We start from the raw sequence: 144,179 nt of genomic DNA, 5'->3' as shown, positions 1-144,179 counted from the left end.
GCACGGAAACTTCCTTGGGAAAAGAAAAGATGATGTTTTAACAGCAAGGATACAACAAAGTACAAAGAAATTGTCATTCATGAGTTGCTGCCACGATCTCTCACTGAGGAATACATGTATATTCATCATTGGTAAGCCACAGGATATGACATACCTGCTTAAACCTAAGTTGTCTCTGTTTCAATTCAGAAGAACATCAAATATGACAAACGTATACATAATTTGTTGTCACACAATTATTCACTCTTGGTGGTTATGGAATGTCTCTAAGTCATATCAGTCCCTGTCAGCCGATGTCTGGAAAATGACAAATCTTGTCATGAGGAAAGAAATATCATTATTGCATCGACAACAAATCAATCATAACTACTGCAGCTGATAACAACACATTCGCTGTACAGTGCACTCCCATTATAGCGAACACAGATATAACGAAATTCTGGTTACAGTGAAGTAAAAATTCAGTCCCTAGCATTATCCTCTCTATGTTTTTTAATTATTAGTTTGGTTATAACGAAACTTTGATGTACCAAGTAATGAAAGAAAACTGCCGGTCCCAAGGATTTTGTTAAAATGGGAGTCCACTGTGTTAAAATGCAGTAGATCTACACAATATTTCCCTTAACAAAAAGCAATGAAACCCTCATTGTTAAACGTTGCAGCTCATTAAACAGCACCCAAGATAACAGAGCCTCATTTCTTGTCACATTCAAATCATATCGTGCAGGCAAAGTTGTTGATGCTAGATCACCAAAAACCACAAAAAAAAAATTCGCCTCCCCTTGCATAGCATGTTTTGACATTTGCTAACATTTGGGTGATTTCAAGTTCAGTGCTAGTGCTGGTGCTAGTGTTACCACCAAAACAACTCTTAAATTGAGGTCCAACACCGACAGTAACTCTAGCACAAGCAATATCAATCATAGCTATTGACCCCCAACACTAGTGTTACCTTCACACCACTGCTTTGTCTGTGGGTTCACATTGGAATTGTATGATGAAGAAATCGAGTGGGTTCTGTTCATGTCAAATAAGAAAAGATACAGCCATAAATCCTCCCTTACAGACAAATGTTGAGGAAGGACTAAAGAGCCATAAATTCGTTAGCATCTCCAAAATACCACGATCTCAATTTTGCTTCAAAAGTGTTCGTGTATTTTCCATAGGTGTCTGATGCATTAGCAAAGGTTATAAATGTAATTTAGGTGATGGAAAAGGCACGCACCTATCAGAAAGGATAGTGGGTCTCATACGTATCATAACGCTAACACCAACACCGAACTGCAAACAACAAATTTGATACTTCCCAGGGGCTGGTGTTAGTCAATGGGGGAAAAGCACACAAATTGCCTGTACATATTGTGCAATTCAATTCTGTAGATAAAATTCAACACCTGAGGCCTGTTGCATAAAAGTTACTATTATGGTAACTTTGTCATCCAATGGTAACTACCATGGCAACAATACTCAACAGCCAATCAAAATCAAGAATTCCATGGAAGTTACCATTGGATGGCAAAGTTACCATAATAGTAACTTTTATACAAAGGGCCCCTGGTCCAACACTAGCTACCAGAATCATGTCTTACATTTAACATCGACCTACTTTACACACCAAATGGTTTCAAGTTTTAGACTGTCACTGGTGCTAGTGTTGAAATAGCATCAATACCAGCCCAAGCCCTAAATTTGAAATCACCCAATAATGTTGCTTTCAATGAAATTTTAGGTTGCCCTAAAGTCTCCCTTATATAAGGGAATTCTTGAAATGCGGACATGACTCACATGATAATGACTACCTTATAAAGCTTACTCATAAAGACTTGCAAGCCTTTGTTTACGCATTACATACACAGAATCATCTTTGTAAATGTAAATCATCCATTCAGATGTAATACCATGTAGGACCAGTAGTAGCAGCATAATAACAAGATTGTCACCACCTAGAGATTATTTTCACACAAGTCTAAACATTAATCAGACAGTGATGCCATCAAGGTTTCTGATCGTTTCATTGCATAGTCACATGCATCCATTGCTAGAACTGTAGACTTAATACACATTACAAATGACGAAAGACCAAAGGAACAATATCTTATCTTCATGAAAGTCTCGGTTTTGTTGGAAACAATTCAATACTGAATCATCCAATGATGTGACTACATAGCACAAGTATTTTACTGGATGGAACAACTGCCCCATATCTTTCATTCCTAGAAAAACTTTAATAAAACATACATTATTACACATAATGACATGTAATTCTTTGTACTTGTACTTCATACAATTCATAATGGTATGTGGATTGCACATGTCCTTCATAAATTTATGCACAATGTTAGCAATGACTACCAACAGTTTGACATGTCTCTATTTGTCACTTTTACATTTCATTCCAGAGTTTGCTCATTTGAGGTAAAAATAAACAAAAACAAAAACAAAAACAAAAAACAAAGAGCAAGTACTATCAATACTGTGGTGTTAATGGAAATCCTGAAATACAGAATTGGACAAATGTTAGGCAAATACTTGTGATGAGTTTAACCAAAATAAAGCCATGGATGTAACTTAATAATACATTTGAAGACTGGTCTTCAAAAGGCTAGCTATAGTGCAATGTGCTTTAATCTGGAATCCAGTACATGTGCAGTGTGAAATGGGTGATACAATGTTAACTCCAGACCATTTTACAAGCTTCATGTCAATTAATCCCACCACACACATAATCAGTTTACACACAAGACAATAGAAAGCTGGAAGTGAGCATTAGAAAATAGTTGCCTACCAAGGGAGTATCAACACCCCAAATATACATCAATTTGATGTCTCAGCAATCTACTGAAACTCACATGTACAATAAGTAAGCACATAGCACCCTATTCTGCTGGTTCAGTCACATCTGGATGAAAGGCAAGGTGTCAGTAATGAGGACTAGCGCCCTCTTGAGGGCTGTAGGCTGTGCTCCATAGTTTTGTAGGGGATTTCCCTGCCCGCCGCCGCCGAATAGAATCACCTGCATAGGGGCTTTGCTGGTAGTCTGTATATCCTGCGGAGGAATTGAGATCAGATATCATATCACATGTCATGATACATTCAACTTTTTATGCAGAGATGATTACTGTAAAATAATTTCGCGCTATGATAAAATGCTCATGAAAGTTCTTGTCTGCATTATGCAGTGAATGCCAGTGGCAATTCATGAAAATGTCATGCTGCAAAAAAGGCGGTAGTCTCCAATCAAAGAACATTTCATTCTGTGAATATATCTTGCTCTACAGTACTTCCACAACTGCAAAGAACATGGCATTGACTGCCAGCCTGTCCACTAGGATGCTTCTGTCCCTCACACAATCATATCATGAACTGGACATGCACATGAATGTTCATTTAAGTTTTGATGAAGATCATTGTTCTTGACAACTGACCAAGGATTAACCTTACACCCTCTCTACAAAAAGGAAATACTTTCTAATCTTTTTCTATTTCAATCCATTACACTATCATGATTAATACATTTCTCTTGCAGAATTTCTGGCATGAAAAAGGCATTCGGACTTAATTTTGGCAGCCTTTGACATGGACCTTTGACATAAGATAGACAATATTACTAGTGGACATTGCTTGCTAAAGTTGCAATGGGAAAATAATATTTTAACCAAAGTGCAGTAACCTTTGACCATAACTTTTGACCTATCACCACCATCATGTTCATGCAAAGAGTTATCAATTTTCATCTACCCCATTCACCAACTTATATCACTACAGGATACTGTAAAACAAGATAAATTCGCGGCACAAAATTTTCGCGAATTAGAGCCGATGGCCTTTTTCGTGGCACGATATTTTTGCGAATTGCCACTGGCGTTCAATGCATATAGTGTAGACAAGAAATTTCGCGTGCATTTTAATTTCGCGAATCTTGGCGCTCGCAAAATTCGCGAAATTAAAATGCACGCGAACATTCCTCATTTTACAGTATTCCATGCAGAAGCAATGTCTGAAAATGACAGTTTTGGCCAAAAAGTACAGTGTCACTCTACTGAGTGACTTTTGACCTCTAACCTTTCACCAGTGTAATTTCAAGCAAATAATTTTCTATCAATTTCTACTTTTTTCCTTTTTCTTTTTTTTTTCACCAAACTATACTAGCTATGGGATATTCCTCCATGAAGTTACACCTGAAAGATGCCAACTTAGACTGGAGTTTAGTGACCTTTGACCTTGAGGGATTTGCCCAAAATTTAATGAGCACATCTACACTTAATGTGATGTACCGAGCCAGACTACCAAGAAATTATAGAGGATGGAGGGGGGGATAGCATAGGGCTATTAATCTAACACATAACTTCCTACAAGCATGTTATACAAATGTACTTTGCGGGTATGGATTATTATATGAGAAAGGTTATGATGCATTTTTTACAATATTTCTTCTCCTTTACTTTCATTTTTTTGTATCATGTAATATTCTTTGTTTCAACATCAGAATTATCTTTTATTTTTATTCTCATAATCTGAAAGTGCAGTGGCTTGCAATTTATCATCACTCAATAAACGGCACTCTATTCATAGATAAAGTCATTTTGGCAAACTGTAAACACATCTTTCTTTATTTCCAATCCTTACTTTTTCTGTTTTCCTCATGTTCTGCAAGTTTCTACTGTTTTCTCTATTTGTTTAATTTAAACCACTCTTTAATTTGTTTTACTTACCAAAATATGTGTCACAAACAAATTAATAAAAGTGTAAATAATGGGAATGGTATTGCTTTACAGAAATGAGCACTGCTTTGCAATATGATAGCACGCAAGCTATTTTCCAAGTTTTGATGGAGATATAGTTGGTTTTTGTAATCTGCCAGCTGAACCGCATGTCTGCTCTCTACATACAGTGCACTCCCATTATAACGAAATACTCGGGACCGGCAGTTTTCTTTCATTATAACGAAATTTTGTTATAACCGAACAAATACAATATATAACGAAAACAAGGAAACCACGTATTATATCATATTCTGTTTGCTGAATACTCATCATACACTGGAAAGCTATGTGAAATGTGATGGGATAACTGTATTAAAATGATAAACACAAGTTCCCCTCAGAAACTGTGCGTGACATAAGGAGCGAACACACGGTGGTGTGAAGCGTTCACCTATGCAGAGACGCTATAAATGCTTGTTCGAAAGCAATTCGCATATCGTTATAACGGAGCACATTTCTTTGTTTGTCTTTGTCTGTGGAGCTCGGAAAAGACTTCGTTATAACGGAAATTTCGTTATAACCGTGTTCGTTGTAAGTGAATTTTGCACCACAGACTTTAATGGTGATAATTTTGGGACCAGAAGATTTACTTCGTTATAACGAAATTTCATTATAGCCGTGTTCGTTGTAACGGGAGTGCACTGTATGTTGTATGAAATGTGCAGAAGCCATCTAAAAAAAATAAGTCATGACGAATTGCTGCAAAAGTCACAGCCATTGCAAGGCAGCAGAAGATATTCCTGAGAAGAGGGCCTTGGAGCCCCTCTGGCCCTTTAAGGTGAAGTAGGCTTTGATAAATAATATTACTAAAGCCAATATCTTGACTTTGCCATTTCTGTTGGCAGCTAAATTCAGACTTTCTGCACTGTTAGGCTTCCATTATTGCAGTTGTTAGCTAAGTTCAGTGACCATAAAACTTATTTAAGTCAAGTGTCTCCATTCTGTTGGACAACACTCACTCCAATATGGACAAAGCTCAAAATATACAACCTAATAGCAATGTAATCATACACATGGTTAAGAACGAAAATACTAGAGGAGCAAAAAAACAGAAATCATAACTTCGTTTAGGCATATACCAAAAGCATTAAAAAAATGCTGCACATGTTTAGTAGCAAACATACAAAATATGGACATCCAAAATTATCATCATCCATTTAGTCAGGAGTTAATACAAACGCATTTCAAAACTTTCATCAAAACATCTACAGTAAATTCAAATTTCATGTAGGCAATTCTAAACTACATTGGATTTTACATGCTCAACATTCTCATGTGCTGCAAATAACAAGTTTAATATCAACCTTTGGTCAACAGCTTCATAAAAGGCTGCTACAAACAGTCGTGTAGCATGCACTTTTTCGAGATGTAAGCAGAAATAGTGATTCTTTGCTAAATGGATGCAGACAAAAGCTCTGCAGTGCCTACACAGTGAAATCTAAGCAACCAGTAAAGGTGTTTTTTTTTTTTGTGTGTGTGTGTATGTGTGTGTATGTGTGTGTGTGTGTGTACCTTGCATACATATATTACTAAAAGTATGTATAACCAATGGGAATGAATTGATTAAAGGAATAAGCGCAAAGACAACAAACAAGCAGATGTTTGATACGCATGTTTGATGGACATGTGATGGCTTACTGTTATTATGACACCTGAACTGTATGTCTGACTCCTAGAAATGTAGTTCCACCCCTACTCCTTTTTAGCATTAAGATATATAATCTAATCATATCATTCTCCAGTCTTGCCAAATGAAGAAATATTGTCACTTGACTGGTTACTTTTTTCTACATGTGTTTAACTGCCCTTCCAGGTAAATGCAGGATACTAAATATGTCATAAAGCCCTCTAAAAAATGATGGAGCGTGGATCTTGCTTTCAGTTTTCTCATACATTGCTCCAATCAACTGTTGGGAAGGTATAAAGCAAATTTAAACTCAATACCAAGCATCTATATACTACTCTAGTCTACCACGCATCAAGCCAACTGGGAATAACAGGTATCTTCAGAGAGAAACATTTATTCTCTGTAATCTTATCACACTCACACTAACAGAGGTTTTGATCTACCAGCAGGAAAATATGATGCCTTGAACAGAAATATGAGCCTTTGGTTGGATAAACTATAATTTCCAGGGATAACCAGTCATACACATACAGACAGGTCTTCAATTACTTTCAGTTCAGAAATGATGCCCAATTGATTGGCTTATGTATTTCTACAGTAGGATGAATGAAGTTGTAAACATTGTAGAGATTTATGGAAGCAGCTATGGCTGATGTTAGCGCACAATGTTTCAGTAATGCCATGAGAAGTACGTACAACAATATCACAAGATGTATACAGAATAAATCTCAAGAAATTGTGAATCAAGAAATTGTGAATAATTTCAACACAGTTTGAGGCATTTTCCTCTTTATTTATGAGGATATTCCTCATGATGGAATGAAAAAGAATGAAAGAAGTTTTTTTCTCTAAAGATAATGATAAACAGCATATGATGTCACATGTTATGTGAAAGAGAGTTATGTCAAAGGAAAACTGGGAAAGAAGAAAGTTGATGAGGCAGATTAGCATCAAGTCAATTAACAAAGAAAGCTTTGAGGAAAAGTGAAAAGATACATGTTAAAGCCTGAGACCCATCTTGCTTAAAAAACTAGAAATGTCGCTATGGCAACTGGTATGCCTCCACCATAATGCATGGTTCTCCTAATAGGTCTATAGCACAATGTCTTTGACAATGCTTGATGACAATTTCACATAATTGGCAAAATATCAAAATGACAGGTTTGTCACAAATGTGTTGAATGTTTACTTTCCTTGAGCTAGGTTTAATTGGATGAATGGCTATACTGTCTAAGAGTGCAGGTTTTGGGTGATTTGAGGATTTGTACCTGACTTTTGGCCCTTTCATAAGTGTAAGGAAGAAATGAAATTTAGCACTTTCACTTGACCTTTGACTTTTGGGCAAGACACTTCCAAGAGAATCTCTATTGGGTAATACATGCAAACACTAAAGTTTCAAGAAAATCCTGCAGGCATTGCATCTAGATAAGAGGGAAATAGTGACATTCTGATGAGTTGACTTGACCTTTGACCCGCGACCTTTGACCCCCACGATCCCTAAATTCCCTAGATGATCACTGCCAGTTAGTACATGCACTAAGTTCCATGAGATACCTTGGTATATTTGTGAGATATGGAGAAAAAAGTGAAATTTTAACATTTTCACTTGACTTTTGACCTTTGACCTCATGACCGAAAACTCTCTCTGGTGAATCTTTATTTGGTAGTTCATGTATACACTAAGTTTCAAGAAAATACCTTCAGGCATTGCATAGATACAGGGGAAATAGTGAGATTTAGAGCATTTGACTTTGACCTTTTGACCTTTGACCTTGAGCATGTGCACCCAAAAGTTGATAGGCAAAACTTTGCCCACTCGTACATACATCCTGATGCCAAATTTCATTAGGATACCTCAAACCGTTTTTCAGTTATGCTGTCCACAACATTTTATTACGGACGGACAGACGGACAGACGGAAGGACGGACAACCCGAAAACATATAGGCCATGGGGTGAAGCTGAAAAAGAGGCTTAGAAAATGGGTTTCGTTCCAGCAACACTGGCACTACTTTCTGAATGCGGAAATGTGATGTTTTGTACATCCTAAATATACTGTAAAAAGTTCTCCTCGAAATATCCTGTAGTTTTTGCGAAAATCCATATTTTATAAACTGCGACCAGCAGCCCAATACACATATCGTAATGGGGCTGTGAACTGTAGCATACAGGATCATGACGGAAGTTTTATCGCGGACAAATATTAACTTAAAATCGGGGAAAAATCTTCAATTTGAAGACTTATTGATAAATTTGAAGTATTGATAACAAAGTTCGTGCAATGTTTGCTTCTGCAAATAGTTCCTTTCTGTTCAAATTGATGACTAAATGCGACTCGGTCGAAAGGAAACTGGGAGAACTACGCTGAATTGACGGTCAGCGCAGGCGCACACATCACTGCGCACAAATTTCGAATCCATTGACTGGATATTAAGCTGTCTGTGTGTGCATGCGCTGGCCGTCAATTCAGTGTAGTTCTCCCAGTTTCCTCTCGACCGAGTCACATTTAGTCATCAATTTGAACAGAAAGGAACTATTTGCAGAAGCAACCCTTGCACGAACTCTGTTATCAATACTTCAAATTTATTAATAAGTCTTCAAATTGAAGATTTTTTCCCGATTTTAAGTTGATATTTGTCCGCGATAAAACTTCCGTCATGATCCTGTATGCTACAGTTCACAGCCCCATGACGCTATGCGTATGGGGCTGCTGGCCGCAGTTATGCGTATGGGGCTGCTAGCCGCAGTATAGTTCCCATGGTGTTTCTAAGCTGAAATACATATACACATTTGTAAAGCACTGCTTTTAGCCATATACCTAGAAAAAAAAGTGAAGTTTTGGTTTAATAGTTGCATTATATCTCATGTTTCAGCTTTTCCCGATGCTGGCTATGCAAAGGAAGACAAGAGCAAAGTGGTTCGAGACCATAAGAGAGAGAGAGCACTGACTGACCGTCAGAGGTCAAGGCAAATGCCTTATATTCTGTTCAAAGACATGTTATTAATCAAATGACTAATCATTCAAGGCAAAAAAAAAAAGAAAAAATTCAGTGCGTTTGTTTGTGTGTGTGTCCGCGTGCATGTGGGAGAATCTTCTTGTACACACACACACACACACCCTCACATGCACACACACATACGCACACACATAGTTATGAAGATTCAATATACCCAAGTGTATTAAAATATTATTCTACATGCCTTGGCCATTTATCACATCAGCATCATAAAAAAGATGATCATAAACATGAACACACACAATGATATAATACATGTATTGATCAGTGCATTACACATACACAGGTGCATAAAAACGCTGACATATTATAAACACTCACACGCACACATACAAACTCATTTACACACATGAGACATTACTATTAAACAGATCATATTGTTTATCAGTAAACATGTTTTTCTTTTCTTCTTCTTCTTCTTCTTCAGAAGCTTTAATATACTTAGATCACTTAGCAATCACGTTGTTCATGAAATATTATACAGTACTTTAGAAAATTTAATCTTCATAAAATTTCTTGAAGTTTTCATTGCTATCATTAGGTTACAGCATGGTGGGACACTACCTCCTTTCATGTAAGATAGCTCAAAATGATAATCAGTCAAATTTTCTAGTTTTAATAAATTTCCTGGAACATTCCATGGTCCAAATATCCTTGAAAGGGTGTAAAAGTTTTGAAAAATGCCAATATATAAAATAAAGGCAAAATTATAGTTTACCCATTCATGAGTGAAAACTGTTGGATTCTGTATTGGAGGCAATGTGTACCTGAAAATCTTGGAGAGAATAAAACAGGTTTGGCATTAAAAATTATGATAACATTGCAATTAACTTCCAATATCAGAGGATCTGTGCAAACCTGACTAAACTTATGCACAATTTTCATTTGGCTGGTGTGTATTAGTTTTAGCAAACTGATTTTGTACTCACACCTACATTGTACTGACCTTTCTACATGAACATTCTGTTTCAGTATTAATAATATTTACATATTCTTTTTCCCAGAGTTGGAGAAACAAATTTTAATTGTAGTCATTCAGTTTTATGAAAAAAACCACACTTAGGAAAACATCTTTGTTCTTAGAATAATTCAACCCTAATCAAATCATCATAGTGGGCAGAAATGTTTGCTAAAGGGCGAACAATCACATACTGAGGCAAGGAGTCAAAACATGTTGCATAAACATTGGCATTCAAAATACAGGAAGCAATCTGTATTACAAAGACATTTTATCATGCACAACTTTGGTAAGATATCAATTCTTGAATATCAATCACATTGACCAAAGCACTGGTGCATATACAGTACATTCTGTTGTTTCTGAACTTTGCACTGAAGTTCTTTGTGTATGTGTGTGAATGTTTCAGTGGTGTATATATATTGCTCCATTTTATCAAGGACAACTTATAGTAACATGACAATGTTTTCATGCTTCAATATCAATCATATTAACCTATTTCCCTTGGCAAGTAATGAGCAGGTTGACTCTGTTGCAAATGATGCATTTTACAGGCAACACAGCAAAACCTGAAGAGCTTCCAGAAGAAAATCTTGATCTTGATGTGAGCGTCTTAGGGGAGGAAACAGATGCTCCTGCTGACGGACCAGGCTCCTCCTTCAGCTTTCGTTTCCTAGCGAGATTCAGGCGTTTGCTATCTATAAACCTCTTGTAGCACGTTTCATGGAATCCTATTCAATACAATGGAGAAATGAACAGCAATGATTAGCCGTTGGATTTTGTTAGGGGGAAAAAAAGGCTAAACGCTAGAGGGAGGGGTTGAACATTACACTCAACATATCATTAAATGTACGGTAGACTATTGACTGCCAATATTTGAATCTTGTAATTACCAATAGGCCCTAGTACTATGCCAGGTAATCATTAACACCTCATGATCATTGTCATCATCAACTACTTCAACTTGTACTTGCAGTCCAATTACTGATTTTAAATTACATCTACAGCTTTCAGCACCTGATCACATGAAATATCAATTATCATAATTATGAATACAACTGCCTTATCATCATTAATACTAGTAATCCTTGGCCTTTCACTATCGCCACCACCCACTGCTTTATAGTTTGGCACAACATAATGGTAATCATATGTTTTAGGGAGTTTAATTGTTGAAATTATGTTCTTGTCATTGTTGGTTTTTTAGACCTATTTATATCAAATATTAATAAGTTAATTTAATGAGATGCTAAATGTGTGTTTTGAGGGGGGATTCGCCAATTTCGGGGTGAGAGAAACAGGATGGATTTTTAATATTAATACTCCATGGCCATGATTATGAAAATATAAATTGACATGCAGTTTAGACCTTTTTCAATCCAGTCCTGTGTGTCAAGATTTTTACAAAACAATATCACCGATCAGCCACATCAACCTAACCTGGGCTGTACATAGAACAACATGTAAAATTACATCTGACATTGTTAGGCTACATTATAACGGCGCTATGCCATGCCAAGGTGAAATTCAAGATAATTTATCTAAAATGTAACAGACACGCTAATGGCTAAGCTACTGCATTAGCGCCCATTATAACATACACAAGCAACGTTCATAACATAGCTAACGTTGTACAATGTACTTGTAGTCATCATGGTCATTAACATTACGCATATAACATGAGAGAGACTGCACTGCAGTGTCGACTGCTACGACTGTCGACTGTACGCACGTAAACTAACCTGTAAATTATCCTACGTAGGTTGCAGTCAGTCCCCCGAGCAGCTGAATCACTTCGTTCTGGTCTGCGATTTCACGGTCTCCCCCACTCAATTTGATCCACTCTTTGGCACACAAAATAGGTTTCGTCTATCTTAGGTTTGTCATGGCCGTGAAATTTTCAAACTTCATCGATGTTACATGCATAATAACGCATCTTAAAAGTTTCGGCAGAGCAGACGACGTAGACGCGTCGACAGGCTCACAGGGGGCGGCCATTTTGACTCGTAAACGATAATTCTCGATTCGGATTGGATAACATACATCACATGATCGTTCGCGAATGAATATCGTACACGGCAAAGTGTACATATTCAGCTCCTCAGTGACAAAAAAGTTCACTGTTTCCCCCTAAATTACCAAAATACTACAGGAGGGTTTGTGTCGAACTTTTTCCTGTAGACTTTTTGGTTATTTGTTTACACGTAGCTGTGGAGAAATTTTAGTGCCGCAGTTGTCGGAACGAAACAAGCGAAAAAACCAGCTCACCCCATGGCCTAATAATGCCTCCGGCGACACTTCGTGGAGGAGGCATAAAAAAGGAACATCTAATGTTTATATAGCAGTCTTCCATGTCATGCTGTTTTTGGTTAACACACTTGCAATAGACATAGAAAAATTGGCTTTCAAATAAAGATTCAAATCATTAGACATGCAGCCTATAAATAAATATATATAATTATACTTGTTTTCCTTTGGTGGTGAGCATAGTGAAAAAACATGTAAAGACAGAAATGCAGGAGAGTGAATACATGCAGGAAGTTAACTCATTTGCAATTCTGAACAATCGGAATGATAATGGAGCAAACAGTATTTCTTGATGGAAGAAAGAAAGACCTTGAGCTGAATTATTCCCTGACTGCTTCCAGTGTGGTGGTGACGAGTTGTCAATTTGAGGAGTGGCCCCTGATTTATGGGGTCTGTACGGGTTATTATACTCTAAGGGAAGAACACAGGAGGAAGAGAAGGAGAAGACACAACAGACGACAAAAGAAAAAATAATAATGATTCAGGACATGCACATGAGCAAAATAAAAGATAGTGGCATGATGAATAAAATAAAGATAAATTCAGTTACACGTTAAGGTTCTTTTTGGCTAGGCTGTTACATGGTGAGCAAACTTTGGCTGCGAACACCTGGTATTCATTGCTGGTTTATCCTCAAAATATCACAGGAAACTTCATGACTAAATCTGTAGCACACGATTTGAGCCAAACTGGTTTGAGGCCAATCCTTTGTAAGTCGACATGTGGTGGCAATATTTACATTGGAATGTACTGTGTAATGTCGACCAATACTGTTTGGATTTCTCGCAGAAAGATCATAACAATTACAATTATCTTTAAACTTAAATGGCCCATTCAAAACACTTTAAATCAAGCAGAAAAAATAAACCCACTTGAATCATCACAACTGATATGAAAAAGCCTTATTTGGTAATGACATTGGAAAGCTGAATTTAATAGACAAACCAAAATTTTCTAATGTAAATTTCACCACGATGCAAAAGGTAGAGGACACTTTCTTTGGTATTCCATCTAGTCCTCAAATTGACCACAATGACAACTAAACTTTCATGTACTTAAAAGTCCTCTACAGTTTACACTCACCAGAAATGGAAGGCAATGTGCACATAACGATTTTGATATGACCTGCATGTGCAAAGCAACCAAAAAATTATACTTCTGGCACCCTTTGGTGGCAGATGTATGAAAACAAAACATTTTAGCTTGGTATTGTGCATAATGTGTTCTTTATGATATAACTGCCTCAGTCAGAATGTGTCTTACCTGGCGAGTGCTGGAAGTAAGGGGGTGGGGCAGAGACTGGTGAGCCAGGGGCTGGGGAATGGAGGAAAGCCCCTGATGTTGCTCCTGCTACGTAGTAACGTGGAGCCAGGAAGACATGATAGCCTAGAGAGAGAGAAACAGGAGACATTAGTTGTGTTGGTAGTGATATGGTCTTCGTGTGATCTGTGAATGCCTCTAAGAATAAGCTGGACAAGCATAGAAGAATTATGTATTTGACTACGCATAACTACTACATTAAGTCCTTGGTCTCAAGCAGTTTTCATTCCTTTCTGCCATGTGTAGGTCCCATAGATTATTAGAATATCACTTTAATATACATATTTGAATGAGATTAGCCCAGGCTATAAATTGAATCAAGAGCAGCTGAGGATATAACCCTGATCGATGAACAGGCTCTGACCTACACCATCGTTCTGGAAAAAGTAAAGTAAAGTAAGTCAAATGAAGTGCATTGTAAAAGAATGGAAGTACCTCTTTCACAGTTCTGATTCTAATATTTGATTTTTCCTGCGATGAAGAACCTGTACTCAAGCATTAATTCAGATCACAGACAGGATGGCAACACATGTTAAGTCTCTAAGAGGTACCTTTACACCACCCATCATACAATATTCAGAACTTTGTGAATTTTATCCTTTACTCTGTTTTACACTCATTTGTAAACTTGGTCTCAATGATTTTTTATATCTGGCCCATACCTGGAATTTATTGCACTTAAACATAAAATGTGTATATTTGCACAGAAAATATCCTTTACAGGTCTATACATTGATCATACTACCTTCCAAATACAATGAAGTACATATATAAGCACACACACATGTAACACAAGGACATACAGAGCTGCCTCGGCCACTGACCAGAAATAAACAAACAAAACACAATAGTAAACTAAAAAGGGGATGGAGCTACTGTACAAGGAAAGTAAGGAGGAGAGAAAGAGAGATAAGAGAGTGAGGTAGACTTACATATAAGCACCATGGCAGCCACAGCTAAGATGAAGATAAGGAAGAAGAGCCACGTCTGGTAGTGCTGGAGGAAGAGATGGAGTACACTGGCCCAGCCTGTCACTGGATCCTCCGTTGCTGGTTCAGACAAGAGAAGTACATCATAAATTCAGTCAAGTGAATTTAGATCAACCTATCCATGGTTCTTACTTTGATTAATCACATAAAATCCCCCCTACATCTTTATATCCTGACCTTGCAATTCATAGCAACTAAGTAAAATAAAACAGCAACAATTACAACACTAGTTTTTGTTTGGTTACTACTCCTAGTACTACTATATTCATCATCATCATCATCATCATCATCATCATCATCATCATCATCATCATCATCATCATCATCATCATCATCATCATCAACACAATCATCACTGTCAGTGTCATTCCATTTTTACAGAAGAATATTAATGACTCTGATGCCACCAACATAGTAGGAGCCTTGAAAGATAATTTGCTTGTAATCAAGTTAGCAATAGTTGCCACGACAAAGGTTTCATCCAAGTTGCATGATTACGCTCATGCACAATAAAAACGACAACAATGATTTAGTTTAGTCAACTGCTCTGAATATGAAGAAATGCAAATTCAGTACTCACCCACAACAGGCACTAAGTTGATCTTGATGGGCACAATTATTTGCTGCCCTGTTACTGTATTGGAGAGTTCCACTGAGGCATGAAGTATTGCAGGGCCATACTGAGAAATGGAAGAGTCCACTAGAGCCACAGGGAATTTCTTTGTCTTGCCCTGGAGGTACGGCTTTCCCAGAGCTATCACTTCTGTATCATTGGTTGAAGCCTGTGATTACAGAAAATGAGAAAACATTAGAGAGGAATTTCAGTCTATTTATAAGTTGGTCCGATAGGATGGAAGAAAATCTACAAAGACAACAATTAAAATCTTCTACCTAGTCCAGCTAGAGTAATGGCATATATCAATCATTATTTTCAAAACTACATATCAATTATAGAAAATAACTTAAGGAGTTTTTGTGAGGTCAGTCATTGCACGATGAGTCGTCACAAGAGTCATACCTGGACATTTGTCAGTACAGAAGGAACACCCTCAATACCAATGTCCTCTCGTCTGCTAAACAGGGTTAGAGTGGCAGTCGTCTGCTGAGCGGTGTAGGCAGGGAGGAAAGTGAAGGTGACTTGATCGGAGACTATCCTGCGCTGGCCAGGTATGGAGAGTAGCCGGGCGGAAAGGATCAGAGAGGTGTCCATGGTGCTGAGGAATGAGGGCGTGTGTCTCAGCTTCAGCTGACTGATTCTACAGTAGTAGGTACCTAGGTCATCAAAAGGTTCAAAGGTCATGGAGCAGATTGAAGTGTTACTTACATCATCACCATCATAACATCCCAAAAATAATAATCAGGAGGATATTACACGCAATGCAGTTATTCATATAAGTGCAGTGAAATACAAGCATAAGGTCAGAGCAAACTGGAGTGGTGTCAGGCGAATCATTGAACGATTTTCATTACAGGTCATTTGACTGTGACATCAAATAACATCAGAAACGTCAAGTTATCCAACATACACGTATCAATATCATAAAGGCTCCTAAGAGGAATAAGGAGATATTTGCATGCTTAAAGCATTTAAACGGGCAAACATCAGCAAGTTACAAATTGATACTGATAGTCCTTTGAAAATCAATGAGACCACAATGTTGATATTTTTTGCTGAATGTTCAAGAAACAGCCCAAGTTTTGCAATCAAATTTTGACACTCTTATCTCATTGTCTTTTTAGAAAAATGCATACATCCCATCTCACCATGTTGAGGGTTGAATCCTGCAGTAACCTGGAAGAGCTCACTGGGGGTCACGGGACTGCTCCTGTCAGCAAACTGGAGCTCACACTGGAAAGGGGGTGTAATCGACTCCTGGGACAGCCTCTCAGTACCACAATTCTCACCTGATCAAATAATTCACCAACAATTGTTTTCAAAACAAGTTTTACTGGAAATGACGATCATGAAATGGAAAGCTGAAATCCCAAATCAGATCACTCTCTGCATAATATTTACATAATTTCTCGTTGTGTCCTATCATTGGGTTCTACGATTTCACTTTCCAGCAACCCTATAAAGAATATCATGCTCCTCTGAAGCACAACAGGTTCCTTGGAATAGTGAAATCAGGTCACATGCATGAAACAAGGGAAAGACAATATGTGTGACATTTAATCTGTCATACACATCTATGTAGAAAAAAAAATACATGATTCATGTACTACAATTTTAACAACCTTTGTGAATTTGGGCAAAAGCATCTGCAAAATTGGAAATCAGCAAGCACTAGCCCTTTTTTTTTTAAACCTCTGAAACAGCTAAGTTCTTTTAGCATTAAAAAGGTGCACCATACAATGAATTCACTATTTATATAATTCACTATTTCAGTATTTACCTTTCACACTTGAGACACCATTAAGTTTCACTGAAGCATAGATAGTGTCATCATTAGGAACAGAAGAAAGGAAGCTGTTCTCATTAGCCTCTAGGCTAATCCGGACAATGGTGCCAATGGAAACCTGAAAAAAACAATGAAATTGTATTGACATTTATTTTTCATTACAAATGATATTTACAGTGCACACACAGTACTCTTTCACAAATCTTCTCTGGATGATATTAAAGCAATGACATTACCATGTATTTTACATGCAAACCTTAAAAATCTTTCTTTCCAAAATGATGTCTAAAGTAGCCATTTCTTTGTTCCATTCACTGACCAGTTGGGTGATAGAACATCTACTTGCAGCTAGGGGGGTACTGCAGTAGCATTTGTATTTAAATTTGAGATGACTGGCAGAATACTTGAATTCAAGGTGACAGGTGAAATATTTTACTTAGTATTGAGACAGACTGACTTTCAAAAAACAAAAACAAAATCTGAATACAAACCTGTGCTGATGTCACTAGATTTACATGGTGGGTGAGGGTGACTGTTCCAGGGGTCAGTGCCATGGCCACACCACTTAACCTTTGAACTTTAATGATGCTGTTATCTGACGAACTCCATGACCCTCGCTGACCTGTGTGGGATTAAGAAAAGAATAAGATGTATTCAGACTTACATATGGCATACCATTCAAAATGCTGTAAATGCAAAAATGTGTGTTTAATGGACGTGAGAATCCCCACTGACAATCTGACGAGAGATTGGTAATTGAATTATGTCCATCAGAAACCTGCATCACTTTCGACAACAGGTATAAAATCTCAGCGAGAGGAAGGGCAAGAATAATATTCTCCTTCATATGGACTGTCAAAAATGAATCTACGCAAAACAAATAACGTTTTCACATTCACTCAGACTGATTCTGGTTGCTGCTCTCTATATGGGTCACAAGATGAGTATATAAAAAAAACTCATTAGTACTACTATCAGAAAGATATTGGAGTACAAATACTTAAAATTCTAATTACACATTCACTGAGTCCACATTTATGTAATCTAACAATGGATGGATGGGTGGATGGATGGATGGATGGATGGATGGATGGATGGATGAATGAATGAATGAATGTATGAATGAATGAATGAATGAATGTATGAATGAATGAATGAATGAATGAATGAATGAATGAATGAATGAATGAATGAATGAATGAATGAATGAATGAATGAATGAATGAATGAATGAATGAATGAATCAATCAATTAATTAATTAATTAATGAAGGAAGGAGGGAAGGATTTGATAAATGAAATGGATGAATGAATGAATCATCTGTTCATTCATTCACTCTGAGACAAGTAGTCATTTCAGTAGGGGAAAAAAAAATGACAGCACCCACCTTCCTGAGAAAGAAGCGGTGATCCCAGGCAGATGATATCTCCAACAACTAGCCCCTCCTCTGGCCTGATAACACTACCAACAGGAATACTGACATAGTCATCAATCCAGGGATTTTCACTATCCCAAACCTGGTATGGCAATGAAAACACAAGATGGGATCATTCAAGATACTGTCAGCACACATGCTACTACATGAACTTTGCTCTGATCTGCTCAATTTATATGTGAATACATTCCAATACCACCACCACCACCATCATCACCATCATCACCATCATCACCACCACCACCACCATCATCACCATCATCACCATCATCACCATCATCATCACCATCATCACCATCATCATCATCATCATCACCATCATCACCACCATCACCACCATCACCACCATCACCACCATCATTACCATCATCATCATCATCATCACCATCATCATTATCATCATCATCACCACCATCATCATCATCATTTCAGTTGGCACAAACAATCTCTGCTGTGACATGGATGAGCTCAAGTCAACCTCAGCTACATGTATCTATTGCCTGATAGGACACATCCAAATTCCAACACTAGTGCTGAATGACTGCATAATTACAAAAAATCAAATGTGTTTATACCATCATGTATGTAGCAAGGTACACTGTAGGATGTCTAACTAGTATGGCACAATCAAAAACATTCTAAAGTAACCCCCTTCACTCATGCTTTTTGTGGAATTTGTTACAATGTATGTGAATTTTGGCAAGGCTTTGTTCGCAGATACAAGACAATAAATTATAGGGAATACTGATGGAAAAAGTCCAGTATCAGTACTCTATGCTATTTCTGTATTTGTAGTTTGATCCTATCATGAATATCATCTTTTCTGTTCTTGATATTTTAACAGAGTTGAATGTGGTAAAATATGTGGTATCATAATGGTAAAATTTTGCCAGTCCAATATACTTCACTGGAGAAGAATCATGATTTGATTGGAAGGGAAAGTGACATAAGAGTAATACAGAAACATTATTCACCTTGAGGAGCGTGGTTCCCATGTGGGCTGACCGACCAATCAGTGTCATGTTGTCTGAACCCGATTGCAACTGCAGACGATCAAATCTAGTCAAATGAGGAGAAAGTTATTAACATTCCATGTAAAGGACACACTTCTAGTTGGACTGATAGCAAATATGACTTTATAATTATTCATCAAGCTGAAGGCATTTCACTCTCGGCATCCACTGTCAGTTGTTTCATGACTCTAAAAAGACTTGTACTTTCTTGAACGTTTGTGAATGCAGATGGATGTTATTGTAAATGGCTCATTAGCTTTCTAAGCCTGTGCTTCCAATTTTCAGGTTTGAATAATTACAAAATCCTATGCTATCAAAGACCCAAACACACAGAAGCATACGCATGGATAAAAGCAAAAACCAGCAAACAAAAACACAAACTCATATACACTAGAACTATTGCAGAAGCAAAAGAGCAGTGACAATAAATATTCCTTACTTTGAATAAAAGATAAGAGCTTTGAGCAGGCTTAAAAATAACAAAATCATGAGGGATGCAAAAAGTACACTAACCTGTGCAGTCTATAGTCAAGCCTGACATTGGTTGCATCAAACGGCTCACCAATGTTGTCATAGAAACGGACAGCAAACGAGGGTGAGACTCCAACGGGGAAGACTGTAAGGCTTTTGTCCTGAGTGGTCAGTCCGGTGGTGGAGTGGACAGCTATGTAGGACACTGGCTTGACCTACAGAAAACATACATGAAGAAAGCATGTGTGTTTTCCACTAGTTATACACTTTAATCAGTGTTTGGTCTTTTATTTTTCCTGTTATGAGATTGGCTCATTTCAGATACTGCTACTTTCATGCCTGTCCAAGATACATCATTGATAACAAATAAAATAAATTCATGGCAAGTGATTTTGGAATGGTTCATCAAAATACATACAACTATAAAATTGCAAGAGAATATTAAGTAGAGGGGTGAAGGTTGAGGTTTGAATTTTCTTCAATTTGTCTCCCTCTCCACAGATCAGTAGTTGCCATCTTAAAAATTTCATTTGTTAGAGGGAGACAAATTAAAGAAAATTCAAACTTCAACTATAAATTAACAAGTAATGCAAAGATAGTACGATCAATAATAATCATCAAAAATACAAGCACAACAAAAAGTAATATGAAAAAATTCAAGAGTTTATCCTAATAAATGATAAGTATGACTACCAGTAACTCTTTTAAACTAAATTCTCAGCCCTAACACTGCAAAGATAATGATGTGACATGAGGAGTTTTTATTCCCAGTCCCCACAGGTCAAGCTATTTTGAACTGATTTCTAGACCCTGACCTTTACATGGACAACAGTGGTCTGGTTGACCCCAAAGCTCTCATAGGCTGTGACCTCCACAGATGCATGTCCACCTTTAGGGCCAGCAGTGACCACACCCATGGCACTGACCGACAGTGAGTGGTCCAGCTCGGATGTGTGGATGCGATATGACATTCTGGCGGAACCGTCTCTGCATTTCAAAGCAGACAGCATGGTGGATAGTATAGCATCAATATAATTTCTATTGACTGAACAATTAGTCACAGGCTATAATAAAATGAGTTAACAGTATTATGAATGTCAATTGTACACACTTGCCAGGACTAGAAATGCCTCCAAAAAATAATAATAATTATCATTATTGAATAAGGGAAGAAATTAATACTCTTTTGTAGTAACAACAAAACGGACTATTGGCAAGATGTGCATCTTAACCCATTGAGGTTGGGCTAATTTTGCTATAACACACATTTCCCATAGACGCCTGCCCGAGTATACTTGGGACTCGCCCTCAACGGGTTGAAGTGAAAAAGGACAGAGTTTACCAAAAATGCAAGTCAGTCTGATATGTTTATGACAAAGTGCATTACCCTTTTACTCGTTAGACTATGTTGAGGGTAACACTATTCCATTCCCCATACAACTGAAGGAGGAAAGCCATGAGTTCTTTGATTATGCTACAAACCAAAATATGTTAAAATATATGTATATTTTCCTCATATCATTTTAATACTGTGACATCACAAACAGTTGTAGCATTCTTGTCCACCAAGAATGGCACATGGTTAACCAAAACTTTAAAGATTCATAACTTTTGAAGGATTTTCTGAAAGTCAGGAACCCTCATTGATGCATTAGACTACTATCACATGAAATGACTCCACAAGCATATTTGGAGTGTATTCCCCTCTAAATTTGACAAAGGCCTCCTCGTGTCAAAACACACCTGTTGGTCCTGATTGGTGCCTGTGTGTTGGGTGTCATCAGGAGTCTGCTGTGACAGGGACAGGGGGGTTGCATCAGCTCCAGCCTTTCAAACACCTACACCATGGAAAAACACAAACACCTCACCCATGTGACAAAATCTTTTGAATTTACATACACAGAAAATTGTTTTAGTCATTAGTTTAGGGCATATTACACACATGATTTTTGCTTGGAAAGAAGACAATTTGAAAGATACCCTCACTGCAGTATTTGTCATGTTGTGATTTCTGCGTACAACTAGATATCCACTAAACAGCTTACTGTCACCTGGTCTGGTGTATCTCGAACACTTGTGCCAGTTATGCAACCTTAGCGATTTGACACTTACTTTTGACACATAGAGACAAAAGTGTCTATATGTTTGAGGAACACTATACATTACATGTATTTCACTACCAGAAACTTGAAGACAGATATCAATACCATAGTTGTAACATTGTCATATCTTTGTGTCCACCTACATGTCTACTTTCTGCTAGCTACTAGGGCCTTGGTTTGTTGATTTTAGATTGGAGATGCATGTTTTAGCCAAAAGAATTATCGATGCAAGTAGGTAATGAGATATTTTATTTGTAATTTTCATTCACTTGCAAAATAAAAGAAAAAAAGTATTCTACGCTACTGATTGCTAGACCAAAGGCATCAACACAAACTTGAAGATTGTTTGAAATCACTACACTCTCAAGATTAAGGTATCATCTTGGTTTATTTGAGCTTAGGATTGACTACATAGCAAACAAAACTAGTCGAACAAAACTTACGATTATTTTTTTTTTTGCAGAAATGAAATAATGAAATCCAAGATTATGTCTGACAGACATCAATGGAGATTGTTTGACAAACCTGGATCTGAATTTCATCCATAAGAGTCTGGTCTCGGTAGATCTGGTTCTTGCCTGGGTGGAGCGGGGAGACTTGCAGCCGAAGTGAGGCCTCACCAGGATTCTTGGTCCGCACCCTCATTGCAACGTTGTGCTCATCACGCATGTAGATTCCATCCTGTTGTCATGGCAACAGCACACAATAAACATGAGAATTGCAATGACGCCCAGTGAGTAATAGCCATGGACAGTCTCATTAAGATAAGATGGCAAGGAATGTCAACAAATTCTAAATTACACCGTGATCTGTTTGTAACTTCAGTTTTCTCCATAGAACAATTCACCCAAGAAGGAGACTAACAAATCAGTAATTCTTAGTAGCTACATCAACAAAGTGATAATATTGCCACATGTAAAAATATCATAGCTTTGATAAAAGTCATTTCAAAAGAGCTAAACAATAAGTTTAATTCTTGTTTTTATGGCATCACAATGAATGCCAAGAATCTACAGACCTAAATGTTTGACAACTTGAAATAAAGAAGGTACTTAGGTCCTGGCTTCAAATGAATTTCAGCGACATTTTGGACAAAATACCTCAGCAAAGACAGGCTCGACGTCAATGATGTCACTGTTACTGACACTCCAGTCAAACTGGAGGCCATAGATTGCATCCCCAAAGGTGAATGGCGTCTCCGTTTCCCCCAAGCCCATGGCATAGACAGGCATGACTGTACTAGACTCCAGTCTGTGCAGAGGGGCGTGGATCCGGATTCCAAACAGCTCGATGACGTACACATCAATCACATCCTGTATTACATAACAAAGGGACATCCCCTGGCTAATCAATACTGGTTCAAATATCTGCACACAATTGAACTTTGCATCAAGCCGATATACAGCAACATAGAATTTGTCCTACACTTGTAATTTGAGGGCCATGGTGCAGTAGTCTCTTCGTAATTCATGAATCTTGGCTCTCACGAAATTTGTGAAATTAAAACGCACGCAAACATTCCTTGTTTTACAGTACATTATTTGAGATAAATTTGTATGCACATTGACCAACATTAGAATGAAATACGAAGAGTCAAGAGATTAGAAAGATTTCACTGGTTTGGGTATACACTGTATCTGTTCACATGCTGCATGAGAGGACAAAACATTATGGATGCTATGTCGGAGTGACTAAAACTAGCTTTTGATCCTATACATGACTCTAGCTTGAAACAGGAAGAACAAAATAAAGACCAATCTGAAATACAAATACAATGGAACAATTGCAGCATGAACCACCAAGTTTTAATACAATCTAGATGACATAACTGACCTCTGAGTAGATGACATTTGACCCAACTTCCTGGTCGTAACCCACAGCCCTTCCTGTGACCCTGGTATGACCCAGGTTGAGGGCATGGAGGATTCCGCTGCTGTTTATCTTGGCGATGTTGCCACTCTGGACGATGTACTCAATCTGGCTCTGGGGCTGTGGACCACCGCTACTCCTCACCTGTAGGAAAGTAACAAAGATCTTAATACACATCAACCTATGAGCGTAGTTTAAGGATGTCACATACGTGTTTACATGCAAAATGGTTCCGATCACGTGAATAATCACTACTTCACTACTGTACACTAAACTATCTTTGCACCACTACTCATATTTGCAATTAAGTCAACACCATGTTATTAAGTAAAAGGGACGATTCAAACCAGAAACTTACTTTATTCTATTTTACTTTACTTTACTTTTTTTCCTTTATAGTACGTAAGACAAACTAAAGCCTATATAAGATATTCTCGAAAGCAGTGCATGAACATTTACAATCTCAAAGAAAACTACTCTGTCAATGGCGATCAGAGCTTGCGTGTCTCATGGAAAATGTTGTTATTCCTGTTTAATTTTATACAAAGAGGAGTGACGATCCCCCTTTAAGAATAAAAAATGAAATATTTTCCATTACAAGTAACAAACAACAAAATCAAAGTATACTCACTTGAAACAAAGATGAGACCAGAAGTGTGATGTTTCGTGGCGACAGTTTGAGAGGTGGGAAAACCTGGAGATGGTCAAAACAAGAAAAAAAAACATGTGATTTGCTACAAACATGTTATAAAAGTGACAATAAGTTCAGAGAAGGACGACAGTTCCCCACTCATTGCAATTTTTTGTCTGATAAGTCTCCAGTTGACCCAAGAAAAGAGAACTTTCAACAGAATTCAAGCGGGGAGACTTTTCCCCTTTTCAGTTTTCAATATGTTATAATTTTCCACACTGAAAAAGAGGATACTTGTCCGAGACGTTTCTGTTGTCTGCATTTGTCCGTCTGTCTGTGTACGTGTCAGTCTGTCTGGTCAGTGTTACAAACTATATTGAAATCTAGGTGATGTAGAAGAAAAAACAACACAGAACAAAACATCAAAATCACTTGCATCTGTATTTCATATCTGCTCTTCTTGAGCAGGTTAAAGGATGGTATAGTACTGGTGGAAATGAGGATTGGGCTATTAACTTTTTGCGAGATATCAAGAAACCACTTATGAAATGGTACAGAGCATACCATTCTCAGAGGAACTCAAAGTTTATTAGATGAAAATTGGTTTTGGAATGGCTGAGACATCCAAAAACAAAGTAAAACAAAGCAATCCCAATAAAAGGTGGGTCCCACCTTTTATTATGATTGCTCTGTTTTGGATATCTCAGCCATTTCAAAACCAACTTTCATCAAACAAACGTTGAATTCCTCTAGGAATTGCATGCTCTTTCAAATTTCACTGGAGGTTTCTCATTATCTCATACCAAAATTTTAGAAACCTCGAGTAAGGTCTCAACCAAAACTATACGACCCCTTTAAGTTGACAGGAAGTCTCATCTTCTTACCTGGATGTCTTTAAGTTTACTGGAGACTGTATGGCCAGTCTTGGACATAGCTACGAAGGCTAGGGTGGTGAAACCAATATTGGCTCCATACACAGTGTAGTACGCAGTGTGTTGATCTCTGTTCATCACATCTTCATCAGGCCTGTAGATTAATAAAACAAAACAAAACAAAAACAATTCATCTATTTATTCCTCATCAGCTAAGCTATACCTTGCTAGTTGTTGTTGTTTTAAAGCAGTTGGTTAATTTGTCTAAATACTATGCCCACAAAACCGAGTCAGATTATATAAGATATGCCATTAGTGTGCAAACAGATCTATGTTATACAGACAGAATTATGACAATGAATTTGGGAAATTAGATACTGTAAATGCAGATACTTTCATGTGCAGATATTTTCATGAATGGCATTTGATCAGGTATTTCTCTGAGTTGCTCTCATTGTGCTTTGTGGTCTTCTCATTATCATAATTGGCAACAAAAAAAAATACCGCAAACACTTAAAAGAAAGAGTGACCTCTCAAACAAACCATTCTGTTCAAACATTGCTTGACGTGATAAAGGTACAAAATTAAATCAGTTCAACTGGACTTACTGTTTTCATTCCGAGGACGGTTTCACGTCCGATCCTGGATGCTTCATCAGCTCAAATCAGACGAGCTGATGAAGTGTCCAGGATCGGACGTGAAGTCCAGTTGAATTGATTTAATTATGGACCTTTATTGAACCATAAATCAGAACTTGCACCAATTGATTGCTTGACATGAGCTCTAAGAAAAAAAAAAATTATAATAATAAATCTAGCAGTCACTTGATGTTTTAATGCTAGAGTATACAGGACAAATCTGTTTCCATTTTTATCAATATCTGTGCACATTGTTGCTTTTGCAATCAAGAGCTAGTTTGCAAAATTCTTTAAAACATAACCACCTTCAAGCATTTACAGTATTCTTTGCTAACTGGTAAATATTAGAATGTCTTTGCTTAATAGTATGGAAAGTATGCCCTCCATTTTGCTATTAAACAAACAATCTACAAATTTACAGGCTGCTGCCTTACTTATTTGAATATTACCATTGGGCTACAAAACATGGAAATAACATAATATAATTCAGAACACATCACCCATTGGTTACTGACATACTAACTTTAATGTAGAGATAATCTAACTTATACTTGATGCATTGGATTCTAGTCCTACCTGAGTGTGATGATGTTAGAGCCTGGCACTGCTTCCAGTCCCATGAGAGGGAAGTAGGAGACAGACAGAGGCTGGTTGGTGGCATCCAGGACCTGGACCGCAGCTCTGATCTCGTGCTCAACTTGGACCTACACACAATGGAGGTAAAGAAAGTGACAAGCCCTGATCTCAGGCTCAACTTGGACCTACACAGTATGGAGGCACAGATAATGAGGCTCAACTTGGACCTACACGGTATGGAGGTACAGTGACAAGGCCTGATCTCATGTTCAACTTGGACCTACACAGTATGGAGGTAGAGATAGTGACAAGCTGTTTTCTACTTATACACTCACTCAGCACTTTGCCCTACTCGTTTGGCTGTTCATCTTTGTGCATCAGTGAGTGGGTTTTGACAACCATGAAATTTTACAAGAAACTTCAGCAAAGACAGATGAAGTCCATTATATTCATATAACTTTAAAACTTTTTAATCACAAATATCAGAAAATTAAGCTGAATCTGAACAGAGCATGGCACAGGACACAAATTCTATTATCAAGTTGACTTGTTAAAGGATTTCCAACAGATGAAATTTTCAGAAAAGTAAACTATGCTTTCTCTACGTGTATCCACTTGCTAAAACTTCAAGTAAACTGCAAAGTGATGTGCTATGTTATTCAAATGAAACACTCAAATTGATGCCATAAAGTAAATAAATATGTCATCAAGTGGTCACATACCTTGTCCACAACTTTGAGATCAATGGTGTGAACCCCAGCCATGTGGATCTGGGCTGATGCATGCTGGGTAGTGGCGATGCACAGGTCATAGGCTGTAATGGTCAAGGAGCCATCATGTAGTGGGGTCACCTATAAAACAAACCACAAACATGTCATCATCAATCCTGGTTCAATCATATCATATTTGACACAACTTACATAATATGGCACATAAAAATGCTAAATATCATAGTCAAGAAAAACAAGTCACATTCACAAGGCTGCATAAGCTGGCACAATACAAACACAGAGCTTAATAACATCAAGATAGTTGCCGTACTTGTCATTATAAAAATGGCTCAGGAAATAAGGCTACTACCACAGGAATCATCGAAGTTCTATTGGACCAAATGTATCTTGTGAATATGAATATCTCTGTGGTTATGATCATGAATATCCCTATGGTTGTGATAAGTCCACATCTTACCTCAATCTGCTTTCTCTTCTCGTTGTATCTGATGTCTGCTAATCCAGCCACACTGGGTCTGACCAGGAAGTGTCCAGACCCACCATGAAGATTTAGCAAAGCCTGAAAACACAGAGAAATGGGAGCAAAACAAAATATCATGGCAACACAATCATACCAGACGGCCTAACTGGTTTCACTACTGGAAACACATTTCACCCTCAAAACAAACACTGCTCAGGAATTTGTACCTTTACTTGTTTGCATTGCAAATAAATTAAAAGAATATACTGCATTAGTTTTTCCTGGTAATGAAAACAAATAACAATACTCCATCCAATTTCACAAAGAGCCAGTTAAACTTGGATATTTCAATAATCTTGACAATTTAATGACATGCCATTATAAGATAGTAATTGAACTTGAGTCATGAAACAGACATTTTAAAGACAGGAACTCAGGCAATGTTAAAGAACTAGCAAAGACTGAGAAGACATGATGATGACTGACCTTATTAGAGGGATGGTTGAAGAGGTGGAGTGTGTTGGGATCAATGTGTGCCTCCATCACAAGACCCAGCTCCAGGGATGCACTCACTGATGGCGTATGGTTCTGTGGAGAAGTTGCACATTACAGAGACTCAATGAATTATAGTTACAAGTGTCTCAAACACATAGAATGAGATATCACATGTTAATAAAAAAATCTGATATCAACAACAACATACTATCACATTAATCACACACACATCAGGATTGCTACATAATGCAGAAGGTATATATTTTGCAGGGTTATTATTTTCGTGCATTTTACAAGTCACATGCTATTAACAAATTTAACAATACATGACGATACTAGCTCTGATCCCAACATGAATGCGACAAGCACATTTCTCCATTCATTCATGTACTCCAGGATCAAAATTTAACCACTTGTAAAATTGTCCACAAGTCATGATTCACACAAAAAAATTAGACTCGCTAAAAATATAGCAATGTGATACCAATGGAAAAATTACTAAGAGAAATGTCCTCACCGGTAGAGTTACTGAATGTCTTCTGAAGAGACCCATGTCGTAGGCAGTGGTGGTTGCTGTCAGAGTCACGGAGCCTTGCTGTCGCTTCAATGTGGTCACTGCTACAGCTATGGATGTAAAACAGAGATAGGCACAAGATTTAAAATATTTGAAGTACAATATTATTGTTTACAGGCTGAAAATCTCTCTTGAAGTGAGAGAGATGGAATATGATCTAAATCGTGAAATAAGAATGACTGGCTTGTCTGAGACACAGCAGGACATCCCAAACTGCTGGGAGCAGAGATGCTATTGTTAGAATGGTTTACTAGGTAAAATTTGCAAAATCGTAGCCCGAAGGCTTAAAGTACATTGCAATGACAACTAAATACATTGATCTGTCGTACATTACATCCACATTAACAAATCACAATTAGACATAAAATATATTGCACAAGACAATTACTACATATTACTACAAAAAAAAACAAATATATATATATATACATACATAAAATCTATTCATATATCACAAATGTATCAAATTATATGAATATATTTCAATTAATAATTCTTTACCAAAATATTCATAGCTATATACTACAAAAAAACAAACAAACAAACATAATTTCTTTAAATTAAAAATGTGAAAACTTGCTGTTTTATCCACCATCCACCATCTGTGGTGTCACAAACAATTGCCAAATGGATCAATCACATGGCATTCTGTTTTGATTGTGGGCAACTAAGTTTGACGGTATGATGAGGGTTTGGTGTCATTATCAGAGACTATTGCAGATTTGACAATATGTATCATAAAGCATAGTTTCATGGTGCCAACTAATATGGTATAGGATGCATAGTTTCATAGTGCATCTTTGCGGTATAAGATGCATAGTTTCATGGCGTCTCCTTGTGGTTTAGGATGCAAAGTTTTGTGGTGCCTTCTTGTGGCAAAGTATGCAATATTTCATGGTGCCTTCTTGTGGTACAGGATGAATAGTTTCATGGTGTCTCCTTGTGGTTTAGTATGCATAGTGTTGTGGTGCCTCCTTGTGGTATGGGATGCATAATCTTATGGTGCCTCACTGTGGTACAGGGTGCATAGTTGATTAGGTGATTGGTCACCACCAGCAACCTCTCAAAAAGATTATAAACACTAAAAGCAGTGGTAACCCCTCTGCCCAATATCCTCTGTCTCAGACAATTCTAAAAGATGTTTCTTTTAAGGGGGTTAATTACACTTGATTACAGAGTGCATAAATCTGAATTTTACATTGTATAGAGATGTTGTTAATACATGTTATAAAATGGGTTCAAGAATGTAGCCAATTGGAAGCGCTGAAATGAGTCACGTGTGCGTGCATTATTTTCTTCAGGTAAGCACTAAGAAGAGTCTCTCTTCCACCTCCCTGGCCTGACGTACGTCACAATGTTTTACACTAGCAGTGCGCACTCAATCAGTTGTTACAAGTGCGTCACGCGCTACTATACGCGCTGTCAATCCTGTAAACAACTTCTAGTTCGGGCCGCGGGCTGCCACAACAGCCGGCGGCCTTTCTTGTGCATAACAGTACGTGGCGTACGTATACTCTTATACGTACGTACAGTACTAGGTGAGTGTGCGGGATTTCCGAGTGCGACGTGCGTAAATGTTTGGGACGAACATCTTCGGACATCTTGACTTTTGAGCGAGTGCTACATGTAGCTGACTGGTATTGACCCACAAAGGTATGTGAATAATGCTGTTAGTTTTCGACCCATTTTATAAAACTAATGATGCACAGGATTATTTTGTGGCGTTAGTGAAGGTGCGGCGCGCTCGAGAGTATTGACAATGGTGCGACATGCACGAGGCGCAACACACTCTATCCTGTGCATCATTAGTATAAAAACAGCCACGACTTTTACCTCTAAGCATTCTTGATCCTGGGAAGCTACCATCCTCGTCATGGTAGGCTGTATAGGGCTGATAGAAAGAAGCCAGGTTGTGGTCAGATGTTGACCAGCTGACCACCAGGGAGGAGAAGTTGTGGAAGAGGTGTCCATGACTGTCCACTGCCCTGACCAGAATGTCCATATCTTGACCATTCATGACTGGGATCTGCAACAGTTTAGGAAAAGGTTATAAAACTCATCTGAACACTCATGCTAATAGAGTAACATATCTCAAATCCAAACACAAATTACTGACCTAAAATAATAGATTTAAACAAAGATATGGTAAATGATAAATAAACCATCACAATGGCTGTTGATAAATAGATAATTCATTGAAAAATGCAGAATATCCAATAACAAGCCACATCTGACTTTAATTTTCAGTTTCATCAGAATATCCCTACATCCTATGATGTCATTGTTCATGGACATGCATCACGCTGTCTTGAAAATGATGCCAACTGTCAAAACTGAATTCCATAAACGCACCACTTTACTCACTGGCCAGTTGGAGGTCAAACACTTCTTCCATTACAATGGCTAAAAGATGTGTCAAAAAGTTCATTGTCTTCATACAGTCAAATGAATACCCTTTTTCTCACCTGATTGTTGGAGTCCAGTGCGATTGGACAGGGCACATCGAGGTCTGGCTGCTGGACAACTGGTACTAGTTGCAGACTGACCGGCTGGGTGCACAGATACCTAACAAAAGACACCAGACAAGGCATCTCAAAAATGAATCCCCATTATAGTCAAGACATGTACTTTAGTTCCCTGGCTCTCTGGACTTAGTGATGGAACACCTACCAGAAAAGCTGTCAGAGGATTTTATGAGCCAGATATATTGATCAGATGACATTGCGTAGAGTCTGATAGAGGTCTATAGCTGTAGTGACCGACTCATTCTTTAAATAACACAAGGTCAAAAGTAATGATTTGAAAAGGAATGAGACATAATGAGTACAAGAAAGATTGGAAAAAGAGATAACAAGCAAGTCTATAAAGACAAGGCAGTAGTCATCCTTAGGGAGTTATTATGATTTAGGGGAGAATGGAAGACTGGTAGTAGATGAAACACACAAGTACATTCAATTCACTTGAACTTCATAGCAAGTTTTCCCAGCTATTTTTGAGACATGACTTCAGCAAGGAAACGTACTTGACAGTTGCAGAAGACGTGGCAGGAAACTTGTTGCGGGTGGTGGGGTGGTTGCCAACACTGACTGTCAGGGTCTGCTCTCCACGGTGGCGGCATAAAACCTGGAAGATGTGATAATTCTCTGCAGACAAGAAGCAAAGAGTGTGAAGGCATTCCAATGACATTCATATTGTCAGACCCACCTCGGATTGATTCAGCTTACTCCATCATGAAATATTCACATTTTGAAAATTGCCACTGACAAGAACTCTTTCTTTCTCCAGCGGTCTGATTCTCTTTTCACCATGAAGACAAGTTTACAATACTAAGCATTAGCAGAGTCGAAATTGACAGCACTTTATCAAGACCAAAGAGATCTTTCTGTATAGGTCTACTGCTAAATGCATGTTAAATAGTCCGTTCTAAGAACATAAGCAAAAGGTAAAACAAGAAATTCTAGAAACTTCTTAATTAGGAATCAATTAGAGGCTATGAATGTAAAACATTTGCCTTTTGTTACTTGTCCATATAAAAAAGAATATCGAAGAAAAGTTGGTAGCAGTAAGCACTCACTTGTAGCTCCATATCCCTTGATGTGCTGGGACTTGACCCAACTTGGTTCCTCTGCCGTCAGCTCCTGGTAGTAACGGGACGGATCCAGGACCCACGGCTGGGGTCCTCCTGATAAGACCAGGGTCTTGGAAGCAGCTAGACTGACCACAGCAATGCTCTCAGGATCAAGGGGCTGGTGTGAAGATTGACAGAATACTGAGAGGTAAGGCACTCACATGTCTTACACCTTAAACAGAACCTGGTTGCATTTATAGGGGCCTGAATTCTCCAGGACTCCTATACCAAGGACTGTCCCCATGGTTCCAAGAAAATAAAAGTAGTGTCATTAATAAAAGTAAGAAATCGTTTTCACATTGCTAAACACATGAAACTTCTTCGTTTGTTATCAATTCAGAGTTGTATATATTAGGTCAAAGTATCTCAACAGGACAAGACACACTTGTATTATTATTTCTCTATATGAAACAAGCAATTCTCCAAAATCTAGCCCATGCTACCACCACACCTTCTTTGAGAAAGTGAGGAATAATTCATCTCATCTTATAGTGGATGCATACAATGAAAAGCTAATTGTAAGTCAGTACCACATGACAGGACTCAACATTCCAAACTCCACAAAGGAGATCAAGTCTTTCATTACCCACCCGTAACTGGTGCGTACAGGATTTCAATAGCATTTTGAGCTGGTGGTCATGAGAGGGATGAGGGGGTAAAACTATTCCCTGTATGGTGTCCAGTTCAGAATTAATGAAACAATAAGCCTGCAGTTCTTCTTGTACACTTTAGGGCAAAATATTTCATTCACACTTCATTTCACGACACACATGGTAGTATCAACATGTGCTGAGAGCATGGGTAACAAACCCATGGCCTCACAGCCGTACCTCAAGGGGTGCGAAGGCAGCAATGGTGACAGATGCCTGTAGCTTAGCTCCTCCCTGCTGGAGCGTCACGGTAACCTGGGTGTGGCCTACCGCTAGGGCCTTCACATGGAGAGTGGTGCATGATCCCTCCACTGCTTCAAATGCGTCATCTCCTGATGTTCACATAGAAATTGATTAAGCATTACATATATCAACTCATTCTTTAAGTACAACACATGAAGATTATTAGCAGTTATTTCTTCATTGTTCCTGTAACAAAAATCAGCACATAAAGTTGTAACTATAACATAATCAAACTTGATTACTACTTCAGATTCACAAATTGCAGTCAACCCATACATGCTTGTCCATGGGAAACTTAAGTATTTGTTACTGGTAGAGTGATGTTAAGTGGCCCTATTTGGGACAAGAGTGACGCATTACCTGTTTGATACTGCATGTGATGTATTTAGCAATCAAATGCATATAATCCTTTGGACAATATTTCTAATACCATATGATTTGCAACAAGCATCACTGACATTTCATATACAAACAACTTGGAACATGAGAGGGCACTATATTTCCTATTGATTGTAACATCTGGATTCACATAAAGACGCCTTCTTACCATTAGTTTTCTGGAAGATACTTTGGTCAGCCACCAGAGTGGTCAGAGGAAGAGAACCACAGTGAGTCAACATCACTTTCTCTTTTCCTGTGAAACAAGATTTGACAAACATTCATTTAACAATGAGTCCACTTTTACACAAATACATCCATAAGCAAATACCGGAAGTCTGATGTTCCCATTTAAGCCCCCTCTCTCAACAGAAGGTCCAAATCGATATGTTTCATCAATATCTGGTTGTTGAAGAACATCTAATTATCATCATTAATAAAGAAAACTTCATGCTATATATCTATCTGGAATGAAGTCAATGAAAGGAAAACAATGATCTGTAAAAAAAATCATGACATGAATCAATTTTATCGTGTCTGCTCTTTTACAAGTCAGTAATTTTCCTTGGCATCCAAGGTTGCAGAATTCTGTTTCTTTGTCAAAGCATTTTATTAGTGCATATCGATACAATCACTGGTATACATTTATTTGAAGAAGTAGACATAGCAGTTAATCAAAACAGTATCCCCACATCATGTAGTTCCTTCATCCTTGGTGTAAAGTTAAGTGCTATGATTTTGGTTACTTTTTTCAACATGGCATGAGAAACATGAAGCAATTGAACTCACTGCCATCAACATAAGCTTCCATTCCCAGGGGAAGATGAAGAGTGGATCCTACCACTGCCTCCACAGGGGAGTCCAAGAATACCATCTTGGAGGGAGGCAGTAGGTACACCTGCAAAAGCAATTGATGCACTGTTGTAAGTTTGTTCTTAAATAACTCATGTATCTCTTCCACCACTCATTAAATGTTCTTCTTTCTTGGGGGGGGGGGGGGGGGAGGGAGTTGTCTAAATATACTTCCATCCATATTCTAATTGCTCTGAGAATTAATGGCATATAGGATAGAAAGGACAGTTAACTTCAATGTTAATCACATGAAAGACTAATTAAAGTTTGAGGGAAAGACAAATGTAAGAAAAAAAAACACACAAAACAGGGTTTAAAATATGTTTGGAATATCTGTTGGTGGTTTTCAATTACAAGAAGGAACATTCATCCCACTTTCAAAAATAGAAAATGAAGTAGCATGGAATCTAAATAGCATGTAGAAACATCTGAAATCAGTGTAAGACAGTAGGGAGTTTTAGATTTTAGACGCACGGATGTTCAGAGGGAAAAAACATGTTCTGAGCGTGCACAGAAGCATGCGTCAAGTCGATCTATTTTTAGCTTGCGTCGCCTGAGTTTTTCACTACGCGTACTGGGCTATTTTTACGTCTGCACAGTTTGCAACGTAGAGAACTTTACTACTTCATGCACCGATCATAATAATGAGGGCGCGATTTTATTTTTTTATAAATTGCGTCCCAGCGTAATCTAAAGCTACTTTTCAACGGGACGCAGGGGAGAGGAGAACGTCCAGTGCACTCGTCGTCTCAAACGTCCGCGCGTCAAAATCTAAAGCTCCCTAGTGTTGGGTCACTGCATTACAGTAATCTTCCATTGCATGTCACTTACTCTGCTCAAGCCATAGTGTGAAGGGTTGCGGTTGTCTGCTGCCGTGACATTGGTCATTCCTGGAGTATCCCCAGTGGTGACCAGACCATGGACATTGACCGTCCCTGTCGCACGCTTGGATGATGACCAGACATAGCTACCAGTGCCACCAGTGGCCTGAAAATTAATTAAAGGAAAGAAGTCCAGTTATGGTGTAGGGAATGAATGAGATTGTCCCTTTCAAAGGGTAAGGAAGATCATGTTCACTAGAAGTCCTTGTCATTGCTTTGATCTTTAAATCAATCATATAAAACATGTCAAATTCAAAAATAAGTAAGAGTCATTTAGTCATAAAATCAATCAATCATTGTAAATTTGAAACTGGAAAGAACATCGGTAATGAGAGGAATTTTTAAATCAAAGCATCAACATTTTTTTTCTTTTTCATCAGCAAGAGTTACAGACATACCTTCAAAGAGATTTATAATGCTCTGTTTACATGAATAATGAATACAGTCCCGATTGGAAAATAATCAAAAAGCTATAAGAGCAGAGCAGTCAACATTCTTGCATCTAGTATGTCTGAAAATTGTGGGAATAAAGTATGACCTCTGACCTACCTTGAGAGGAAACTGATATCCCGGTTGGCCAGGCTGGTAGGCAAAGGCTACATACTCTGGTCTGACCTCAATGGGGTCAAAGATTTCTGCCTCCTGGGTCTCTTTGATGGGCACTTTAAACTTGGCCAACTCTCCATCCTAACAGGGAGCGACAAACAAAGAACGGTTTGGTTATTTTCTACTCTGACTGAATCAACAGCCTACACACATGAAAATGATAAAGGAAGAATAAGTGAAACATACCACTCTATCAAAATTCATACCATTGTCACTTAATTTTTCAGGTTAACCCGTTAAGGACGGTTTGATTTTGCTACAACACGCATTTCCCATAGACACTTGCCCGAGTATACTCGGGACTCGTCTTCAATAGGTAAAATACATTTAAATATATGGTATAAACCTGAATAAGAATAGATTGGTAATGGCAATATAAGTGTATAGTCACAAAGCATCTTGGAATCAAGTTTTTACATACATATTGAAGTTTGGACCTTATTCTTCCACAAAAACTTATCTCCTGTGATAAAATATGGTAAGCTCTAGTATACTGTTTGAAAGTCAATGACACTTTTCCTTTGCAGCAAAAGCTGTAATAATGACAATCCTCCATGAATGCACTTACAGGTTTCACCATGGCAACAAGAGCAGCATCAATCTCCGTCACTCCACTCTGAACTGTCCTCACATAGTGGTGGGATCCGTTCTGGCTGGACCTGATTACTTCAAAGTACTCCGGTGGGAACACTGTCTCTATCCTAATATTCTGAGGAGGAATAAGACAAGAGCATTTTTATGTTTGAGCATGTATCAGATGCTTAGACCCAGTCGGAGAATGATGGAGGCATACTTGCTTCTTCTTGGAGTTAGAATGCAAGTATCTTTCTTTATTCATTGTTCTCCACTAGACTACAACGCATTTACACTGTACATCAAATGTTTACATTTCTATACAATATGAGATGGGGTGAAGACCGGATGGCAGGGGGAGCAAAAGGAAGTGGGAACAGAATGTGGCATGTAGGAAGATCAGTGGATCTTCAACGAGAGAAAGAAGCTAGAGAACTGATAAGGAGCTTGACTGTGGAATGGTGGCTGTGAGATGGATGTAGTGTATGAGCAGGACGACTATGAAATGAATGAAACATGTTATTTACAGCTACATCATATACACACAATACTTCTTGTACAGACACACGATAAGCATGGCACCATAAAGAATAATCTACACAATACAGGGATTCTGCTACAGTGCTCCTCTGAAATCATTATTTTGCACCTTCTCTACTGTTGTTGACAAGACCGATGACAAACAAATTTTGCCCGGCGGAAATTAATGTGAATTGGAGCACACCTAGACTTTGTCAAAATTTCACAGTAAAAATCTGTACACTTTGCTCTATATGCTGTACTGCGACAGGGCTTTCATCAAAGATAATCTAATTCATTACTATGCAATTATTATGTAATCTGTAATCGAACAAATCGACATGACTCACTGTGGCTAAATAATCACACCATCTGTACTTGCACACTAGTCTCACTTACCGGTATATCAGAGGGAAACATCTTATTACTGTCTCTGTCATACACATCAATGGTGATCTCATAGTAACGCCCTGTTTCAAGCACCCAGTTTTCTCCAGGTACAATCACAAATCCTGGAATGGGACAACATAAACATAATAATCACATATTGTAAAGACGAAAATTTGCATGCTTGCATTTCTATGATCAAATGATGCACCATCGTTTAACAGCTAAAATGTACCGCAAAGAAGTAGCCATTTTCCCCATCAATATCACTGTACAAATATTCTCAGCTGATCAAAAAGCTGTCTAACATGATGGAGCTTTTACATCAGAACCCTTTTCAATAATGAATTCGAATTCTGTCAATTCTGATTTTAATACCTGCTGCTATGTTAAAGGGATAGGACATTGTGTGTTAGAGAGATAATGAGAAACTACTAATGAAATATGAACAAGCATTCAATTCTAAAAGAATATCATGCTTCTTTAAAATGGCTGATATATCCATAAACAAAGTGGTCCTAGTAAAATTTGGGGTCCAACTTTTTGAGATCACTTTGTTTTAATTTGTTTTTGGATATACAGCCATTTCAAAACCACTTTTCATCAAATGAACTTTGAATTCCTCTTAGAATTATATGCTTTTCATATTGTATAAGTGGTTTCTCATTATCTTACAAAAAAAAGTTAACAACCTGAAGCCCAATCTCAACCAGAACTGTATCATTCCATTAAAACTTACATGGGATGACTACATACACTGATGCGACACTCACCTAGGTATGCTGGTTCTATGACATAGACGTTGGCTGATGGGAGACTGTCTTTGAAACCCTTGAAGTCCTTGAAGCCTGTCATTCACAGTCATGTTAAGGACAAACATTTATGGCATTTACATTTCAGTTCTTTCTTTCCTTCAATTTTTTTCCTTTCAAAGCTCATGACATATAAGAGACATGCTTTACACTGTGACAATTGTTCCAGCGTAAGTATTACCGAAGACATATGCTACACTTCATCCATGAAAATGAGCTTTACTATTAGCTACAAAACTACAAATTGTATCCATCCTCACAAATACTGCAAATTTCTACATACATAAAGTTTGGAAAATGCTTATGTTAAAATCAACTCATTACAAACACACTCAAACATACAAGTACTTGATAATACTCGAGATATATAGAAATCAAAACTAAACACCCTTCACAATGTTCTTGACTCTTCTGATCAGACCATAAATACATGTGAGGCCGTCAAGTACCAATAAAGTTTATTTTTAGACTTTCTGAAAAATGGTCATACACCAACTCAAGAGGCAATACAAAAGCCTACACTTATCATGCAATGACCATCTGACAAAGTGAAAGGCTTCCTAACTACATTCTTAGTCACAACTTGCTGTGCAAGCTGTTCTAATCTGGTCTGCTCTTAAAGGACAAGTCCACCTTCATATACATAAGGATTGAGAGAATGCAGCAATATTAGTAGAACACATCAGTAAGAGTTTGAGGAAAATTGGACAATCCGTTCAAAAGTTATGAATATTTTAAGTATCTGTGCAGTCACTGCTGGAAGAGAAGACTACTACAGTGTATGATGTCATATGCGTACAACTATATAACGAAAATAAAAAGAGAATTTCACAAAACTTTACTTTTTTAATAAAGTGCACATTTCTTCAAATTGCTACTGACGTATGTTAAGTGTAATATCATTCCCCCTGCCTTCTGAAAGAGAGAAGTGGAGTGTTCTTTTGTTATGCGAGAAAAATGGAAATATGTTGAATTTTCTTTATTCCTTCTTTATGTCGTTGTACTCATGTGACATCACAAGCTATAGTAGTCTTTTCATCCAGCCGTGACTGAGCAGAGACTTCAAATATTCATAACTTTTTAACAGATTGTGCAATTTTGCTCAAACTCTCACTGATGTGTTCTACTAATATTGCTGCATTCACTCAACCCACATGTCTATGAAGGTGAACTTGTCCTTTAAGTTTTCTGGAATCCACTCATTTTACGGAACTTCAGGGGTTAATTTGGGACATCTGACCCAAGATCATGACCAAAGAAAAGGATACTCCTGTCCTGAAGCATGATCTGTGTGTGACCCAGTGCCAGGCCAACCACTGTAGATGAACTCTCAGTCAGGGAAGCCACTGAGGTATTCCCAAGGGCCAATCGGTACTGGGCTGATGGCATCGGCACAACTGAAAAAGAGAAAAGAAGTCAGCAATATGACAGTAGCATATTATCTACAAGTATCTCTCTCTCTCTCTCTCTCTCCCTCTTGTATTCAGAGTGCACCAATACGATATTTTAGTCATGTTAAGTCATCTGTGAAGAAATTCTACAAGATATAATATCCAGACTGTTGTCCATAAAGTCATGTCATACATTAACATGAAAGATGCCTACATCCCACTAGCACACAGCAACACAATTACAAAGTCTTTGAATGCTTCAAGCTGGTATAAAATTACTTGGTACTTACTGGTCGTCTTTCCTTGTCTGATTTTCTCCACAGTGTACTTGACGTAAGCATGGACCAGGATGTAGATATCTTGAGCTGGATTCAGGGTAAGATGGTCAATCACTATCAGTCGTACAACACTCTGCTTCACATCCTAGAAAAGAAAGAAAAACAAACAAACTTAACGCTGCTTGCTGCAATGTAAATAAAAAACATAAATGCGAGCAACAAAAAAAAGGGAAAAAAATCCTTCTGCCAACAAAAGGTCAATACTTTAACATTGTGTGGAAGTGATGATATATGTGTTTATGTGAATTCTGTAGTCTGATTGGTCAATCAACCATGCAATATATCCCATATTATGTGAATGAGGTCATTACTCTTGTTGTATTTCGCGTTTCGCATTGTTCATGTTGTTCATTTGTGCGCATCACAGTTGCGCACACTTGAACTGTTACAATTCACTACAGAGCTGCAGTTTACATGAAAGGAAGACAAAAAGCACAAGTGGTGGGTAGACCAAAGTTTATGAAATATGAATTAGGGGTCTCTGTTTTAATCAAAAAATTACCAATTAGATTACACTAAAAGACAAAATTGTTGCCCCGTGCTTGTTCTTATGTAATATGGGAAATATCTACTGTCTGGTGCCACATTCCATGTTAAGACCTACTCTATCAATTACCAGTGGTGGATACAGAGGGGGGCGCACTGGGCACGTGCCCCCTCTTTATTTTTTGTTAAAACAAAAGAAATTTAAAAAAAAAATGAGGGGCACGTGTCCCCCCGTTTACTTTTGTAAAGGCGCCTCCCCTTTACAGATTTCCTGGATCCGCCCTTGATTACTACTTGAAAGTTATTAAACATTTCATCACTTATTGCGGATTATGTATCTTACCTTGAATCCTGAAGACTTCAACCTGACTCCGACCTTGGCTGAGCCAGCCCTGAGACCTTCAATGAGGATCCTGTCTCCTTGTTTTCCCCTAGACTCCATGACATTGATGTATGCTGGTGGATCATATGGCAGATCTTTGAACTGGACAATCCTGTTACAGACATGAATCGAGACTTACTACAAATGATATCAAGTTTTCTAGTCCCAGTTACACCATTCAACAAAAACATTCACTCGGCAATCACATGTAACACAGTACCGACACAAAATACTCACAAATCTTCTTCATATACATATGAAATTCAACTTTAGGTCCTGTGAATGTAAAGCAGAAGTCATGCCTGTTCCAACTTTAAGAGTGTAAGATGTGGAGAGAAGTGAATCCACTTACCTCAAAATGCTCTTGGCATCAACAGCATTATCGGCCTCATAGTCTGAGAGCAGAGTCCACTCAAACTCCAAGCCTTCCAAACTACTGAAGGTATTACCTACAGTACAAATATCACATACACTTATATATTAGTTTAAAAAAACTGTACAACACAGGAGTCCAATGTTTATCATAGCATTGGTTTACCAGGTAGCCTACTAACGAGAGATCACTTCTACTTTAATTTGCATAAAACTCTACAAAGTATTCTTCACTCCATTCATTACAAACGTGGGGTAGAAATAAAAAAAGGGCGTTCTTCAGACATTTTCCTACCTCTCATGGTTTCACAGTACACATTGCAATGCATTTTTAAGAAACATTAGTAACCATTTAACACCTTTCTTTTTTCTCCTTCATAGAGCAGAATAAAGATATCATAACAAGCATACTCATGTCTGTATCAGTGGATGTAGTTATACCAGTTGTATGTGAAAATGTTGCTAAAATCGTCTTTTGAATGTCAAACATGGTACATACCATTCAAGACGAAATCATAATCTAGATCAGGAAATAGATTTTGAATTATTTTCACAAGTTTTATTGCAATTTTAAGAGCAAGTGGCGAGATGGGGAGGAAGATTAAGATAGTCAATGTTCTTTTCATGTCATAACCTCATCCAAACTCTAATCATGAAAATGTCCCAGCACAATTTAAATTTAGTTTACTTCAATTTCATTAATATTGTCGCAGAGATTGTATTTTTATAAGTTAAGCAAATATGCCATAGCTGAAAGTATGTCCTGCATGTCAGGACTGAAACATGATATGACAAAGAATTGGGTTACACATAGTATAGTGGAGTCATTCATGCTAGCACGATGAGGGACCTGTCATTTCCTGTGAACTAGTTTGTGTGTTTATTTGACTTTCCAACCATGAGGCTGATTCTTTTCCATCACTGACCTTCATCGTCCAGTGCTCGAACCTCAAACTCCTCCGGCGAGTCTCCCAGGTAGAGAACTCGGGTAGTGGTGACAATGTCAATCATGTCAATGTTGTCCACAATCACGTCACATCTGATAACCTGTCCACTTCCTGTGCACAAGAAATTTGTATTACAAAGAGCACAGAATAAAGAAATAATCTCTTCATAGCTACATGTTGTACAGTAGGTAATGATAATTGCTCTACACTGACTTTCTTATATTTGATACAAAGTTAACAGGATGATATTAAGACTTCACATACTTCTTTTTTTCTTGTAATCCTGTTGGACATAATTCAGTATCTAGAACAAACACTTATACAACCACTGAAAGAGGAACTATATCATGATGTGCAAAACACATTGGGGAAATGCATGATCAGATTTTCAGAGTATACTGGAATGCACAGACTCAGATCAAACATTGTCAATGGTCTCTGTCTCACTGCATGTCACTAAGAAATGAAGAACTGACACAACACAGTTTGCTATGCTAAAACAGTTTGCATCCACTGGGCATCGAAAGAAGAAGATAAGAAATAATCAATTCCAGCTACAAATGTAAGTGAATTGCACGTGAATTGCTTCCTGAAACATTTTAAATACAATAACTCTATCCATCTGGTATTCATCTGCTCTTACAATCAAGTAAAATGCATATATGGGATATCAAATTCTAATGATTGCATATGCCAACATGATAAAATGATTCAGTTCTTAGAACAAACTCATGAATTAAATGCTTTAACCCTATTTCCACCGGAGGGGGGCCATTTTGCCCCCCCCCCCGACGTTTCGCGTGATTATCCGCAACGCGTGATGCCCTGGCCGCGACATTTTATTACTTTTTTCTTTCAAGTATTGCGCAACTTTTGAAACAAATTTGTCGTTCCCGGGCATACCGTTCTGAAGCCACGCCCCTTTGAAAAAAATCTGTCAATTGCTCAAAAACATGATTTTGTGTACAAATCCAATGTAAATTGTGTTTTTGCAATTAATTCATATAAAAATAAATATTTTTACTTTCAATGGCTAACAATGATTTACTTTAGCCTGATTATGTTCTAAGAAGTTTCTCCGACAAATTTTGACGAAAAAACAACAAAAACAATAAGTAAAAAAAAAATACATAGGAAATTCAATAAACAATAAAATACATAAGAAATAACTATGAAGCCAAATTTTTGCTTCAATATCATTGTTGAGGATATTGAAAAGAATATGTTTACCAAAAATTAGAAGTCTTGGATATTTATTTTTTTATTTATAGGCAAAAAATATATATATTTCTGCATAAATTAGCAAAAATTAATTGATATAAAATACATAAATCAAAATTTGAAAAATCTAACTATACAGTCTTGTAGATTACATTGGCCTCTACCTTAGTGCAAATTTTCGCAAGGATCGCGCGATCCACGACCAATCTGAGTGGGGCCAAAAAGCCCCCCCCCCCCCCCCCCCCCCCCCGTTGGTTTCAAGTCCCTCAAAAACCCAGTGGGATTGGGGTTAACACAGAAAAAAAAACACAGAGTTCAACATGTAAAATATGATGGAAAATAGTACGTAGCTCAAGCGACCAATTAACAGCAATTGGTCAACGATCATACATTTTATGGATTAAACCATGTACGACTTCCAAACTAAAAAAAAAAAAAAAAGAAGACGGAAAAAACAGTCATCTAGTCACATCAATACATTCCTAAAATTATGTATCAATTCCATCAGGCAGGAGGTTTATACATAAAGATAGAGAATTTACCTTCTTCTTCTGCAAACACAACACTGGTCATCTGAGTAGAGTGGGTAGAGAGAGCAGTGACAAGGGCTTTCTGGGAGCATCCACTTCCACCCTCAAGATCGATTGGCTGCACAGAAGCCACCTCAGGCCGCAAGGAATGCCTGTTGACAGATACAACACAACAGATAAGAATACTGAATAATGATTTTGTTTCCATATCTCCCTTTTCTTGGTCTTTGTGAAAGCAAGTGTCTCATTGTACAATGAGTGACCTTAATCTAAATCATAGCTAGCCACCACATGGATCAAAGAAGTTTTACATGTACTAGGTTCTGTCAAAGTTGACAAACCAATAAATCATAACTTTTTGTCTTTTTCTGCTAAATCTATCTCCTTTAATCCTAGAGACTACTGCACATGACTTGCACATCTATGCAGCTGTAATTGTAATAAAACTGAAGTTAGAGTTTGTGCAGAAATAGCTAGTTCTTGCTTTCTCTGACATTTTAAAACTACAGCTATAGATCTAGATGTCTACAACAGAGCAACATCTGTAAAATTCTTTACCAGTAATTATTCATTAATCAAAACAAACTCACAGCACATTTTCCTTTTAATACCAAAAGTACATTCATAATATTACATGGAAGAATAACAACTTTGTCACATGTTCTTTGCTTAGTTTGAAAGTGATAAAAAACAGACCTATGGGCTCTCATGACTACCATAATAGAAAATGAGGTTTAAACCAAGACAAAGAAATCTGATGCAAGTGGCCAAGACACAAATAATAAATACTAGTAATAGTATCAAAAAAGGGAAGGGGGCAATCCTAGGGTTTTGGACCATGCACATATACACCGGTAATGTTAGTGACATTCATTATCATTTGGGCCTTTGGGGGATGGTAGATTAATTTATAGATTCTAGCTTTCTATACGTTGGTCGTTATGACGTGTCCTCATGGTCATGCATCATTATCGGCTGCACCCCATCATCCCAGTTAAGCTTCCACGGAGATGCAAAAGGGATACTGTCTTGATCCTGCTTGCCACTGCGCCAGCAGGATGTATTGTAGGTGTCCAACACATTGACACAGTACATTGAAACTGACACCCCTCTATCTTATTGCGCATAAAGAACGAACTTTCATGCAGGAGATTACGCACAGTGATTTTGCATTCTTCACTGTAACCGCACCATGCACCAGCGACCCCAATACTACAGGTAAATTACTGTTACTAGTTACAGTGCGCGCCCCGCGCCGGGGTTATCTCCACTGGGGATTTGATGCATGATGATGCTCAAATATTACTGAAAAATCTGATAATAAACAAGATCAACAGCAAAACAATGATAGAGGTCTACCGCTGTACGTAGATTATAAATGCACATTGGAAAAGTGTCTACGTGCATTTCACACGTATCATGTGTATTGTCAATAGAGGGTAGTAGTAGAGGCGTTGGTTTCAAAACTACGGCGCAACCAAGTGCTTCATTAATAACCCATGCCACACGTTCAAAGGCAGTTATCTTGGAGCGTGTAGAACTGGAAAATTTCTACCGCAAATTGTATTTTAAACGCGCTTGTGAATTCAGAGTATTTTCTTTAGGCCCTACATGTGAGTAAAATTTCAGGCAAATTGTGTTTTAATGTATCTATTTAGTATTAGAAAAAAAAACTATACCAACTATACTACAGTCAACTGTAAATTTTATAGCTGTAGGCCCGACCGTTAGTTCTATCTATATAGATGTCTACTATTAATACTAACGTTAGACTATGACATGAATCTTTAAATGAATAGTTTGTCGGGAAGAGTTCCTTATCGTGCTTATGTCCCCCCCCCCCCCTCCCCCACTAATTTGCACAGAATAAATATATTAGGGCATACTTTTTTTTTTTTACTAATAATAAACTAAATAAAGGTTATGCTAGGGTTATGTCTCAAAAGGAAGTCTTCCCATAAATGGCATAACCTTTATTTAGTTTATTATTAGTAAAAAAATAGTATTTTTTCTAGTAATTTAGTGAGGGGGGGGACTAAGGAACTCTTTCCAGTTTGTCTTATAAAATGATCTCGATCGATCGTGTTTCTTCCACAATAACGTCTAACGAGAACTACATTTTTTAAAAGCTTCTCGTTCACAAAGTTTTAACAAGTCGATGCCTCGATAAGTATGGTTGAAACGCTACAAATCATGCCCATCCATAGATATGGGTGACGACTGACGAGTCAGCCAACCCCCTCTCGTCTCGCCGCGCCGCCGCGCTGCGCGAGGACCGAGCAAGCCGAGACAAAGCCCGACACCGGCCCGACGCCAAGGGTCTCCGCTAGGCCAGCTACTGCCACACACATAACGAACGAGAACATACAATCCATACCAAGAGTAGCAGCCGTCACTGCCTTCTAGGGTGAAATTTATGGGTGTCGTAGCAAAATAAGGAAGCATTATCCTTGGAACATTCAGCTTGTGGGCACCACAATGCGAAATATCCATCATGAGGACTAGAAAACATATTGCTAAGAGAGTCACATGGAACTGCGAAGAAGCCGCCATTTTGGACAGTTATAGAGCATGCGCAACTCGTGATCAAAATTCCCGCGACGATTACGAAATTTTGGCTGTGATGTGAATAGTATAATGTCCATGTATACCTGAGTTATAATATAGGCCTACCTCTTTGATGGTATAGCTAGGTTTTCCCGACCAGTTTCATTGTTTTGTCGTTCAATTTCATATTAGAAGCATTCATTTTCGTCAAATTTGCTCAAGCATCAAAATAGGGGCCTACAGTTAATATTCTTCGTTCTTATTGACTAATTTGGTAACCGATTTCGCATCTGTTGCTCATGCCCATGCGAAAATGCGCATTCATTTTCGGCAATGGATATATTCAACTTCGTCTTCACCTGCCGCCACTCTCTAAAAAAATCGAGTGAAAATATTCACTCTTAAAGGAGTGAATACAAAAAATAGTGAATTTTGAATGAAAATGTTCATTTTCACTCATGTTGGAGTGACCTCAGGGATCACTCGAAGATTTTGGAGTGATCCCTGAGGTCACTCTATTAAAACGAGTGAAAATTAACATTTTCACTCAAAATTCACTTCAATTTCATTCTAAATTCACTTTTTTTTCATTCACTCCTTTAAGAGTGAATATTTTCACTCGATTTTTTGTTAGAGAGCATGCATCTCTTTCCGATTACAGTATTCAAATTCGGATATGGGCAAACAAGTTCATAAAATTCAGAACATTCAAATTAATAAAGTACATTACTTGTACTGCGTTTTAAATCGAATGTTAAAAATGTCTCCATGTGGATCACACAATGATGCAAAAAGTACCGGTATATAAGATGAAGATCAGAACGCTGTACGTATATTAGTGATCATAATTAAGATAAATATGTCAAATGAAGATTGTTTACACAATATGATGTTAATGAAAGTGAAGAGATGGAAATTAGAGACAGCCATGAGGTGACATTAAAAAATGAGGGTTTTTATATTGAACTTTTCATTAATAACACTGTGTTTAGCAAAAAAAAAAAACAATCTGTTCAAATAAACAAACTTAATGCTGATCATAATACATGATGATGAAATGCAAAATAAAAGGTAAAAGTCACATTCAACGACTATAGCTGGACATGATTAGGTCCTACATACTCTTGCCTGTATGTGTAAAGAATTTGAATGCTCAATACCATGTTGAAATACGCATTCTTTGAAAATGTCTCACTTTATAGAGGATGGTTCTGGAAGAGTAAGCAGCTTTTTGCCAAATTTTGGACGAGTGAATCCTTCTAAATGCCCTATGCAATATCTGACACGAAATTCGTAGATGGCACAGTAATTATTTTAGGAACCTTTTTGGAATTATCTATTTTCATGCAGCTGTGATGTTGATGAAGTGCAAGATACAGCAACTGAAGTCGATGTGAAGTATCCAATGTCACGACTAAAATGAGGTCGGCGGAACTGGGGAGGAGGAGAGGTGGCTGGGGGTTATAGCCCCCACTTTTTTTTTCTTTTTTTTTGGCACAGTATAAATAGGGTGTATAACCAGTTTGGTGGGTCCCTCCATTTTTTTACCCCAAAAGTGACAACCGAAAAAATAGATTGCAAGTTCTTTTCAAGAGCGCCGAAAGTTGCGCTGAAGGTTTTTGTTGTTGCTGTTGTTGTTGTTTGTTTGTTTGTTTGTTTGTTTGCTTGCTTGTTTGTTTGTTTGTTTGTTTGTTTGCTTGTTAGCTTATGAAACCCGGAAGTATAAACCAGAAATATAAACTGCACATGTCCCCCCCCCCCCACACACACACACACACAAGGCGCCATCAGCCGTGGAAGACTCATAACATTCAAGTTATCTAAATACACACACACAAACATTCACTACACACACCGACAGCATTTATTCCACATACGCGATACGACCACAAGATTAAAAAAAAAAAACGTTTGATATGATGCTGTATATTGTTCTGTTAATGTAATCGGTATTTGTCATTGTTGAAATGTTTATACGATGTATGTTGTGTGATAAATCGATATTCTTTTTATTCAATGTGATGCATTTTAGCCTTCGGGCTACTACTTTGTGTGATAAATCGATATTCTTTTTATTCAATGTGATGCATTATAATTTAGCCTTCGGGCTACTACTTTGCATGTTTGTTTCAATAAACCATTATCAATCGTAAAATCGCTGGAAGGTTATGAACAGCTTTTACTATAGATTTCAGCAGAAACGATGTGGCAGGCTTCGTATACATTTCAAAAGGAGAGCAGTGAATATTCCAATCAGGAACTGATAATCTGCATGCGTCGAGATCCCGCTCCCGCAAATTGAATTAAGTAGGCCCTATTTGTTAAGTGAGGTGCGATTCAGCGTTTAACTTTTTGCGAGATACCTATACGACTTTATGAAATGATAAGGAGCATACAATTCTATGAGGAATTCATAGTTTATTTGATGAAAATTGGTTTTGAAATGGCTGAGATATCCAAAAACAAAGTAAAACAAAGCCAGCCTGTATAATAGAAGCTGGGTCCCCTGGTTCATGCATACAACATATAGCACCTTTTAGTATCTCCATTGCTTTGTTGTGGATATTTTCAACAACAACAACAAAAATCACCAAATAAACTTTGAATTCCTCTTAGAATTATATGCTCTTTCAATCTTCATAAGGTGTTTCTCATTATCTATAAAGAATAAAAACCGTTGGAAACCTGAAGCCCCATCTCAACTGCATTTTGGCCTACCCTGAAGCCATGCTCCCAAAGATCCTGTGTATATCGTCATACCCCCGGATCATATACAACCCACAGCACAGGACAAAGACAGCAATTGACCAACAGTTTACCAAGTTTCGGAAACATTTATAATCATAATGATTAATAGGCGTTTTCACATCAGCCCGATAAAAGTCCAAGCTCGAGATATTTTCCAATTTCCCAAGTCAGAAAATAGCGCGCTATTTCGGAACATCGGGCTGATGTGAAAACGCCTATTGTGTATATTTGTACTGTGCAAATCTAGATCACAGCATATTGAACTGGGATGCCTTGCAGAATAATCACGAAGGCATAGGCCTATTCACGATTCACGAATTCCTTTAGTTCTGTTCATACTGGGATTTGTCATCTAATATTGGCTCAGCCAGCTAGGGCTTTCCCAGAAGAACTCCTCCAGACTGAACACAAGACATGATGCGATATCAATGAGGATCGAGTGATCGGTATCGGATTTTAGAGTGACGTCAATCATCTAGGGAAACTAAGAAGCAAATTATGAATTTTGCCTTCGAGAACCATCGAGTGATAAAGATTGTTATTGTGATATTTTACCTGTTGTCTCATACTGAATAAGAAATAAGCAATTTGATCACTTATTCTGTGGTTAAATCGTTTCAAAAAGTGTTTTGGTAAATATCAAACCATTCCACATTTTCTGGAAAGAGACTAGTCGCGCACCCTACTTCTCCAATCATGTACCAAAATGGCGACGTAGTTGAAAGATAAAGCTACAAAATGGATAGCGAGTCAGGACTGTCGCAAAATCACGTCAACCAGATGAATTCTGGTACTTCTGGTTCTGTAAATATTGTCGGTAACAAACAGCAAGATGATCATCAGAGACCCAACTATACTATACCGGGAATATTACATTTTATACAACATGAATGGGCACGTTTTGAAATGGAACGCGCTCAATGGGAAGTGGAACGAGCTGAACTTCAGGTAGGCTTGGCCGCTGATCGTGAGGCCACCCGCACAATACTAAGGCGCTATGCGGTAGATAGGCATACCAATGCATGATTTGGTATGGATGCACGATCCGATCCCGATGTTGACAGGACATTGTTACCGACACTGTCTCAAAACGGTGGCTTAAAATGTACTAGGCATTGAGATGATTGGCACTTTTAAAGAGTGATCAGAACATTCCCCCATTTCTTTACTTATGTAATGGTTTCAAGAACAGTATCAGATGGTATATTACAGGATTAGAAATGGGAAGTGGGTGTGGATGAATCGCCAAATGTTTTGCTGCATCTGGATCTGTGCATGATGAAGTAGGCTTACTCGGCAGTCATGTGGGTGCCTGCTATGCCAGGTCGATGCTGGGCATTGGTATTGCAGAAACAACTCGCAATTTGACAATGTGTACCAGTAAAGTGTACCTTTAGAAATTGCATTAAAAATTGAAATTAGAAATTGAAAATGATGTGTAGATTTTTAATTTTTGTTGTCTTTCCAGGCAGTACGTGTAGCATGCAGTGCACATTTTTTTTTTTCTTTTTCATTTCACACAACATGCAGCATTGCAGCTGTGTTTACTGTCCAAATCACTCTAAATTCTATTCCGTAAAGAACTCTTCACCGTTCTGATTGAATGGCAATTTTGATGTTGCTGCAAGGTACGATTGCAGCAGAGATATCTACCTTTTTAGTAGAAGGCTATATCATCATTGATTGCTTCAAAGAGATGTGAACAAAATTACAAAGTACAAAATAGTTGTACAAGTTTGTATACACTTCATTATGTTGCTAGCGTAAGCAGTAGGCCTACGCATTTTTGTCTGTGGAAGATTATACATTGTGAGGTTGTTGACCATGATCATCAGATTATCACACACATTTTGTCTACATACATGTGTATGCAGTCATTGATAAGAGTCAAGAATGTTGTCCTGGCGAGTAGGTCATCGGTGGTATCGGCACCATCATTCATTCTTGAATTTCATTTTAAATGTTCCATACACAGGAAAGGTGCATGTATTATTCAAACTGCCCAGATGTTATTGATTGATTGATTAATGGTATCTTTATTTCATCCAAAAGAATCATTCATTAATCAGCCTATTAAAGGCTGAATTACAAATGATTTCACAAAGTACAAGAAATATGTGCATAAAAAGATGGTAAAAAGACAAGGAACAGCTGTACATAGATTATACAATTGTACAAACTTTAACAAAACTTCTTTTGCTTCTTGTACTTCTTTTGCATGATGCAGTCATTGCTTTAAACACTCAAACCCAAAGAGCAATGTGGATTGAGTGAAAGCAGTAATATTAGTAGAACACATCAGTAAAAATTTGAGGAAAATCGGGCAATCGATGCAAAAGTTATGAATTTTTAAAGTTTTGGTGTTGCAACTGCTGGGTAAGGAGACTACTAGAGGTTATGACGTATGAGTGGACTACAATATAAAGAAAATAAAAAGGGAATTCCATGAAAATTCATTTTTCATGAAAATTACACATTCCATCAACTTGATACTGACATATGTTAGGGGTAGCACTTATTCCCCCTGCTTTCTGAAAGCGGTTAGTCAAGAACTCTTTCATTTTGCTAGAAAAGTGAATTTTTGTGGAATTCCTTTTATATTTTCTTTATATTGTGGTCCTCTCATACGTCATAACCTCTAGTAGTCTCCTCATCCAGCGGTTCCAACACCAAAACTTTAAAAATTCATAACTTTTGCATCGATTGTCCGATTTTCCTCAAACTTTCACTGATGTGTTCTACTAATGTTACTGCTTTTACTCAATCCACATTGCTCTTTGGGTTTGTGTTCCCTTTAATTTGTTCTTCTATCTCCTTGCTGCCATGGCACTTTCCGCCCCAGTGTCTGAAAAATTTCTCATCACAAGGGAAGTGCTGGTATTAAAATGTGATTTCGTGAAAATCTGCAAATCTTAATAATACTGTCAAAACAATACCATCTGCATGTAAGCTTGTACAGTGTACACTGTGCATTATTTATAGTGAAAACTATTTTTCACTTACCTTATTTTATGGGTAAATACCAGTCAGCTACAAATAGAACTTGCTTTTGAAACAGCCAAGATGTCCAAAGCAAATGCTCAAAACACACTTGGACTAAACACTTAGGGCCTAAACGTGTTTGCAGTATTTACAGTTGTACAAGATAGGTGACCGAGTGCGCGTTTGTAACTGACTGAGTGTGCGCTTGTTACTGACAGAGTGCACACTGCTAAAGTATGCAATTGTGATTTCATTGTACAGCTGGCAAGCCACGGTCATGCGCGTACTGTATCTCTGAGCAGTCGTTAGTACCAGTCATTGGGAAAAACTATTGCCCTCTTGGCGTGTTAAGGCAAAATTAAAGACTGGTCACGTGATTGCTCTCATCCAATTATTTGATTGGGATCCATCACCGTTTTATATTAATATGGTAAACTGATTAATCTACAAATGTATTCTAGATGAATTTTATTCAAGATATTTTCTTCAGTATCCATTGGCTTTACACACTACAATGTACAGAACTGTCAAAGTTCACTGGTACGTCACCTCATGACCTATTATACAACAGATTTGTTCCACTTGTACATGTTGATATCTAACATAATATCTTAATGTATGTGCTGTTAGGATCAGTTTTATTCTTTAATGATAGATGCTTAGTGTGATTTTATTGATGAAAACTAATCTAGGTGTAAAACAATGAACAAGGCATGTTAACCACCTCAGGGAATACAGTGTAATAGTGTAACTAAGAGAATTCACACTTCAAAATTCAAATTTGTATAAGTACAAAATAGCATGTGATGCAGTGTATTACATTTGTTTGATACACACCATAACTTTTATGCACATGATACAAATTTGTATGTAATTATTCCCTCAAAGAAAATTACTGTTTTTGAGTATTACACAGCGGAGCATCTTTAAGTGTACCAGTACATGTACAGTTGTACACTATATTTTTTCAGAGTTTTCAAAGGTTTGATACTGTATAAATGTTTTTACTTTTTTTCATGCCAGATGGGAATCTCATAGGCCCGGGGACAGTGATCTTGTATTAAGTGTGAAACTATTCTTTGTCACTCTAACTGAAATCACTGTACGTGTGAAACTACTCACAGTGGAGGTGGTAGCTTGTAGCTTCTATTTGACACATTGTATTAAATTTCATAATGTCCCTTCTACACTGTGTATACCTCCTCTGATAAATATGGTTTGGTCACCAAACTCATGCAGTACACGTAAAGTAATAAAATGTTCACTGAGAAATCATGAATGTGAACTGTTTGTAAAGAATACATAGCATGAAATTAACTTTTCATGAGTGTTGTCTTTGCCCAAATATGCACTGAGCACATGCATACTTATGTACACATCCTTTGTGTATTCTATAGTACTAATCTTGCAAGTGAGAGAAATTTGCCACAACCAATGATGATTGCATAATACTTGCACAGCCACTGTTATCTTGAGGGTTGTCACAGGGGACGTTCAATGCACTACTGAACACTGACAGGGCTGCCAACCTTGAGTGAGAGTTTGGCGTGAGACACTGCGAGGGAGCGGAGCGACCTCCTGGCTAGCACCTGGCGGCCTGCTGTGCGGCCGTATGTACGTACGTACTACGTACACAGTCAGTGTATGTAAAGCGATGTAAAGCACACGTCATAGCCATACATGTACTGTAATTTGCCAAAATTACAAGCTACGCTCACGTGGTATACGTAGAAGCCAATCGTAATCCAATAGCTCGTCTTTGCGCGCGAACCGAAAACGATTATTATTGGTTAAGCTTTACACCCGCGCTGGAAAATCTCGACATTTGGGCTTGGGCATATAAATATTCGGAATATCAGAGAATTTAGAGATATATTTATTTTTGTAGTCATGTACAGTCCATTTAGGGGGTTTAGCGTGAGATTTCGTTTATCAGAGTGAGACAGTCAAAATTGGTTGAATTGCGTGAGTCTCACGCTCAATGCGTGAGAGTTGGCAGCCCTGCACTGATATTTCTTGATCTATAAATGATCGATCATCTGCATCCTATACAACATGTATCAAGTACATGCGTACCACAAACAGATACTGTATTGCTACTCTTTTGTACAAATTGTATGATTAAGTCATATTTGTTTCAAGGTTTTTGTTAATGATACCTGTTGTTATTTTCACAAGTACAGATTTGTATAGGCAGGATTACAAAAGAAGAAGAAGAAAGAGCCAAAAATTATGTTCTGCACTTGTATGATCAATGCCACATTTAGTGTACATCTGAACCACTGATGATCTATTGATTGTAACCCACAATACACATCATGTGCTGACATTAGTAGAATTCGAAACCTGTCAAACCCTTTGGATGTACTCATGGCCTTGAATTTAGGTCAATTACCATGGCACATTTAGCATGATGTATCATTTTTCTGAATAATAGTTACACTGTGACCTGGTTATCATATCATAATTTGTAAATTGTATCTGGCTGAATAAAAACTGACAGTGCAATCTGCCTGCCTTGCTACAGAGAATGCTAAAGAATTTTTTCTCCCTCTCTCTCTCTCTCAGCCTCTGAAATTCTCTTTGTGTCAGTTACATTGTAAAGCTGTTAACTCTTTGTCTGGTACATTGTGTCAAAGCACAAAATATTCCACTCTTTGTAATCGGTACATTGGATGAGCCAAGTCAGAGAAGCTGTTGGAATGTCCTACCCATACAAGGGGTACATACACATTTGTACATGTAGAACACTGATGGGTGATTTGCTTGTACACGTAGGCCTATAGCCTTTGTTCACCAGTGAGTGATGCTTACATGTATACGTACAACAATTTGTATAAAGTGCTTGGAACATGATTTACAACACAGTATGTTGTATTATGTTGTACGTGCCTACCAGATACATATTTGTCTTCATTTCATTGTCTGGTCATGGATTTTGGTAGTACAAGCTTTCTCCATGGTCTGGTCTATCTTACAACAGCAATACCATGGGGTAGAGACTCCCTTGGCACAATCTCCACATTTTTTTGCCCATTTGCCAAATTTGTTTACATCAATGTCAAATGGCCTTCGCGCAGGGTCACACAAAGTTCGTAACTTGAGCTTTAGGAGGCATAGCTTTCCACAGCTGTGGAAAATTGTGACTTTTCTGCTCATTATACATTGTGTCCTGACATCCAGGAAGTCATCCCTCCAATCCATGCATGTGGACATGCTGTATTTTGTTGTTGTTGTTCTTTGTCTTTCCTATATTGTTGCTGGAGAGTAGAGATACAGTTGTAGTAGCAAAGCCCAAGGTACAATCTTCTAAAATTTGGCTTTGATGTTGCCGTGTTACCAAGACAAGGACATCATGTTCTCATGTTTGCAATGGATGAAGAGTTTCTTATTTCTTCATATACTGACAGTCTGTATGCTTTGTCAATGTTGACAGTACTATCTTCAAAATAGTAAATTATACATTTGGTTTGTTTACATGTTACTTTTTACCCCTTATACCTGCATCAGTATTTCAATGTGAACAATGCAACTCAAGCCATTCTTTTTTTCTTTTTCTTTTTCTTTTTTTATAATGATATGCATATCCACATACATTTGTCCATTGATATGTTACTGTAAGTGGGTTTATCTCATTTGGACCCTTTGATATGCTGGAGCTGTAATATGATTACAAGTAGGCTACACTACATGTGTATGTCATGTGTGGGTGTCACCTGTGGGCTTATTTTAGTTTATTAATAGGATACCATTTGGCAAGTTATCCATGTCATTAAGTGGCTATATTCATCAGTATACCAAGAAGGAAGTTAAAAATTTAGGGAGTGAACATATGCGATCTGAAACACTTTCCCTTTACAGCCCCACTTCCTATTGCTTGGAGACACACTGGTATGCAAACGTTTATACAGCTTGTACCTGTCTATCATTTTGGTGTTATGTTTTTACTATCAAGGTCACATTCTACAGGCAATTTTCAGCAAGGATGAATAGCTTGACACAGTTTTCTATTCTTTGCTACTCACTTCATACTTTAAACAATTTGTTATTGTACTGCAGTTAATTGAAAAGCTTTGTGTAATGCAGTGGGTATAATGTTTATAAGTAGCATGAATACACTCTAAGTAAGTAAAGCTGTGATGGTATGATGGTTCACTTTCATCATTTGCAATAAGTCCATGTAGCTGGGGATTTCTTGTTTTTGACCAATCAAGCAGAATAGAGTCTATTATGTGCAAATAGTGCATATTTTAGGCTCTATCATGCAGCCATAGTCAATCCTATTGTACACAACTGCATACTTGACCCACTGTTCTTGGGTAAAGCATACTGTAAACGTCAATATTTTCGCGCGATTAATTTTTCGCGCTAAGCGGCTCGAAAACGTATTCGCGGGTTCTTAAATTCGTGCTCCGCAGCAGGTTACTTTACTGTAGTACACATTCACTGCTTTCATCCAAAGCCTCTGCTACATAGCTTGCTATGCCAGCGTACGACAAGCGACGTAGCGAGCGGCTCGACTGCGAGTACAAGCACTCAAATACGTAGTACAGCTGTGACTGTAGTACCGTAGTCACGGGGGACTGTAGCATCGGTGCGTGCGGTGCACACTGCATGCTACAGTACACAGCAATCTAGGGTATCGTCTCTTCGCACAGTACTAGTAGCGTAAACATGCCTGTACATTGTACTACGTAGCAGTATCATCGATGAAGCGCACACAATTCATCCCGTTCAACATGTGCGTAAAAAATTGTGAAGATATATTCGCGCGTTTTTGAATTCGCGCTAGCCGAGCGTAGCGCGAAATCCGCGAAAATTAATGTACCGCGAAAATTTCCACGTTTACAGTAGTACAACTTGTACAAAAATGTAGGTGTCTTATCCTGTAACATCAAAGTTTGTCTAGTAAATATACTTTTCAGTTATGTGACAACATCAGATTAATATTTCTGTGATTTTATTCCCAACGAATTTTGATACATTGTAGAGGTACATGTATACAATACATGAGTACAGCGTATGTAATATTGAGAAATCCCTTGACAAGTATACGCTATAGACATTCATGCATATTTTCATGAAAGTCTATCATGCGTAAGTCAGCATCTGTCATGTCTTGCAAGGAATTGAATATGTCGTATCTAAAGAAAGAAGCATTGGAAAATGCATAAAATAAGCATCATTACTGTCCTACAGTATGTACATGTGTAAGACCTCTCTTTCTAAATTTCTCCTGTTTCTCCTGCTTACAGGCACGCATTGCTTTCCTCCAAGGTGAACGGAAAGGGCAAGAAAATCTCAAGCATGACTTAGTACGGAGGATAAAAATGCTTGAATTTGCACTGAAACAAGAAAGGTGAGATAATACTGCCTGTATCAACAACATTTATAAAATAGTGTATCAATGTGATGTTTTGTGTGTTTTGTTTGGTTTTTTTTTTGCTAAATTTAATGTAGACATTAAAATTTCAGATAATAATACATATTGCCGATTATGTTTTGTGATGACTTTCATTCAGTGTTTACGAGACCCATTGTTGTAGCCGTGCAATGTGCATGTGAAACTTACAGTACTCTTTAAATGCCAGCTTTCTTTCACTGTCCTGTGTATCGATGCAGCACTTTGGTGTGTCTTTTAATTGTCTGAAATTGTATCTTGCTTTCGAAACTTATTTGTAGGTTTACTCGTAGTGGACATCTCATTCATGATATGATTTACCTAGTATGTTGAAACTTCAGTCTCTGTGTAAAGGCACAGACCCTTTTGAAGTTGGAAGAGATTAATCCATGATTTATTTGGTTTTGTTTTTTGCTTTCAGAATGAAGTACCAAAAATTAAAGTCTGGATCAGACAAGGATGATTTGAAGGCACCCACCTTTGATGGCGGTAAGTTCCATGGCCCAGTCTGTCGTGTCACAGAGATTTTTGTCAGTACTAAAAAGAAACAACCATAAAAGGAACAAGGAATAAAATTACACCCAAATTTAGAGATATATGTACTGTATATTGTGTGTATGTCAGAACACATTTAACCATAATGTCCAATGAGGGTTGTGTTGACTTTATAACATCATTCTGACATTCCTTCCTGACAAGTGTTTATGTTTCTCACAGACATACGCAGTGCAAGTTTCACAATTCTGTGCCACGATATTCGCCCATACCATATAAGCCTGCATTATTATACAGTAGTTTGCAGGGGACATCACAAATGCACTATGAGGCCATCTTTATATGCCATGCTTAATTCTGTATGGAATTTATGTGGCAGGGAAAAGAGGCTTTTTTCTACCATTACTCGTGCATTTTAGTCTGTATCATTATGTGCAGTGCAGTATATTGTGTTGAACAGGTCTTTTGTGAGTAACATCTCCTCTGGTTCTGATTTAACAGAGGAAGGTGGCCAGGAAGAATCAGCGCTATCACCAAATTCAATCAACTTCAGGCAAAGTAGACAGCTTCTCAGGCAGTGAGTACCACATGGTGTGGAAGTGGCACTGAGCAAATGTCACCAGTTTGTGTACGAGATGAGAATTGTGTTTGTGTGTTTGTTTTCATCGGGTTTGCGAATGAACCAAACCGTCTTCATTTGATTGTCATCGTGCAGTCATGGCAATGAAGATGTTTTAATGATCATTATAGAAACTGAGCATGAACTGTGCAGGGTGAGGCGTGCTAAGAATAATGATGATTGTTTTGGAGTGAGAATGGTGATGGTCATGTTGATAATGTGGAGGCTTTTGAAAATTTTTCACTAATACCATTGAATAATTGAAGTCACGAATCATTCTTGCTTCATGTGTCACAAGTGTGGGCAGGGCTGTACAGATTCATAAGATTTGTTTTACAGTTTACACATACTTAATCAGATACTATTGTTAAAACATACAAACTTAAAGGGACTGTACAGTACTGGGTGAGATGGGGATTCATGTTTTGAACATTTTTAAGTGAGATAATCAGAAACCTCTTATGAAATATGAAAGAGCATGTAATTTTAAGAAGGATTCAACGTTTATTTGATGAAAATTGGTTTTCAAATGGCTGAGATATCCCAAAAAGTGATAATAATAAAAGGCAACATGCCACAACTTTATTAGGATCTCTTTGTTTCACCTTGTTTTTGGATATCTCAGCCATTTCAAAACCGATTTTCATCAAATAAACTTTTGATACCCCTTAGAATCGCATGCTCTTTGACATCTCATTGAGTGGTTTCTGAATATCTCGCAAAACGTAAAAAGCTAAATCCTCACCTCGACCAGAACTGTACACACCCTTTTAATGTGTCATATCACAATTTGTGATTTTGTGAAGGTTGTTGATTACATGTAAACTGTGACAAACAAATTTATAATCAACAAAATACATTGTACAGGTATGTGTTAAGGTCATACAATATGTATATGATACATTTTGATGATAATCAAAGAACATTTGGCTTTAGTACTTGTTGATACAGTTGTGAGATCTCTTTGTGTTTTTATTTTAGTTTGCCTCTAAGTATTACCTATTGCCCTTCAAGTATGATGTAATTATGGCCTCTTGCTCTGTGTATATGAACATGTGAGACAAAAACAGACCATTACAGTCCTGGAATCTTGAACAGTGGAAAATTGTGTCCTGTGATGTGTTGATACAACTGATTATAAATGAGCTCATTTATTTCGATTATGAGCATGATGTCATACTGTGTAGCCATGATGGTTTTGTTGCCCTTGTTCATATCCACCACTTTAGTAGACCTCTGATCAGCTGTCAGAGGGGGGATGATAAATGCTAAGAGAAGAGATTCCTGTCTTTCTCTCCGATGTATGTCTCTTAAAGGCACTGTTGAACAATGTTTCCCGATCGAATGATCAGGGAATTAAGGGGTCATAGGTCAAAGTTCAGGGGTCAAAGATCAAGGTCAACTCATCAAAATGCCATTATTTCCCTCTTATCTATGTAATGCCTTCAGGATTAATTCCTGAAACTTAAGTGTATGCATGTATTACCCAATACAGATTGTCTTGGAAGTTTCTTGCCAAAAGATCAAAGGTCAAGTGAAAGTGCTAAATTTTACTTTTTCTTTAAACTTATAAAAGGGTCAAAAGTTGGGTACAAATCCTCAAATCCCCAAATACCTGCACTCTTAGACATTATAGCCATTCATCCAAATAAACCTAGTGCAAGGAAAGCGAACATTCAATGCATTTGTGACAAACCTGTCATTTTAATATTTTGCCAGTTATGTGAAACTGTCATCACACATTGTCAAGACATTGTGCTATAGACCTATTCAGAGAACCATGCATTATGGCGGAGGCATACCAGTCGCCATAGCGACATTTCTAGTTTTTCTTAGTGTATAAAGTTTGAATTAAGGTACCAAAATGTAAGTGTCTTTTGATGTCATAGCACCATACCAAAATAAATGCTTACAGTAATCTATCAATCTGAATGGTCTTGCATGACACTGGTCAAATACTGTTAACTGGTTTCGAACAGGCAGGTTCATGGAGGCTGCTTGGAGGAATTTGCTTGTCATGTAAGCATTGTATGGATCCTCTCACTATAACTACATTGTAGTCATCACGTTTTAGGCCCTTTTTCTTCAAAAGGATACATTATTACCTGGGTGGTGAAATGGGAATATATGTACATGTATTACCGCCAAGGTGGCATTCATTACAAAATTTGCATCATTCAAATTCTGTTCAAATAACACAAATTTAATTTAATAGATTTGATACAAAACTTTTTATGCCTCCGCCACGAAGTGGTGCCGGAGGCATTATGTTTTCGGGTTGTCCGTCCGTCCGTCCGTCCGTCCTTCCGTTCGTCCGTCCGTCCTTCCGTCCGTCCGTCCTTCCGTCCGTCCGTAATAAATTTTGTGGACAGGGTAACTATCAAAACCTTTTAAGGTATCCTAATGAAACTTGGCATGTGTGTGTATTAGGGGGTGAAGTTGTGCCTATCGACTTTTGGGTGCACATGGTCAAGGCCAAAGGTCAAAAGGTCAAGGTCAAATACGTAAAATTTCACTATATCCTCCATATCTATGCAATGCCTGAAGATATTTTCTTGAAACCTAGTGTATACATGTATTACCCAATTAAGATTCTCTGGTGAAAGTTTTGGGTCATGAATTCAAAGGTCAAAGGTCAAAAGGTCAAGTTAAAATATTAAAACTTCGCTTTTTTCTCCGTACCTTGGAAATTGTTCAAGGTATCTTCATGGAACATAGTATATATACATGTACTGACTGGCAGTTATTATCTAGAGAATCTAGGGTTCATAGGGTCAAAGGTCAGGGGTCAAAGGTCAAGTGCAACGCTTCAAATTTTTACTATTTCCCTCATACATGTATTTATGTAATGCCAGCAATTTTTTTTTTTTTTACACTTGGTGTATGCATGTATAACCTAGATTATCTGGAAATTATCTTTTTCTCTTTTTTTTTGGGGGGGGGGGTGGGGGTTTGCCTCAAAGGTCAAAGATCAAGGGAAAGTGCTGAACTAACTTTTTCCTCCATATCTCAGAAGTGGCTCAAGTTATCTTGAAACTTACTACATATTTATGCATGTTCTGCCTGACAGTGATTATCTTATGAATTTTAGGGTCAAGGCCAGATGAAAATGGTACCAATTTACTATTCAATACAGAAATTGCACTTTTTCTCCATACCTTCAAAATTACTCAATGCATAAACGTATGAATGGGTCAAAGTCAAGTTAAAGTCCTGAAATCCCCCAATACATGCTCTCCTATTCATCCAATTAAACCTAGGTCTAGGAAGGTGAATATCCAACACATTTGTGATAAACATGTAATTTCAATATTTTGCCAATATTGTGAAAATGTAATTATACATTGTCCACATGTACTATAGACCTATTAGGAGAATCATGCATTATGGCGGAGGCATAGCAGTCGCCTTAGCGACATTTCTAGTTTTTTCATTAACATTGATTTGAAATGGCATCATCATACACACACACACACACACACACACACACACACATGGTCTTAACAAAAGTATGAAACAGTCATTGATTTAAAATTCTTATAATTGAAATCTTGAAACTTTTAACAATTAATGAATGCAGCCAATTCAGGCAGCACAGTTTCCAGTTAGTGTAAGTAGAGAAATCTAATGTAAGTTGAGTTTAATTCATTCAGCAGGCTGCAGGCTCCATTGACTCCAGTTTGAGGCCTCTAGCACATTCGTCGCTCTAGCTAAAGGACAATTGCTTATAAAAGCTTAGAGCATGGCAATTAATGTGCCATGTTATAAATAATTGATTTGTGCTATTCAAACTTCCAATGAAATGCAGTGGAATGCGTGTGTAAAGGACTGTGTGATTAAAAAACAGTCCAACAAATCGTCCCCACCTCATGTGATATTTAACTATTGCCATCAACATTGTGAGTCTGAATTGAAACTATTCACTCTCTGAGACAGACTGAGTTCCTGTTTGTCATAATGTTGATACATGGGCAAAGATGCATTCGAGGCAGAACTTCAGCCAGAGTCAATTGGGGACCATGTGCATGGCCATTCATCAATATAAAGTTTTAGGGGACTGCACTGCTGTCAGCTTTCATTGATAATTGATATGGATGAATCATGAGAATCTGAAAAGTAGCAGATTGTGTAAGACAACAAAGCAGAGGAAATGTATTCTCTCTTTGAAGATACGCAACCTACAATGATATACCGTACTCAATCTGTCGTGACCTCTTGAATATTTTGTCAGAGTAGTAGGCATAGCCCAATTTAAAATGTATATCTTGATGATTAAAATATTCCATCAGGTCCTGTGGCTTATCAGGCAATTGCAATTCCTATAAACTCCTAAAATTGAGTGCCATCCAAAGGCAATACTTTATTGCCCATTTAAACAAGGATCATCTGCTGTTTTATGTGTTTTAGGAGCTGGAAAAGATAAACATCAGGGTAAATGATAGTTTGATCAGAGCCAGAATTCCTCATGTTATATGTCATGACAAACTTTATAGCTTGAAATTTCATTTTTTGTTTGGACAACCCTACTCTGTTATTACAGATTTATGTACTGGTACCTTGTCCTTGATTTTTTTTTTTTTTTTGAAAGTTCAAATTTTAGCATATTAGTCATTTTTTGGATACAACCAAATACAGTAAGATTGGTAAATATGTAGTAAAAATTATAGGCAGTGTATACACACACACACATACAGTAGTGATATGAGGAGACATATAATATCAAGATATTCAGAAAATGAGTACTTGTTTAGAATATTATTTGTTCATGTTTATTTTGTTTGTTGTTGGGGAGGAGAACAATGATTAAAGAACGATATCCTTCAGTTTTGTGACTCAGGAACACCCCACCCCAAAAATAGTGAGAGTGTACAAAGACTTTTTCATGTGATATAGTGTAAGGAAAACTTAATACAGTGAAACTGATACTAACAAGAAACTCTCGTAGTCAGTGCATGTTGCTCAGTGGAGAAAAGAATTAAAGGGGGATGAGGTTAACAAATATTTTATCCTGATAGATACTGACAGAAGGACAGTAAAAATTTAACTCTATATTTTATCATTCAAAATCAGCATTTCAATATAACTCACTGCTTTCAACATACAGTATGTCCTGTACCATGTTTCCCATTAGTATGCTCACAAGTTATACTATGTAATCCTGTAAAGACCTTCAAACATCAATAGCATCTACATGTTTAGTGTATCAATCAGAAAGCGATGTACAGTACTGTAGTTTATGGCTACTTATTCAGTGTACAGTTGCAGCACATGCTGTCCATGCCACTGTAAATGTAATGCAGTGTGCAAGATGTTCTGAATCCCCACAAATTGCATGCCCGTTTTTTGAACCACTGAGATAGTGCCTTACAATGAAAATTGCATATATTGCAACCCTGCAAACTCCCCTCATTACATATTTTTCATATCACAGTGCACACCAGTGTACAATTTCAAGCAGCTACTGTAAATGTACTATATTTCTCAGTGACATACTTGATGAACTTATTTTGTGGTAGACATACATGTACATGTACATTGTTGTATGCTGTCCTAGGAATAATGCATCTAAAATGCATGAATTCAGTTCAGCACACTCTATCTTCTTTTATCTTTTGTATACAACTGTACTTTATTTTTTACCGTCATAATGATGAAAGAGAAATTTGAATGTATAATTGATATATGCGTACATGTAGTCTCATACATTTGTATGGCAATCCATGAACATGGAAACCCTGTGGTATACAATTTGTATTACCACCATTGGACACACAGATGAGGAAGCTTGTATTGGGGCCCTAATGTGCATCTATGGTGCTTAGTTTGTACAGTGTACTGTACCCAGAGTTCATATTGTAGAAGCCAGTAAACTTACAGTTTAGCATTCCATTTTGACTTTACACAATGGGACTATGAGAATCTTCTCGTCAAAATGAGACGTGACTGCTATGACATCCCCTATTTGTGCCTTTGGTACAGACTGGAGCAGATTTAAGTGTGACAGAGACTCAAATGCATCAGTGCTACAATACTCTACAGTGTATGTAGGTGTTTAATCCCATGCGAGACTGTGTGAGGGGCACATGGTTTGTGCTGGTACTATATTTTACTTTTGCCTACAGTGACTGAATGAAAACGTGCCTCATGGCACCTGTGCTGCTACCCAAAGAATGACCATTATTGTCAATAGGGCAGGCATGCTACTGCTACATGTAGTAGCGTAGCATTTCATTCAAGCAGACCAGTGGCCCATAAAGACACAAACACCTCGAGGCAGCCTTTCTAGTTAAAGTAAATACCTTGTGGAAGTTATTACACTTATATACACTCAATGACGCTTCAACCAGTATGTGCAGATAAAGCTGTGGCAAAGGAATTGCCCTGTCTTTCTTACTACTTCAGTTTGTCCAGTGAAATCACAATTTAACGACTACCTACTGTAAAAGTGGTTTCTTTCGCGTACAGAAACTTTCGCGGTTTCCATCAGTGCCGACTTTTTTGCGTGTGTTTAAACTCACGGTTGGTAAAATCTGTGAATTCACAGTGGGCAAAAACTGTTTTATTTTGCACATGAAAATGCAAAATATGATCCTATTATTCTTTAAGTTATTAAATAGAAATCAAAATTGAATGCAGGCTTACCAGAAATTCCGTCTCTTGAGTGCTTTATAACATGCTTGTACAGCTGTACCTACATTGCGCGGTATCGATGTGTGTATGTTGACCATCAATACACTCAATGCACGGAATCTTCATGTGTGCATGTGCGCAATAGGGTTGTAACAAGCGGCGAGTTCAAAACATTTTCGCGCGATGTTAAATTCGCGGTTCAACCTCAAAGCGCGAAAATAAAACCACCGCGAAAGAAACCACTTTTACAGTATCTCTGATTTGTACATGGAACAGAAACAAAAATTAAAATGCTATGTTGTCGACTGAGCTGTGCATAAATTATAGGCCACTTTGAAGAAGAAAAAATGCAACAAAATACACTGCTGCCAGTTTTATGGGAAGGCTAAAGTTTACTGTTTCCTCAAGTCAATAATAGACACCAATAAAAGGGATTATGGGTTTCAGATTTTGTTCACTCTGCATCAAGAAGGGGCTGTTCATTGAGACTGATTCTCCTTTTTATGAATTTGCAAGATGAGGTCACTAGCCATGAATAATAAATGCAGCCATTATATCACACAGCATTTACATAAACTGAAGATTTTAGTATCACTCATTAAAATTAGCTATTCAGAGCTTTAGAGTAACTTGGTCAGACCTATTTTTGTCGCAACAGCCTTAATCTGCTCGGAACATCAATCTCCTGATCAGCTACCCAGATCCTAGGACTTTTGTTTTAATTCAGTTCTTGTTAGAGCTACACTGTACCCAGAAAGAATCAAAACAATCCTTCTTGGGACTATCACATGGTGGTGCCTCAAAAATCTTTCCACTACAGGGAGATGAAGGCTTCATTTTGTTCTTAGCATTGTGATGTTATTCCCCTTTAAATCCAATTTGTTTTGTTTTCTGAGTCCAAAAATTGTTAGAAGTGAAATTAACAATTCATGCAGGTATTTTAAATTGAATATACTGTATGACGTATTAATGCTTGCCTTCTGTAGTGATGACGCTGTTGAATGATACTAACCTTGAGTGCCCTCCTGAATCCAAAACAAAAGCAGTGTGGAGTACATTGATATTTCCTTTGCTGATTGAATGTAAACAGTCATGATGAGAATGACAATAATCAATATCATACAATTGATGGAAATAGAGATGATTGTAGTAGCAGCAATGGAAAAATGATGAGTAATGGTAATGATTAATGGTACAACAGACAATGAGATTTCATCATTGCAAGGAGATTTTCCAAGTCTGAGATTTTTAACAAATGTGTCTGTGGCCCAACTCATTCAGTATAGTGAGTTAATTTTGGAATCTCATGTAGGACCTACCCAGATTTCATTACTGCGAAAGGAATTGTCCATTGAAACAGTCAGGTACTTGCTTTGTTCATTAGAACGGATTTAAAAACTGGGGGAATATGATCATCTTAACAAAACGCACGGATTCACAACCAGGCACAGATCCTTTTCTTGGGTCTGTAGCATGCAGTAAACAGTGTACTACTGTAGCACCAGATGCGTCCATGGCATGAAACTTTCGCAAATTGGAGCTAACAGCCTTTTTCGCAGCATGACATTTTTTGCGAATTGCCTCTGACATAAAGTGCATTGTGCACATTTTCTTTCGCGAATCTTGGCTCCTTGTGAAATCTGAGAAGTTTCATGCACACGAACATTACTGGTTTTACAGTATTTGCCAATATATACACATGATTGTAGGAGAGGACATGACTGATATTCTATGGCGATGATTGATGAACGCTTTCTCTCTGGTATGGATTGTAGGAATCCATACAAAGCTTGTCATTGTAAGAAGATAACATTCTCTTTGCCCATCCCCTCCACCTTTCTCTATCTTCAAGTACATGTACATGTATCTCCTTCTCTCTCTATACAATGTCTTTATACTCACAGACCTACAACTAAACTTATTTTTCTAGAATTCACAAAGACAGTTAACAGTTAGTCCATAGGTTATTTGAATTTCGTCTGCATAAATGCACATGACAGATCGCATACAAGAACAGACTTCCAATAACGACCGCATGCCAATACTTTTATACATGTGAAATCGTACTGTAAAAGTGGACATTTTTGCAGTGTGTAAATTTACGCATTAGCCTGAAAAAAAAAGGCATGAGAATATTTCTGCTTTTTACAGTCTGTATTATATATGCATCACTATGTAATGTCTCGATTCTCCAGAATTAAAATCATGCAAAATTCATCGTACTCTGCAGAGTGCATAAGATTACTTGTGCGAAAATATCAACTTTTGCAGTACACCTATTTTGTGGTAATTTTAGTCCATGTACAAATATTTATTTTACATTAGATAGTTGGATGGTTTTAATGTGAGTTCATAAATTGAATGCACATGTTAACTTTTCAAAATATTCTGTATTTGACACATGCATCCATGCTAATAGAATTACTTTGTCACCTGCAAGTATGGATTACTGTAAAAGTGGACATTTTCGCACTTTGCTGGGTCAGAATAGTTTCCCGTGTATTTAATTTCGCGGAATCAAGACATCACGCACAGGAACAAATGGCAAGCAAAAATATTCGCGTGCTTTTATTTTCGTGCTAGTTTCTGGTTGCGCGAAATGCACGAAAATTTCCACTTTTACAGTACTGTGTAGTGGACCATTTATAGTCCCACATATGTATATAGCTATGTAGCAGCCTGTTGGCATTAGATTTAACGAGACTTTGTTGTAATGAGAAAATTTGTGCAGTCCCACATATCTCAATTTGACGGTTTAAGCATGTTAGTGATGGTAGGGTGATAACAGTGATAATGATGATGCTGATACATGTAGTTATTTCCATTGGCAGTTGATATCAACAAATGGTGTAAGTGATGATTGATAGCAGAAATACTCATAGCACATCTAGATTAATTGAGTTACATAGCCCGCCAAAGTGAGAATATTGTGTAGATTGGTGAGAGCGATGAGATAAGACAACCTGATCTGCCCTGGACATGCTCTAGACCAAATCTGATGAGAGCCCCTCCTTGTGGACGACTCTCCATGCTGATGTCACGATGAGCACAGCTGACTCCAAACCTCCTCTCCTCTTCCAGTCTTCATGGGTCAGATTCCACCCATCACTTGGTCTTCATATCAAGACCTTTAACTATTTACCTCAGCTCTGTCACATCTTACCGTGATGTGCACTGTCATTATTATTGGCTTGCATGTACATGCCATCGTCATAGAATCATACAGTTAGAAATGGACAATCATATTATGGGGACATTTTGTATAAGTGTGGTAATTATTTTAAACTTATCATCCCATCTGAAACACATTCTCTCTTTCTCGTTAAATCACATATCCAGTAGTGAACAGTAGTTGGGGGATCACTGTGACATAGAGTTTATTGCGTAGAGATACTGTAGTGTTGCTGACTGATCTACTTTCAAGGGCTTTTGTTAGAGGCTGAATTGCCAGTTGTATGAGACTAGCCGGCATGTCACTGCTGACGGTATCACAGCATGGAGATGTCAGTGGGATGCTTGTGGCATACATGAGTGATAATCAGATGTTCAGGATTGTTTAGCCGCATTGCTAATTATCCAGTCATCAATTTAGATCTTTGTAGTCTTCTATCCTTTCTTTCACGCTCATTTCAATCTGGTAGTCAACAGAGTTTGATCTTGATTCAGGAGTCTCATAATCTCAAAAGTGTTGCAATTACAGTGCAGTGACCAAGACAAATTCACAATAAACTACTTAGCAAGAGAATCTTAAGTCATCAATAACAAATATTTCTCAATTTTTTACTACTCATTTGGTCCGATCTGTATGACTACATGAACAAGAAACAAAAAATAAAAGTTAGCATATATTTGGTTAGGAGTAATGATAGGAATATACAAATCAAATGGACCACGAAATTACACTCTGCGACCACATCCTAGATTGCATTCCATTGTGGGGATTTTTATCAAGGCTAAGTTTATTGCTCTTCCTAAAGAACAAGTAACCCATCTCGAGTTTGGACTGAATTTTTCTGTGCGCAAATGCTATGTTAGTAAATAGGCATCTACATGTAATACTACAGTATGTACTTTGTGTGACTCAGCTCTGGGAGATGGCAGTGTGTGTGTACAGTGTTTGTGTGTGTGTGTGGGTGTGTATGCTGTGTATTGTGTGTGTCTATGTACAGCAATCTGAGTGCTGAAGCATGTCCACTACTACAACGTACATGTACTATGTGAACTTGATCCTCTCATTGTATATTTGGCATGCCTGGAAATAAACAACACTGGCAGGCATGGTCTAGCAGATGTGTAAACAGATGTTTGTCCACACTGTACTTGCTGGTATGTAATTTGCATAGAGTGTCATTAGCAGAGCCTGTGTATTTGGATTAGTGTGTCAATAGTGTAATGAGTGTGTTTTTGATTTTGTTTTTTCCTGTCTGGCTATATACATTGTCAGCTTTGTATTTGAACTAAAGATAGGAAATGTGTTTGTAATAGCGTGTCGTGTGCCACATACATGTTTGTACATAGATTTTATGTAATGGATATTGCCTGCTTCATTTGGAAAAAAAAAAACGACAATTGCAATCGTACAATTGTATATTCTTTTTTCTTTTTCTTTTTTTGTTGAGGAAAAAAAATGGCCTATCGGCACTCACTGACACATGGGTTTTCGCCTTCTGTGTAATTCCAAATACAAGAACATTTATCCAGGATTCAGTATCTTGTGTCTCTGTTAGATTTGAATATTTCACAATAAATTGTATTTCATTGTGGCAATGGTTGACTGTGGACACCTATGAAATATATACAGGAAGGATTGACATCAATCTTTTGTGAGCCTTATGTCCTCTATGTGTTTATTGATGACAATGATGGATTCAAAATTTCTTCCTTCATTCCCTTGTGAAATGAGCCAAATCCAAGTGAACATGTTCCTACCGACCCTGAAAATATGTGAAGAATCGAAACATGGATGACTGTGGGTCATATTTCCGAATACTTTCATGTCTACATGACTGTACATACCATCTCTTCAAGTGAGGAGAATCACTTGGAAGTGGATTTCCAGACACATCTGGTGTAACATGATGTACAAATATGTTAGGGAAAATGTTGCCTTTTTGACCTTTTGACCTTTTCTTGGTACTATGCTAAGTTGCAAACTTGTCCATTATAGCTTGTGAGAATGACACCCATTAGGAGTTAGCAGTGTTCTGTAAAACCAGAATTTTCATGAAATTCTCAAGAGCCAAGATTTGCAAAATTAAAATGCACGTAAAAGTTCTTGTCTACACTGTACAATGTAGTTGTATGCACTGAACATCAGTGGCAATTCGCAAAAATTTCATGCCACGAAAATATCTTGCTTTATACAGTATAATGAGTAGCAGAGGAATGTTGTCTTCAATCATGCACTATTATGTAGCTGGTATGTCCGTGATTTTTTTTATTTTTGCTGCTTTGATCATGTGAATGACCTTAGAAGTGGGTGTGTGCCATCAATTAGCTTGATGACTTGTTCGTGAGACATCTGAGCCACACACCTGAGTTTCGTACTAATGAGGGAGAACAAAGTCGTCAGGTGACATTGAGACTCTCAGTGCTTTCACTATGTACCAGCTGAACAAGTCTACCTCATTCATCTCATGAAAGAAACAGAAAATACTCCTGCAGACTAAGCAGTTGACTTTGATTTCATTAATTGACATGTGCCTTCACAATTTCTTTGTCTTGTCAAGTTACATTGTTCATTTCTGTTCTAGTGTATGTGATTTGCTGTGCATTACTCGTTATATAAGGTAAAACCTTGTGTACATGTAAGAGAATATGTTCATGGATTATTTCTTTAACAGCATAATTCTTTCAAAATACTTGAAGATTTATTTGTCTTCAATGTTTTCCCAAGTGAATTATGCTAAGATAGCATTTGACAATACTGTGCTGTCAACTAGAAATATTTGCGGCATTTTCAAATTGGAGCTGAAAGCCTTTTTTTGCGAAATGAAATTTTTTCACCAAATACCACTGTCATTAAATGCATTATATACTGTAGACAAGAACATTTGAGCTAATGTAGTTAATTTCACAAATCTTGGCTTTGCAAAAAATTGAAAAAGTGAAAATTTCATGCATGCGAAAATGTCTGGTTTTACAATACAGTTTATTATTACTTAAACAAAGTCTATATTGTAGCATTACCAAAAGGTAATCTTGCTTCATGTCATTAGAATGGCATGTTCAATAATGTATTATGGAAAACGTAGGTGTAAATCTAGAGCTTTAATACAGATTTTAACAGAATATAGTAGATCAAGATATAAACATTGCATTCCTTTTGGATTTGTACATCTGCTGGCAAAAAATCATATTCATCAAAATTTGACCTGGCATTAGGAACAGAAATGCTAACTCATCCCCTGTGTGATACTGTGCTTACAAAGCAGTGCTTTAAGAACCCAGCTTGGCTCTGGAATGTATTGGATTTATATTGGGAGAATAAAGGAGCCTTAGAAAGAGAGTGTCTGTTGCAGTATGAAGGCTTGGATGGAGATGTGTGTCTACTGTAGGGAAAGGTCAACATCTCTTACTAGACGTATGGATCTATGCATTATAACTCTTTCAATTGTGAATTCATCATTGGTGATGGTGGAAGTGGGTAAACAAATGCAACTTTCATATTGAAGAACATGGATCCATTTGTATTGTCAGGGAAACTGCTCTTCGTGCATATACGTACATGACATGTGACTACTAGTCCTGTACTTTCTCTCCCTCTCTATCTCTATCTCTTCTTTCCTATGTCTGACTTTGTGTCATTTAGTTTTTTATATATGCTGTGATAGATTTTTAGCAATCTACCGCAGCAGTATGAATTTTCGTGTGATGTTTACAGTTCTAATCATATTCAGCAGTGTAGTATGGTCTATTTGCCATATTGATTGTAAATGAAGCAGATGATATTGCAAGGTGTACAGTGTACTTCCATCGATAATTATGTCTCTGTATGCTGTGTGTGTGTGTGTGTGTGTGTGTGTGTGTGTGTACATGTGTTGTGTGTTGGGGAGGTATACAATATTAAGTGAGATTTGAGGGCTTTTATGAGTGGGGAGTACAATGTATTTGTTTACCCCATTGTGTTAAAGGAGGACTCTCTGCCAATATTGTAGTTTCAAAGCCTACAATTATTTTTAAGGCAGTGTGCTTATGAGTCTATGCAATTTAAAAAAAGAAAATGTTGGGGTTTTTTTGGTACTTTGATGCGAAGCCACAGTGAATTATATGTAGATTCACAAAGAAAGCTTTCTAAACTTCATATTGATTGAATATTGTAATTGAATTTATATTAAAAAATAAAAGTTCTGTTAAAAGCACACTTTTGCAAATGGAATACAAAGTATCTATTCTGTTTTCATTTAGTGACATTTTTTAATACTTTATGAAAAAAAAAGTGAATGCCTTATCAGTTTGAGTGTACTGTATATGTTTCTTAATCATTCACAGATACTTGCAAGAAATAGGTTATACAGACACCATTCTAGATGTCAGATCAAATCGAGTACGGTCACTCCTTGGCCTGGCTCCAAACGAACGAACAGGGCCTGGTCTGGAGACCAATGGGCAGCTAGAACCAATAGTCAATGGTGAGAGTCCATCCAAGCAGGGTCGACTCATTGACCAGGGCACGACAAAGAGGTAAGGAACTTGTTTTCTTTTGTGATACAATTGTATTCTTAGTGAAAGAAGCCCTTGAATTTTAGTCACATCATTTTTATTTGATCTCTTATATTTTTGTCACTCAACTATTCTGAGTACCTCATCCATGACAATTCTGATATCAAGTACATGTAGCTTTAATAAGAGCATGTCCCCTTTCAAGGAACTATTTTAGCACAGAATGGTTTCTTTAATTTCTTTTGAGATTTGTATCATTGTAGCAATATTTCTTGATTCATATTTTGTTCCTCATCAAATACACTCCCAAGGGGATATCCTAAATACACTGTACTTGTAACTTTTTTCCTGCTGTCACCTCTGGATAAAGCATAAAAATACTAATTTCCAAGTCATAGTGTGAAATGATCTTTGTTTAGCTTGTGGTCGACAAGCTCGTGTACATATGACATCAATACATGAAAGATCTGCTATGAATACAACTGGCAAACACATACACATATTGCAGTCTTAATATTTTTGTTTATTCATTAATCGAAGAGTGTTCTTGTAACTATGTATTTTGTTTTCAGAATTGCACTCTTAACTCATTTAAGGTAATCCATAGGCACTGGCTGTTGTATTGACCACTTCAAGTTTCTTGGGCTCTCAAAATGTTGTTATGATTGCTTGTTATTGCTTTATGTTAAATAGATTGTGTTACCCTTCTTTACCAATGTCAACATCCATGCTGTGTGCATACAGGCAGCATGAGAAGCCACGCATCCACAACACCCTCCCTGAAAACGTGCTGGACAAGGTCCTCTCCACATTTGACTTCATCTCGGAGAACCTGGAGGATGATGGGGATGTGGAGGGGGACGGGGAGGAGGGCATCGCAGCCGATGATGAGAGCGACATCAGAGAGTCCAGGAGCAAGATGGGAACGGTCATCAAGAAGAAGAAGGTAGACAACTCGCCATTCTCTCTCCGTCAAATCATTGAACATTCACAGGCAGCCCATTACACATCAAGAGACACAATAGCCATAATGGCAGTGTTGTACCATATAATGTCAAAGTACATGTGCAGATATTATGTGAAGGTACATAGTTATCAGGAAGATGTGTTTGACCCAAAATGATATAATTCAGGAGTTTATGCTACCATGGTGAGAATGTAGTGTGATAGTATGTGTGTGTGTGAATGAATACATTTGATGATCATTTGGTGATGTAATATGACTGAGTATTTTGAGATGACCTGCAAAGTAAGCTTGAATGCTAATGGCAGTGGCTATTGTCCATTTCAGAGCCAGCCACTGGTGGGCAATGAAGGTATGGCTGGGATGGAGGAAGTGGTGGATGACCCCGACACTGAGGAGGCCCTTGCCGAGTTTGACTTCTTGGTGGCGGAACAGACGGAGGGTGCTGGAGAGTCTAGGACCGTTGGGGAGGGGCCTGACTGGTCCCTTGGAGGTGGTGAGTTCTATCTTTCAACCTAGGGATGAGTACCTCAAACTACCCATTGATGGGAAAGTGTATGGAGGCCTTTAGTTTATCAGCAAAGATGCTATGCATGTATATTTGTTCTCTCAGTTTACTGGTTACAAAGTAGAATCAATGCAATGTTGTAAATATTAAGTCCTACTGATGTACATGTGTTGTGATGTGTATAATCTCAGGAAGTCTTGGCTGATCTGACAGCATGCTGTTTTGTGTAAAGCGAGATAAGGTTTCTAGTAATGTTCATCCAGTTACTCAATTTGGTCCAAGCCAAAATCAGGCCGGTGATAAAAAGTGCACTTTATGTAATATGTTCATTTTGATGATCAGTGTGTACCTTTTGTGGATTTGGAAGAATGGTTGACAAAAACTTAGGATCTTGACAGAAAATGTTGAAAAAATCGACTGTCAGGTAACTATGTACTAACATTGCACCTCATTGTCTGGGTATGTCATTCACATGAAACTGTAATAGTTTCCTCAAAGGCAACCAAAGCATCTCACATACTCCTGGTTGGGGGCACCTTGGTATGTTCATGTTCCAGACATGTAAATTTTCAAGCAACTAGGCAGTATGAGCTAAAACCTGCCAGTAACCAAACCATTAGCTTACATCCTGTGCATGTGAGCCATCATGGCAGTAAGGCATATGTGACCCGCTACAACGAAATGATCCTAAAGTCGGATGAGGTCGATTATTTGAAAATTGCATGACAAAATTCCCTAATCTTTCTGCTTTAAATTGATATATAACACATCTTATGAAAATAATCGGGTGCGGAGATATCGATGTTTAAAGGAGAGCATGTCGAGATGTATGGGAAATCACTGTTTCGAGAAAAGCGCCCTGAAAGTTTTCCTTGCGACGCAATCGCGATCAAGGGGCACGTAGTCAGTTTTCACCTCCGGACAATAGAAGGTAAACCCTAGCAACCCCCGAAATGCTCATTCAAGCACAGCGTCGGCGGTCTCCTCACTGACCAATCAGTGACCAGGATGCCAGGAGAAGCGGCTGGGCATAGCGCACCCCGCCCGCACGCACCAGTCGACTTAGCAGTGTGCGAGCTTCACGCTTCGGTTAGCGGCAAGCAGCAAACTGACCAATGAGATCACTCCGGTCGTTGTTAGGGGCGGAGCCTGTCTGTGGCACTCAATCCAAATTTTCGAACCGGTTTCTGCTTGGTTGAAATGCCAAAAACATGGCCCAGAAAAACGCCATTTTTTGGTCTTTCCTTTCATCATTTTGCTTCAAAATTTCGACAGATGATAGAAGACATGTCAGACTCCAATAATATGTCAAAATCAGAAAATCGTAAGTTTTGACCAATTATGATGCTCTGACTTCAAACTCGATTTTCACGGCTTCGACCGTGCGCGACTTTAGGACCTTTTTGTTGTAGCGGGTCACATATATTTGCCAATGATATGCATCTCCTCTATATCCTCTTGCATACTGTAGGTAAGAAAGGAGTGGACTTATCACCCACAGGAGAGGAGTGGGGTGTGGACCAGGGAATGCTGAACAGACTAAAGGAAGAATACAAGAAGTCAAGAAGGAGCAAAGGAATAGACAGACGTGAGCATTTCTCTCTCTCTCCTCCCCCAAGTCTTCTCTTCAACGTTTCCCCTGGAAATAGAATGACATGTATTATTGATATATTCAGCTCCTGCTATCTTTTACTAATGTTACCTATTCACTTCTGTGAAGCTCATCAATATTAGCTAAGATTATGATCGAGAGCCCTGTTTCTAGATTTTTGATTAAATCAAATTGGAATTGAATGGAAATAAATTCCACGTCAGGCATTGAAATAGAATTTGTCATGCAGTCAAAGAACAGACATGTATACAAAATTATAGTGGAGGAATCACAAAAAGCACACAATAGAGGCCTGCTAATGGTGATCCCTTGAATACAAATACAAATTTTTCTCAAATCTTAATCAAATTACCTCTAGATATCCAGTTGCTCATGCCCTGTCGAAGTAGAAATCTGCTTTATGTGTGTTTCTCACATCCCATCTGTAATATGTAGAAAGAGTGAAAGTCTTAATTCTTAACCACATGTGACATTAATATGACAGAAAGGCGATAATGGGTATTTGATAAGCACTATCAATTCAATGTTAAAGATGTATTTATGCATTTCTCTCCCATTACTGTTTGTGTGTAGGTCTGTTTTTCCAGTCATAATGTTTAAAATTGAGATTTAGAACAGTATATTGCAAGGTATACTGTATGATTTTCCCGGTGTGCACATGTTTAACTAATCTCAGTAGGCACATGTAGTAGTGCTTACTGTATTGTGTGCTCTGCATTCTGATGAGTTGATTGGTCTGTGTTTGTAGGGCCCAACAAAGCAGCACTGCAAGCCATGCTGGCCAACCTGGATGATGTAAACCCTCCCTCCAACACTGTGGGGAGCTCTAGGTCCGGGGGGCCGGACATTGACGTCCCAGATGAAGCAGGTGAGCTGCTCGCACTCTCCCCATCACTCAATAGTTTGACTGTACTTATCCTCATTTTGCTCATCGACAGTAGCAAGATGTAGATTGAATATTTCATCTTTCAAGTTTAATTTTCAGCAGTGGGGTAACTTTCATATTCCTTTCATATGTATCAGGATAATTTTTATCATTATGATAGGTTATTCAGTCTACATCCATGGCAATATCCAAATCATACTTTGTGTAAATATCATTCTATTTGTTTTTAAAAGAATTGTCAGCAGTTGTCCACCTCACCCCCCCCCCCCCAAGAAAAAAATACAACTTCAAACTTCATGAGTAGCAAGACCACAAAGAATCCCCCCCCCCCCCCCCATATTCCCCTGTTTGGGAAAGTAAACACAAGAGTGAAACTGGAGAAACTGAGTTGATGTTTGTGTGTCTGACCACTGTCTGTCTAGCAGACATAGGGGGCGCCCCTCGTCAAGGTATCCTAGGGCGGGATGAAGAAGCCCTGGAGACACTGGGACTTGGTGAGCTGGCTGGATTAACAATAACAAATGAAGCAGATGTACTCAGCTACGATGTGAGTATCTTGTCTTTTCTTGTCTGGAAACAACAGTAGTGTGTTTACACAAGCTGTTGAATATTTATTGTATGCACTAGTTACATGCAGATGAATCTTTTCATCACCTATTGACAGACAAATGTCATTGTGTAGATTCATATGATTTATTTGATGTTCTTCTAGAGTACTTGAATATGAATTTCATATAGGTTTATACAATACTTTGTGTATATGAGTGTTGTAATTATTTTTTAAAGGCAAGAGATATTTGAGAATTAAGGAATGGTATAGTATTGGTGGAGATGAGGAATTTGGCTTTTAACATTTTGCGAGATATCAAGAAACCACTTCAAATGCAATAGTACGGAGCATACCATTCTAAGAGGAATTCAAAGGTAATTAGATGAAAATCGGTTTTAGAATGGCCGAGACATCCAAAACAAAGTAAAAAAAAGCGATCCTAATAAAAAGGTGGGTCCCACCTTTTATTGAGATTGCTCTGTTTTGGATATCTCAGCCATTTTGAAAGCATTTTTCATCAAATAAGCATTGAATTCCTCTTGAAATTACATGCTCTTTTATGTTTCATAAAAGGTTTCTCACTATCTCACCACAAAATGTTAGAAATCTGAAATTAGGTCTTGACCAAAACTATACGATCCCTTTGATATATCACATTGTGTTTCAAGAAGTAGATAGACTATTTTATACCATGATGATTAAAACCTGTGTGGTGTAAGCTATATATCATGCTTTACTAGGAAGCCTTGTGAGGTGAGTAGATTGTAAGGTATCTATTTCCTGTGCATCAAAATTCCTCTCTTGTAGATCTCGGCAAACAAGGAGACCTTCCGCAAGACATGGAACCCCAAGTTCACGTTACGGAGCCACTTTGACGGGGTGCGTGCGTTGGCGTTTCACCCTGAGGAGCCGGTACTGATTACAGGCTCGGAAGACAATACACTCAAGCTGTGGAACCTGCAGAAAACCGTGCCAGCCAAGAAGTACGTTCAGTTTAAATGTCTTGGTGAAATTGATACTGCAGTTTTGCAGTACTGTAGTGGTTTGGATTTGGATTTTCACTTTATTAAATAAGATGCTCCATAGACCAAATCATTATTTACAAAATGATATAGATTTTTGTTGCGTGTATAGAGAATGCACCTTTGTAGCTACTGTTTGGTCTGTCTTTACCATTAGTACTGTGAAATTCAATTTCTAATTACAGTTTGTTAATTCAACATGTAAAAGTTTTGTAAGAGATACAAATAGTCTTGCGTTCATGAGATGGTAACCCTTGATCCTTTTGTGAGAACGAAACTTTGGTGTTAGACTTACAAAAGTTTTGAATGCCAGCTGTGAACATGAAGAGTTGAATACAACAATGGTTGTCATGGCAATGCATCTTAACACTGGATGTGTTTCTCCTTTGTCTCCCCAGAGCTGCTTCTCTAGATGTTGAGCCTATTTATACATTCAGAGGCCATGTGTGAGTATCACCTTACTAGAAACATTCACATTCATGTACTTTAGTTCCTGCCAAAATATCTCAATTAAACAGCAACCAGACAGCTCACTTATGCCCTCATTTCTTGGTGTATAGAGTACTGTGATTCTCTATTCCATGGTATTCATATCCATCCGTTGTATCTTTGCACAAAAATAATAATAATCCCAGTCATATATTGTTCAGTGTACCAGGGTGGATGCGATTTACACAGTGGTCTATTAGGCCAATAGCACTTTACACTTATTTCTGATGAAAAATCTTGAATCAATAGCATGGTATAGCATCCTGTTGTATAAAATGCTGTGACAGTATTGAGTATAGCACATTTCTCCATCTGAGCTTTGATACAACATGATCAGTGTCATAGCAATGTTATGTTTGGTCACATGATGCCAGGTTGACCAATCACTGAACGGGGTTCCGTTAATGAGTGATACAATACAAGGTAGTGTGGAGACAGCAAATACCTTCAATGCTATTGTCAGGCAAAAAATGTGAAGAAACAGTTGTTTAGCAGATTGTTGGTATTCGTGTGTATGATCACAGAAAATTGGTGTATTGTGTGACATAAATCTTCTCAATATGAATGTTGTGTATTCACTGTGTTCCCGTTCCATAGTGGCGCTGTTTTAAGTGTGGCCATGAGCAGTAATGGAGAGCAGTGCTTTAGTGGTGGCTTCGACTCCACTATCAGATGTTGGAACATTCCTGGTTCAAACATCGATCCTTATGATTCATATGGTAAGTTTCTTGAAAAACAACAACAAAACAAGACAAAACAAAAAAGCATAGCTTCAAATTGTCATCGGTGTCCAGCAAAACATACTCTGAAGGGCCTCTATCATCACAATTATTAAACAATTGTGAGTAGAGTATATGTGGTAGTGGCATAGAGTGAGAATGAAGACCAAAGTTGAATGATCACATTATCATACAGTGCATCAAATATGCGTCTTTTCGAATTGACTGATTGAAGTCTATCATCTTTATGTGTGGCATGATGATGTTGAAGATGAATTCTAATGCTAATGATGAGAATAAGGCAAGAAAAAAGAAAGCAGTGATTATGCTGTATGTCAGATACAACTATTGTACATGTAGTTTTTTTCTTGGACTTGAAGTTTAAGCTAACACTGTTCGACAGATTCTCTTGTGCAGTTATCGAACAAAGATGATTTGGATTATTTATTCTGGATTCTCCCATTTTTGTTTACAACAGACCCCTCAGTCATGGCTGATACGTATGTTGGGCACAGTAATGCAGTGTGGGGCCTGGCGTACGATGGCACTAAGAACAGCTTGGTGTCGTGTTCAGCAGACGGCACGGTGAGGCTGTGGAGCCCCAGCAAAAAGTCACCGCTACTCACCACCATCACAGCAGAAACAGGTCTGACACTAGCCTTTTCTCACATTCAGTTTACTCCTTGAAATGTTTTCTTGTCATAGGACACTGGCTAGTGTGGAAAGTTTAGATGTGGTGCCCATTTTCCAGAAGTAATATGCTGTACTTGTATTGATGACATGTGTGGGCGATAGTATCACACCTGCTGTATCTCATAATTTGATTCCAACATATCTGAGTATTTTTCAAAGTTACTCCCAAATTTTTATAGGTGTTAACACATTTTTGTTTGTATACATTAATGAAAGTAGAAAGTTTATGCCAGAGGATTATCTTGTAGCCGATTAAACTCAGGTAAGACTGTTTTGTAAGCACCACAGAGTCCTGGTTTTTAAAATATTTATTCATCTTTCGAAATATCCTCATCAGCATGCATGTATGGCCTATTTTGTATCTAAATGGTGCAACTGACTGCAAACTAAAAATTAGAGTGCAGATTCTCAACTTGTAGGAATGATCACTGATCGTCTTTTATGCATTCTATCTCCAGCATTCGGTGCTCCCACCTCAGTTGACTTTGTGAGATGTGACACCAGTCAGATCACTGTAGGCTTCACATCGGCAGAAGTAGCCGTTTATGACCTTGAGACAGCCAAGAAGGTCATCAAGCTGGACAGTAGGTTACCCTCGGGTGAGTTGAACCACGTCCAGAGGAAGGTCACTTTGCCCCTTCACCGTAAAACTAAAAAGGCATTAAAGTCTGTGTCAGATATAGAATCTTAGCGTCATTCTGCTGCTTAAGTGATGGTGAATCAACATAGCAGACCCCGCAACACTTGTTCTCTGGCACATTTCAGAGAAAGCTCATTGAGGAGTCTTTCCTCTGTTTAAATGTACCCCTGTGGTCATCTGTGCAATCTCTTGGTGTGAGTATCTGCCATGTTGTAGGAGGGCATGACTCCATCCTAATTGCTTCTCTCATGCTCTGTGAAAGAGAGAGAGTACTTTTAGATGTGACAGTATTTCTCTCATGATTGACTACTTGGTTGTTTGTAGAATAAATCATATTACCTCGAGTTTCACTTTCATGTTTCAAGGATTACAAGTCAGTAAGCCAGCCAGATGTATTTTGTATAACCAAATACCATGGTAGGTGTATGTTGTGTTAACATTTGATGAATAATTGTCCAAGGTATCATTATTTCAAAGTATTGTTTTTTCTTTGCTTCACTGATCAGATGTTGCTCTCTGTTAGTTGACGTGAACGGAGAAATCAACCAATTTTGAGCAATGACATCCACTCTCAGTACCATTCCTTGCATACCAGCATTGAAATTCAGATTTCAATTAGGACTCAGTTCAGCTACATGTAGCACTTTAGTTTTCTTACATACATCTCCCCCACCCGAAAAACAACAAGAAGAAGGTAGGTTGTGCAAGAAGTAATAGAAATGAGGCAGGAGTGGCATTGGATTTAACCCAAGGCCATATGTTTGTGATCTGTCAAACTTTTGCCTTGTTGTGATAACAGATGCAGCTAGTAGCCAGATCAACAGAGTGGCCAGTCACCCAACACTGCCCATCACCATCACAGCACATGAAGACAGGCATATTCGCTTCTTTGACAACAATAGTGGTGAGTTTGCCATCTCAATGAAAATTGAGTATAGTTTGACATTATGTCCATCATTACCTAAACTTCATATTCTAATTTTTTTGTGTGTGTTTTTAGCATTTCCATCTCATTATGTCGCAGTATAAAATAATTATTGTTATTTGTCTGTCACATTATAAACTGTTATTATTTTATCTGTTATTTAAGATTTTAGCAGATACACCAAACAACATGTGCTGTGTCAGTTATCAGAGTATAGTGAGAAGTCATATATATTGTCAGTCTTAGCATGAATTGTCAATTTGTGTTGTTTAAAAGATGATAAGATTGAGTAGTAGCTTCTGGTGTTATCAGGTAATCGGGTAAGAAGATAGATGAAGATAACATCAACAGTGGCACATGGTTATCAATACTCAAGTGAGTGGTAGATTTCATTCATTCACTTTTATCAGTGTTATAAGTAGCATGAAGATATTGATTAGTGTCATGAAGACAGTCTGTTTCAGAGGGAAACTAAAAAAAGCCGCTGATGGTCGCAGAAGATAATTTTGATGCTATAAAGGTGTGCACATTTATCACACAAATTTATGTGTAATGATGTAGCCTTCATCAAAGGATAATTTGTTTTTTTTATTAAAATGAGAGTTTTTACATACCACATAATCTTTGCTCCTTTCTGACAATAGCAAGCTTTAGATCAGCGATGCGAACACCAAGACGACGCAGCCTCCCGGATTAGACAATGGAAACAGCTGTCTCGCACATGTGCAGAACACCATTTTTAGCCCAATAGCGTCATCTTCATGTTTGCGCTGCTGATCTAAAGCTTGCTTATGTATTCCAGCTGCTGAATCTCAATTTTTCAGACAATGTACTCTAACCACTGAATCTGTGCTCTCTGACTTCGTAGGTAAAATGGTTCACAGTATGGTGGCTCATCTGGATGCTGTGACCTGCTTGGCCGTTGACCCCAATGGACTCTACCTCTTGTCTGGAAGTAAGTGCAGTAGTTTTCTTAGTCCAACCACTCTTCCCACCCTGTACATCTCTTACCCTGCATATTTTAAACTGTGTCAAAGAATACCATTTCAGTTCTTTGCATTTCTTTTTTTTTTTCACATATTCGTATGATATACTGTAAAACCAGAAATTTTCACATTTTTAAAACTTTCACAAATTTTGCAATGAGCCAGGACTCATGAAAGTAAAATGCATGCAAAAAGTTTTTGTCTACACAATGCATAGAGTGCTAGTACAATGCTGTACACTGTATGCTCTTGTACAAGTGAGTTGACTTGTACCACTGTATGACAATCAAATATGATTGCAACTACACTTCCAAATTGTTTAAATTGCACATTCAGTTTTGTTGAGTGTTTTTGATGTATCGACCAGCAATGCATATTCAACAAATCCCTGTATTACTAGTAGATGTGGTATACTCATTCTTTTTTTACGGTAATTTGTGAAAGTTCCATGCTGTGATTGTTGCTAATTTTACAGTAGAGCTTTCATGCATTGCATCTGAAGGCGAGATGCAACCATCTGAGACTAGTTTGCTCTTCATCAGTAACTGTACGGTATTAAGACTTTAGTCTGGGAAGGAAAAAGTGTGTTTGGAGAATACTGAGGATATCTTAACAAGTCATAGGTCTCAGAGGTTAGATGGCACACTCACATTGATTGATGTGCCCATTAAGTGAATGTAATATTTCTTTCAAGTTTGCAATGAAATCAACTAACTATCAACAGACTTTCTCTGATAGTCCCAAGCTTTTCTTAAGATAATGTGATTTGATATGTATCCAAAATTTACCATCAAAGTTATATAATGTAATTGATATCCACTGAACACATGGATTGAATTGATGACGTCAACTATTGCTAAGATAATGAAATGTTTAAAGCACTAAGCAATTATTACTGTAATTGTATAGTAAAATGATATCCACAAACCATCACTAAATGAAATGATTTTTCTCCAACAGGTCATGACTGCTCAATCAGACTCTGGAACCTTGATAGCAAAACTTGCGTCCAAGAAATCACGTCGCACCGCAAAAAGTTTGATGAATCCATCTATGACGTGGCCTTCCACCCCTCCAAGCCCTACATCGCCAGCGGTGGAGCCGACGCCCTTGCTAAAGTCTTTGTCTGATGCAGCCGGCATTTGCCCTTTGGACTCTCATCCCTCCAGAGCAGCGAGCTTTCCTGCACCCGCAAGGTTTGGGTCACTCTGAGATGGCTGGGAATCGATTGGAAAGGATACCAGAGTGTGCCAGGGAGACAAGTTTGATTTGTTAGTCGACATGCTGGGATGCTGAAGGTAGTCGATGGATATCTGCTATGAGAAGTATGGTGTCCCACAAGAGCAGAAAACTTTGAGCAAGAAATTGTCAAGCTGTTACAAAAATTATGCGATCAGTTTTTCTCCCCCACCTGTATCTCTGATATCGGACTACACGGAATGAGACAATTGCAATTGCCACACAAAGGATTAATCATATTACATGATGACTGTGGTATAGCCGGATATTATCTAGATCAGTAAATTTATTGTATTCTTTTTGTTCTTTTTTTCATCATCCTTTTATTTCTGATTGAAGTGGCAGTTTGTCTTGTATCATGACTAATGATTCTAGCCCTTTTTCATGTTTTCTTGATTTTTCTTTTATACTATTCAGTCTGTATATGGATGAGAATGGTTTGCACATCTTAGTCTGTGTGCAAGGAGTTGTGATTTGAGCCTGGTGTATAATGACTGTTCCTTGGGGTTTAAGTGATTAGTTTGGAGAAATGGACATAGGGAGGTGTGAAAAAAGGAAATTAGGAAGTTTTGTGGGTGTTAGTGTTTCTCTTGACATGAATGGATGTGATATGAATTTACTGAGCAACTTTTTTTTTTTAAACTCGGCTGCTCCCAAGAATGTAATCTCAAGAAACTGGCTATGGTACCAGTATCTGAAATCTGTACATTACTCTTCAATTGTAATTTATTATCACTACGCTATTCCTTATGTATATGTACAGATTGAATTATTTGGAGCGTCTCCAGATGATGATATGATACAGCGTTGTGAGAAACTGACTCCGGAATGTTTCAGTGTTGCCTGGCAAATATTATACAAATCTCGGTTTTGTGGAGGATCAATATTAAAATCAGGAGGGGTCACTTATAACAAGAGGACACAGAACTTGAATTAAATGTCTTCATATGTGAGGAGGTAACTTCAGTGTACACGTGTAAAAGCTATTGCATATAATTTTTTTGATGGCTGTTGTTGAATGCGTGAAAGTTGTTAGGTTTAAATCAGTGTAGTAGCTAACCTCTGGAACCAATGTATTCCTTTGTACAAATGCCTGCCCGGTTTAGGTACATTAGTCGAAAGACAGCCATACTACTATATCAAAGTCGAGTTTTGCATTTTCTCATTTGTCATGATTATCCACTTTCCTCACTTTTCCATGCATTGTTTAAAGGAGTGCGTTTTCTGATTGACATATTACTAGAAAAATGGTATATGAGTTATTTAATTTCTTACGTAGCCATGTTTTATATGTCCAGTCTTTGCTTATTTATGTCGATTGGTAGTACTTCAGTCTGTCCTTTGCATCTGTACTCGATTGCCCATTTGCAATCCGTATCATATCAACAATAGGGTGAAATGTTCCACTGTATCGTATACTATTTCTAATTCTCTACCCTTCCCATTTATCTATGTTGTGTGTTGTTTAGGTCTGGTTAGATTTCCCTACTACTAGAGTATTGCAAATGTCACTGTAACTACATGTCAAACAGTGAAGGATATTTAGCAACCAGAAATTACTGGCTGGTGATCAATCTTTGTAGATGTAATTATGCATGCTCAATAACGAGTTGAACTTCTCAAGGATCTTGACCTTGATCTCTTCAAGGATAATCTGCCTCAGTCGGTAGAAGGTCTGGTTATTAATAAGTCTCCTCCAACTGCATGTGGTCAAAGGACCCAAGGTAATGTAACTCGAAATAGAAATTCAATATTTTAAATTGAAGGATAGGCAGGGTGTACTGACTGGAGTATCTCTACCATCCCTAAACTGAGTCTTGCAGGCAAGAAGTATAGATGTCATTGTAAAAAGTAAAGCATGAAAATATCACGCCTGACTTCTGAACAACAAACTAGTCGCTAAAATTCATGACTGTATTTCTAATCGTGGTATCAATTACAGAGGTGTATATTTTAGACTGAAAACAATTTGAGAAAATACTTTGGCTAGATAATGATAATTGGTGTGATATAAAACCCATACTGCTCACCTCTAGCAGTTTGTCATCAGGTTTCAATCATGGTCATACCTCCCTTTCTCTGACTTTTCCTCCTCATCCAACTCCTCTTGCCTCTTGGTCCTGTGGTCAGTGTAGTCTTGTGAAGAATAATACACCTAGGAGAGGACTCGACTGCTCACTGGCTGAGATAACAGAGATGCACATACTTCGAGAGACTGAATAAATAGATGAATTCTTGTGTGAGGCTAGTATAGCTTGTGTGTCCTCTGAAAATCTTAGCGTGTGGATTTGCGCTGTGAATTTGCCCTTTTTTTTTTCTCAGACACCTTCAGTCTGTGAGCATCAGTGTAATACTGTCTGACTTAATTGGACCATCTATTTTATGCTTGTAAACACTGTATCTGCGTGTATGTATGTGTGTGTGTATGTGATTGTATGTGTGTAGACTGTCAGTGCTATGGTTCATTTTGATTAAACTTGATTAAACTTTCTCTTCCAAAATGACCATGGTGTGCCCTAGTATGCAAACTCTTTGTGCTATCCTTGTGCTTAGCTGCTAATTAATCAAAGTGCTCATCTGATATATTTTTGTTTTCTTCACCTAGAGAGCAATGCTAACCTAAATCCTCCACCAAGTTGAGTACTCTACAATCAAATTCTGGTTCTCTGTGCAGGATATATGGATTCTTATGTATATCTGAATGACTCGAGTTTGTAAATGAAGTCAGAAATGTGCATAGTGTATAAATGTTCATTTGTCTACGTAATAAGGAATTAGCCATGGAATATTGTGTATGAAACAAAAATCAATGTGTTCAAATCAGGAATGATTAAACTAGTTTTGGTTTCAAACGGTTTCATTTTTAGAAGTTATTCTAGCCAGATTGTTTCAAGACACATTTGATTTGTCCTGGTTTAGATGTTCCATGTGTTTGTTCTGTTAGATTTAGCCCAACATTTTTTTATTATTTATTTACTAACACTTCATTGGTGTCAATGATTTTGAAATGTCTGCACTGATAGTTGTGTCAGCCGATATTTATTTTTATGACATGAAAACGGCATTGGCTGTACAGCAAAGACAAAGAAGCTCTCTATGACTTGCATTATAAGGTGACGTTTCCTCTTTCGGGGTTCCTGAAATAATCTGCCATGGCTGTTAAAGAACATGAGGATTTGGAAATTTATCTCTTTGATGCAGCTCTTACATCCTTGAAATATACGGACTAATATAGTGAGATGCTAATACATGTAGGATGCAAAATTAAGAGCAACCAAAAGGCCTGATGATATCCCGTATGTCTTTTTAACGACATTGATGTAATCACGCTGAAGCAAAAATTGAGTGAAGTATTGTCATTGCAGCAAGTAGTTTGCAAAATCCTACAGCTCTCTGCCAGGATTGGAGTTTGGTAGCTAGGTCTGGACATTTTTGTGGAAACAAATCTATGACTGTGTCAGTTTTAATCTGCCATACCACTAAAGTTGATAGATCAAATTTCACAGGTTAAACAAAAAATGTAATTGTTAAAAATTGTCAGTGCTACATTAATTGGTTGTGATTGGGGTCAGAAATGTTATCATAATCGGCTACGAAATGAATATGTGGACTAGATTTGGGCTTGACGGTCACTTTGTCTCATCTTCTCCTTATGCATGTGCAAATATACACGTATTGCTACAGTGGCAAATGTGTGTTCTCTTTTTTAGCACTTCTCTCAATGAGTCACTTGACAGAACACAATATGAAACCAGAATGCAGTCATGTGGAAATCAAGTGGAAAACAAAGATTAACTGTCTTTTTGAGTTTGAATGCAGTGTTTTAATCATTAAAAACAGTGCTCAGCTTAGATATACAAGAGACAAATATTCTACTTAATATTAATTTGTTTTTCCTTTCTTTTCATTCTATGAATATATAATAAATGATACTGAAGATATGAATTGTATTTCATTTGTCCATGTGCATTTTTTTCTTTGCACGTCATGTGATTGATGTTCATGCGCTAAATTATTCCAGAATCTTTATACTGTAATGAAACAGCTGCCTTGCCACTATAGATTGGCTTTCCATGTACTCAATATGGTATGTGCATAGGGTGTGTGTGCTTGCAATGCATGTGTGTGTGGGGGGGGGGGGGGGGGGGGGGGGGCAGTGAGGTAAGGAAGGGGTGTTTATTTCTGTACATTGTATTTTATCTCTCCACCTCTACACGTGGCTACTGCACTCTTCTCATGCAGACAGATATTTAGCAACCACCTGAAACTACACAAATCAATCACTTCACTTCATGCTCAATACTCAACAGAAGCCACATTTATAGCGTTAACAGAATGAGAATTCAGCACGAAGAAGCAGCTGTGGATATTTCATGACAATGAATTTAATATCACTAATCGAGGGCATAAGCTGTAGGAACTGTTTCTGCAGAGTCTCGGAAAAGAATCAAAAGCTGAGAACGGTACGCCACTGCATTAACTCGTGCTTCTACTACACTAGTAGAACATTTTATTCATAAGACTTCAGTAAACTCACAAAGTGTGTTATAGTGCAATAATCAGTGTATTTCTGTAAGTTTTGTTAACCCAAAAATTGATATCATTTCCATATTTCAGTAACTTTATGAAATTTTGATACCGGTACTTGAGTATTTGGGTATTTGACATTAAAACTTTTAATTTCTACATCAAAGTACCAAATTATGACCCAATCTACTTAAATTGTAATCCAGAGATAAATTGATAACTCCATAATTTCCAAATGATCTACTTAAGTACGTACATTAATTATGTGAGCTCTCTTTATAGGGTGACAGCACAAGGAACACACATATTGCTCAATAATTATATCACAGAAGTTTCATGAGTGACCCATGTCAAACACCAGCAAACCAGAACATACAAAACAGATTGAAGAAAGAAGTTACTCCTTGTTTCAAATAGGTCTCTAATATTGAGAGTTACAATGCATGTTACACTTCATTTTATCCTGTAGTTGATATAGGAGGGTCTATAATGCAAAGGACTTGCTGTGATAATTGTAGGCCTATCCCTTTCAAGGACTAAATTTAGCTCACAAGTTACCACACTTGAGTTTAGACTTCTGTTGAGCAAACTAACAATTTGTCATATTTTTTGGTTTAATTTCTGCGTTTTCTTTCTATTACAGATACTACAGTAGGCTATGTGAAGTGGGCAGGAAAATGTATACCTTATCAGGAACAAGTGAGCACGGCTTTTTGTGGGAAAGTTCTTTGTTTTCTATTTAGTTTCAGTAGTCCCACCCCAAAGGGAGGAATGTCTGTCAGCTAAGGGATTAGCAGAGAAAGACTAAAAGGGATTGTATAGTTTTGGTTAAGATCTAACTTCAGGTTTCTATCATTTTTGTTGAGGTAATAAGAATCAGGCTTATAAAGTGTAAAAGAGCATGTAATCTCAAGAGGAATTCAACATTCATTTGATAAAAATTGGTTTTGAAATGGCTGAGATATTCAAAACAGCAATCCCAATAAAAGGTGGGACCCACTTTTTATCAGGATTGCTTTGTCTTACTTTGTTTTTGGTTGTCACAGCCATTCCAAACACAATTTTCATCAAATAAACTTTGACTTCCTCTTAGAATGGTATGCTCCTTACTATTTTATAAGTAATTTCTTGGTATCTCACAAAAAGTTAAAAGCCCAATCCTCATCTCCACCAGTACTATATCATCCCTTTAAAGTTCTGAGAAAAGAAATTGAATTAAGAGTGACCAACTGTTCTCCTGTTAGTCACCTAGTGTCAACATTGAGGCAGGAAACAAAATAAGAGACCAACAGAGGTCATAACAAGACAATGTCAAGCAGGATCTTCTGGTTTACCATTGAGCCATCCATAGCATTCAGTTTCCGAGGGACTGAAAGATATGCACACCAGGGGCCCGTTGCATAAAACTCCAACCGGATTGTTTTTCCGGTTGAAATCACAAAATTCCGGTTGGAAGCTCCCAACCAGAGTTTTTATGCAACGAATTTTACGTTCTTAGGTTAGCAACCTTAAAAAATTCAGGTTGGGCAAATCCCAACCTGAATTTTTTAAGGTTGCTAAGAAAGTTTTATGCAACAGGACCCAGGATGGCAGAAGATGGAAAGAAGTCCCTTAGACTGAAACAGAGAGGAACCAAAGCCAGACTCACTAGGTTTGGTCATAGATTGCAGATGCTCATCGACCAGAGCCGGACCAGGGCAGAAATGCAGTCTTCATTCACCAAATATGAAGAGGCTTAGGTACCAAGAGGTGCTTGAAGCTCATGACAGATACACCATGGCTCTGGAAGATGATGCAGAATTCAACGCAAAGGAGATCTGGATGACAGAATGTCAAAAGGACTTCATGAAATTGCAGATGACTGTGAGAAACTACTCTCCCAGTAGTGAGCAACCTCCCACTCAAGTGACACAGAGGCAAGAGACCAGTTCATCAGAGGAGAGAAGCCTTGCTGAACTACAATTCATCTGATACCTTCCATATGGCGTATTGAAAGTACAGCTGTACACAGCTTTGAACTCTCCTCATCCAACTTTAGCTGCCAGTACCCACAGTTGGCGTCTAGAGAGCTAGAATATTTGGCACCCGGCATTTTGGCACCAATCACTCAACTACCCAACCCCGGCGAGCTTGATTTGACAGCAAGTTTTCGGGGATCACCACTCTCCAAAGAGAAGATGTCTCGGGTCCAAAAGAAACTTCAGGAATACCGCGACGTCTTTTCCAAGGATGACCTCGATATTGGGTGCACCGGCGCAGTGAAACACAAGATAAACCTCTCTGACGAGACTCCCTTCTGAGAAGGATGCCGCCGGATACCACCTGCTGACTATGAAGATGCCCGAAACCACCTCAGGGACCTTTTGGATAAGGGCATTATCCGTGAATCTGAGAGCCCATTCGCCTCCCGATTGTACTGGTTCGCAAGAAAAATGGGGACTTGCACCCGTGTATTAACTACAGGAAACTCAACAATCGCACCGTACAGGACCAGTATTCAATTCCCTGAATTGAAGATACCATGCATTCCATGAATGGGGCCAAGTGGTTCTCTTGCCTTGACCTTAAATTGGGCTACTACCAAGTGGAGCTTGAGGAAGGAGACAAACAGAAGTCAGCAATCTGGTGTCCCTTTAGGTTTTATGAATTCCATGGTATGCCCCAGGGTATTACCAATGCTCCAGCCACGGTTCAGCGGCTTATGGAAAGATGTATGGGAGACCTCCATCAGAGAGAAGTATTCGTCTATCTGGACGACATCATCGTCTTCGCAAGAACTGAGGAGGAGCATGAAGAACGCCTCCTTCGCGTCCTCGACCACCTAATGGAGTATGGCCTGAAACTGAGCCTCAAGAAATGTCAGTTTTTCCAATCCAAGGTCAGATGCCTGGGTCATATTATCTCTGCAGAAGGAGTGATGATGGACCCGGCAAAGATTGAGGCCATGTGCTCGTGCCCATACCAACCAACGTCAAAGAGCTAAAGTCCTTCCTCGGGTTTGCCGGATATTACAGGCATTTTAACAAGAATTACTCTTCCATAGCAAGGCCACTGAAAGCCCTGACTGCTGGTTGCTATCTGAAACAGAAACGAAAAGGGAAGTCCCAAACAAGATGTGACAAAAAGCTACGAAGACGGACCGAGCCCTTTGGGCCTGCCTGGACCCCAAAGTGTCAAGGCGCCTTTAACACCATAATCGACAAACTCACAACTTCACGTCCTTGGGTTCGTGGATTACGAGAGACCCTTTGTGCTGCACACGGACGCCTCCGGTACAGGACTAGGCGCTGCCCTGTATCAAGAGGGAGAAGACAGGAGGCTCCATGTCATAGCTTATGCAAGTCGAGGGCTTAGCAATACGCGCAGATTGAAAAGGAGCTATATGCGGTTACTTTTGCCTGCAATAAATTCCACCAATACCTGTTCGGCAGAGAATTTCTCGTAGAAACGGACCACAAACCGCTTGAATCGATCGTCAAAAAGCCTCTATCCGAAACCCCGTCACGTCTCCAACGCATGCTCCTAAAACTGCAAAAGTACCAGGGGCCTGTTGCATAAAAGTTACTATATGGTAACTTCGCCATCCAATGGTCACTTCCATGGAATTCTTGATTTTGATTGGCTGTTGAGTATTGTTGCCATGGTAGTTACCATTGGATGGCAAAGTTACCATAATTGTAACTTTTATGCAACGGGCCCCTGATGTGTGTACAATACAAACGAGGAAAAGACCTTGTCATTGCTGATACTCTCAGCAGAATCTATTTGCCATGCTCGGATAATGATTGCCCTGACATAAAACTAATTCCAATCTGCATGGTGACTTGTTTGCCCGGGATGTCACAAATGCGCATTGCAGAACTCCAATCTGAGACACAGAAGGATGAAGTGTAGCCCAAAAGTGGCTGTGCAATGTGGTACTCTTATGGGTGAAACAATAGAAAACAGAAGGTAGTCTGTCCAGAGATGTTATCAAATACTCGGGGAAACCAGCTTTTACTTCTGGATGACTGGTGCTGGACAACTGGACATTATGAGTTAGTCTCATAACTAGTTTCTTTACAACCTGGACAACATTTGAATGGTAAATAGCAAACAAAATTGAAATAACACCAAACCAACATTGCACAAATCACTCCAAACTCACACCTTTTCTTTGATTATAAGTGATAATTTGTATTGATAGCTTTATCTTTGGTTTTGGTAATCCATCAATCAACAACAATGCACAAACAAAAACTTTAAGTAACATTTCATCCACATCATACAAAAATCATGAGTGTGAATAAAATAGATTGTCAAGAAACCATGAGGAAGGAAAACATTTCTGCTGATGAATTTCTGACTACATGTATTACCATCACAGGACTTTCTAATTTTTTAATCTTGTGAATATTGCTTTCCTCTCTAGTGCCTTTAGAAGAACTTCGAAAGTATTTATGAGTACAGATGATTCAAAGTTAAAAATTTGACTTATTAAGACCAGCTTTGACTCTAACAAGGGCCAAACTCAGTCTTCACATGTCTTTGTATACAGGCCTAGTGTTTCAGAAATGGAACTGCTGATCGTAAAATCCTCAAGTATCACTAATAGTTGGCCCAAAGGTGATATCACAAAACACATAACCTAATCAAGTCTAGGCTTTGATGGAGAAGCCGTCCAGTAAGGAGGAGGCATGCACTCTGTTTCTTTGGTTACAGAGAAACTATATCAAGATGTGGCTTGAATGGTTTTCTTCAGGTTCCAATTATACTCTGTCCTCAAGATACTGTATATTCCTGTCATTACACTACCATAAGTCTTATGCAGTGAAAATTGGTAATATAGGGAAAGGCACAAAGAAAGTTTGACAAGAACACAACATGCATGCATGCATGCATACATACACATACATACACGCATACATGCATACATATGGAAATATATATGCATATGCACACAAATATTCATTATTATGCATCTACAGTGTATGTACACATTATCTGCAAAGAGCTGCCTTTCTCACTTTATCACTGCATATCTCATCAGACATTCTGCTGTTACGATGTCAACAAATGTCTTGAAATCAGTGTGTGCCACTACAAGACATACATCAACACACACACACATACATACATACATGCATACATACATACATACATACATACATGTATATATGTACTCATGCATGTATGTCCACATTAATTGCTAGTAGCCGCCTTTTCACTGTCTCTACACAGCTTATTAGACATTGTGCTATTACGATGCTAACAAATGTCTTGGAGGTCACTTCATGCTCCACAAGGTATACAGATAGCTTTCTTCATAGGGTTTGTATTTGCACCAACAATCATATCAGATTACTGCTCATCATCACTTTGAAATACCTTGAACATTTGATTTAAGCCTTGATAATGATATAAATAGCGTGTAACAGATAAGTCACCTTAATATCTCTACTTGCTTTAATTAATTTTCCACTCTGGCAGGGTTGATGGAAGCAGATCTCACCAAACCACCTTGCTGATCCCTTCCATGGATTCAAGTTGAAATGCCTTTCTATGTGAAAGTTGATCTGGGCCCTGTTTTATGAAGAGTTAAAATTGATTATATAGTTGATTGCAATTGTAAGTCTATGGCAGCCTCTGTGGTAAGGAAATTTAAAATCGATTTTATCTTTTGATAAAATGGGGCCTAGAATGAGTAGAATAGAGTAAAACAATTTGAAGAAGCTTTATTGAAATCAGACTGAGCATGAAAACATTGTGCAATTTTCAGATATCACTTTTTTCCATGAATCAGTGACACCAGTGGCAATGACATATGCAAATTTGACGAGACAATGATGTCATCATTTTATAAATCCTGAACTTCTATTATTTTGTACAATAGAAGTGGTAAAAATAATGTTTTGGGTAAATAATTTGGGAAGTATAGCCCCCTCCCCTCCCACTGCCAGATACAAACAGGTTTACAGTGATTTAATGCAAGGGATACAATTTGTTGTATCATCTCATTTGACAAGGAAAGAGAGAGGCTTGTGCAGTGATGAATCCATCATCTCGTTTTATTTACAGAATGTGATGACAGCAAAGACCATTGCTTTGTTGAAAAGTGAAAATATGTACTCTGCAACCAATGTACAGAAACTGTTACCTTTTAGTTTGTTTGTTTCATCTCATTCTATTCATAAAAATCAACTTAATCATGGAATGGCATATACTCGGAAATTTGCTGAGCTTATATACACAGCACTGAATCAACCACATGATGTGTAGTTCATGAATGCATCAACCCAAAGTACTATCTGACTTGGGACCTTGCCATCACCGTCAGTGAAACAAGTTCAGGTTTCACTGTTTACTGCTTCCATGACAAGACTTGACGAGATTTCCCCTCATCACCACTTCACGACGATCGTGTCGCCCGATTCAACACCAAAGAATGTCAGCTGTCGAAGGTCGTTGTCCAGTGGTATCTCTTGATCAGGAAGCTGCAAAGACATCACATCATAAATATATTGTAAACCTGACCATGAAACGTATTTGTATATTTTTGTTCAATTTACAGTAATAGAACCAACTGTGATGCAATAAGCAAAAGACAATGACGCTTGCTCATTTTTTTTTCAATATTTTTGAAATTGTTTAAACAGACTTTCCTATAGCAATACCACAGCACAGCATGACTCAAAATACAATATAGGCTATCTACTACCTGGCAAAAGGGGAAAGAAATTTCTGCAAGTACTTTACCAGAAATGGTTTTCTTACAAGTGCTGGGGGCCTCTTGTACAAAGATAGTGCATGCATGTTATAACAAACACGGTTACAACGAAATTTCAGTTGCAACGAAGTAAAGATCCAGGTGGCAACATCATCCGCTCTGTTTTTTATTGTTTATTTGTTTGGTTGTAACGAAATTTCGCTATAACAAAAGAAAACTGCCGGTCCTGAGGACTGCGTTATAATGGGAGTCCACTGTAATATCACAACAGTGATTCAAACCCATATATATTTTGCATATAAAACTAATTCTGAAATAATTGCAAAAGAAAATCTCAGTCTTGACCTCCAAATACAGACTTCAATCACTAGGACAGGTCTGTAGGTTACTCCTTTTGTCAACCAAATTTCTTTCTCACCTTCTGACTGATGTAGAAGAGCTGCTGGTCAGCAACGTCCACTCTGAAAAGTTTTTGGATCATGCCCTTCACTTTGGTTACATCCATAGTGGCTGTGTGATGCAAAGCAGGTGATATTCATCTGTAATGATTACAAGTGGCAATCTTCTGTCTCCGGAATGATAAAGGATCTCAAACTTCATCCACTCCCAGAACGACGCAAGCTTTTAAGGCTCTCAACATTTCATAAAATAAAGCACGGCAATATTGATTTAAATCTCGAGGATTATATCAGTCCTGCTCAAGCACCGAGAGGTATGACAACCCAAAGTTATCATCCGGATAATTACTCTACTTTATACGGTTCCTCAACCGCTCTCGCCAACTCCTTCTTCCATAGAACAGCGAAGGATTGGAATAATCTGCCGAGTAACATAAAGCAGATTCATAAATTTGACACATTCAAAGAAGCGCTCCAGCGTCACCTCCGTTGTGATTAGCTGCACATCACACCACAGTGCTGAGTGATACTCTATCCAGAGTTTTTCAGCGTATTCATCCAGATCCAGATCCAGACAAGACACAAGTGTATATCTGGCACAAACATTTGAGTATGTAAATACAGTTGGTTCATATGGTGCTAAGAAGGCTTGAAGATACTAAGGAAGGTTACTGTAAAACAAAGAATGTTCGTGTGCATTTTAATTTTGCGAATTTCATGAGCACCAAGATTCGCAGAATTAAAATGCATGTGAAAGTTCTTGTCTACATTATGTGCATTGAATGCCAGTGGAGGTTCGCAAAAATTTCATGCCGCAAAAAAGGCCGTCTGCTCCAATTCGCGAAAAATTCATGCCGCGAATATATCACGTTTTAGAGTAATCTACATAATCTATTTTCCACATTAGCACTGTAAGAGATTGTACCATAGTGAACATCCAAACTATTTCGTACAGTGGACTACCAGTAGCTCCAATGCAATTACAGTAAATTCAGTGCCTAAAGTAAAAGGTAAACCCATGATGATGAACAAATTAGGAATTAATTTTTCTCTAAGGGACAATCACCACTTAATCAAACTGTTGTCCAGACTTTGGTTTTAACCTAACCCAACATCAACCTGATTTCAAGTCATATGTTTAGTGACCCACACATTACAAACCAGCATTGACTTCTCTTCCAATGTTTTAAATGTTTTTTGTTTTGGGTTTTGTTTTGTTTTGTTTTGTTTCATTTTGTTTTTAGTTTGACATTGCTCATGATGTCAAGAATCTGCTTTATTTTTCTAATGATGGAGGGATTTCAGTGATGTATAGAGGAGTGTCGGGCAGCAGGTTGATGACAGGCAGGACAGAGAAAGAGGGAATCGTGGTCACGTTATCTGGGAAAACATTGACACACCTGGTAGTTTCTTCTTGATGGTCTTCTTGTCATCTCGTTGAGGGCAGGTTAAAGTGAGAACCAGGAGGGAAGACTTGAGGGCGCCTGGCTTCCCTACGTCATCATCAGTAACCTCAGGAGCACCGTAGACTGGGGCAAAGAGAAAAACATTCCTAAATATCCACTACGCATCAGATCTACACTCATACACATCTCATGCAGTCATATTAAATCTACATCAAACATGGTTTGCATATATCATAATCTACCATTGTCTACAACGAAGCTAATATACAAAGAGTGAAAGAAAAGTGGGCTATGGTGGAAGAAAGGTCAATCATTCAAGAGGTCCATCTTGAGTGCATCACAGCCCCTTTCTCCTACAGACACTATCCTGGCCAAGTAGCTAAAACAAATGGGTTCAGACTGACTTCACCTCAGTAAACAGAAATAACAAGAACAGAGTCCTGGCTAACTTCAGGCAGATTTCTTCCCAGATCTTACAATGCATTCACCACATTGAGTAATAGTTTAATGCATCAACTAGAATATGGATGTGTGTTCTTTTCCCTACACAAACTTAACAAATGGCATATCCTGACAATGATTTGAAGTTACCCATTTAATGCAAACTTACCTGTAACAAGAGCTGCATAGCGGGGGTGATTATCTACAAAGTCTTGTTTGAGGGGCTGGGGTGGGGTCTTGCCTCCCCCACTTTGGAGCCACTCCTGGTGGTATTTCTTCAGGTAGTCAATCTCTGATCCTCTCCTCTCTGCATCAGAAACCTGGAGACAGTCAATAATCATGGGGCTAGACGTATTGACTTTGTTTCTCTGTCCACAGGAATACCCACTTTACACAATGAATACAGCATAGACTTCAATGTCTCATTTTCTACACCCTAAGTACCAAAAACCCTCCCATTTAATAAAAAAATAAATGGTTGAATGAAAGGAATGTTACTGAAGCATACATAGTGGATTCATCAAATAGCCAGACATCATCTACATGTAACCACCAGCTCATGGAGAATACTGGCTGTTGAGAGAGAGAGTGAATACACAAAACAGAGTGGGGAGAGAGAAAGACATGCAAACAAACAGACAGACAGATAGGAAGGATATTGTCAGTTATTCATACTTACTGCACTGTGGTTGCAATGAGACAGAAGTCCCAGCTTAGCAATCATCAGACCCCGGACTGTGGAGGGTTTCTCATCTTGGACCACAGGGTTTCGCTTCAGGTTCAGCTCCTCCAATCTTTGAAGTTTGTTCATCTCGTTCACACTCTGCCACTGTAAACATACCATGAGGAGATATTGGAGCCCCATCAGATCTCACTTTTTCTCTACTGGTAACCGACACTGATTGTAACTACCACAGCAATGAGAATGAGTCTTGCACACTAATTTGCTGCTGCAAGGGTTGTTGCTATCATCATAAGATCCTATCCAAGAATGTCTTGTTAATGTAACTGAGCCATTGTCACATGGCAGGATATATCATGCACTCAAATTGTGATACATTTAATATCTCTTACTCTGAATTAACCTCTTACCATCAAGAAATGCATAAAGTCAGCATGATTATGCAATTTTCATACAATATTACAAGAGAAACAAAAGCCTGAGTATACATCAATATCTCACTACAGGCTATCATACTTACACATTACAATCAACAAAAACTAGTATAGAATTCCCAATTTACCAGGGTAATAACATGCACAATAACTATTCCAACTTCACAGAAAAAAAAAGTTGCCAAAAACAATTGATATTCTGAATACATTCATCTAAAATACTAATGGTCAAGTCTGACAATCTGTAAGAAGAATTCCATGACACTAAATAAAAGTGAAACCAGGGAGGAATTGATACAAACTTACACTGGCTATTTGATTGTTGTGTAAAGAGAGAGACTTGAGACTGGTTAAGAGTTGTGTTTTCTCTGCTGAAGTCGCATCATCAAAGTGTACACTGGGAATGCTGTTAGCATTCAGTATCAAGACCTGTAATCTGCAACAAAACAGAATTATGATTCAGGGAAACACCAACCAGGTATCATGGCAGATTAGAAATCTACACAAGACCTTACAAAATATAATATATATGGTGACAAGTAAATTCATTTAATGAAACAATATTGGTGGGCTTCACTAATACCAAACCTCTTCACATGAATTAGAATCAAATTTGATAGACTCAATTGAGTGACATAAGGAAGATTCAGAGGTATATCGTAGAAACATGTGACTTGACCATGAGGTCTGTGGATTTTATTCACACAATGACGTCTCTTGAATACAGGTATATGCTAACTCTTTATGTGCCATGGTGGAAACCCCTTGTATGCCACATTACTCTGAGACACCAACATAGTCATGCTTTGAGAAAACATTTTGGTTTTCAAATCTATGTAACTTCTATACAGATTTCTGTTAAGCTGGACATGTAGTGAGCAAAGTTGTAGAGAAACTGCGGTTTGCTTTGATGAAAATTGTATGACAAATTGATGATTGTTTTTCTTTGAAATGACCGGTAGCTACATTACTGTAAAGGCATGACTTGCACACAAAACAGTGACAAAAACTTAGAATTTACACGCAAATCTAATAAGGAACACCCATTGATAGTCAATCACCACATAAAATACAAGCTGTATGTGAGACGAACGGAAGCGCGAGAATAGCTTTCATTGTACTGCGGCATTTGGCAATTTATCGATCGCTTTGGGCGGGTTTGTGGGTTTGAGCAGAATATGTGAAGTTGGCACGCCATCGACTGAGTTGGATGTGTGAACGCAGCACATAAAGAGTTAAGTAATGAAGACAGAGATTATCCCCTCTCTTTCCAGAGCTTATTATCAAGTAGCAAGTCTCTTACCCCGGCAGGTGACCCAGCTGGAGGACATCTTGCCACGAGGTCACCTGATTCCCCTCCAGGTTTAAGAGATCCAGGTCCTGGAAGATGCCATCCTCAGGCCTGGGATACACACACACATGACAAAACTTCTCTATGCCACCGTCTTAACTCTTTACTTGCCAGATCTGGGTATGCTATGTATAAACTCTGTGTGTTCAGCCTTTTCTTGGAGCCAAGAGGTTAATATCATGTATCACAGATCAATTGATAGAATGTGCATTCTGTACAATGTCAGCTGACTTTATGCCATTCTAATTCTACATTGACAATACATGCAGCTGTGCTCAAATACCCACCAATCCTACTCAGTCATCTTCCATCCAATGAAAAATTATACTACTGGAGTTTGTCCTGTATTGATAGGCAGATAAAGTAACAAGGGCATGTTTGGGTATTTTGTACTCAGGCACAACGGCAATCTATGATTTGAAACTGTAACCACATTTAGATATATATGGATCTGATATCATTTGGGCACAGGACCTCGGCTTTTTCTAAAAGATAAAAAGACAATAGAAAGCATTTAGAACTGACCTGACAAATCACTGCTGAGTACACTCCTTCGGCTTGTGTAAGGGCCAAATGAATAAGGCATTTCAAATTTTAATGCGGGCACATGCAGGATATTTTGACAACAGTAAATTATACATACCAAGTATGTAGTATACACTTTATACATTCTGTAAAGTACACATATCCATGTCTAAGATGTAGGGTACAAGTCACTAGCTGCATCCCTGACTTTTCATCGGTTTAAGACTGACCTTGTCAAATGTGATATCCTGTTGAAACATGCATGGACCTTCTTCAGTTTGGGTAACATCCTTGCAATCTTCAGCATCTAATAATGGGAAGGAACAAGTAGTCACAATCAAAGTTCAACTTAAAATGTCTACATAAAAAGACACATATACTGATCACTCTCTGTGTGTTGATAGAAGTGAGAGACAGATAAAGTATAGGCAATGCACACTGCATGTATGATGCTGTTGATAGCATAGATAATGTCCCACCTACCGTTTGCTTTTTAACCCGTAGAGGACGAGCCCCAAGTATACTCGGGCAAGTGTCTATGGGAAATGCATGTGTGGCAAAATCAGCCCATTATCAACTGGTTAATAGCCTTCGTATGAAAGAGACCAAAGAAGAAACTCACCTCTGGCCATGTGATATTACACCTGTTGATAAAGAGCTCTTCTACTGCACAAAAAGCTGAGGATAGTGACGAAAGGTCGTTGGGTAAAGCCAATCGGTTCTCACTAGATAAGACGAGGAGACAGCACAACAGATAAATGATGTTCACTGCTGAAAAGATGAACAAGGTATTGCACATCACATAAATGCATTAAAAAAATACTGGAAATTGATATCATGATAATGCTATAATGGTTGATTCAAGGCATTTTTGACAGTGTCACAACGCGACCAGTTTACCCCCCCCCCCCCCCCCCTTCTCCTCTCATTTGCATTAGCATCATGTATGATCACATCTTAGTTTTATTTTGAACACATTAGCTAGGGACTATCATAAGGAATAGGATAAGGTACCAGTCTGACTAGCGGGTCAATAACACATAGCCCAGGGTTTTAGCATAGTTCAGACAGGTGGGTTTAATTGGGTAGGATGCAAAATCTTTTGTGTTTGTGTATGCAAGTGAGGTTGAGAGTGCCCAGTTATGAGAGAGAGTGTGTGAGAGTAGACAGAAGATACCAAGAGCTCCTTGCAGAAGGATGAAGAGCTGAGGAGCTGCAACCCAGGCTCCTATGTGTGTTTAGCTATAGGGAATTGGAAAGGCACTGAGGCTGAGGCACGCCCTATAATTTGCAAGGCGGTTTTAGCATGGCTGGCAAAACCACAGATTTGCACGCAGCGTGACTTCTGGCAGCACAGGCCAGGAGGAGCCCATTTCAGTGCAACTTTTGGCAGCACAGGCCAGGAGAAGCCCCCAACTTCCCCCAGCTCGACTCACCCCTTTCATGAACTGTAAGTAGTTATATTAATTGTATTTTGTTAAGTATTTTTGTATCTCCAACTCAAAGTGGAGGAAAATTTTAATTGCCTGCATTATTTGAGTAAAAGTAATTTTTTGCTTCTGGAAAGTCTGAAGAATTGTAATATCCAGAAGGCAGAAGTGTAATTAATTTTCATCATATTTTGTGTTGAACTGAATTCCAAGAAGGAAGATAATTACAATGTAAAGAGTATAATTGTTACAATATGAGAAAGATATGTTTTGCCCATTGCATGAAAAGGTTTGGTGAGGTTTAATTTTAAGTTATAACAAGGCCGAAGAAATGCACATTATGGTGAGTTAATGCCATTGATTTTGTTTATATGTAATTGCTCGATGTTTCTAGAGGTATAATAATTACCGTCCGCAGTAAATTCGAGGTGTATATATGTATCATTTCTGAGTAAGAATAACAACAGTAAGAGGCGGTTTGAATGCGAGGAAATTATTGATTTAGCAGAGTAATAATTAGTTTATGAAGCTGCAGTATATAGAAGTCATATGTACGATTGAGATGGTGATCCGTTGTAATAGCTAAGTATGTAATTGAATCGATTACATATATATATACAGGCATAAACCTTTTGTTGTTAAAAAGAATGTGGCAGACAAGTGGCAGACACAATGGCACAGGCAAGTTTAAAGGTATGAATGATAAAATTACCCCTTATTTGTTTAACCCGATATTTTAATTATTTCAGGGATGAGCTGGGCTTATGAGCTGAGCTCACGACAAAGCTCACGACAACAATCTAGCCCGCATCGCTATATAACGCGACATCCTGCACTCACCGACCCCGAGCTGCTATTCAGCACGCAGCATCCCGGCATTCGGCATCACGCCACTCGCCAAACACTCGTCGACATTCGGCATCTGTCGGCGTCGTTCGTCTCGGAGGCCCGCCTTCGGACCTACTCACCGTCTTCGTCCTCCAGGGTGACGCACCTGCCCGTCGTCCGCTCTCCCGCGTAAGACCCTTGGACACTCCAACTTTGTGAACTTCACGCGAGTGAACTGAAGGACTCGGTAGCTCGATCCGCACACCCCCCCCCCCCCTTTCCAGGTGCTATTTAACTATTTAAATCCCGTGATTGTGTGTATGTCTGCCACAATGTGATTTGGTAGGATAGTAATTTTTGCAGCAATACTGTTCGTTTATGTAACCCTTTGAATTGTTCATTTTTTGTACTACTAGAGTTTTATTTCATTTTGATGAGCCGGAAAGCACCGAGCTTCGTCAATAATAAACAATTTATTTCACGGAATATATTTGTGCAACGCCGCCTTTCTTTGGAGTTCATAATTTATACCATTCTTATACCACTGTAACAGGACTTAATCTATCGTCAGCCAGACTACTCAGAGCCAAGAGCTGACAGACAGCACATTCATTAGACACAAAAAGTTGAAATGACACTAATTAGACTTATAATCAGGAGTTTACAGAGTGTATATCAGAATCATGCTAAATCCTAATTCATGGAACATGAAAATCGTAACAATGAATAAACTAGAAATGTCGCTTTGGCGACTGGTATGCCTCCGCCATAATGCATAATTTTCCCAATAGGTCTAGATAGTACATGTGGACAATGTGTGATTACATTTTCACAAAATTGGCAAAATATTGAAATGACAAGTTTGTCACAAATGTGTTGAATGTTCACCTTCCTTGACCTAAGTTTAATTGGATGAATAGGAGAGCATGTATCTAGGGATTTAAGGACTTTAACTTGACTTTGACCCATTCATACATTTAGGCATTGAGTAATTTTCAAGGTACAGGTGCGGAGAAAAAGTGCAATTTCTGAATTGAATAGTAAATTGTTACCATTTTCATCTGGCCCTTGACCCTAAAATTCATAAGATAATCACTTTCAGGTAGAACATGCATAATATGTACTAAGTTCCAAGATAACTTGAGCCACTTCTGAGATATGGAGGAAAAAGTTAGTTCAGCACTTTCACTTGATCTTTGACCTTTTGACCTTTGAGGCAAAAAAAGAAGAAAAAACAAACTTTCCAGAGAATTTCTATTAGGTTACACATGCATACACCAAGTGTAAAAAAAAAATACCCCTGCTGGCATTGCATAAATATGAGGGAAATAGTAAAATTTTGAAGTGTTGCACTTGACCTTTGACCCCTGACCTTTGACCCCATGAACCCTACATTCTCTAGATAATCGCTTCCAGTCAGTACATGTATATGTTCCATGAAGATACCTTGAACAATTTTCCAAGGTACTGAGAAAAAAAGTTTTAATATTTTTACTTGACCTTTTGACCTTTGACCTTTGACCTTTGACCTCATGACCCAAACTTTCACCAGATAATCTTAATTGGGTACTACATGTATACACCAAGTTTCAAGAAAATATCTTCAGGCATTCAATATATATGGTGGAAATAGTGAAATTTTATGTATTTGACCCTGACCTTTTGACCTTTGAACTTTGACCTCATGACCCAAACTTTCACCAGAGAATCTTAATTGGGTAATACATGTATACACTAAGTTTCAAGAAAATATCTTCAGGCATTCAATAGATATGGTGGAAATAGTGAAATTTTATGTATTTGACCTTGACCTTTTGACCTTTGACCTTGAGCATGTGCACCCAAAAGTTGATAGGCACAACTTCACCCCCTAATACACATACATGCCAAGTTTCATTAGGATACCTCAACAGGTTTTGATAGTTACTTTGTCCACAAAATTCATTACGGACGGACGGAAGGACGGACGGACGGACAACCCGAAAACATAATGCCTCCGGCACCACTTTGTGGCGGAGGCATAAAAACAAACAAACGCAAATATTACATTCTCAAACCTTACAAGATAAGGAACATATATCAGAATCAAATTGCATTCATTTATAGCTCTCATCTATTTTTCATGGAGATGATGCTAGCTTTCACACTACATGAGTTGGACAACGTATCAATAATTAACTTGTTGATCTAGCACTCCACTATGACACATACCTGACATCTAGTCTCTTCAAGTACTTCATGTCATGCGTCACTCTTGACAGCTCTTGCCATGATGGTAGAAGATTCTTGGAAATGTCTAGGTCTCTGACATCTGAACACACAATCATTCAGGTAAATCTTTCGATCCAGATAATTTTCTCTATTATAGAGTTCACTATTAAAGCAACCCTTTATGTTTCTTATAAAAGGAATATGTGCACAACTGCATGGTGTAAATTAATTGCCACTTGATGTACAGTCTAGTGTAGCACAAAAGAATCTACATTACATCTCAGCTCACAGGAAGATGCCTCACAAACTCAAAGAATATAATTTTGGATCAGACTTAATGTCTCTCAGCTGTTGCCAAACAGGTTACTCCTAAACATTGCTGTATGTCATGTTGATGAAAGTTGTTTCTTTCCAAGGAAGTTTGAGAGGTTGAAAGAGTGTCAAAAGAAGAGGTGCCAGTTTGTTTTTGTTTTGTTTTTTTATGTACACATTCCACACATCACACTGTGTCTCAATTCAAGACTATGACAAGATCAGGGAATCACAGCTATGTAATGTTGTCAAACTGACTATGTATTGACTGAATAATTGGATTGTGCTATCATTGTTAATACCATAAGTGAGATATTACAGCAAAAATCAGGATCATAATAATGAGTGCTGTGTTTGTGCTTTACACTTAGTAATGAATTTCAAAATCCCTAATATTCAATAAACTTACCAAACTACTAATATGCAAACATTCATCTCAAATAAATCACATGGTAAGATTTAATAAAATAAATGAGCATGGCCAACTGTGTATGCGTGTGCTGATCAATATGCAGGTAACTTCAAAAGAAGGCAAGTGTTCCTAATACACACTTTTTTTTTTTGTCTTCCTTTCTAGTCATGTAATGTCAATAATGCAGCCTGCACTGTCCAGCACCAATCTGCTCTAATCTTCAGCTGAATCATTTAAAGGATACTTGGCATTCTCTCAGCAATCTTATCATCTCCAGCTCTGTTAATCCTCATGCCATGCACAGCCACTGACTTCAAGTTCTCAAAGGAGCTGCACAAGAGAAGAACACAGACAAAAAATATGTACATATTCACATTAGCTTCTGTATATGTGCGTTGCTCTCAAATGTGTTCAACTGAACATTGATGAATATCTAACAGCAGCAAACAGGAAATCTGATAGATACAGGGCTAGTTTCATTAAAGAGTTATATACAATGACTGTAGCTCTTGTTACAACCATCTAGATGCTTGCTGCTCATTGGCTGTTGCCAAGGCAGACCCTGCCATAGCAATTAAGTCATTGTTGCAAGCTGCAATTTCAGTAAACTGAATGAAATGGGGCTCTTCTATCAAAGCTTCACCAGTGTTATTTTCTATACAATAAGGTGTGATGAGCTCAACTTCCAGAGACCTGAATAAAATCATTTTCAATCACTAAGACATTCACACATTGTATGGAAAGTTTGACACACTAGTGCGTGTAAATATGTAGACCCATCATTGGTACAAGGCGCACTATCAATAAAAAAAAGAACAAAGTTCAACAGCCCACAAAGAAGAGACAAGCCAACACAATTCAAACCAAAACAAGAGCATATAATGTGCTGCATGACATTATACTTTTATGCACAATTTTACAAATGATATTTGCCTAGAATACTTCAGAAGTGTTTCATTATATACCACATACAGTATCATCTATCCTCTGGAAGCATGATATTAATTTCACAAAATTTCATTACATTGCTGCAATGGTACACTTATTTGCAGTTAATCATTGATAAAATTACTTGGTACATGGCAAATCACAAAACAACAGAGCTAGCGCCGCATGTTGTCGACATGTTCACAGGGTAATTCCATGTTACATTGAAAATAAGGTGCAAAACATTCCATCGCATGGTGCTCCAAAATTTTCATGACTAAAAATGATCAACCTACTTGCATTCACATTACACAAGCAAACAGCGAATTGTATTTCAAAGAACAAACTAATTCTTAACAATTGCAAACTGCCACTCTAGTAATATGCAAGTTTCTAACCTTTGGAGTCTGGAGATTTTCTCTGCTCCCACCATCTCCACTGCCTTACAACTGACTGCCAGGGAGTTGTCAACATCTCCTGTCTCCAGGTTCTCTGGGATGTATCTTGAAGAGACAGCTTGAAGGAAGACTATACCAGTGTCTGCCTTCTTGGGGCGCAGGAAGGAACCGCCTGTTGGGGAGCTGGAGAGAAAGGGATTTGGAATGGAATATACACATAGTCCAAAATCTTCCATCTTTGAATATAAGCTGCATTCATCTGTGAACTTCGTCATAGAATGCTCACCGTACTGACTGGATTGCCCAGTCACATTACAGTTTGATTATATACTTACTCATGATTTTTAACTGTCTGCACTCATATTTTATCAATGATCCATCATCAAGAAAATAATAAATAAAAGAAAAAAAATCACTACTTCAGTAGTGTAATAAGCCATCTTTAACCTAAACACAGATTCAGGTAAATATTCACAACTTAGTTATGTGCTTTAGAGCTTCTGCAAGATATATAAAAACTTCAGTTTGCTTTTTACTATTACTTCTTGAACTAGCAGCACCCGTGGAAATCCACGGGTCTGAGGGGTTTTATTTTTTTTTTCTCATAATACGATTTTGCACATTTTTATTGAAGAAATAAAAAGAAAAGTCTTCTCATTCTTTCGTTAATTGTGCTGTATTCTAAATGACCACCCTTCCCAGAAATTTTATAATACATTTTTGTAGTATATTCCAGGCGATCCGGTCCATTGGTAGGGATCATTCCCGCCACTACTTGCTTTTATTATAGAACTTGAGTTTCGAGGGGTTATTTGCACCCGTTGAACTCCAACAGTTGTCTTGTTGCCCCTCACCCCTCCCCCCCCCCCCCCTCACGCACACACACATTTCCACCTCCGCAGGGCAAAAAACAAAAACATTCAGGGAAAAATTACCAAAAACGCAAATGAGATTCCCCGAAAGTTCTGCCCACAGGTTGTTCCCGTCGAAACGGGAAGATATTAACACTATGACTTTGATTACCCCCTGCTCTTGCATCCACGCGGGCACCCGCGGGAATCCACGGCTGGTCTCAAGGCCTTGGTTTGTTTTGTGTTTTTTTCTTTCATGTTTCTTTTCCCCACGTTATGAGAGAAAAATAAGATATTTTCGTCTTCGTAATTTTGCTCCCTCCTTTTTGTTTTTAATCACCAAAACTTGGCTTGATATATCATATTAATATAAAACTACATCTGCTTCAGATTGTACATTATCATAATAAATATTAGGCCTACAATTATTGCTCCTATTATTGTTATTATTATATCATTATTATCATTATCCTTATCATTATTATTATTATTATTATTATTATTATTATTATTATTATTATTATTACTATCATCATTGTTATTATTTGGGGAGGGGGAGATCATAGTCATCAGGTTTAATAGGCACCCGTGGGAGTAGGTTCTCACGACCTCATATTTTTTTTCTTTAATATTTTTCCCATGTTATGGAAGAAAGAAGAATATATACATCACTGCATTCGTCTTCATTTGCTCCCTCTTTTTTTTGTCACCAAAACTTGGTTTGATAGACCATAGAACCACACATTCTATTTCCACTTGCAATTTTAAAAATAGGCGGTCGGCAAAGTGAGGTTTTCCTCTACGTCCGCTCATCTTATGAATATGTATGATTACAGCAGCTCTGCAGTAAACGAATGGACACAGCTGCGCGTGTAATCTGATATGTAAGGGTACGATCGGCAAATATATTTAGCCGCGTCCTAAACAGTCTGCGTACAATGACACCGGACTTGAGAGCAAACGGCGAGCAAACTAAATGACGTACCTGAGCTGCATATAGTATTCTGCAGTTGTGCAAAATACAATTACATAACCAACGTTCGTTGTTTTCATTTGGGGACGCCAATAATGGCGAACTGTACGTAAATGCCCTTGTAGTCCATATCACGCACACACAGATTCGTGTAACCATCGTCAATACATTCAGTACACGTAACAGGCGGAGGCAAAGGTACATCACAGAACTATATACACACAGTGTAGAGTGTGTATAGAGTTCTGCGAGGTACATTGTGTGTGTGTGCGTGCGCGTCCGCCGGAAGATGTCAGAGATTTCGCTGCACCATCATCTTTAGTATCCCCCAGTGTCTCTGCAAGCTAAAAGATGGAAGATCGAGAAAGCAGGAGGCCAGCGCAGGTTCCGTGAATATTGAAACGCTCGGCTCTTTCGTCACGCACAAAAATGCATTATGCATGTAGCTAATTAATTTTTCTTTTTCGTCCTCGACGTCGACACGGAGGCGGAGAGGGGACGAAAGCCGCGCCATTCGATGTAGGATACTCTCCTGCGGCCGACGGCACCGGTCGTGAATTTGTAAGCTCTAGTCAAAAAGCCCATTTACAGGATGATGTGTATTATTTGAGCTACACATGACAGCATGATTACAACAATCCCCCTGAATTGCAAATATAACAGAGGTTAGTATCTCTTCATGTTATGTTTTCCATAAGAGTATATTTTGTACCTGCACTGAAAGTAGCGTTTTCCGTTGTGGCTGCCATCATGTTTACCTCTCTCTGAGTTGTCCCATTCAATCCCAAGCCATTGACCTGTGAATTTAATAACAACAAAATCAGATAAAATCCTTCATGATTCATCCAACCTTGGCAACAGCTAAAGTAACATGATTCAGTCTTTGGAGACTTTGAGTAACTAGATGAAATATTTTATCAAGTACTTACCTGATTAAACACAAAAATGAATGATTAAATAACAATGAATAACAACTATAAACAAACCACGTGGATAAGCATGTTCAGAAGAGTAGCCATAAAAAGCTTTCTTAGAATTAGATATTGTCAGTCAATTATTCCAGTCTTCATTACCAAACACAAACACAAATACAAAACATCAGATTTAAAATCCATTTATAAACAGGAGACACTAATCACACTCTTGACAAAAAAATGAGCCCTAAACTAGGGCTTTTCATAGTTCAGTCAGTAAGATTTTTTTTTTAGAACACTCACCAGTTGAATTAGCAATCCGGAAGTCTCGGGGGTTCATATTCCCATGGAATAATATTTTCTTTGCTCATTTTTCATGTATACCCTATAAATTTATATTTCTGGTCAGTTTCCTGTGGTTTGCATTGACTATATTTTCAAAAAGCTGTATCATTTCAGTGATCATTCACATTTATCTCAAAGTCGATTTCTATACCAGTTTATGTGAGGTTTAAGTATGCTTCTGACCACCCGTCACACAAGCAATAAGAATTAAGAGGTTTCTGACACAAAACACAATAATGATCTAGAGCTCTCCATAGCTCGGTCTACGGTCATGACGGTCTTGTAACTAAGAGCTGATGAAATCCCATTTTCTTTGCTCATGCATTTAGCCATTAGTCATCTATAACTCAGGACATGGACAGAAGTAGCCCGACCAGACGCTGTGCAAAGCACAGCGTCAGACAGACGGGGCCTCGCCATCAAATCAGGGAACCACAACACAAACAAAACTTATAACAATCTATACGTTACTTATAGACATTTATACGTTACTCACTTAGCTTTTACAGAAGGTACATAAGTCCATAGAGAGCCCTCACGATAAGTCCACTGAACAAAAAAATGGCACTTTCTAGCGCAATTCCCGACCATTGGGGTTCATCATTGCAGAATTCGAAATGGCGCGTTGACCACTAAGCAAATTATGCGTGCGTGTGCATGGCTGGAAATGCAGCGATCTACTGCATGTGTGCACGCTTTGGTAGCAGCACGGTCGACAGCGTGACCTTTAAAAGTGCATTCCCAATCGTGTGAACTCCTGATTATCAGATGTACCGTTCGCACATGCTGCATATAATCTTCATTTTCAGTAAGTTGTGAAATGTGTAAAGCTTATGTCAATATCGATAACATAGCCATGTAGTCTAGCGTCATTTATGAAGATTAAATTTTAATGAGTTTGAGGTGACAAAATTCCAAAAAATGATGTCAAGTATCAAAACTCAAATCAAAGCGATCATAAAGCAATCGCTGAGCTCTCTTTGTGTTGTGGGCCGCTCCGGTACAGCCCTGTCACTATTTATACAGCGACTTGGCTGTGTATAGAGTAGGGGCACCAATTTGCTGCAGGGCTCCAGTTTGTGGCACCCCTAGGAATATCTTACCATATCTTCAAAAGTAGAAGGGTTTTTTTTTTTCTAAATTGTTTTATTTCAACAGCAATTGAAGAGCTTTCTTTTGATACCAAAATTGTGAAATAACTCAGATGATGGCCTTCATAATTCTAATTTAAAACGTCTGTGTCTCTCTGTTTTTAAAAATGTATGACTTTCTTAATAAAACATTAAGATTTTGTTCTGTTGCTAGGCAACCACCATCATCCCATGTTTTCATCTTTATACAAAATCTTAATATCAAAAGAGGCCTTGCATGGTGAGGATTCCTCCTGTGACTGTGTTAAATATTCTAAAATTCATTTCCTTTGTAAGTTTTGAGGATTGCAACAGTGACCAAAATGTCAGGGATGGGTCCGATTTGCAGCAACCCTATGGGATTTACACATTATAGCGCTATCTTACATGTCACAATGGGTGAAAATTTATGAAATGCATACAATCTTGAAAAACTATAAAATCATGAAGGATCAAGATAATGAATCCAAATAAAGTGTTCTAACAGGCTGAAAACTAGTTGGACTAACAAAAAATATTTGGTTTTTGCAAAATTTTAATGTTTGAAGATATCAGGGGACATTTTTGTTTGGGGTGCCGCAATTTGGACCCACCTGCCGCAAACAGGGTCCTCTTGGTGGTTGCAAATTTTCTGCATAAAAATTGATTATTACGATTAGGGTAATTGTCCACCATACACAATTGTGATGCAGTGTCAAGAGGCCTTTGGTATCTCTTCCAATAAAAAAAAAAAATAATAATTTCTGTTTCCGTTTTACCAGAACACTACAAAATACCCTTGAAAAAGCCTTAACCTGCCGCAAACTGGGTTCGCTACTCTAGGACAGAAGTAACTGCGACCAGCAGCCCCATACGCATAGCGTATTGGGGCTGTGGACTGTAGCATTCAGGATCATATCGCGGACAAATATCAACTTAAAATCGGAAAATTTCTTCAATTTGAAGACTTACCAGTGAAGTTGAAGTATTGACGACAGGCTTCGTGCAACGTTTGGTTCTGCCAATAGTCCCTTTCTGTTCGAATTGATGACTTAACGTACGTGACTCGGTTGAGAGGAACCTGGGAGAGCTACACTGAATTGACAGCCAGTGCATGCGCACAAATTTCAAATCCATTGACTGGATAAGATGTCTGTGTGCGCATGCGCTGGCCGTCAATTCAGTGTAGCTCTCCCGGGTTCCTCTCGACCGAGTCACATTAAGTCATCAATTCAAACAGAAAGGGATTACAGGCAGAACCAAACTTTGCACGAACCCTGTTGTCAATACTTCAACTTCACTGGTAAGTCTTCAAATTGAAAAAAAAAATTTCGAATTTAAGTTGATATTTGTCCACGATACTACCCCGTCATGATCCTGAATGCTACAGTCCGCAGCCCCATTACGCTATGCGTATGGGGCTGCTGGTCGCAGTTAGGACAGAAGGTACACTGAGAATTAATTGTCATTTGGTCATTTGAATATGAATCACACTTTTATGCCTCTCACAATGCCTTTCAACGTTCAATAAAACTAGATCTATAAACAGAAAAAACGCATGCAATCTATTCAATTTCGTGCCAGATATATTTTCATGATTTATGTAATAATTGTTTCACGATTAGATCACCATAATTAATATGTTCGGTTAAGGTAAAACACCTCCAATGGCAATGCAGATCCTCGAATGAACGTTGAACATGTTGAACCAAGCAAATGTATTACATCGACTCACAAATATCTATGTGTGGGACTACAATGCTGAGCATAGAAGTATAGACCTAACTTAGATCTATTTATCTTACCTTCAGTAGGGGGCACTTTACCAGTGTATCTGACTGTTCCATAATGACCTTCACTAAGTATTCTATCACCAACTTCAATATTCTCCTCCGATGTGTGTTTTTCTTGGCCTTCCTCTGGCATTTTGACTACACTGTCATGTCCGTCTCCGCTTCGTAAAGTGAAATTAGTGTTGTCATGAACCGGGTTTGGAGTTAGTCTTTATTCAAGACACGTAATTACAATGTACGTTTCACGTCTTTTTGCACTGTCAGTTACGCCATTGGGGCCTATAATACATGCTAGATTTGCTTTTCGAGGGATCAGATCTCAATTGTTAACATAGAGAAATAAAAACATCACTTAAAAAAAACACGTCACAGCTTAGAAGGATGGATCTGATGTCTTCTGTAGGTCAAATTTCTTAGTTACATGCCTTTCCTTATCAAGATTAAATAAAAGTGTACTTTGGAATTTGGGAAACTTTGGAAACATTTTTTTTTTTTTTTTCGTCAGACATAAATGAATTGCAGTCCTACCAAGCTATCTCACACCAGATGATCAAATTTTTGTGAGTGTTATTTAACAATCTAAATGATGAGAATTTAGTGCTTTTGTTATACAAAACATCTTCGAAGTTTCTCCTCTCTCTAAGAAATCATTTGATGTTGATGTCCGATGTCTTGTTGTCACTTATTATACGTTTCTTTGTAGCCACCATTTTCTGTACCTCATAAATAATTACTTTGAAGGGGATGTTTATTATAAACCTTGCTGTTTAGTTTTCCCTCCATTTTCAATGCTTTTTAGTTAATATCATGCACCTTTGCTTTACAACCTATTCTATGGTGCGATTCTACTATATTTTGACATACATGTATTTAGAATATACATGTACATGCAGTTTTGAGCTTGTTGAAAATGAAAATGAATAAATGAAATATTCAACACTGTGAAACATCATGTATTATCTATCATTCTATCAGTTGCATGGAAGATGTATACTAAAAAAATCACACACACACATACACACACACACACACACACACATATATATATATATATATAATTATATACATGTATACACTATATGTATATATCACGAGCAATATAATTTGGGATGGAACCCTTTTCGAGTTATGGGTTTTGTTGTGTTATTTATGATTTTTTTCCTACTTTTTTTAATGGTTTCTTCTCATTGTTTTTGTTAGAGCCAAAAGCATGAGCTCCTCCAGCACCCTCCCTGTTTTCATTGCCAATGCATCTAAGACGCACACACACACACACACACACACACACACACACACACATTGTGCTGTTCACTTTTTGCTCATGGCAGCACAAGAACGATGGATACTTAAACCAACAAATAGAAAAAAAATGCAATCTGACAACCAGGTTACCAGTGAAAAAGTCTTGGAAAGCATGTCTAGGAAAGAGCAGGTCGAACTCTGAGGATGTATTACTACCGTACTTCACATTCCTTATCTTCATGACTGTATCATGATGAAATGTTATCATTACTATTTCTATTACTATTTAATACTCCATTTTGATCAACACCATCATCATTAGAACTGTCATTTCAAATTTGAATCATTTCAATAATTCTTTGAAGGTGCACTTCTCATATTGGGCAGAGTAAAATGGAACAAATGATATGAATTAAGTCATGAATGGACAGCATGAAGCATTAAATCAGTCCATAGAATCTACATATTGAACTTACACAAAGTAACTGCTTTTTTCATTCTCTCATCCTATTTTAGGACACTTTCACTTCATCACTGCAGAGACAATTATGTTCCTCCATGAGCATTAAAACAAGAAGAAAAGCAGGAAATTGACATTAGTCTGATGTAACAAGCGAACAGAAAATACAGTATATAAAAGTTATCTTTATTTACATTTGGAGCAACATGACACAATGTAGTGTTGTAATCAAGACATGGAGGCGAAGCCCTGAGGCCAACATGCACAGGCAGCTTGTAACAGTGGCTGTCAATTGACTAATTGCAACAACAATCTTAGACAATGCCTATACATAAGATTTTCACAACTGTGACATAGAAATAATTCATAGAGTTATTAGCAGTATCATGAAATTTTCTGGAAATTGTGACCCATAGAAATCCCTGTAAATACCACAGTAAGCTTTCAATATGGCACACACAGAAATATGATTGACTTGCGGCTAGTAATATAATCAATATATAAACATAAATAAACTAGAAATGTCGCTATGGCGACTGATGCCTCCGCCATAATGCATGATTCTCCCAATAGTTGTATAGTACAATGTCTTCACAATGTGTGATGACAGTTTCACATAACTGGCAAAATATTGATATGACAGGTTTGTCAGAAATGTCTTGAATGTTCACTTTCCTCAAACTGGGTTTGCTATAATTGTCTAAGAGTGTAGGTACACATATTTGGGGAAATGAGGATTTTTACTTGACTTCTGACCGACCCTGTTATAAGTTTATGCATTGAGTAATTTTCAAGGTATGAAGAAAGAGAGTAATTACAGTACAAAAGGGATTTTTTTTTCATTTAAAGCTGACCTTTGATCCTTAACCTTTGACCTTCTGGCTAGAAATTTCCCAGAGAATCTCCATTAGGTAATACATGTACATATCAAGTTTTAAAACTAATAATGCAAGCATTGTTTATACATGTTTATATATGAGGGAACAGTAAAATTTTGAGGAGTTGACCTTGACCTTTGACCCCTGACTATTGACTCATGACCCCTAAATTCCCTAGATAATCCCTGCCAGTCAGTACATGCATATGTACCAAGTTCCATGAAGATATATTGAACCATTTGCGAGAAAAGTGAAATTGCAACATTTTCACCTAACCTTTGATCTTTTGACCTTTGACCTTATGACATGAACCTCACTCTGGAAAATCTTTACACAGTAGTACATGTCTACACTAAGTTTCAATAAAATACCTTTGGGCATTGCATAGATACAGGGGAAATAGCAACATTTTTAGCATTTGACCTTGACCTTTTTGACCTTTGATCTCTTGCCAATGTCACTAAAATCTCCTCAACTAATTGCCCCATCATACATCATACTTGGACCAAGTTTGGTGAAAGCTGGTTCATCCAGTTTTGAGTTATCACATAAACAGATAAATTTTAGGATTTGACCGTGATCTTTGACCTTTGACCTCTGTCTGATTTCACCCAAAATCTAATCAAGTAATTGCCCCATCATACTTTATACTTGGACCAAGTTTGGTAAAATTCTAGTCAATATTTCTCAAGTTATTGCGTAAACGAATGCGGATGGACGTACGTACGGACGGACGGACGGACAACCCGAAAACATAATGCCTCCGGCACCACTTCGTGGCAGAGGCATAAAAAATTAGAAATTCCATAAAAGATATGTGGGTCAAAAACAAGACTGGTTTATCATTGTATAACATCCAGTTCCTTTCTAAAAGGAATAATGAAAACAAAACAAAAACACAAAACTCAGGAATCGGATGTACAGTGTCAAAAATGATCAAGAAAAGGCAGGTGTATGAGATTAGCACACATGTATAATTGCATATATACTTGCAGCTAACAGCATATTTGAGAGAGAAGGCAGATAGAACAGGTAAGCCAGCAGAGGGGTCCATGGAAGCCTAGAAATGAGATGTAAACAAACTGAAAAAGGAGGTAGGGGTCTCTTTCAAACCCTTTCTAGCCAACCATGCTTGCAGCAAATACAAATCACATGATTAACCACCATACAAGTGAACAAATCATTCCACACTGGGGAATTAGTAACAAAACTTAAACAATTAATATCATGAGCAACATCAAAAAGCTTAGCCTTGCTCTCACAAGGGATTTGAACAGATCAACATCTTGCAGTACCTTTCTACATCTTTTATTTGATATATCTAACTCATTCAGTTCATTCTTATCACCCCATCAAGGACACACCTTCTCAGGGATACATATGTAGGACTAGTCTTCAACAGGTCAATCCACATAGTAAGTGGCAGATCCGGAGGGGGGGGGGGGGGGGGGGGGCACTGGGTGCGCGCCCCCTCTTTATTTTTTTGTTAAAACAAAAGAAATACAAAGGAAAAATGGGGGGAGGCGTGTGACCCCCTTTAAATTTGTAAAGGCGCCTCCCCTTTACAAATTTCTGGATCCACCCCCGATACTGGTATACATGAGCTACACTGACAATGATATTACCTTCTGACAAATCTTGAATACCGGTAGGCCTACCTGTCCCTCTCTACACACACCAAGTCTCTAAGTGTAGGACTGAACAATGCAAATCAAATTATTTGGTTCTGATGTTGCTCATGCTCGTTTGAGGAGTACGATTATTCTATGGTAAAGCTTTGTGGTCACAATAACCATACAAAAAGTATGGCTACACACGAATAATTAATAAAAAACTGTAAGCGAGTCAGATTGTGCACTGACATTCTCCATACATAATATGTAGATCTGATAAAATTATAAAAAGTATACAGCATCATAAATATTATCAGGCCATCAAATCAATTAGAAACGATAGGTTTTAGGAGAACAACCACAAATGTACAATGTATTATGTTATTTGGTCTTTTGGCACAAAACATGTCCAGTGCAAACAAAAACAAAACAAGTCCAATTCAGAACATGGCAGGATAAGGAGGTACTTTTTATGACAAGTGTCTATACCTAAACATTTGAACTTTGGTGTTTTTGCTGTTACACAATACTGGGATGATCGCAAATGCCAATGACATTCATATGACACTGAATGGTTTTGAAAGGAATACACTGTATTTCATTACGTTGTCTAAGCAAGGATCACATCGGATGAGAAGACAAGGCTAACACAGTCCTCTTGACAGCAATATTTTTAATGTTCTTCTTCGTGAAAATCTGTCAATAATAATAATCATCATTTACACTTTCCTGCCTCATATGAAACAAACAAAATAAAGAAGCAATATGCATTATTTCTGGCAGAAACATACATTAACGCTAAATAAGTCACTGACATAAATCAGTCTTTTCCATTTCTAAAATCGAAACTCAACACATTTCGTCTCCATCTCATTAGAATGAGATCCACAACCGTATTTCAGATCCTTGAGAAAATATGAATTCTAAACAAAACCAGTGAGAAATAAAAATGCACGAACTTTTGATTGATATAAAATACATGTCAGCAGTAATGTCGCATTACAAAGTAAATTCAGCCAAACACAAAAAGATAAACTTTCAACGCAATGACCTACATTGACTCATCCAATCCACTGATTAATACTGTCTCAGAAAAGATTTTAAAGAAATATATCATTCAGCCTTTTCCATATCATATAAAAATGTAAGTGCCACGTCATCTGGTATTACAACATTGTACTGGCCAATTGCCAAGGATCTAAACATACCCATACACATATCTCTCACCTTTCACACAAAGCATGAATTGCAACAAATATCACATAACCACTGGCACAAATTAAATGTAAACACTGAACTATAGTACTGAAAAACAAAGAAAACACCTGATTTGCCTCACAATAAAAGACTAAATTGGCAGACTGGAAGTCTTCATGAGAAAGTAACAAAATACAGTATGTAGCACCAGAGAGTCTGAAAGTACTGCCAGCAACATTTGGTGGGATCTGACATTGAATAAGATTTATGATTGATGAAAAATACTTGACTCAATCAAAACCATTTTCAAATTTACATTACACAGTCATGTTGACTTCACTTGTATGAGTTCACAGGCAGTGGCTTCAAATGTAACCACAGAGAACACACTTTATTTGTTCTATGCCATCGACACTACCATTTCATATTTTTCTTGTGGTTGTTTGATTAGTTTTATTGATGTCAGTGTAGCATTAATATATGAATTTCTGTTACTTGATATTTACAACTTGTTACAGTCAGATCTTTCTGTAAACAGTTTAATGTAAGTAACATTATTAGATTAGATTAAACAGATACAGCACTAAGAACAAACACAAGTTCCTAATGATTAACACACTTAAACTAATACTGAAGATTGTTCATTGTGAGAGTATACATGCATTGAACTAAAGCTATTGCTACATAATATTGAATTAGAAACAAGACCTATTTATATTCATGTTTGGCCAAAAACTGTGTTTAAAATAAATAAAAGTATCATGTTATGTCACAAGAAACTATCTACAGTACATATTCTGAAATATCTAAAGCACAATGATTTGTAAGTTTAAATTAAAGGACCATATTAGTGCACATAAAATATCTGCATATTTTGAAATACTTTGAGCTTATTGATTCGTATGCTGGGTCAACAGTCAAGCATTAATCAATATGAGATGAGATAGCCTGGTTTGTCTGTTGGGTTGGCATTGCATCACTGAATAAGAATTCATCCTTTCCAAATCATGAAAAACTTTGCAGCATGGTTCTATGTTAAAGAACAAAAAATGTCATGGATTACAGAAAATCATTGGTACCAAGTGAAACAGGTATGTACACATACACTATATCGTCATTCCCTGAAAGAACGACATGAATGCAAGCGAACATGTATGATATCTCAAGCGCTCACATGTATTCACGTCATTCTTCGGGGCACACAATAAATTTCCAGTGTTCTGAAGCAAAAGCTGAAGCCAGAAGGGGAAAAAATCATACATATGGAATTTTAACATAAAACCAGAAATATTACTTGGGGAGACAGGAAAAAATATTACTCTCATATAGGATTCATGAAAGAATACAGAATGCCATGCAGTATGTATGAACAAGTAGATAGACAATCCAGCCTGGTGCACTACGTGGTAGTAACATATACATGTACCAGTAGATGGTGTTTGAACTTGTGACTGCACCCTGCTGCCCGATACACCCAACTGAAGGCCAAGGTCATAATCTTCGTCTGTTTTCCCAGTGGGTCCTCAGAAGGTCCAGTGTTGCACCCAGGGCCCAGCTGACCTCGAATCCTTTGATGTTATTGGTCATCTGTCAATAGATCAGATGGGATCACAAATGTCAAAAAAGAAAAATGCTAGCAAGAGATGATATAAAATAACATCCTACTTTGAGCATATCAGCTGAAGTTCTGAGGCATATTTTATAAAGAGTTACAATTAAGCTTAGTAATTCAAGCGTTAGATCAATGCAGCTCATAAGTCTGTTTCACAAAGTTACTTACAGACTTAAAGCACAGGTTTAATAGCAGCTCGAAGAAACTTCTTTTAATCGCATCAATCTTGAGATCAATCATAAGATCAATCTTCATGAAGCGGGCCCTGGTCACATAAAATCAAGTTTACACAAGTCGTAGGTTAATTTTCTACCTTCAGTGATTGATGTGAATCCTAAGGAATCAAATACTCACTTATTCCTTACCAGTGAAGTGTTTGTCATTGTAAGAAAATTGGTGAATTTCTATATGTGGATCTATCTCTGCATGTATATATAATACTATGTAGTCTTTACGTCAGATGCACTAGTAACAGATCCAGGATCAAGTCTAAAAGTTCATTAGCAGTACAAATAAACTTACTATCAGCTGAACATCATCACTGAAATGATAGCCATGGGAAAGCACAGAGCTGAGGTATACCATGTCCATGCAGTGGAAAGGGTGATCAGTGTATGACCTATAATCTTGACAAACTGCAAAAAAAATGAAGGACAGAAAACATGAATTGGAACAAGGTTTTTGATTGGATATGGAGACAGAAAATGTAGATTTGACATATTCATAATCATTGTTGTTGGTCTAATTGTATCACAATGTATTCAGTGTAAATTTCACTGGTTTTAATTTCCACTACAAACTCAAATCTTCGGAGAAATGATTCATTCTCAATTAAAGAACTTAGTGGATGTGTGACAACTTTGTTGATGGTTTAAATACACAGTATGCTATATACAAGTACTTCTGCTCAGAAACTTCGCTCTGTCCAGTAACCAATGGCTTCCCTACCAAAGAAAGAATAGGTGATATTTTCAGTGATTGATGGAGGATGAATCCTTCAGATTGCTGAGTTAGAGAACTTGTTAAATTTGGCACACTGGATGTTCTAAGGAATCATAAAGAGAAGATATCTATACAGTATTTCACAAACAACCAAATCCCTACCAGCTAGTGACTATGAAAGTAGCTGATATTCAGCTCTTATAATAAAATCTCAGATTCGTATTATACAGATAATACAGCCATACAGAAGATACAGAGAGAACAACAGAAGCAGGGGTGTTGTAGATATGTGCTTAATTTCAGGTAGACAATGACAACATTTACAATATCTAGGGAGGCCAGATGGCAGCTTAATCCTATCTATCTTTGTCATGCCAAAAGCACTTCTTGAAACTAGAGCACTCGCACAGGAGACCCGTTCGAGCACATGTATCCCCCGAACCCATCTCCCACACCCCATCTGGATTACTTTTTAGGCCAGAATGTTGTATAATATGGCAACTGTCGCAGGATACAATAAAGACGGAACAAGCGAGGGCGCCACCACCAAAAACAATATAGGCATCTTCATTTCACTATAATGCACCTCTTTGCCAAATTTGAAGAAAATCTGATAAGAAATGTGGCTGATAGAGCTGAGGGTGCCGTCACCACAAACTGTTGTGTCCTTCATGTGGAAGGACCACCCATACACCTGCTTAGCAAGTCTGAATAAAATCCGTAGAGTAACAATCAAGTTATGGCATAAATAAGCACTTTTGCAAATTTTGACATGATCAGGGTGACCTTTGACCCTGTAAAAGGTGGAACAGTGAGGGTAGCATTATCAATAGGTATAGGTGTATAGATTTGACTATGATACATTTACATACCAAATTTGAAAAAAATCGGTCAAGAAACAAGGCCAGCGTCGCACACACAAGCAGACCCTGTTAAATTTACCTTTTCAGGTATAAAGACGGAACAAGCAAGTGCGCCATCACCAAAAACAATAGGCGTCTTCGTTTTACCATAATACACCTTCAAGCCAAATTTGAAGATGATCAAAAAAGAACTGCATCCAGTAGAGCGCTCACAAGAAAATCTCTGCGGCGGACGAGGCGGACGAGGCGGACGTGGACGCGGCGCAACGAGGCCAAATCCATAGTATCCTCCTAACTCTGTTCGGGGGATATCATTAGCTCTAATTGGTTAATAATTGTCTAAATCACCAAGCAATAAATCTCACTCACCATTTATTGCAGCATCTCTGTAGTCTTTAACTAGTAATGTACCCCCAGTTTTCCAATCTAAAACAAAAAATAAAGAGTCATCTCACAAGAATTCAGAAACTATCTGTCAGATCATACTATACTATGCTTTATCACTGAGAGTCCCCATTACTGACAAACTCTTTGCTGCAGCTCTATAGCATCAAGAAACCCAATCTCTGATACGTGAACATATAATACATTGGCTACACATTAATTCAATGTCTACAAATCACACTACGTTACATAAAAAAACTTGATATCCCTTCAAAAAAAAGATCTTTCCTACACTCAAGTATATTGCCATTTCATGATTCCTGACTTAGTGAGCTTTGCAAAAGGTCTGTCATCACTCGTAAGATGTCACTAAAAAGTATAGTTTTTCTGCATCATATAAAATATACAGTCTACAGTTTTCATCAAAGACTAAAAATACATTTTGTATCAATGTATTGGTTAATCCCTCCTTCCAGCAAAAAAAAAAAAGAGAGAGAGAAAACTTAACAGCATAGTTGTATTCACTGACAGAGGTAAATATATGTATATAAAAGTAGATACAATATTATGCAATTATGCAAAACACAGAAGAAATTGTCCTCTATGTGAAAAACCTGATAAACTAGGTCTTTTTTTATTTGTATTTGATTGTATTCATTCATTCATTTGTAATCTTAAAAAAAAATCTTTATTCTTTCCTAGTTTCTTCCTTCTCAAGACTCACCCACTTTGCCGATCTCAGCAGCACGCTCCCAGAAATAGGACAAGGCATAGAATGATTGGTTGTGGATCTCGGCTGGAGCAGTGACCATGTCCTCTACAAAGGCCTTGACCACATTCAGACAGTTCTGGTAGAGGTGGCCAGACTGCTCTCTGGACGACAGGACGGTGTAGATATTGCCCCCAAATTCCCAGGACCCAGACGACAGCGGGGGCAGACACATGCTGGTGAATTCTCCAGAAGCTGTATGTTATGTGATAAAAAAAAAATAACACTTACATTGTAAGACAGCGACATGCAAATCAGGGGAACTATTTTCTCATATTTTCAATTAATATGCTTCAGACCACATTATGGATAAATTACTAACTGACCATAAACACAGCACTTGGCAGTTCATATTGTCATGTGTAGAATTATAAAATGCATTTTCTGTAGAGTAATAAAACATTTTTTTCCTGTCAATATGACACCCAAACTGCCCTTCATCTTCTTTCCTTCATTTCTGGAGGTTAAACCTTGTTGTCATCTGGATTTATCACTATTTTCCCCAGACATGTTTATAATTGTTTCATGGTTAATGACTAATTTCTACTGCAATTATTTCTCACACATCGTTGATTCATCATTTGACTAAACTTATCATACAAAAAGATGAAACACAAGCAAAGGTTTCATTGACAAATTGTATTCATTCTGATTTGTTGGTGTTTCTGATGACCAAAACCAAAGCTCTTAAAGCCACAAATAACTTCCAAAGCTCTATTTTCATCACATTTTATGCAATCTATTGAAACAAGGCAGAAATTGACATTGTATATCAATTTGGCAATCCATGCCCCTTTTTCTACACATCTAGCATTTAACATTTATAACTTACCTGAGTCTTCCAAATCACTTGATCCCAGGAAAAACATTTCAACTTTCTCTCTCCTAAGAATCTCCAGCCTAGCTGCTTTGAGGCCAAGCCCTAAATAGCTGGAAAAAAGGAAGGAAAGAAAATCACCAAAGACAGACAAACACCAAATTATGTACCATGCATATAGTAGACATTATTTCCTCAGTCTTGCATTGTTTTTGTTTTGTTTTGTTTTGTTTTGTTGGGGTATTTTTTGGGGGTGGGGGCATAGATCTGTTTTTTTTAAAGTCCTTTCGTTAGAGAATTTATTTAGTCAAAGCATGTATTTATGGCATGATATCTCAATTGAATAGAAAGACACAAAGCCTTAAATGTTGTATTTTAAAACCTAAAGTTTCTAAAAAGTACTGTGTGAAACATTTGTAAGATATAGGAATTGAGAAGATACCACTTCAATTCAATTCAAATCAAATTTTATTTCCAGTATCACATTTTTATTGTCATTTCAAGTTCACAGTAAACAAAATGTACAATGTATTACAACCATATATGGATGTATGAAATTATATGTTCAAAATAATTGTGTTACTGGAATAGAGAGGCCCACTAAAAGACAGAGATGTGGGCCACTCAATAACTTATCAAATATTCTAGGAAGTAATGGTAGAGATGATATTTTACACAAGGACTTTAACCCAGTCAATATCAACAGAAACCTAGTTGTACACAAAGTCAATGTCATTTGGAGTTGGCAATCTTTCAGAGCTGTGATACCAATTTCAGCACAGAACAAGGAGTAGTGCAAACACTATGGAAAACAGGAAATCGTCATTGCACTTTTTAACAGCATTTTTATGTATCGATATCTGTTTGCATAATAAATATGTACATGGCTTATATATCATTTTTTTTTTCAAACAGTTGAAATGTGTCTGTCTCTTAATCAACCCCCACACACACATACATACATACACACACACACACGCAACTAGGCTGTCTGCATTCTCACCTTTTTGTGTATAAATCATATCCATGCTTAAGAAATGGGTGTTGTTTAATGAAGTTTCTGTGGACAGGATGTTCTACTGTTTCTTGAGTCTGAGGTAAAAATGTGACCTGAGTCGATCCACCACCCATGTCGAGTGTGCCGTGTGTATCTGGTGTTTGGCTGGTGAGAGCACCTGTAAAACAATTACAATATTCTGACATTACCCAAGCTGTGGTCCAGTGACAAAAGAGAAAATAGAACAGAATGCCAACTCATATTGTTTGCAGCAAGCAAAGTAACCATATAGTACCATGAACCCTCACTCTTATTGAAGAAGGCTCTGGTGTATGAGGTGGGATGGTCGTGAATGTGTCCCTTTCCTAGGCATATTTTTGGTCAGTGAGTGACCAATCACCATGAAAGCTTGTGCAACACACAAAGGCTGTGGCTCTTCGTCAGTCCTACAATACTACTTATCAAAACGTGTAGGCTTTTTAACACTGTACTCATCAATAATACAAATGCTTTGGAAACATATGGTATGGTCATACTTACCAATCATTCACCCCAAACCACTTGAAAGCATAGCAGTCATTAAAAAAAAAAAAATGTTGCAAAAACATTAAAATATTACAGTAGTTTTCTACAGAGCTTGCTCACATAGCACTTGATCACTGCACCAACTGTCTCTTGAAGCTTGTCCGCAGAGAATGACTGCATAATAATGCTTTTTATGTATTTCTACACAAAATTTTAATTCTGATGTATTTTCCAGTTTTATTTGTTGTGTATTTTAGGGCACTGTTGTCTGACATTGCTTTGTGCACTGTTAAGAAGTGTAAGAGCTCAGCCAAGAGCGGTAGCATTAATGAATGAAGAATGCAACTATCAACGTTTATTTCTCAGCCATTGCATAATTATGAGCACAATTTGCATGTGACACATGTTGTTGAATGCAATCCCAAATGGTAGAATCAACCTACACAGACTGAGCATCAGCACAGGTACAAGACCTGAAGAAGTGAAATACAATGAAATATGTTTACATTTTTGTGCAGATACAAAATGCATTTTAAAAACTGCACGAATGTAAAATGATTAGTTATCCTGTTCCCAATGCCTGCATGAGGATGATAGAACCATGTGCATACGATATGCACAGTAATAATTTGAAAAAAAAAAAGAAGAATCGTTTTGAGGGGCTCTTTGTTTTGTATGCCACCCTGTATGTTTCTATATTTCAATCATTTATGTACTATTCATACTGAGTGCCCTGCAGTAAGTCAGCATAATTTTAAAAAAGGACAAGTGGAGCATTGCTTGTCTATCAAAGGTATTAATCATTATTCTACAGCACTATCTAGTTACCCTTATTGAATAATCAATGAAACCGACACCTGAAGCATAGTGCAATTTGAAAACTGACTTTCTCACATCAATACAAAATGAAATAGGCTTTACTGGTAGCATAAACCAAAAAAATCTGTCTTTTATTTGATCAGCTTCAGCAAAACCTGATGTGGTTTCATTATATCACAGAGAGACTATATTACATCATTACATAGTACATGATTTAATTATTTAATCAGCTGTAGATGAATAACTGATAACTGGTTCATTCTTCAAGCACAGCATGCTGAATTTTATGGTAAGAAAATCAGTTTTCTGAAACTGATAAGAGCTCAAACAGGAAAATGTCTGAAGCAGCTAAAGTATGGTCCTTCGATTCATGAATGTATAATGAAAAGTTTTCCTCGATACCAACTAGAGAAAACTTCATAACACAACATTTCCTTTTGCAGCAATGAAAATCACAACTCTATAAGTCAATCAATTCACTCTATTTTCTTCCGTTTTCACAATGAAGCATTTCAATATGATTGGCAACAATGTTCTTTTTCATGACTGTCAACACATATGAAATGCTCCTTTTTGATATTGGGCACAGTGAGGGATAAATTTGATCATTATACATAGTTGCTAAAAATCAATAATTCAAATCATGAGTGGTGCCTTAAGAGTGAAACAGAGAAGATGATTGAGATGCTTCATACAGAACAGGATGAAATATTTGGGGAGAAAGAAAAAAGAATTGAAATAAAAAAGAAGCAGAGATATCTGGTTACCATTGAGGAAGTTGACAGTGACCCACATGAAGATGCCTTCATCTGTGCCATCCATGATGGTGGTGCTAATCTCCCTCCTTTCTACATGAAGTGGGGAAGCCTTCAAGTGCTCGTGTACCTGTTCAGCCAAACATTATGAGAACTGTCTTATACTTTGCAACTATTTTCCTTGGAATTCTGCATTTGTAAAATGTTAGAAAGATTACATCTGTTCTTTCATTTTCATTTTATCTTGAAGTAATATTGGCTTCAAACACACACACAATACAGCCTAGTTATATGCATGACATAATTTTTCTTATAACATTCAGATATATGTATAATTTAAACAAAGCCATGAACAGTTTGAATACCTGAAGGAGACTACAAATGATAAGCTACAAATGATAAATTAATTAGATAAACTCACAGCATCTAGCAGAGCCTCTGCCTTCTCCTCAGGTAAGAGCCGAAGTCCAGCTGTGGCCTTGAGAGCCACAGGAGTCAAAGGCCAAAGGTGCTCCGGAATGGAATCAAGTGCAACTTTCAGGAGAATATCCAAAGAGTTTGCCCCCTAGATGTTGAGAGATAGCAAATTCAATCTTGTATCATACCAAAAGAAACGACTTCATGTCATGGATCGTAGTGGTGGGCTATACAGGGGGTAAAAAAGGGTCATGTTTCGAAATCCTTAGGGTCCCTGCTTATTGGAAGCAGCTTATCATACTGAGCATTTTGACACCTTTCATTAAAAAATCGGTTGAAAAATGAGATGGAGTCGGCCAAAAAACTGATTTGGGGGGGGGGGGCAAAATTACTGTCGCGCGTCGGTCAAAATATAGTGAAAAAAATAATAAATTCACTATCTAAAGGAGTATGAAGGTGATTTAAGTGTCCAGATATACGTTTTTGAGGTCAAGAAATTGATTGCAAATGTCAAAAACCCTTAATATACTATAGAAAGCATTCAAATTCTCAAATTTTGCTCTTTTTTTTGGGGGGGGGGGGCATAGGGCTAAATTTCGGCCCATTTCTGGTATTCCAGTCACCCAACGTATGCACTTTGCCATCTTCCAAAATTTCGTAGTCACAGGCTTATGTGATGAAAATTATGATAGAAACACTAGTAAATATAGGAAGGGTACGTTATGCTCTTCCAAGCAATCCACATTTTGAAAAATGAAAAAATCGTTTAAAACACTGCTTTCACAACTGCAACAGTTACACTAAGACACCACATAGTGGTATAAAAAAATACTGCATTTAAGTTCCATTCATTAACAAGCTTGCAAATCTCTGCTTGCCATAATGATGTGATTATTCTCCTCTCTACTCAATAGAATGATTGGAACAGGGCATCAACAAAGTTATTGTGTGGTAATTGTGAACCACAAATATCTTGGTACACTTTCAAGGTCCCATGGTCCCATGCAACAGACCAATTTGCAGGACATTTACAGTCTGTGTGTCATGTCGCTTTGGGTATCTCCAACGTAACCCATTATCAGGATCACTACACTTTTAAGATGTTCTACTACATGTGTACAATATGTATGTATGTGCCCTTTCCATTGCACTGTCTCACATTATTAACTCTTAATGTGCCAGACCCGAAACCCCTAACGTGCCAGACGTTTTTACCCAACGCCAGAAAGTTTGCGAACTGGATTGACAATGTAATTTCAAACTGTCATATCTTTGAAACTATTGACTGTTTTGAACTGAGTTCTACACCACAAATATCAAGAAATAATTGGTCTTTCGTGTCATGTAGTCACTTTGCTGTAATATCTATCTGAACCTGAAATATTGCAGAAATAATCGATATCATTAAAAAGTTAATATAAATTTTTGTGTAGTATGTAAAGAAAGAGTCAGTCATGATTTTTCTTCAATAGAACGCTCCCTTGACTCTGTGAGAAAGTTTTAGAGCTACATTTCCTCTTTAAAATGATAACAGATTTGTCTTCTAGAGTTGTATAATTCCAAAGATATTGGCAGTTCAATTTGTCTTTTCAATTTCTTTTTCTGCCTCGGTAATTCATTCCTAAATCTGAGTCCTGTAGTCCCAGATCTTGTATTTGAAACTAAAGTAAATCCCGGGTCATGGAATAGTGTCTTTTGTCCACTTGAGAAGGAAGCACCTACTAATCCTTCTTTTGTTTATGCAGACTGCAGGCGGGCGCACTCTATTGAAATCGGCATGCTTTGTTTACAGGTCTACTTTCCGTCCACTGTACATGTGCATAGACAAGAACAAAAGCGTGTTCTTCCTTTGTATAGGTGCTAGCGTGGGGATGATTAGTGAAGTTCACCAAGACAAAAGGATGAAAGACTTGATCGACGAATGAAAGCTTGACCCTCTTTGAGGGACAAAATGAAAGTCGCTCCCGCAGGAGAGCACCCAAGCAGAACAATGCGAGTGGAAATGCATAGACAACACACGCAAATTCAGTAGCATACACACGCGTGGTTTATCAATGAGAATTTTGATCTATACACAGCTCGCAGAGGGTGCGCTCTCTGCGGATTTTCCCGACGCGAAAAAATACATCTTGCTGAAAAAATATTTACTCAAAATTTTCCTATGCAAGTATACTTATATTTTTAGTGCAAATGATGGCTATGCTAATCAGCTACCAGTACATATCAGTGGCAGTTTCTTGGTGTAACGTATTATGGTACCACAAGAACTTAAATGACCAGTGTTTTTCGCGCTCTTCTTAGTCGCCGATCGGCGACCATGGCACGTCAGGACTAAGGTCGCCGTTCGGCGACCATGGCACGTTAAGAGTTAACATCCCAAATAACGGCACATGGTTCAATTCATTGACCGCAATATCTGGTTCAGCAGCGTCACTTGCAACTTCGACTTTGAAGGTGCTTGTTGAACCTCAGTGATGTTCAGAATCAGTTGCATATCCTCTTCCATGGGCATGTCAGGCAATGCACGGATTATGGCTGACTCTGAAGTATTGTAGGAATGAGAGACAGACGATTTTCAGGTCTGTTACTGAAATCTAGTTAAGTTTTTAGAAGTGAGATCATGTTTGGAAATCCCCTATATTGAAAAGTGTGCCTTCCGTATGACACTCCAGTTTGAATACATGAGCAGGATGTGGATCTTGTTGCCAGCTTGTCAAACTTTGCAAGATCTCTCTCGCAATCCAAATTGTTAGTTTGTAGACCTTCAAGCTCTTCATCATTTAGAGTATCGAGAGATGCTACATGCGGTTTAAGATCAAACTGTGCCCCAAATCTATATTCGCGACCTTGTTGCAATGCAACACAGCCACAGCATCTGTACGGTACAGTACTGTACAGTTGTAATGTAGGAGATGTTTCTCAACAGCTAATGTTGGTTCTTCTGGTTGAAATAACTAGAAGGTCACATGAAACCCTGTGAGAGTATTCACTTTCTGAGCTGCTAGATCTCTGTGAAGTTGTGGAAGAATTTGAACAGGTTCTACTTGAGTTGCCTTCTCCATGCTGAGAAACAGTGGCATATGTAGGGAAACCAAGTCCACAGAATTCGGTTACTGCAACAGATTCTTCAGTGTGGAGATTCTTTGAAACAGAATTTGTTATCAGCTTCTAAAAGCCTGTGTAGTTGTTCAACCTACAACCTTGTGATGTTCTGCCTATATTCATGTTGGCATGTGATAGAGGATGAAGACGGAAAGATAGTCCACTGCTGAAACTCTGCTGAAGTTAACAAGGGATGTCCACTCTCCCTTTGATATTATCAAGGAAAGTAATGTTGAATTATTTTCTTTGCAACTTGTGATCATAATCTGCAGTCTACACATTTGAGATGGGTCATTTATGGACAGAAAATACAATGAAACTTAGAGTCTACCCCACCACTACCCCCCCCCCCAAAAAAAAAAAAAAATTGAATGCTTTCTACAGCAAAATACGGCTTCAAAACACATTTGCAATCAATTTCTTGACCTCAATTCTACTGTTGTTTACATCTTCATTATCATCAAATTTATAAATCTGTGACAACAATTGGAAGATGACAAAGTGCACGTTAGGTGACTGGAATACCGGAGATGGGCCAAAACTTAGCCCTACACCCCCCCCCCCCCAAAAAAAAAAGAGCAAAATTTGAGAACTTGAATGCTTTCTCTAGTATATTTAGGGTTTCTGACATTTGCAATCAATTCCTTGACCTCAAAAACATATATCTGGACACTTAAATCATCTTCATACTCCTTTGGATAGTGAATTTATTATTTTTCACTACATTTTGACCTACGCGCGACAGTAATTTTGCCCCCCCCCAAATCAGTTTTTTGGCCGACTCCATCTCATTTTTCAACCGATTTCTTAATGAAAGGTGTCAAAATGCTCAGTATGAAAAGCTCCTTCAAATAAGCAGGGACCCTAAGGATTTTGAAACATCACCCATTTATAGCCCACCACGAGGATCAGTTTTGAAGTGATAAACAACAAGATACACAACTTTTCTAGATCCTAACTCCCAACACCTTCCATCATCTTCAATAATCAAGGTTATTTACAAAGGTAGCAATGAACTGGAAGTGTACAAAAATGTATCTGAGTTTTATCCTGCAACATAAGGAGATAACTTATACTCTTGATATTTACATGGAAATATTGCACTTAAGCTGACATTACAACGTGACAAAAACTTTGATAAAACATGAAAACAGCCGATTAATGTTTCAAACACAAATTACAAGTTACTCACTTCAGATGGAATATCGGCATACTTGGCCAGAGGAAGCTTTGTAAAATTGTAAACTTCATTCAGCAGGATTGGCGGCATACCTATCGTGACATGTAAACAAATGATTAAACATATGTGTAATTCTAAATAGATAACAAGAAAACAATGTACAATGTACAGTTCCATACAATGTTCCAATTGACTTTCATAAATCATCAAGTTTAGACTTAAGAAGTCATGGAATTTGAAACTTTTCCATGTTTTCACCATCATTTGTTGCACCTCGCAACCACAAAAGCAAAGTTTTATGATGTCACTACTCTCAATTCTCCCATTGGTTTGTACACAAAAATATTCTAAGTTTAATTGTGTCTGACAATTGTGTAAATTCACAGCATTGTCCCTCCCAAAATCACAGTTGCTGTCACACCAAGACTTCATGAACATGATGTGAAGGAAACAACTTTGTCGTCAAATTAATTGCATGTAAAAAAGGGAAATTTCATGAAGATTTAAAAACTGGCCAATGGGAGACATGTGAGCAGATTAAATCACCACCTCCTCCACTATGCTGCGGTTGTGTGCCCTGAAAAACATCTCAAACTGTAAAAGTCCACGTAATTTCTCATTCTACCATGCTGTTTGTCAGGTATTACTCTAGCCAGATTCATATTATGTAGTACTGCACTTTGCAAGGCTGCTATATCATACAGGCACAGGAAAACAATACTAGTATATGAAAGACCATTCTTGCAAATTCTATGCAAATGATACCTAATTGGTGTCATGTAAACATCCAAAATCCAAATCCTCAGATCATATAATACTATAATAAAATACATATCTATATCTATTGCTAATCAGATCCAATGTATCCTTGTATCAGTCACTATTAATTTTTTTACAGAGACTCAAACCCTCCCGTTTTTGACGGGAGATCTCCCGCCGAAAGCCCATTTTTGCAAAATCTCCCGTTCGAGATTTGATTTCTCCCACCCTGGCTCTCTGTCTCCCGGTGGAAAGGACTTCTTACTCATTGCTATATCGTATGTTGAAAAAATAAGCCTTAGATAGCACCATGGATGGAGAACATCTAAAACCATATACATAGGAACTTGGCGCTTCGCACACATCAACTTGGAGTCTCCCGTTTGCTAGGGGTTGCGGGCGGGAGAATCTCCAGATCAGAAGGTGCTTGGGGTCGGAGTCTCTGTTTCTACATGGAGAAAATCTTCATTTTGAAAGAAACACACATTTGCATAGCACATGAATGTGATAATTACATGATAGGCGTCACAAGGAAGATTGTAACACAAGAAGGTCTATGTGATGAATATCAGCCTTATCTTTTCGAGCCTTTTTGTAATATCCCAAGTACCAGGTACCTTACAGAGCAACAATTATCAGGAGCCTTCTGCTAGTAAAGCAATGTAATTCACAGTGTGATTTCCTTCTTACCTGGAGCACTTTCTTGAAAGTGGAAGACATGAACCCTGGAGCCTGTACTACCAGCATCAAACATCACACCATAGAAATCAGCATCGCGTGAAAGTGGCATCTGCTGAAGAATACCATTGTCATTCCATATGGAGTCTTCATCAATTTCATCAGGTTTGTACTGCTGGTCCACTATCACCTCTGAGCTTTCTTTCTTGTTCATCAAGTACAGCAGCGAAACCACAAACAGGATAAGGGACACCACCAGTACTTTGCAGCATAGACGCTGCATGGTGATGGCCCGCTTCGTTGGAGCATGAGTCATGAGAAGCACACACGTATACACATTGTCATTGGCAATCAAACTCGATGAATGTGATGTCTCCAAGGGCAAGCATTTTCCATGTATTTTTGCTGGGAAATCTGGAAGAAAGCCAACATATTTTGTAAGTTAACTACAGCCTGTATCAGTGATTGTAATTTCATATAAAGACAGGCCTATCTAATTGGCTCCTTTCAGTAAAATGCATCCTTACTGAAAATATGAGGGTCTAAACACAGAACCAGATTCTATTTCTTTCTATTCTCTATATCTCATGACTTTAGTTTATTTATGAATTTTCAACACTGTTTGTTACAACTTGCAATAAATTACTAGACGCGTTTGAGTTGAGGGTACGCATGGACCATTAACACAACACATCTCTGACTCACTCACTGGGTCACTGTTCATCTCTACACTGTACACAAAACAAGTAGAAAGGGACACGTCTTTCTTGCTTCAAAACTACTTTGTACAAAATGTACAATGCTCAATTCAATAGCTGAAATGATAGAGAACACCTTGCACCAACTGTTTCAAACACTCCTAAACCTAGGCTATATTCCACATACCATTGCATTATCAAGGACTGGAACTCATTTACCACCGGAAATTCAGAGCACAGTCACAAACAACACTTTTAAACTTCAAGCAACTATTTTTTTTTCAATATCTAAACCAAGACTCCAGCTACAACTTCAGTACAAGGACTAACAGAGCAATATCGCACACTCCCCATTCCTCCTCGTTTCATTCCAGATGAGATGGATCATGGAACGTTGAGGAGTATTTTGTTGAAGACGAAGAAGAAAAAGAAGAAGAAGAAGAAGAAGAAGAAGACCTTTTTTTGACTTTTCAAAATGGTACTTTATTTACATCACTCTTGCACGCTATTCACATATTGAATGTGGTGTTTGCATACAAGGTATTTAAAAAAGGGGAAACATATCCGCCCTCGATATTTTCTTCTTTTTTTTTGCATTTAATACATCACGGGTGGTTTACAATTTCCACAAAATAAAATCGAACTGTAAAGTGCAAATCAGGGAATTCAGTAATTAGTAAATGTAAATGAACTGGCTCTGTACGGATGGTCAGTCAAACAATATTTAATGACTGCATTTGCGGTCGGCATGATTGCATTATTATAACAACTAAAGAGGATTTTACAAAAGTGCTGCAGTCAGCTTGTTAGCAGAATGCTCATAGCGGTTTTGTTGAAAACTAGTTAGCTGTTTTCAGCGGGTATACATGAATGACTCTGGTATGCTTATTGGCCAGGTTATGGCGTACATGCTGTGGTAAAAGCGGATAGTGTATAAACATCACAGAATATTGTGCGGCGTTATGGGGAGGCAATAAACTTTACACCGAAGAAAGGGAAAACTTTGTGGCTTTTCAAAAAAAATACTTTGTTTACATCACACTTGCATGTTTATATTCACGTTGGAACATATTATAGTAAATACATACAATTTATTTTAAGCGGGAAACATATTCGTCCTCCATATTTTCCTCTTTTATTTTTGCATTTAGTACAACACGGGTGGTTTGCCGTTTCTATAATGCAGTAAAATCGATGTGTTTAATACAAATCAGGAGGGTCAATCAATGGTAGGTGGTAACTGGCCCTATATGGCCGCCAAATCAAGCAATAAGCTGTGCTTATAGTCAGCATGAAAAATTCTCATACTTTTGCTTGAAATATGTTGAGCTGAGAGAGACACAAAAGCAAATGGAGGTCATAATTTTGACAATAATATTATATAAACCATGTGTCATGTGATGTTTTCCCCGTGCATCATGAAGAGTGAGTTATTGTGAGACCATCGTTTTGTGAAGGTGCTCGTGTTGTTCTGTAGCTTATAAAATTAATATTCAAGAGTGATCCTGTTCTTTATTTTTGTTGTCCAAAAGGGGATCGGGTCTAGGAACCGAGAGGTACGATAGAAGAAGAAGAAGAAGAAGAGGAAGAGGAGGAGGAGGAGGAAGAAGAAGAAGGAGAAGGGAAAGAAGAAGAAGAAGAAGAAGGAGAAGAAGAAGAAGAAGAAGAAGAAGAAGAAGAAGAAGAAGAAGAAGAAGAAGAAGAAGAAATTGTTTAAATTCTATACCAAAACATACGTCAGCTGCTAGACTACATGATCCTTGGTACATGGGACTAGAAAGTAACTTGCACATACCGTTCTTTGTAATAGCAGTTGTATGCCCTAGCATTATTGGTTATAGCATTTATACATAAAGAATAAAGAACTTTACACGTACTCTTCAACTTAGACTGCCGACATTCTTTTCAATTACATCCGGATCACCACAGAAACGGGATAAATGCATCATTACCTGAAATTTCAGAGCCACATCTGTTCGCTTTACACCTGCTGCTTAACGTAACATGGTAGCTTGTTGACGTGTGACAGGTTTCGAGATTGCGAGTAAACGGGAACAGATCGCTTCCCTGCTGCAGCGGCCGCGGTTGCGGCGCCTGCATCATCACCATCCACGTATCAGCAGCGCAGTGTCAGCGGATGGTTCGATTTCACGTACGTGCACAGCTTTGAACAGGCAATGACGAATGGGAGGCCCCAGGTAACCAAAGGTAGATAACCTCCTTGAAGCAGGGAGCTCCTCGGAGGTGGGACTTCCACCTCCTTGCTTGAAGTAACCAAGTTTGTTAAAGAGTCACTGGGGCGTTAAAGAAGCTTATTGTAGTCGCGCAGTTAGTAGTACCTATCATTAACACTACTTTTTCCATACAATCAAAGCCAAGAAAATTACTGATGGTTCCACTGATCGGATTGCAGGGTTTGGGATACTACCATTAATTGTAAATTTGTGGTTTTATACAAAGAGGGCAAAAAAAAAAAAAAACCGGATTCTCTGAGCCACGTGAACTATAGCAGTCCCCTAATGGTTTGCTTAGCAACAACAACAACAACAAAAGTTTTAGAAACATGATCATGATCAAACAAACCAACAACAGCTGCTGGGGCAGATCCAGGAATTCCGTTAAGAGGGGTGCACGCCCCCTCCCCATTTTTCTTTTAATTTCTTTTGTTTCGACAAAAAAATAAATAGATAAAGAGGGGGGCGCGCCCTGTGCCCCCCCCCCCTGGATCCGCCACTGAGCTATGATTTTCTGAAACTAACAATGATAGAATACGTATTTCACCATCGATTGCTGTATCAGTTGTAGGCCTACCAGTAACACGAGAACGTTTCTCATTAAGGTTATAACCAAATTAAAGAGTATAGGATAGAAGCGCGGGCTTTTGCGCTCGTGGTTGTAATGTAAGAGTATGTTGAAAGTCCTCTTCCATATTAGTGCCTACTTGGCCGAACGAGTGCTTCCAAATATAGCCTAAATGTTACAAAGTGGTATTATGATCCGATGCTCATGTCAAGGTGCAGCCTATAGTTTAAAGGGTGTGTACAGTTCTGGTCGAGGTAAAGATTTAGCTTTTAACGTTTTGTTGTGAGATATTCATAAACCACTCTAAGATGTCAAAGAGCATGCGGTTCTAAGGGGTATCAAAAGTTTATTCGATGAAAATCGGTTTTGAAATGGCTGAGATATCCAAAAACAAGGTGAAACAAAGAGATACTAATAAAGTTGGGGCATGTCGCCTTTTATTATTAGCACTTTTTTGGATATCTCAGCTATTTGAAAACCAATTTTCATCAAATAAACATTGAATCCTTCTTAAAATTACATGCTCTTTCATATTTCATAAGAGGTTTCTCATTATCTCACTTAGGAATGTTCAAAACATGAATCCCTACCTCAACCAGTACTGTACAGTCCCTTTAAACTGCATTTCAAACGTAGTGACGTCGGAATTGTGCAAAGTATAGGGTCTATTGAAGCGTGACTTCAAACAAAAAGAATTAAAAAAAACCTCCGAAGTCTTAAAATCATGTGACGAGCATGTTGTATTGAAATTTGCCGTATCATAGTGCAAACTAGTATTTTTATAGGCTTATAGTCGACTTAATATAGATTAAGTGCTCTATCAATAGCATTTAAAGAGTATCTTTTGTGTCTTCCGATATCGTTAATTAGAGTAGGCCTATACCTAGCTGTCGCGGATACACGCAAAAGCATGTACACAAATTAAATGCACGGGGCAAATTAGGCCTATAATAGGCCTAAAATTAGGCCCTATCATTGAAGGTGCGAGTAAAAAGCAAATAGGGCCACAAACAACAAAAACAAACAAACAAAACAAAAACAAAAAGTCATCTGATGACCGTGATTGTTTATGAGAATAATAAGTGAATTGAAGGCCATTCTCTTGCTCATGGAGGAATCAGGCTCGCAACGTTGACCTTGACATTTCGGAGTATCGCATTTGTCAATCCGCTTACGTAACTATACTAATCTTCTTTTACCGCACTTAAGATTTCTTTGTAGGGACAACAAACAAAAATTTCCCTGGTCGCCATCATGAGGGGGCATCAATCCGCCGTCTCCATCAAACGCAGCAATTAAGGGTAAGCTCACTATTTAGTACGGTAAACCAAATCCTATTCCAGCAAGAGCAATTACGGCTAACTGATTTAGACTTTATGGTAGCACTCATGACAGACGGTAATTCACAATATTCACAGCCCATCTACAGAAGTCGACATCTTTTGCGAGTCAGTGTCTTGTCATGTCTATTCACTTGCGCCTTTAATCAGACGGTCACAGCGCGTTATTTCGAAGGTCCGTTAATATTCCGAAGGATTCCGAAAATGAAATAGGCCTAAGGTTCGCTATTCCGAAGCTTTGTTAATCCGAAAACGAATTAAGATTCGTAATAAGTATATAAGTACTGCCAAGTTTGGTGAAAATCCATCATTGGGTTTTCAGAAGAAGATGACTCCATGTAAAAAGTTATCGCGGTGCGCACGACGCATGCATGACGGACGCCGGACGATGAATGATCGCAATGCGGCTTCATTGAGTCCCTGGCTCAGGTGAGAGAAAAATGGGACGTAAAGATGCTATCAAACGGAAAGATAACTCGACCAAAATTCTTTCTGAATAATTGTGTTTTCAGGACGGCTGATGAATGAGTCCTTTGTAAGATTGAATTAAACATCCAGCGCAACATACTTAGGCCTTATATCACCATTTCATTCGCAGATCTATATAAACTGATGTCTATATCAGCTTTGCTATATAGTTAAGAAAACAGAATTCAACGAAGTGTATCATGCCGACACTTTATAGGCCTAAAGACGCTTTATATAATATATATATATATATATATATATATATATATATATATATTTATATATTTCCAATTCTTCCCAAGAGCACACACGTTTATACATAATATATATCATTATTAAGGACATTCTGTAAAAGACGTTGTTTTAACGAATTTTCGCCCATGGCTTTGTCAAGTCAAAGCTTTAAAGCCCTTATGGGAGAAAATTCGTTAAAACAACGTCTTTCACGGAGTTTCCTTAGTTACTGCTGTTGTGAACTAATATCTTCGTTGACTCTGATTCTGTTTGTGATCATTATGCTAGGAATTATAAGATAATATGATTATCAAATGGCAGCATTATGATATAATAATTTATTTATATGTGGATGTATATATATACGCAATACAAATAGACATATGAATATGATATATATGTATAATGATTTTGTTTGTGATTATTATGCAAAGAATTATAGGACAATATGATTATTATAAAATAATGGCAGTATTATGATATAAGAATTTATTTATATATATTTTTTGGACATATGATGTTAATCTGATGATGATTTGAGGTTAGATTGGATATTTGAATTGAATTGAATGATTGATTTGTGTATATAAAGGAAATGATTTAGAAGATTGGCGATATGTGAAATTGCATTATATATTATATGACACATCAGGTTATTCATATAATAATCGTTCTGTTGGTAGGTCCTGACGAAGGTCCAATGACGGGCCGAAAGCTTGACAAATAAAAGGGAGACTAAGATCGAGAGCAACGTCCCGCCTCAGTCCAATTTCTTTCAATCATATACAACCAACAATGCGGCACTGCGCACGTTCGGGACCCAGGGAACTATCTCTCACATTATATATATATATATATATATATATATATATATATATATATATATATGTATATATATATATATATATATATATATATATATATATATATAGCTAAGAGAGGGGAAACTGACCAGAAACAAATAATAATTTTCGCTATATATATATATATATATATATATATATATATAAATATATGATTTTTTTTTTTACTCCATATAGGCTCAGAGAATATGTCGGTATTTAGTACTCATCATTTCGTACATCTAGAGCATCTACACTCGATCCCTTCCGAACAATGTATACAAATGGTAAATTCCAGAGAAACTAATCACTTACAGTATAGATAATGCTGCAACAAGGGTGACATTGGTACTACGTACAGCTATACTGTATAAATAGTTTAGAAATATCAACATTCAGAAAATCTGATCTACAAATATAGAAAGATCATGTTATTCTGCTACTAACTTCTATCCCAAGATTTTATTCGGTCAAAATTAGACAATGTGAGGCCCCTCTCAAGGCGTCTTTTACATGTTGTTTTGTAAATGCGTAAAATATAAGACATACATCATGCCATGGCCATTGAGGGCAGGGCACTATTTACAATAATCTAATACATCAACATATTTCAAACGTAGTTTTCAAATTGAGTGCAAGATCTTATTGACTTTTCCTTCTGGAATTAGCACGTCTTTATGGAAAAAAAAAAAGGCATTTATGGTGGACATGTTGAAAAATGGCTGTCATGGCCGGTGAGGGCGCAATTTGCGATGGCCCAATATCTAAATCTATTTTGAAAGTAATTTCCCACTCGTTTCCAAAATCTTTTTGGCTTTTCATTCAGAAATTAGCAGATCTTTACGAAAAATGGCATTTATGACGGTCATTTTGAAATATGGCTGTCATGGCTGTTGGGGGCGCTTTTTACGATGGCCCAACATCTAGATTTATTTTGAATGTAATTTCCCATCTGTGGGCAAAATTTTATTGACTTTTTCTTCTGAAAGTAGCAAATTTAATGAAAAAGTAGCATTCATGGAGGCCATTTTGAAAATGCCTGTCATGGTCGTTGAGGGCTCCATTTGTGATGAACAAATATCTACATTTATTTTGAATGTACTTTCCCACTTGTTTGCAAAAATCCTATTGATTTTCCCTTCTGAAATTAGACAATTTTAACACAAAAACGGCATTTTTGGCTGTTGAGGGCGTAACTTAGGATGGCCCAATATCTAAATTGATTTTCAATGTAATTGTCAGCCTGTGTACAAAATTTGGTGCTTTTATCATAAAATGCACACATTTGTTCAGCTATGCCACATTATTGCTTTCTTTGCTTCAGGACATCAAAAATAATTAATAAGCTGTTGAACCTTTACACTTTCAATATTTTCCCATAGAGGGCGCACTTCATTATAGTGATTTTTTTCGTTTTAGAAATTCAGTTTTGGGGATTAGGTATCACCAGACATTCAATGAAATTAGAAAAACGACATTTGGACCTTCTTTTTTTCTTAAAATGTTTCAAAATTGTTCCAAAAGTAATAGACAATTGCTTCATTTGGTGGTCATTTTCAAAATGGCTGCCACAGCCATTGAGGGCAGTATTTGCAATATCAGTATTTGCAATATCAGAAATTGTTTAGAATGACAAAGTCTACATACACGTGAAATTTGGTGCCTTTATCAAAAAATGCACAATACCTTTACTTTTTCAAGCTATGCCACTCCACTACATCAAAGTGAAATCACTTTGCAAATTAAGGTGGTATGAAAGTAACACACAGTCCACGAAAATGTAGCCTGGATGTATAAGGATTCTCAAAAATATGTCCATGTGTTTTATTTTCTCTACTGACAAAACATCCTGGTGATATGAAACAAATTCAACACACAAAATCCCCTGTACAGCATATTTGAAGAATATGTATATAAAACTTTATTGCATTTTTGTCAAAGAAATAGCACGAAATGATGGTTGATGAACAACAAGTCATGATTATCTTTTTTTTTTATCACTAACTACCCAGACCAGTCAAGAAACTGCTAATGTGAGTAACTGTTGTTTTGTCTAGTCATAATCATCTTCAGTTGTGACCAATTTTCTTCAAAGTCATGAAAAATGAAAACTGCAAAGCAAGTAGTTGTGGGACTAGTTTTTGGACTGACTAAAGACACTGACTTAAAAAACAAACAAATATACAAAAAAAACACACACACTAAGCAAAATTTCTGTGTGTTTCTTAGACCTTAGAGTGAGCTGTACATAGCATGCATCTATACAAGTCAGTTTTTTTTTTCCAGAAGTTTGCTACTTGAAAACATTTCACTAGTTCATCATAAACACTGAATGACATAAAAACCATTTCACAGCAATTAACACAAGCGTATCGACATCAAAGTGCCTAGTGAATCAAAATACATATAAAATTCCAGCATTTACAATACGTGTAAAAATAAGAGTGCATTGCATTGCTCAGAAGTCGCCATTTCTTTGTGCTTCAATCAGTTTGTGCTTCAAAGCACCTGTTTCTTCTTATAATGCAGTGCAAAAATAAAGCTTGATGGACCCATTTCATTTTCAATCACTTACAACTTTGTTTCTTTTTACTCCTAGATTTTGTCTCTTCATAGCTAGCAGGGGTGGATCCAAGAATTCCGTAAAGAGGGGGCGCCTTTACAAAATTAAGGGGGGGCGCACACCCCCCCCCCCCCCCATTTTTTCTTTTGTTTTAACAAAAAATAATAATAAAGGGGGGGGGGGGGCACCTGGTGTGCTCCCCTGGATCCACCACTGGCTAGGGTGAGTCCCTTTCCACTCACAAGCTGGTTTTGATAACATGAAATATTACCAACTACTGTCCAGATAGAGAGACATGGCTCTCATCGTGTTTCTGCAGTCTGTCTTACTTTGATGAATTACTCAAATTTTGGCTTTTTCCTTTTAATTGTACATTTTTTGTATACATGACGTCATGTTTCATATCTTTCATATAACAGGATAAACTGAAAATGCCGAGGATTGATATGTTGAAGATCAAATGGTAATGAAGGCAGATATAAATTCCTATAGAAGAGAATGAACCTGCAAGACATCTTATGAGAGATAAATGTAATATTTCAGTGAAGAAAATGTTATACATGATATATAATTCACAGCATACTCTCACAAAAAAAAAATCCATCACCTGATAGTAAATACAATTGTACTTCATTTGGTATAATATTGTGCGCAAGACTCTAGACACGAAGTCATGTGACCTTCAGTGAGAAATCAAATGTTTAGTGACAACATTTCATGACATGTATCAGAATATGAAAAATTACATTCAAACAAAGAAGATCTTCTTCCTCTTCATACTATCCCATTTTGTCCAATAAAATTATCACCAATACATAGTACCAAATAAAACCTACAACCCTCCCCCCCCCAAAAAAAAAAACAACAACACACACACACACACAAAATAGAAGACCCAAGACCCTTTAGATGATAGAAGATGAAAACATTCAACATAGCTATAGAGTACACCTTACACCTTGCTTTGAAAAAATGAAACTGACATAAATTGACAAATAATAGATACCTCAAGTGCCACATTTAGATTTAAAAATCCATCCATGAACAACTTTTTTTTTTTCAGTCATGATAAAATGCTTTACCTTCTTGATTCTTTTTCAAAATCCTACTTGACAGAAACATTATTTCATTACACCTGCAGTGCAAAAAACCCAAACCAAAACAAACTTGCCTTTGGAAAATAACCCCAACAATTTGTCACCTGATAGACCTTCATTGAAGAATGGATATATAAACACAAGCTCACACATGACTAGATTGCTAACACTACAACACACAACTAAATACAGGCAAACCTGTTATAACAAGATAGTCAGAGCAGCTAGAATTTTTATCATTATAATGCAATCCCTTTAGAATTGATAAGTAGATAAAGGAAATAATCACAATTTTACCAGTAAAATTCTCTCATATTAACACAATCTTGCATGCATATTTGTTAAAATGGGTTTGCCTGTATTTGTAATTGAAATACTAAATATTTGACAA

General features: G+C 37.7%; 4 protein-coding genes across 4 annotated transcripts; 1 reads left to right on the top strand and 3 right to left on the bottom strand.

Moving 5' to 3' along the window:
* Positions 1–13,914: 13,914 nt before the first annotated feature.
* LOC139718040 (nuclear pore membrane glycoprotein 210-like) lies at positions 13,915–46,946 on the bottom strand. The gene is made up of 41 exons (XM_071629529.1): positions 46,823–46,946; positions 44,458–44,597; positions 42,674–42,805; positions 41,728–41,824; positions 41,337–41,487; positions 40,460–40,592; positions 40,047–40,175; positions 38,740–38,814; positions 37,979–38,091; positions 37,056–37,196; positions 36,431–36,568; positions 35,832–35,987; positions 34,938–35,046; positions 34,318–34,404; positions 33,708–33,859; positions 32,824–32,995; positions 32,272–32,392; positions 31,715–31,814; positions 31,083–31,275; positions 29,193–29,299; positions 28,667–28,768; positions 28,178–28,279; positions 27,712–27,840; positions 26,990–27,117; positions 25,788–25,929; positions 24,904–24,966; positions 24,237–24,416; positions 23,504–23,716; positions 22,929–23,084; positions 22,045–22,139; positions 21,117–21,288; positions 20,344–20,516; positions 19,792–19,876; positions 18,770–18,899; positions 17,874–18,004; positions 17,377–17,500; positions 16,745–16,885; positions 15,999–16,252; positions 15,561–15,762; positions 14,924–15,040; positions 13,915–14,057 (listed from the first exon to the last, which is right to left on the bottom strand). The coding sequence occupies exons 1-41, from the start codon at positions 46,939–46,941 to the stop codon at positions 13,915–13,917; spliced, it is 5,547 nt and encodes a 1,848-aa protein (XP_071485630.1). The 5' UTR covers positions 46,942–46,946.
* A 3,532-nt stretch (positions 46,947–50,478) lies between these two features.
* On the top strand, positions 50,479–85,362 carry LOC139718060 (striatin-3-like). Its single transcript, XM_071629553.1, has 18 exons — positions 50,479–50,688; positions 57,978–58,081; positions 58,545–58,612; positions 59,120–59,195; positions 73,359–73,550; positions 74,274–74,475; positions 74,821–74,989; positions 76,473–76,589; positions 77,362–77,481; positions 77,925–78,046; positions 78,857–79,032; positions 79,470–79,517; positions 80,158–80,279; positions 80,758–80,925; positions 81,431–81,571; positions 82,412–82,516; positions 83,406–83,492; positions 84,484–85,362. Exons 1-18 carry the CDS (start codon positions 50,479–50,481, stop codon positions 84,651–84,653), a joined length of 2,397 nt encoding a protein of 798 aa, XP_071485654.1. The 3' UTR covers positions 84,654–85,362.
* Positions 85,363–95,588: 10,226 nt separating this feature from the next.
* Positions 95,589–119,902, bottom strand: LOC139718022 (tubulin-specific chaperone E-like). Its single transcript, XM_071629510.1, has 15 exons — positions 119,757–119,902; positions 113,748–113,878; positions 110,287–110,371; positions 107,751–107,933; positions 106,670–106,755; positions 105,702–105,801; positions 101,855–101,957; positions 101,463–101,539; positions 100,660–100,758; positions 99,663–99,792; positions 98,920–99,069; positions 98,410–98,560; positions 97,794–97,922; positions 96,414–96,505; positions 95,589–95,762 (listed from the first exon to the last, which is right to left on the bottom strand). The coding sequence occupies exons 1-15, from the start codon at positions 119,783–119,785 to the stop codon at positions 95,670–95,672; spliced, it is 1,638 nt and encodes a 545-aa protein (XP_071485611.1). The 5' UTR covers positions 119,786–119,902; the 3' UTR covers positions 95,589–95,669.
* A 714-nt stretch (positions 119,903–120,616) lies between these two features.
* LOC139718021 (ectonucleoside triphosphate diphosphohydrolase 5-like) lies at positions 120,617–136,441 on the bottom strand. The gene is made up of 11 exons (XM_071629509.1): positions 136,395–136,441; positions 133,757–134,158; positions 132,320–132,399; positions 128,030–128,173; positions 127,621–127,738; positions 125,516–125,687; positions 124,528–124,625; positions 123,651–123,890; positions 122,912–122,968; positions 121,260–121,372; positions 120,617–120,712 (listed from the first exon to the last, which is right to left on the bottom strand). The coding sequence occupies exons 2-11, from the start codon at positions 134,058–134,060 to the stop codon at positions 120,617–120,619; spliced, it is 1,422 nt and encodes a 473-aa protein (XP_071485610.1). The 5' UTR covers positions 134,061–134,158; positions 136,395–136,441.
* Between the last annotated feature and the right edge of the window lie 7,738 nt (positions 136,442–144,179).

This window comes from Diadema antillarum, unplaced genomic scaffold (genome assembly GCF_040938485.1).
Source record: "Diadema antillarum isolate AM-2024a unplaced genomic scaffold, OU_Dant_1.0 scf00000087, whole genome shotgun sequence".
Lineage (NCBI taxonomy): Eukaryota > Metazoa > Echinodermata > Echinoidea > Diadematoida > Diadematidae > Diadema > Diadema antillarum.
This window is presented reverse-complemented; position numbering and strand designations above follow the sequence as displayed.

Coding starts and splice junctions, on each gene's coding strand:
- LOC139718021 (XM_071629509.1), bottom strand. CDS start 134,060: ATGACTCATGCTCCAACGAAGCGGGCCATCACCATGCAGCGTCTATGC. Junction 127,739..128,029: donor CAGAGGCTCTGCTAGATGCT/GTGAGTTTATCT, acceptor TTGGCTGAACAG/GTACACGAGCACTTGAAGGC. Junction 125,688..127,620: donor CACTGTCAACTTCCTCAATG/GTAACCAGATAT, acceptor ATTGTTTTACAG/GTGCTCTCACCAGCCAAACA.
- LOC139718040 (XM_071629529.1), bottom strand. CDS start 46,941: ATGATGGATATTTCGCATTGTGGTGCCCACAAGCTGAATGTTCCAAGG. Junction 29,300..31,082: donor AGGATCAAGAATGCTTAGAG/GTAAAAGTCGTG, acceptor TTACATCCATAG/CTGTAGCAGTGACCACATTG. Junction 28,769..29,192: donor GACATTCAGTAACTCTACCG/GTGAGGACATTT, acceptor ACTTCTCCACAG/AACCATACGCCATCAGTGAG.
- LOC139718060 (XM_071629553.1), top strand. CDS start 50,479: ATGGATAGCGAGTCAGGACTGTCGCAAAATCACGTCAACCAGATGAAT. Junction 58,082..58,544: donor TTTGCACTGAAACAAGAAAG/GTGAGATAATAC, acceptor TTTTGCTTTCAG/AATGAAGTACCAAAAATTAA. Junction 82,517..83,405: donor CTTCTTTGACAACAATAGTG/GTGAGTTTGCCA, acceptor CTGACTTCGTAG/GTAAAATGGTTCACAGTATG.
- LOC139718022 (XM_071629510.1), bottom strand. CDS start 119,785: ATGTATACTCTCACAATGAACAATCTTCA. Junction 110,372..113,747: donor TAAAGTGCCCCCTACTGAAG/GTAAGATAAATA, acceptor TTAAATTCACAG/GTCAATGGCTTGGGATTGAA. Junction 99,793..100,659: donor CAGCTGGGTCACCTGCCGGG/GTAAGAGACTTG, acceptor GTTTTGTTGCAG/ATTACAGGTCTTGATACTGA.